We start from the raw sequence: 118,154 nt of genomic DNA, 5'->3' as shown, positions 1-118,154 counted from the left end.
TCAGTACAGGATTGGTACTGTCTGACACGGTAGTTACAGTGAGACATCAGTACAGGATTGGTACTGTATGACACGGTAGTTACAGTGAGACATCAGTACAGGATTGGTACTGTCTGACACGGTAGTTACAGTGAGGCGTCAGTACAGGATTGGTACTGTCTGACACGGTAGTTACAGTGAGACGTCATGTAGGCGTCAGTACAGGATTGGTACTGTCTGACACGGTAGTTACAGTGAGGCGTCAGTACAGGATTGGTACTGTCTGACACTGTAGTTACAGTGAGGCGTCAGTACAGGATTGGTACTGTCTGACACGGTAGTTACAGTGAGACGTCAGTACAGGATTGGTACTGTCTGACACGGTAGTTACAGTGAGGCGTCATGTAGACGTCAGTACAGGATTGGTACTGTCTGACACGGTAGTTACAGTGAGACATCAGTACAGGATTGGTACTGTCTGACACGGTAGTTACAGTGAGACATCAGTACAGGATTGGTACTGTCTGACACAGTAGTTACAGTGAGGCGTCAGTACAGGATTGGTACTGTCTGACACAGTAGTTACAGTGAGGCGTCAGTACAGGATTGGTACTGTCTGACACGGTAGTTACAGTGAGGCGTCATGTAGACGTCAGTACAGGATTGGTACTGTCTGACACGGTAGTTACAGTGAGACATCAGTACAGGATTGGTACTGTCTGACACGGTAGTTACAGTGAGACATCAGTACAGGATTGGTACTGTCTGACACAGTAGTTACAGTGAGGCGTCAGTACAGGATTGGTACTGTCTGACACAGTAGTTACAGTGAGGCGTCAGTACAGGATTGGTACTGTCTGACACAGTAGTTACAGTGAGGCGTCAGTACAGGATTGGTACTGTCTGACACAGTAGTTACAGTGAGGCATCAGTACAGGATTGGTACTGTCTGACACGGTAGTTACAGTGAGGCGTCAGTACAGGATTGGTACTGTATGACACGGTAGTTACAGTGAGACATCAGTACAGGATTGGTACTGTCTGACACGGTAGTTACAGTGAGACATCATGTAGACATCAGTACAGGATTGGTACTGTCTGACACGGTAGTTACAGTGAGGCGTCAGTACAGGATTGGTACTGTCTGACACGGTAGTTACAGTGAGGTGTCAGTACAGGATTGGTACTGTCTGACACGGTAGTTACAGTGAGGCGTCAGTACAGGATTGGTACTGTCTGACACGGTAGTTACAGTGAGGCGTCAGTACAGGATTGGTACTGTCTGACACGGTAGTTACAGTGAGGCGTCAGTACAGGATTGGTACTGTCTGACACGGTAGTTACAGTGAGGCGTCAGTACAGGATTGGTACTGTCTGACACGGTAGTTACAGTGAGACGTCAGTACAGGATTGGTACTGTCTGACACGGTAGTTACAGTGAGGCGTCAGTACAGGATTGGTACTGTCTGACACGGTAGTTACAGTGAGGCGTCAGTACAGGATTGGTACTGTCTGACACGGTAGTTACAGTGAGGCGTCAGTACAGGATTGGTACTGTCTGACACGGTAGTTACAGTGAGGTGTCAGTACAGGATTGGTACTGTCTGACACGGTAGTTACAGTGAGGCGTCAGTACAGGATTGGTACTGTCTGACACGGTAGTTACAGTGAGGCGTCAGTACAGGATTGGTACTGTCTGACACGGTAGTTACAGTGAGGTACGTCATGTAGACATCAGTACAGGATTGGTACTGTCTGACACGGTAGTTACAGTGAGACATCAGTACAGGATTGGTACTGTCTGACACGGTAGTTACAGTGAGACGTCATGTAGGCAGTACAGGATTGGTACTGTCTGACACGGTAGTTACAGTGAGACATCAGTACAGGATTGGTACTGTCTGACACGGTAGTTACAGTGAGGCGTCAGTACAGGATTGGTACTGTCTGACACGGTAGTTACAGTGAGACATCAGTACAGGATTGGTACTGTCTGACACGGTAGTTACAGTGAGGCGTCAGTACAGGATTGGTACTGTCTGACACGGTAGTTACAGTGAGACATGTAGGCAGTACAGGATTGGTACTGTCTGACACGGTAGTTACAGTGAGACGTCAGTACAGGATTGGTACTGTCTGACACGGTAGTTACAGTGAGGCGTCATGTAGACGTCAGTACAGGATTGGTACTGTATGACACGGTAGTTACAGTGAGGCGTCATGTAGACGTCAGTACAGGATTGGTACTGTCTGACACGGTAGTTACAGTGAGACGTCAGTACAGGATTGGTACTGTCTGACACGGTTGGTTACAGTGAGGCGTCAGTACAGGATTGGTACTGTCTGACACGGTAGTTACAGTGAGGCGTCAGTACAGGATTGGTACTGTCTGACACGGTAGTTACAGTGAGGCGTCAGTACAGGATTGGTACTGTCTGACACGGTAGTTACAGTGAGACGTCAGTACAGGATTGGTACTGTCTGACACGGTAGTTACAGTGAGGCAGGATCATGTAGACGTCAGTACAGGATTGGTACTTGGTACGGTAGTTACAGTGAGGCGTCGGTAGTTACAGTGAGGTCATGTAGACAGTACAGGATTGGTACTGTCTGACACGGTAGTTACAGTGAGGCGTCAGTACAGGATTGGTACTGTCTGACACGGTAGTTACAGTGAGGCGTCAGTACAGGATTGGTACTGTCTGACACGGTAGTTACAGTGAGGCGTCAGTACAGGATTGGTACTGTCTGACACGGTAGTTACAGTGAGGCGTCAGTACAGGATTGGTACTGTCTGACACGGTAGTTACAGTGAGGCGTCATGTAGACGTCAGTACAGGATTGGTACTGTCTGACACGGTAGTTACAGTGAGGCGTCATGTAGACGTCAGTACAGGATTGGTACTGTCTGACACGGTAGTTACAGTGAGGCATCAGTACAGGATTGGTACTGTCTGACACGGTAGTTACAGTGAGGCATCAGTACAGGATTGGTACTGTCTGACACGGTAGTTACAGTGAGGCGTCAGTACAGGATTGGTACTGTCTGACACGGTAGTTACAGTGAGGCGTCAGTACAGGATTGGTACTGTATGACACGGTAGTTACAGTGAGGCGTCATGTAGACATCAGTACAGGATTGGTACTGTCTGACACGGTAGTTACAGTGAGGCGTCAGTACAGGATTGGTACTGTCTGACACGGTAGTTACAGTGAGGCATCATGTAGGCGTCAGTACAGGATTGGTACTGTCTGACACGGTAGTTACAGTGAGACATCAGTACAGGATTGGTACTGTCTGACACGGTAGTTACAGTGAGGCGTCAGTACAGGATTGGTACTGTCTGACACGGTAGTTACAGTGAGGCGTCAGTACAGGATTGGTACTGTCTGACTGTATATTGAATATGTATGTATTGAATGATTGTCACTATCTCTGGTTTATTACTGAACACCAAATCAGTTTTAGAGCAACAAGTTACCCTGGCTGGCCCCTTAACTAGCTGTGTAAGGTCAAAGATATTAGTGATACGTTTGAGGGTTTTCCTACAAGACTTGTCTTCATAATTCATGTTAAAATCTCCCATTAAGATGACATCTTTCCCAAACTCACATTCCCTAAGCATGGTATTAAACTGATCAAAAAACACACTTTTGGTGGAAGGTGGCCTATACAGTCCAATGAGGGTAAAAGACATTTGGGGAGACAGTGTAACGTTCAGGCCGATACATTCTAGTTCATTATCACATGACCACTCAATTTGTTTACATGTGTTCTTTAATGTAAGTCGTCACACCCCCTCTTCCTTCAATCCCGTCTCTCCTGAAAACCTGGTAGACAGGCACAATCAAAGCAGCTGTGGTGTCTTTGGCTATGCCGGATTAAGTGATATGACATGCTATTCTATAAAATACATTTCTACGTAATTAATATTACCTGAATAAGCTAATCATGTAAAATTACATTTACTAGAGAGTCGGGGCACCACAAAATAATAGTTATAGAGCTGTTATCTTCCGAATAAACTCTTAAAGACTTAGTAATATTTTACATCAATAGCAGTCAATATCAATCATCACCTTAATTCAGTCTCATCTGAAAGTTGTACATTCTTGGTTATCTGCACAAACCCTGGCTAACAAGTTGTATCAGCAATACAAAATTGGGTTTAATTATTTATTTACTAAATACCTAACTAATCACACAGAATTACACATAAATCATAACTTGATTACATCATAAAGGAAAGCGTCCTTGGCGGAAGAGACATGACAGCTTGTTACACAAAAGAAAAGGGGCTGGGGTTGAGTGAAGGAGCGGGAAGACTGTGGAACAAAGGGAGAAGCTGTGCTATTGTAAATACAGTATCTTATGCATTCTAAATTACCGCCAATTTCGAAAAGGAAAATGCAATAAATATTTACTCTGAGCTGTGCTTCAGTAGGTTGGTGGTAGATGGAAGGCCGTGTTGCCAAACAGAGTCCTTTGAAGAATGTCTCTGGTGGTCAATTGGATACCTTGTAGTAACGTCGTTGTGTGATAGACGGGATACTCTGTCTGTTCCTTCCTAACCTCCGTTTGCAGCTGCTGTTGCTAACTCAACGGCCAGGAGGTATCACTTCTGTAGTGAATAAGAGTTCAAAGTTCATACCATTCGCAACCAAAGCTCAAGCTGATGTTGGCTTCATTCTGTAGTTATTATCTGAACCATTCTAACGTCGGACAGTCATCCTCACATCCTCGGAACAGGAGGTTATATTGTCGTCAAGGCTTTATATAGGAAGGGAGAGGAGGGTGTGTTTGAAAAGTTATAGCCCATGTCCCTTCACAGGGGCCGGCCACTGATTGAGCAGAGCCCTACATTATGAAAACCCAAATTTCACATTTTAGAAGCTACAATCACATTTCATCCCATCACGAATAATTTAATATTCAAACATTTAAATTGAACAATTCCATGTGAATCTGATAACTCTGATGTGTAGACTTTCCACTGTGTAGACTTTCCACTGTAGAGTTTGTCATCTTATCACTGATGAGAATGTCTCAGATGACAACCGAACTTCATTAAGTACCACCGCATATGTTCAATTGGTCAGATTACCAGAATATAGTTCATTTCCCCCCACCTTCTGACGTTCCCAGAATCTCTATGTTAACCAAGGGGTTTGCAAATGTCACATCAGCAGGGTAGAGAGAGGAAAAAGGGGGGAGGTATTGATGACTCAAACCTACCCCAAGGCCAACGTCATGAAACAGCATATGGAGAGGTTTCATGGAGCCGTGTCTCTGAGAGGCAGAGGAAGTCAAGGTTGGAGTCTGTGAGTAGATGTTGAATTTGATCACTTTTTGGAATGACACTACGAAATGTTGAAGTGCCCCCCTAGTAGTCCCTTGTGCTTAGCTCTTGGGTCCCAGATGACTCCAGAGTGATTGACACATTGAAAAAAGTTCCATTTGTGTTTTCTGACGGCTGGGTTTAGGCCGTTTTGTTTCGTTTTGATTAGGGGCAGTCCGGTAGCGCAATTAACAATCCCTCCCGCCTGCACTGGATGCGGGGAACTCATTAAAACAGCTTGCGTACCAGAAGCAGAGTCAGGGATCGCATATAGCGACTTGGGTATGTTTGAAGAGTCGAAATCTATCCAGGAGTCGGGTGAGTCGAGAGAAACCATGGGACCATAGCACTCACCCACTTCCACAGCGGGCGACGATCAGTGGACGAGGGCATCCACTGCTTTCCACTCCGGTGAGTATCGCTGGCTCAGTGATGTTAGGCCCAGGGTCGAGGCTGGCTCGGTGATGTTAGGCCCAGGGTCGAGGCTGGCTCGGTGATGTTAGGCCCAGGGTCGAGGCTGGCTCGGTGATGTTAGGCCCAGGGTCGAGGCTGGCTCGGTGATGTTAGGCCCAGGGTCGAGGCTGGCTCGGTGATGTTAGGCCCAGGGTCGAGGCTGGCTCGGTGATGTTAGGCCCAGGGTCGAGGCTGGCTCGGTGATGTTAGGCCCAGGGTCGAGGCTGGCTCGGTGATGTTAGGCCCAGGGTCGAGGCTGGCTCGGTGATGTTAGGCCCAGGGTTGAGGCTGGCTCGGTGATGTTAGGCCCAGGGTTGAGGCTGGCTCGGTGATGTTAGGCCCAGGGTTGAGGCTGGCTCGGTGATGTTAGGCCCAGGGTTGAGGCTGGCTCGGTGATGTTAGGCCCAGGGTTGAGGCTGGCTCGGTGATGTTAGGCCCAGGGTTGAGGCTGGCTCTGTGATGTTAGGCCCAGGGTTGAGGCTGGCTCTGTGATGTTAGGCCCAGGAGTGAGTTGCACATCCCCGGAGAGCAGGAGGGTAGTGAACAGGTAGTTAAATAGTTTCCGATACATGTTGGACTTGTGTTTGTTACGCCTAAGCGATTCAGTGGAATAGGGAGCGAGGTAGACTTGGCCATTATTCAGAACATTGTGGTATGCTGTGTATGGTCAGATACCGTGGAACGGATAAACAATGTCTTTGGTGTTGGTATTCTCCGGCAGTAGATTTGTGTCATCCCAGCAAGGACGCAATGAGATTATCAGTAGAGAAGCTACATAACTGACAATCATGGCAAAGTACTGGAGATAAAACAATTGTGCTCTCTAGGGTGCAGGGGGCAGTATTTTAATGTTTGGATGAAAAACGTAGCCAAATGAAACTGCCTATTTCTCAGGCCCAGAATCTAGAATATGCATATAATTCTCAGATTAGGATAGAAAACTCTAAAATGTCCAAAACTGTCAAAATAGTGTCTGAGTATAACAGAACTGATATTTCAGGCAAAAACCTGAGGAAAATCAAACCCGGAAGTGCTGTTTTTCCTGAAAGCCTTTCCTCCATTTAAAGTGATATCAACCAGATTCCTTTTCCTATGGCTTCCACATGGTGTGAACAGTCTAGACATAGTTTCAGGATTTTAATTTTGAAAAATGAGCTGAGAAAGATCACATCGCATCATTGGATGGCTGGGTGCCAACAGAGTGGAGCAGACATTTTCTCTCTCTCTCCTATTGAAGAAGCTACAGTCCGGTTGAAATATTATCGATTATATTTTTGTAAAGACAACCTGAGGATTGATTATAAAAATTAAAAAAATTGACATGTTTCTACGAACTCTACGAACTTTACGGCTCGAGCGTGACCGCTCGAGCCTGTGGATTTCTGATTTCGAGCCAACCAAATTTGGATAGAAAAATAATCTTTATGGAACAAAAGGAACATTTGTGTAACTGGGAGTCTCAGGAGTGCAAAAAATCTGAAAATCATTTAAGGTAAGTGATTCATTTTATTGCTTTTCTGACTTTCGTGATCAATCTACTTTGCTGCTAGCTGTTAGTAATGTTTTGTCTGCTGAGAGAGATGTCCTTACATAAACGCTTGGTATGCATTCGCCGAAAAGTTTTTGAAATCTGGCACGCCAGGTGGATTAACAACAAGCTAAACTGTGTTTTGCTTTGTTGCACTTGTGATTTCATTAAATATTTTTTGTAAATATTTAATTTTTAGTAAATATTTAATTTGAAATTGGCGCTCTGCAATTCAGCGGATGTTGACGAAAATGATGCCGCTAACGGACGGGTGCATCAAGAAGTTAACTCTTTGCTTACTTAGCTGGGGTCGGCGTATGTTTTATATAAAATAACAGCATTTGAATGAGAAGCGGCACTTGCCGCACCACCCTGTCTTCCGTCCGCCATACTCTTCTGTGGGGTGAACAGGCCGTGGCTGGTGGTTGATCTTTTGTCAGTCAGTCTATCCTTGATCTTTTGGTGGTGTAGGTGTCCTGGAGGGCAGGTAGTTTGCCCCCGGTGATGCATTGTGCAGACCTCACCAATCTTCTGATTGGTCAGACGAGCATTGAATAGAACTTAGCACGGGTACTTCCTGTGAGTTTCTGCCTATAGGAAGGGAGGAGCAAAATGAAGTCATGATCTGATTTCTCGAAGGGAGGGCGGGTGAGGGCCTTGTCAGCATCCTGGAAGAGAGAATAGCAGTGGTCGAGTGTTTTTCCAGCACGAATACCAAACACAGCAACAACAAAAAAAAGGACCTTTTATCTTTCAAAGATAATTCATAAAAATCCAAATAACTTCGCAGATCTTCATTGTAAAGGGTTTAAACACTGTTCCCCATGCTTGTTCAATGAATCATAAACAATTAATGAACATGTACCTGTGGAACGGTCGTTAAGACACTAACAGCTTACAGACAGTAGGCAATTAAGGTCACAGTTATGAAAACTTAGGACACTAAAGAGGCCTTTCTACTGACTCTGAAAAACACCAAAATAAAGATCCCCAGGATCCCTGCTCATCTGGGTGAACATGCCTAAGGCATGCTGCAAGGAGGCATAAGGACTGCAGATGTGGCCAGGGCAATAAATTGCAATGTCCGTACTGTGAGACGCCTGAGACAGCGCTACAGGGAGACAGGACGGACAGCTGATCGCCCTCGCAGTGGCAGACAACATGTAACACCTGCACAGGATCAGTACATCTGAACATGACACCGTCGGGACAGGTACTGGATGGCAACAACAACTGCCCGAGTTACACCAGGCTGAGAGAGGTTGGATTGAGGGCTTGTAGGCCTGTTGTAAGGCAGGTCCTCACCAGACATCACCGGCAACAACGTCGCCTATGGGCACAAACCCACCGTCGCTGGACCAGACAGGACTGGCAAAAAGTGCTCTTCACTGACGACTTGTGGTTTTGTCTCACCAGGGTTGATGGTCGGATTTACGTTTATCGTTGAAGGAATGAGCGTTACACCGAGGCCTGTACTCTGGAGAGGGATCGATTTGGAGGTGGAGGATCCGTGGTGGTGGTGTGTCACAGCATCATCGCACTGAAGTCGTCATTGCAGGCAATCTCAATGCTGTGCATTACAGGGAAGACATCCTCCTCCCTCATGTGGTACCCTTCCTGCAGGCTCACCCTGACAATGCCACCAGCCATACTGCTTGTTCTGTGCGTGATTTCCTGCAAGGTGGGAATGTCAGTCTTCTGGCATGGCCAGCGAAGAGCCCGGATCTCAATCCCATTGAGCACTTCTGAGACTTGTTGGATTGGAGGGTGAGGGCTAGGGCCATTTCCGCCAGAAATGTCTGTAACTTTCAGGTGCCTTGGTGGAAGAGTGGGGTAACATCTCACAGCAAGAACTGGCAAATCTAGTGCAGTCCATGAGGAGATGCACTGCAGTACTTAATGCAGCTGGTGGCCACACCAGATACTGTTACTTTTGATTTTGACCCCCACCCCTCCCCCTTTGTTCAGGGACACCTCATTCCATTTCTGTTAGTCATACGCCTGTGGAACTTGTTCAGTTCATGTCCGAGTTGTTGAATCTTGTTGTTCATACAAATATTTACACATGTTAAGTTTTCTGAAAAAATAAACAGTTGACAGAGTGAGAGGACGTTTCTTTCTTGTTTGCCGAGTTTACATTGTGTTGACATGACTTCGGTAAAACAAACACACGATTCCATTGAGCTCCATCGTATTTAATATTGAGGAAGGAAAGTGGTTTTATAGGTTTATATGGAATAATCTAAACATGTGTTGTTCTAACTCTTCAAGGAGGTACGATGATACGACCTGTATATTCCAAAGGTTTGGAAAAAAAACAGATTCCATTGATCTGCATTTTTTTTTCTCTTCTTCATACAGATGACACCATTTCTATAATCTCTTCATCCTATTTAATAAAACATCTAGTCTGAAGTGGCAGACAGACAGACTGAGGAAAAGGAAACAGGAAAATCAAGAGAACATTTTACATAATGTTGACACGTAATAATAATGTTGGTTCTGATCAAGAGGACACTCAGTCACTATATATATATCATTTAAAAATCAAGACATCAGTCAAGTTCTAATGCCTAAAATCACATTTAGTTGAAAATAGAAAACTACCAACTGGCTTAGACAGAGAAGACCAAAAGACTCAAGGAAGAAATATACATCTTTTCTGAACCTTGGTGTCCCCCGCCAGGACAGGGTCACGTCCCCCGCCAGGACAGGGTCACGTCCCCCGCCAGGACAGGGTCACGTCCCCCGCCAGGACAGGGTCACGTCCCCCGCCAGGACGGGTCACGTCCCCCGCCAGGACAGAGTCACGTTCACGGTCATGTTCACCGCCAGGACAGAGTCATGTTCACCGCCAGGACAGATCACCGCCAGGACAGATCACCGCCAGGACAGATCACCGCCAGGACAGATCACCGCCAGGACAGATCACCGCCAGGACAGATCACCGCCAGGACAGATCACCGCCAGGACAGATCACCGCCAGGACAGATCACCGCCAGGACAGATCACCGCCAGGACAGATCACCGCCAGGACAGATCACCGCCAGGACAGATCACCACCAGGACAGATCACCACCAGGACAGATCACCACCAGGACAGATCACCACCAGGACAGATCACCGGGGAGCTACCCCCAGACCGACCGGGGCGCTACCCCCAGACCGACCAGGGCGCTACATGGAGAATAGGTTGCCATTTTGAGACCCATTTTTTTCCTCTTTCATACAGAACTCAAATATCAAGCAGCAATTTGGTTGTGTGCTTTAAGGACGTGATTCAGGCTGAGAGGAAAAGGTCTTGTCCTGGTGATGAGGTAGGTCTGGGGTGGGGAGCGGTCCGAAGTCAGTCTGGGGTGGGGAGCGGTCCGAAGTCAGTCTGGGGCGGGGAGCGGTCCGAAGTCAGTCTGGGGCGGGGAGCGGTCCGAAGTCAGTCTGGGGCGGGGAGCGGTCCGAAGTCAGTCTGGGGTGGGGAGCGGTCCGAAGTCAGTCTGGGGTGGGGAGCGGTCCGAAGTCAGTCTAGGGTCGGGAGCGGTCCGAAGTCAGTCTAGGGTCGGGAGCGGTCCGAAGTCAGTCTAGGGTCGGGAGCGGTCCGAAGTCAGTCTGGGGTGGGAAGCGGTCCGCCGCCAGTCTGGGGTCAGGAACAGTCTGAAGTCAGGTTAACGCCTGGTGTCAGTCTCAGATGTAGTTTTGTCCGATCTCTCTGTGTAGAAAAGAATGTAAGCCTTGGCTTTAACCACCGTCTCCTCCTCAGTCAGAGTCACTGTGCTGTCGTTGAAGTGGTACCAGCGATCCTCCCGTTTTCCGTACGCTGTGTAATGGCCCGATCCAACCCTGCCAACACAATTAAAACAGATTAAAAGATACTGAATGGAAGAAAACAGAGTGAAACAGGGTCAGACCAACTAGTAATGGAGGGGGGTTTGCTGAAGTTACATATCAGCATACACATCTTCTCTGCATATACACTGCTCAAAAAAATAAAGGGAACACTAAAATAACACATCCTAGATCTGAATGAATGAAATATTCTTCTTAAATACTTCTCTTTACATAGTAGAATGTGCCCACAACAAAATAACACAAATTATCAATGGAAATCAAATTTATCAACCCGTGGAGGTCTGGATTTGGAGTCACACTCAAAATTAAAGTGGAAAACCACACTACAGGCTGATCCAACTTTGATGTAATGTCCTTAAAACAAGTCAAAATGAGGCTCAGTAGTGTGTGGCCTCCACGTGCCTGTATGAACTCCCTACAACGCCTGGGCATGCTCCTGATGAGGTGGCGGATGGTCTCCTGAGGGATCTCCTCCCAGACCTGGACTAAAGCATCCACCAACTCCTGGACAGTCTGTGGTGCAACGTGGCGTTGGTGGATGGAGAGAGACATGATGTCCCAGATGTGCTCAATTGGATTCAGTCGGGCCAGTCCATAGCATAAATGAGGATCTCAGTACCTAATGGCAGTCAGGCTACCTCTGGCGAGCACACGGAGGGCTGTGCGGCCCCCCCACAGCTCGCATTGATGTTCCATCCTGAATGAGCTGCACTACCTGAGCCACTTGTGTGGGTTTGTAGACTCCGTCTCATGCTACCACTAGAGTGAAAGCACTGCCAGCATTCAAAAGTGACCAAAACATCAGCCAGGAAGCATAGGAACTGAGAAGTGGTCTGTAGTCACCACCTGCAGAACCACTCCTTTATTGGGGGTGTCTTGCTAATTGCCTATAATTTCCACCTGTTGTCTATTCCATTTGCACAAAAGCATGTGAAATGTATTGTCAATCAGTGTTGCTTCCTAAGTGGACAGTTTGATTCCACAGAAGTGTGATTGACTTGGAGTTACATTGTGTTGTTTAAGTGTTCCCTTTATTATTTTTTTTGAGCAGTGTATATAGTATCGACAATATTGCAATATTATTTTTCCGCTAGTTGGCTGTACCTGCACCAAAACGCCAGTATTTTCTTTAAAGCTTGTTCTCCATCTTTAAAAAAAAAAAATAAAAATAGGGAGCAAATTTGTTTACAGCACTTCCATAACTAACCGAAACTCTCAGTGCTCTCTTGTCCCTCTGCAGTAGATGTTTACAGGACTTCCATAACTAACCGAAACTCTCAGTGCTCTCTTGTCCCTCTGCAGTAGATGTTTACAGGACTTCCATAACTAACAGAAACTCTCAGTGCTCTCTTGTCCCTCTGCAGTAGATGTTTACAGGACTTCCATAACTAACCGAAACTCTCAGTGCTCTCTTGTCCCTCTGCAGTAGATGTTTACAGGACTTCCATAACTAACAGAAACTCTCAGTGCTCTCTTGTCCCTCTGCAGTAGATGTTTACAGGACTTCCATAACTAACAGAAACTCTGTGCTCTCTTGTCCCTCTGCAGTAGATGTTTACAGGACTTCCATAACTAACCGAAACTCTCAGTGCTCTCTTGTCCCTCTGCAGTAGATGTTTACAGGACTTCCATAACTAACCGAAACTCTCAGTGCTCTCTTGTCCCTCTGCAGTAGATGTTTACAGGACTTCCATAACTAACCGAAACTCTCAGTGCTCTCTTGTCCCTCTGCAGTAGATGTTTACAGCACTTCCATAACTAACCGAAACTCTCAGTGCTCTCTTGTCCCTCTGCAGTAGATGTTTACAGGACTTCCATAACTAACCGAAACTCTCAGTGCTCTCTTGTCCCTCTGCAGTAGATGTTTACAGGACTTCCATAACTAACAGAAACTCTCAGTGCTCTCTTGTCCCTCTGCAGTAGATCTATGGTGAGCAAATAGTTTGGGACATCGAATCACAATACGTATCGGCATCTTAGTATCGTGGGGTCAATTCTCAACCCTACGCTGTAACTTAAGCAAAGCGAATGCTTATTTTCTGTTCTCGAAACGTTTTGCCCCAATGAACATGACCCTGCTGGCTGCCTTTATGCAATGATCAGCTATTAAATGGGGACACGTTCAGTTGGCTCATCAGGCAGGAACACCACCAACTGAGGGAACTACAGAGTGGTGTACTTGGAAAACATCTTGCAACATTGGCTGCGTTTACACAGGCAGGAAAAAGATCTGATGTGATTGGTCAAAATACCAATTAGTGGAAAAAAAAAATCTGAATTAGGCTGCCTGTGTAAACAGCCATTGTAACCCAGTTGAGAGAGCATCAGTACTCACCCTGACCCATGATGCACCACCACAGCTACCAGGTCATACAGCCACCGGTCAGGCAACGCCTCCTCCGGCTGCTCAAACACAACAAAACAGAACATTTCTCATCTGAAGCCTTCAGCCTTTGACATGAAGATTTTTGAGGCTAATTTCACAGACATTAAATCACATCCAATGGAGATTCCTAGTGTTTGGATTATCACCTCATGTCCACTCCTCAGAGATGATATGTAGGGTCAGGTCTCAGTAAGTACCAGTCCACAGGGTCAGGTCTCAGTAAGTACCAGTCCACAAAGAGGAGTTGAACTCTACATAGGGTCAGGTCTCAGTAAGTACCAGTCCATAGGGTCAGGTCTCAGTAAGTACCAATACATAGGGTCAGGTCTCAGTAAGTACCAGTCCATAGGGTCAGGTCTCAGTAAGTACCAGTCCATAGGGTCAGGTCTCAGTAAGTACCAGTCCATAGGGTCAGGTCTCAGTAAGTACCAGTCCATAGGGTCAGGTCTCAGTAAGTACCAGTCCATAGGGTCAGGTCTCAGTAAGTACCAGTCCATAGGGTCAGGTCTCAGTAAGTACCAGTCCATAGGGTCAGGTCTCAGTAAGTCCCAGTCCATAGGGTCAGGTCTCAGTAAGTACCAGTCCATAGGGTCAGGTCTCAGTAAGTACCAGTCCATAGGGTCAGGTCTCAGTAAGTACCAGTCCATAGGGTCAGGTCTCAGTAAGTACCAGTCCGTAGGGTCAGGTCTCAGTAAGTACCAGTCCGTAGGGTCAGGTCTCAGTAAGTACCAGTCCATAGGGTCAGGTCTCAGTAAGTACCAGTCCATAGGGTCAGGTCTCAGTAAGTACCCGTCCGTAGGGTCAGGTCTCAGTAAGTACCAGTCCGTAGGGTCAGGTCTCAGTAAGTACCAGTCCGTAGGGTCAGGTCTCAGTAAGTACCAGTCCGTAGGGTCAGGTCTCAGTAAGTACCAGTCCGTAGGGTCAGGTCTCAGTAAGTACCAGTCCTTAGGGTCAGGTCTCAGTAAGTACCAGTCCATAGGGTCAGGTCTCAGTAAGTACCAGTCCATAGGGTCAGGTCTCAGTAAGTACCAGTCCATAGGGTCAGGTCTCAGTAAGTACCAGTCCATAGGGTCAGGTCTCAGTAAGTACCAGTCCATAGGGTCAGGTCTCAGTAAGTACCAGTCCATAGGGTCAGGTCTCAGTAAGTCCCAGTCCATAGGGTCAGGTCTCAGTAAGTCCCAGTCCATAGGGTCAGGTCTCAGTAAGTACCAGTCCATAGGGTCAGGTCTCAGCTCTAGTAAGTACCAGTCCATAGGGTCAGGTCTCAGCTCTAGTAAGTACCAGTCCATAGGGTCAGGTCTCAGTAAAGTACCAGTCCATAGGGTCAGGTCTCAGTAAGTACCAGTCCATAGGGTCAGGTCTCAGTAAGTACCAGTCCATAGGGTCAGGTCTCAGTCCATAGGGTCAGGTCTCAGTAAGTACCAGTCCATAGGGTCAGGTCTCAGTAAGTACCCGTCCGTAGGGTCAGGTCTCAGTAAGTACCAGTCCGTAGGGTCAGGTCTCAGTAAGTACCAGTCCGTAGGGTCAGGTCTCAGTAAGTACCAGTCCGTAGGGTCAGGTCTCAGTAAGTACCAGTCCGTAGGGTCAGGTCTCAGTAAGTACCAGTCCATAGGGTCAGGTCTCAGTAAGTACCAGTCCATAGGGTCAGGTCTCAGTAAGTACCAGTCCATAGGGTCAGGTCTCAGTAAGTACCAGTCCATAGGGTCAGGTCTCAGTAAGTACCAGTCCATAGGGTCAGGTCTCAGCTCTAGTAAGTACCAGTCCATAGGGTCAGGTCTCAGCTCTAGTAAGTACCAGTCCATAGGGTCAGGTCTCAGTAAGTACCAGTCCATAGGGTCAGGTCTCAGTAAGTACCAGTCCATAGGGTCAGGTCTCAGTAAGTACCAGTCCATAGGGTCAGGTCTCAGTAAGTACCAGTCCATAGGGTCAGGTCTCAGTAAGTACCAGTCCATATGGTCAGGTCTCAGTCCATAGGGTCAGGTCTCAGTAAGTCCCAGTCCATAGGGTCAGGTCTCAGTAAGTCCCAGTCCATAGGGTCAGGTCTCAGTAAGTACCAGTCCATAGGGTCAGGTCTCAGCTCTAGTAAGTACCAGTCCATAGGGTCAGGTCTCAGCTCTAGTAAGTACCAGTCCATAGGGTCAGGTCTCAGCTCTAGTAAGTACCAGTCCATAGGGTCAGGTCTCAGCTCTAGTAAGTACCAGTCCATAGGGTCAGGTCTCAGCTCTAGTAAGTACCAGTCCATAGGGTCAGGTCTCAGTAAGTACCAGTCCATAGGGTCAGGTCTCAGTAAGTACCAGTCCATAGGGTCAGGTCTCAGTAAGTACCAGTCCATAGGGTCAGGTCTCAGTAAGTCCCAGTCCATAGGGTCAGGTCTCAGTAAGTACCAGTCCATAGGGTCAGGTCTCAGTAAGTACCAGTCCATAGGGTCAGGTCTGAGTAAGTACCAGTCCATAGGGTCAGGTCTCAGTAAGTACCAGTCCATAGGGTCAGGTCTCAGTAAGTACCAGTCCATAGGGTCAGGTCTCAGCTCTAGTAAGTACCAGTCCATAGGGTCAGGTCTCAGTAAGTACCAGTCCATAGGGTCAGGTCTCAGTAAGTACCAGTCCATAGGGTCAGGTCTCAGTAAGTACCAGTCCATAGGGTCAGGTCTCAGTAAGTACCAGTCCATAGGGTCAGGTCTCAGTAAGTACCAGTCCATAGGGTCAGGTCTCAGTAAGTACCAGTCCATAGGGTCAGGTCTCAGTAAGTACCAGTCCATAGGGTCAGGTCTCAGTAAGTACCAGTCCATAGGGTCAGGTCTCAGTAAGTACCAGTCCATAGGGTCAGGTCTCAGTAAGTACCAGTCCATAGGGTCAGGTCTCAGCTCTAGTAAGTACCAGTCCATAGGGTCAGGTCTCAGTAAGTACCAGTCCATAGGGTCAGGTCTCAGTAAGTACCAGTCCATAGGGTCAGGTCTCAGTAAGTACCAGTCCATAGGGTCAGGTCTCAGTAAGTACCAGTCCGTAGGGTCAGGTCTCAGTAAGTACCAGTCCGTAGGGTCAGGTCTCAGTAAGTACCAGTCCATAGGGTCAGGTCTCAGTAAGTACCAGTCCGTAGGGTCAGGTCTCAGTAAGTACCAGTCCGTAGGGTCAGGTCTCAGTAAGTACCAGTCCATAGGGTCAGGTCTCAGTAAGTACCAGTCCATAGGGTCAGGTCTCAGTTACCAGTCCAAGTACCAGTCCATAGGGTCAGGTCTCAGCTCTAGTAAGTACCAGTCCATAGGGTCAGGTCTCAGTAAGTACCAGTCCATAGGGTCAGGTCTCAGTAAGTACCAGTCCATAGGGTCAGGTCTCAGTAAGTACCAGTCCATAGGGTCAGGTCTCAGTAAGTACCAGTCCATAGGGTCAGGTCTCAGCTCTAGTAAGTACCAGTCCATAGGGTCAGGTCTCAGCTCTAGTAAGTACCAGTCCATAGGGTCAGGTCTCAGTAAGTACCAGTCCATAGGGTCAGGTCTCAGTAAGTACCAGTCCATAGGGTCAGGTCTCAGTAAGTACCAGTCCATAGGGTCAGGTCTCAGTAAGTACCAGTCCATAGGGTCAGGTCTCAGTAAGTACCAGTCCATAGGGTCAGGTCTCAGTAAGTACCAGTCCATAGGGTCAGGTCTCAGTAAGTACCAGTCCATAGGGTCAGGTCTCAGTAAGTACCAGTCCATAGGGTCAGGTCTCAGTAAGTACCAGTCCATAGGGTCAGGTCTCAGTAAGTACCAGTCCATAGGGTCAGGTCTCAGTCCAGTCCAGGGTCAGGTCTCAGTAAGTACCAGTCCATAGGGTCAGGTCTCAGTAAGTACCAGTCCATAGGGTCAGGTCTCAGTAAGTACCAGTCCATAGGGTCAGGTCTCAGTAAATACCAGTCCATAGGGTCAGGTCTCAGTTCTAGTAAGTACCAGTCCATAGGGTCAGGTCTCAGTTCTAGTAAGTACCAGTCCATAGGGTCAGGTCTCAGTAAGTACCAGTCCATAGGGTCAGGTCTCAGTAAGTACCAGTCCATAGGGTCAGGTCTCAGTAAGTACCAGTCCATAGGGTCAGGTCTCAGTAAGTACCAGTCCGTAGGGTCAGGTCTCAGTAAGTACCAGTCCGCAGGGTCAGGTCTCAGTAAGTACCAGTCCATAGGGTCAGGTCTCAGTAAGTACCAGTCCATAGGGTCAGGTCTCAGTCCATAGGGTCAGGTCTCAGTAAGTACCAGTCCATAGGGTCAGGTCTCAGTAAGTACCAGTCCATAGGGTCAGGTCTCAGTAAATACCAGTCCATAGGGTCAGGTCTCAGTAAATACCAGTCCATAGGGTCAGGTCTCAGTTCTAGTAAGTACCAGTCCATAGGGTCAGGTCTCAGTTCTAGTAAGTACCAGTCCATAGGGTCAGGTCTCAGTAAGTACCAGTCCATAGGGTCAGGTCTCAGTAAGTACCAGTCCATAGGGTCAGGTCTCAGTAAGTACCAGTCCATAGGGTCAGGTCTCAGTAAGTACCAGTCCATAGGGTCAGGTCTCAGTAAGTACCAGTCCATAGGGTCAGGTCTCAGTAAGTACCAGTCCGTAGGGTCAGGTCTCAGTAAGTACCAGTCCGTAGGGTCAGATCTCAGTAAGTACCAGTCCATAGGGTCAGGTCTCAGTAAGTACCAGTCCATAGGGTCAGGTCTCAGTAAGTACCAGTCCATAGGGTCAGGTCTCAGTAAGTACCAGTCCATAGGGTCAGGTCTCAGTTCTAGTAAGTACCAGTCCATAGGGTCAGGTCTCAGTTCTAGTAAGTACCAGTCCATAGGGTCAGGTAATATAATAAATAATAATATAATAATATATATGCCATTTAGCAGTCCACGCTTTTATCCAAAGCGACTTACAGTCATGGGTGTGCATACATTCTACGTATGGGTGGTCCCGGGATCCAGTCCAACCCACTACCCCATGGCGTTACAAGCGCCATGCTCTACCAACTGAGCTACAGAAGGACCACAGGTCTCAGTTCTAGTAAGTACCAGTCCATAGGGTCAGGTCTCAGTAAGTACCAGTCCATAGGGTCAGGTCTCAGTAAGTACCAGTCCATAGGGTCAGGTCTCAGTAAGTACCAGTCCATAGGGTCAGGTCTCAGTAAGTACCAGTCCATAGGGTCAGGTCTCAGTAAGTACCAGTCCATAGGGTCAGGTCTCAGTAAGTACCAGTCCATAGGGTCAGGTCTCAGTAAGTACTAGTCCGTAGGGTCAGATCTCAGTAAGTACCAGTCCATAGGGTCAGGTCTCAGTAAGTACCAGTCCATAGGGTCAGGTCTCAGTAAGTACCAGTCCATAGGGTCAGGTCTCAGTAAGTACCAGTCCATAGGGTCAGGTCTCAGTAAGTACCAGTCCATAGGGTCAGGTCTCAGTAAGTACCAGTCCATAGGGTCAGGTCTCAGTAAGTACCAGTCCATAGGGTCAGGTCTCAGTAAGTACCAGTCCATAGGGTCAGGTCTCAGTAAGTACCAGTCCATAGGGTCAGGTCTCAGTAAGTACCAGTCCATAGGGTCAGGTCTCAGTAAGTACCAGTCCATAGGGTCAGGTCTCAGTAAGTACCAGTCCATAGGGTCAGGTCTCAGTAAGTACCAGTCCATAGGGTCAGGTCTCAGTAAGTACCAGTCCATAGGGTCAGGTCTCAGTAAGTACCGCTACGTAGGGTCAGGTCTCAGTAAGTACCAGTCCGTAGGGTCAGGTCTCAGTAAGTACCAGTCCGTAGGGTCAGGTCTCAGTAAGTACCAGTCCATAGGGTCAGGTCTCAGTAAGTACCAGTCCATAGGGTCAGGTCTCAGTAAGTACCAGTCCATAGGGTCAGGTCTCAGTAAGTACCAGTCCATAGGGTCAGGTCTCAGTAAGTACCAGTCCATAGGGTCAGGTCTCAGTAAGTACCAGTCCATAGGGTCAGGTCTCAGTAAGTACCAGTCCATAGGGTCAGGTCTCAGTAAGTACCAGTCCGTAGGGTCAGATCTCAGTAAGTACCAGTCCATAGGGTCAGGTCTCAGTAAGTACCAGTCCATAGGGTCAGGTCTCAGTAAGTACCAGTCCATAGGGTCAGGTCTCAGTAAGTACCAGTCCATAGGGTCAGGTCTCAGTAAGTACCAGTCCATAGGGTCAGGTCTCAGTTCTCAGTAAGTACCAGTCCATAGGGTCAGGTCTCAGTTCTAGTAAGTACCAGTCCATAGGGTCAGGTCTCAGTAAGTACCAGTCCACCAGTCCATAGGGTCAGGTCTCAGTAAGTACCAGTCCATAGGGTCAGGTCTCAGTAAGTACCAGTCCATAGGGTCAGGTCTCAGTAAGTACCAGTCCATAGGGTCAGGTCTCCAGTAAGTACCAGTCCATAGGGTCAGGTCTCAGTAAGTACCAGTCCATAGGGTCAGGTCTCAGTAAGTACCAGTCCATAGGGTCAGGTCTCAGTAAGTACCAGTCCATAGGGTCAGGTCTCAGTAAGTACCAGTCCATAGGGTCAGGTCTCAGTAAGTACCAGTCCATAGGGTCAGGTCTCAGTAAGTACCAGTCCATAGGGTCAGGTCTCAGTAAGTACCAGTCCGTAGGGTCAGGTCTCAGTAAGTACCAGTCCGTAGGGTCAGGTCTCAGTAAGTACCAGTCCGTAGGGTCAGGTCTCAGTAAGTACCAGTCCGTAGGGTCATGTCTCTCAAGTAAGTACCAGTCCATAGGGTCAGGTCTCAGTAAGTACCAGTCCATAGGGTCAGGTCTCAGTAAGTACCAGTCCATAGGGTCAGGTCTCAGTAAGTACCAGTCCATAGGGTCAGGTCTCAGTAAGTACCAGTCCATAGGGTCAGGTCTCAGTAAGTACCAGTCCATAGGGTCAGGTCTCAGTAAGTACCAGTCCATAGGGTCAGGTCTCAGTAAGTACCAGTCCATAGGGTCAGGTCTCAGTAAGTACCAGTCCATAGGGTCAGGTCTCAGTAAGTACCAGTCCATAGGGTCAGGTCTCAGTAAGTACCAGTCCATAGGGTCAGGTCTCAGTAAGTACCAGTCCATAGGGTCAGGTCTCAGTAAGTACCGATATGTAGGGTCAGGTCTCAGTAAGTACCAGTCCATAGGGTCAGGTCTCAGTAAGTACCAGTCCGTAGGGTCAGGTCTCAGTAAGTACCAGTCCGTAGGGTCAGGTCTCAGTAAGTACCAGTCCATAGGGTCAGGTCTCAGTAAGTACCAGTCCATAGGGTCAGGTCTCAGTAAGTACCAGTCCATAGGGTCAGGTCTCAGTAAGTACCAGTCCATAGGGTCAGGTCTCAGTAAGTACCAGTCCATAGGGTCAGGTCTCAGTAAGTACCAGTCCATAGGGTCAGGTCTCAGTAAGTACCAGTCCATAGGGTCAGGTCTCAGTAAGTACCAGTCCATAGGGTCAGGTCTCAGTAAGTACCAGTCCATAGGGTCAGGTCTCAGTAAGTACCAGTCCATAGGGTCAGGTCTCAGTAAGTACCAGTCCATAGGGTCAGGTCTCCAGTTCTAGTAAGTACCAGTCCATAGGGTCAGGTCTCAGTAAGTACCAGTCCATAGGGTCAGGTCTCCAGTCCAGGGTACCAGTCCATCCAGGGTCAGGTCTCAGTAAGTACCAGTCCATAGGGTCAGGTCTCAGTAAATACCAGTCCATAGGGTCAGGTCTCAGTAAGTACCAGTCCATAGGGTCAGGTCTCAGTAAGTACCAGTCCATAGGGTCAGGTCTCAGTAAGTACCAGTCCATAGGGTCAGGTCTCAGTAAATACCAGTCCATAGGGTCAGGTCTCAGTAAATACCAGTCCATAGGGTCAGGTCTCAGTAAATACCAGTCCATAGGGTCAGGTCTCAGTAAATACCAGTCCATAGGGTCAGGTCTCAGTAAATACCAGTCCATAGGGTCAGGTCTCAGTAAGTACCAGTCCATAGGGTCAGGTCTCAGTAAGTACCAGTCCATAGGGTCAGGTCTCAGTAAGTACCAGTCCATAGGGTCAGGTCTCAGTAAGTACCAGTCCATATGGTCAGGTCTCAGTAAGTACCAGTCCATAGGGTCAGGTCTCAGTAAGTACCAGTCCATAGGGTCAGGTCTCAGTAAGTACCAGTCCATAGGGTCAGGTCTCAGTAAGTACCAGTCCATAGGGTCAGGTCTCAGTAAGTACCAGTCCATAGGGTCAGGTCTCAGTAAGTACCAGTCCATAGGGTCAGGTCTCAGCTCTAGTAAGTACCAGTCCATAGGGTCAGGTCTCAGTAAGTACCAGTCCATAGGGTCAGGTCTCAGTAAGTACCAGTCCATAGGGTCAGGTCTCAGTAAGTACCAGTCCATAGGGTCAGGTCTCACCTCTAGTAAGTACCAGTCCATAGGGTCAGGGGTTTAGGGTTTAAGGCTTTGCCAGCAGCAAACCTGCATCCTGCTGCGTCCCAAGAAGAGGGAAACAGGCCCGTCTCTCTGTGCTGCTTAAAGAACTGATTTGACCATGGAAAGATGACTCTCACGAACACGTTCTCTGTTTTGCTAAAAGACTCAGGGGACTCGTCTGAAGTCCATAACGCTGATAACTTCTGGTCTGTAGCGTCCGACTAACATGACCCTAATATGACCCTAATATGACCCCCTTGCGGAAAGATGACTCTTGAACACCGTGTACACCATTCTTTTCTACAACAAGTGTCACGGGTCTCGTCTGAGGGGAAAAAGGTCAACCGTTTTTTATTTTTTAAATGAATGGAAGTATGAAGGTAGTTTGTGCCCAAAAAAAAGTGGTGAAATGTACAGTCGAAAAGAATGACACAAATATACATTTTCACAAAGTCTGCTGCCTCAGTTTGTATGATGGCAATCAGCATATACTCCAGAATGTTATGAAGTGATCAGATGAAATGCAAATAATTGCGAAGTCCCTCTTTGCCATGCAAATGAACTGAATCCCCCAAAAAACATTTCCACTGCATTTCAGCCCTGCCACAAAAGGACCAGCTGACATGTCAGTGATTCTCTCGTTAACACAGGTGTGAGTTGACGAAGACAAGGACAAGGCTGGAGATCACTCCGTCATGCTGATTGAGTTCGAATAACAGACTGGAAGCGTCGAAAAGAGGGAGGTGCTTGGAATCATTGTTCTTCCTCTGTCAACCATGGTTACCTGCCCCACCACTACAGAGCTTGCACAGGAATGGCAGCAGGCAGGTGTGAGTGCATCTGCACGCACAGTGAGGCGAAGACTTTTGGAGGATGGCCTGGTGTCAAGAAGGGCAGCAAAGAAGCCAATTCTCTCCAGGAAAAACATCAGAGGAAAAACATCAGGGACAGACTGATATTCTGCAAAAGGTACAGGGATTGGACTGCTGAGGACTGGGGTAAAGTAATTATCTGTTGAATCCCCTTTCTGATTGTTTGGGTCATCTGGAAAAAAGCTTATCCGGAGAAGACAAGGTGAGCGCTACCATCAGTCCTGTGTCACGCCAACAGTAAAGCATCCTGAGACCATTCATGTGTGGGGTTGCTTCTCAGCCAAGGGAGTGGTCTCACTCACAATGTTGCCTAAAAACACACCCATGAATAAAGAGAGGTACCAACACATCCTCCGAGAGCAACTTCTCCCAACCATCCAGGAACAGTTTGGTGATGAACAATGCCTTTTCCAGCATGATGGAGCACCTTGCCATAAGGCAAAAGTGATAACTAAGTGGCTCGGGGAACAAAACATCGATATTTTGGGTCCATGGCCAGGAAACTCCCCAGACCTTAATCCCATTGAGAACTTGTGGTCAATCCTCAAGAGGCGGGTGGACAAACAAAAACCCACAAATTCTGACAAACTCCAAGCATTGATTCTGCAAGAATGGGCTGCCATCAGTCAGGATGTGGCCCAGAAGTTAATTGACAGCATGACAGGGCAAATTGCAGAGGTCTTGAAAAAGGGTCAACACTGAAAATAGACACTTTGCATCAACTTCATGTAATCGTCAATAAAAGCCCTTGACAGTTATGAAATGCTTGTAATTATACTTCAGTATTCAATAGTAACATCTGACAAAATTATCTAAAGACACTGAAGCAGCAAACTTTGTGGAAATTAATGTGTCATTCTCAAAACTTTTTTTTTTCTTCTCCAAGAAATAAAAAATAAACATTTCCTGAGCTTTCTACTTCCCTCCTAGATAGACACTTCAAAACTTAAAAAAAAACACTGAGCTTTCTATCCATCTCGTAGATAGACACTTCAAATCCGCAGGATTAATTATCGTTGATTATTGTACAGATACCTTAAGGGGTTCTAAAACTCTAAATAAAAATAGTCCTTAGACCATTTTAAAATATGCATATGTTGACTTATTAACCCCCCCCCCCCTCCCCTGAGGTTTAAGGGTTAGTGCTCACCTGTAGTAGATACCCCCTCATGTCCAGACCTCGTAGAGGGAACTCGACGTAGGTGGTTACTTTGTTCCTCAGGTAGGTTTAAGGGTTAGTGCTCACCTGTAGTAGATACCCTCTCATGTCCAGACCTCGTAGAGGGAACTCGACGTAGGTGGTTACTTTGTTCCTCAGGTAGGTTTAAGAGTTAGTGCTCACCTGTAGTAAATACCCCCTCATGTCCAGACCTCGTAGGGAACTCAACGTAGGTGGTTACTTTGTTCCTCAGGTAGGTTTAAGGGTTAGTGCTCACCTGTAGTAAATACCCCCTCATGTCCAGGCCTCGTAGAGGGAACTCGACGTAGGTGGTTACTTTGTTCCTCAGGTAGGATGTCCAGTGGAATCTCTTCAGGTGCAGACACAACACCTTGGGCAGCTTCTGGACCCAGAACTTCTTGGTCGATTTCTGTCTCTTCTTACACCTGTGGCACATATAGAGCTCTGCCTGGTCTAGTTCCTCCAGGTCAGTGAAGCTACACAGGCAGTCTGAAGAAGAGCAGGGACAGAGAGATGTCGTGGATTACACTAAACCAGAAAGGATTTAAACCTGAAATGGCTTGAGTCAATAAGTATTCAACCCCTTTGTTACGGAAAGCCATAAGTTCAATAAGTTAAATATAATAAGTAAGTAAAGTAAGTAAATGTAAAACATTTGCTTAACAAGTTAGGTAATAAGTTGCATGGACTCACTCTGTGGGCAAGTAGTGTTGCCCACAGAGTGTTTAACATGAATGACTACCTCATCTCTGTACCCCACACATACAGATAACGGTAAGGTCCCTCATCTCTGTACCCCACACATACAGATAATGGTAAGGTCCCTCATCTCTGTACCCCACACATACAGATAATGGTAAGGTCCCTCATCTCTGTACCCCACACATACAGATAATGGTAAGGTCCCTCATCTCTGTACCCCACACATACAGATAATGGTAAGGTCCCTCATCTCTGTACCCCACACATACAGATAACGGTAAGGTCCCTCATCTCTGTACCCCACACATACAGATAATGGTAAGGTCCCTCATCTCTGTACCCCACACATACAGATAATGGTAAGGTCCCTTAGTCGAGCAGTGAATTTCAAAACACAGATTGAACGACAGACACCTATTGGTAGATAGGTTAAAAAAAAAAACACTTTGAAAATATCTCCCCGGAGAGGAAGGAACCCAGTCAGGGATTTCACCATGAGGCCAATGGTGACTTTAAAACAGTAACAGAGTTTAATGGCTGTGATAGAAAAAAAACAGTATGGATTAACTACATTGTATTTACTCCACAATACAAACCTAAATTACAGAGTGAAAAGAAGGAAGCCTGTTCAGAATAAAAATAGTACAAAACATGCATCCTGTTTGCATTAAGGCACTAAAGGGTCAGGTCTCAGTAACAAAACATGCATCCTGTTTGCATTAAGGCACTAAAGTAAAACTGGGGCCAAAAATCTAACTTTATGTATTGAATACAAAGTGTTATGTTTGGGACAAAGCCAACAACATCACTGAGTACCACTTCATATTTTTAAAGCATGGTGGTGGCTGCATCATGTTATGGGTATGCTTGTCATCATTAAAGACTAGGGTGTTTTTTAGGATAAAAATAAAATACAGCTATAAGCACAGGCAAAATCCTAGAGTAAAACCTGGTTCAGTCTGCTCTCCACCAAACACCGGGAGACACATTCACCTTTCAGCAGGACAATAACCTAAAACACAAGGCCAAATATACACTGGAGTTGCTAAACAAGAAAACATTTAATGTTCCAAAGTGGCCTAGTTGCAGTTCTGAATTAAAACCAGCAATACTTGAAAATGGCTGTCTAGCAATGATCAACAACCAACTTGACAGAGCTTGAATTCTTTAAATAATAATGTGCAAATATTGTACAATCCAGGTGTGCAAAGCTCTTACGGACTTACCCAGAAAGACTGAGGGATATGAATACATTCTGAAAGAAATTTAGCCGCTACATACAAACACCATACTAGGAGCTATATGTAGTGAATATATATATAGTTGAAGTCAGAAGTTTACATACACTTCAGTTGGAGTCATTAAAACTCATTTTTCAACCACTCCACAAATTTCTTGTTAACAAACTATAGTTTCTGCAAGTCGGTTAGGACATTATTTTGTGCATGACAAGTAATTTTTCCAACAATTGTTTAGACAGATTATTTCACATAATTTACTGTATCACAATTCCAGTGGGTCAGAAGTTTACATACACTAAGTTGACTGTGCCTTTAAACAGCTTGGAAAATTCCAGAAAATTATGTCATGACTTTAGAAGCTTCTGATAGGCTAATTGACATCATTTGAGTCAATTGGAGGTGTACCTGTGGAGTATTTCAAGGCCTACCTTCAAACTCAGTGCCTCTTTGCTTGACATCATGGGAAAATCAAAAGAAATCAGCCAAGACCTAAACATTTTTTGTAGACCTCCACAAGTCTGGTTCATCCTTGGGAGCAATTTCCAAACACCTGAAGGTACCACGTTCATCTGTACAAACAATAGTACTCAAGTATAAACACCATGGGACCACGCAGCCGTCATACCGCTCAGGAAGGAGACGCGTTCTGTCTCCTAGAGATGAACGTACTTTGGTGCGAAAAGTACAAATCAATCCCAGAACAATAGCAAAGGACCTTGTGAAGATGCTGGAGGAAACAGGTACAAAATAATCTATATCCACAGTAAAACGAGTCCTATATCGACATAACCTGAAAGGCCGCTCAGCAAGGAAGAAGCCACTGCTCCAAAACCACCATAAAAAATCCAGACTAGGGTTTGCAACTGCACATGGGGACAAAGATCGTACTTTTGAGGAATGTCTGGTCTGATGAAACAAAAATACAACTGTTTGGCCATAATGACCATTATGTTTGCAGGAAAAGGGGGAGGCTTGCAAGCCGAAGAACACCATCCCAACCGTGAAGCACAGGTGTGGCGGCATCATGTTGTGGGGATGCTTTGCTGCAGGAGGGACTGGTGCACTTCACAAAATAGATGGCATCATAAGGAGGGAAAATGATGTGGATATATTAAAGCAACATCTCAAGACATCAGTCAGGAAGTTAAAGCTTGGTCGCAAATGGGTCTTCCAAATGGACAATGACCCCAAGCATACTTCCAAAGTTGTTGCAAAATGGCTTAAGAACAACAAAGTCAAGGTATTGGAGTGGCCATCACAAAGCCCTGACCTCAATCTTATACAAAATTTGTCGGCAGGAGGCCTACAAATCTGACTCAGTTCCACCAGCTTTGTCAGGAGGAATGGGCTAAAATTCAAGCTTGTGAAAGGCTACCCGAAATGTTTGACCCAAGTTAAACAATGCTACCAAATACTAATTGAGTGTATGTTAACTTCTGACCCACTGGGAATGTGATGAAAAAAATAAAAGCTTAAATAAAATCACTCTACTATTATTGACATTTCACATTCTTAAAATAAAGTGGTGATCCTAACAGACCTAAAACAGGGATTTTTTACTAGGATTAAATGTCAGGAATTGTGACAAAATTAGTTTGATATATATATATATCTGTCTGGTCTAGTTCCTCAAAGTCCAAAGCTACATATATAAGCAGTCTGATGACCGACAAAACACGCATTATGACCTAAGAGACAGAACACACATTATGACCTAAGAGACAGAGAACACGCATTATGACCTAAGAGACAGAACACGCATTATGACCTAAGAGACAGAACACACATTATGACCTAAGAGACAGAACACACATTATGACCTAAGAGACAGAACACACATTATGACCTAAGAGACAGAACACACATTATGACCTAAGAGACAGAACACACATTATGACCTAAGAGACAGAACACACATTATGACCTGAGAGACAGAACACGCATTATGACCTAAGAGACAGAACACACATTATGACCTAAGAGACAGAGAACACACATTATGACCTAAGAGACAGAACACACATTATGACCTAAGAGACAGAACACACATTATGACCTAAGAGACAGAACACACATTATGACCTAAGAGACAGAGAACACGCATTATGACCTAATAGACAGAACACGCATTATGACCTAATAGACAGAGAACACATTATGACCTGAGAGACAGAACACACATTATGACCTAAGAGACAGAACACACATTATGACCTAAGAGACAGAGAACACGCATTATGACCTAATAGACAGAACACGCATTATGACCTAATAGACAGAGAACACATTATGACCTAATAGACAGAACACACATTATGACCTGAGAGACAGAACACACATTATGACCTAATAGTCAGAACACGCATTATGACCTAACAGACAGAGAACACACATTATGACCTAAGAGACAGAGAACACACATTATGACCTAAGAGACAGAACACACATTATGACCTGAGAGACAGAACACACATTATGACCTGAGAGACAGAACACACATTATGACCTAAGAGACAGAACACACATTATGACCTAAGAGACAGAGAACACACATTATGACCTAAGAGACAGAGAACACACATTATGACCTAAGAGACAGAACACACATTATGACCTAAGAGACAGAACACACATTATGACCTAACAGACAGAGAACACACATTATGGCCTAAGAGACAGAGAACACACATTATGACCTAATAGACAGAGAACACACATTATGACCTAAGAGACAGAGAACACACATTATGACCTAAGAGACAGAGAACACACATTATGACCTAATAGACAGAGAACACACATTATGACCTAATAGACAGAGAACACACATTATGACCTAATAGACAGAGAACACACATTATGACCTAATAGACAGAGAACACACATTATGACCTAAGAGACAGAACACACATTATGACCTAAGAGACAGAACACACATTATGACCTAAGAGACAGAACACACATTATGACCTAAGAGACAGAACACACATTATGACCTAAGAGACAGAACACACATTATGACCTAAGAGACAGAACACACATTATGACCTGAGAGACAGAACACACATTATGACCTAAGAGACAGAGAACACGCATTATGACCTAAGAGACAGAACACACATTATGACCTAAGAGACAGAGAACACACATTATGACCTAAGAGACAGAACACACATTATGACCTAAGAGACAGAACACACATTATGACCTGAGAGACAGAGAACACACATTATGACCTAAGAGACAGAACACGCATTATGACCTAAGAGACAGAACACACATTATGACCTAAGAGACAGAGAACACGCATTATGACCTAAGAGACAGAACACACATTATGACCTAAGAGACAGAACACACATTATGACCTAAGAGACAGAGAACACACATTATGACCTAAGAGACAGAACACACATTATGACCTAAGAGACAGAACACACATTATGACCTAAGAGACAGAGAACACGCATTATGACCTAATAGACAGAACACGCATTATGACCTAATAGACAGAGAACACACATTATGACCTAATAGACAGAGAACACATTATGACCTGAGAGACAGAACACACATTATGACCTAAGAGACAGAACACACATTATGACCTAAGAGACAGAGAACACGCATTATGACCTAATAGACAGAACACGCATTATGACCTAATAGACAGAGAACACATTATGACCTAATAGACAGAACACACATTATGACCTGAGAGACAGAACACACATTATGACCTAATAGTCAGAACACGCATTATGACCTAACAGACAGAGAACACACATTATGACCTAAGAGACAGAGAACACACATTATGACCTAAGAGACAGAACACACATTATGACCTGAGAGACAGAACACACATTATGACCTGAGAGACAGAACACACATTATGACCTAAGAGACAGAGAACACACATTATGACCTAAGAGACAGAGAACACACATTATGACCTAAGAGACAGAGAACACACATTATGACCTAAGAGACAGAGAACACACATTATGACCTAAGAGACAGAACACACATTATGACCTAAGAGACAGAACACACATTATGACCTAAGAGACAGAGAACACACATTATGACCTAAGAGACAGAGAACACACATTATGACCTAAGAGACAGAACACGCATTATGACCTAAGAGACAGAGAACACACATTATGACCTAAGAGACAGAGAACACGCATTATGACCTAAGAGACAGAGAACACACATTATGACCTAAGAGACAGAGAACACACATTATGACCTAAGAGACAGAGAACACACATTATGACCTAATAGACAGAGAACACACATTATGACCTAATAGACAGAGAACACACATTATGACCTAATAGACAGAGAACACACATTATGACCTAAGAGACAGAGAACACACATTATGACCTAAGAGACAGAACACACATTATGACCTAAGAGACAGAACTCGCATTATGACCTAAGAGACAGAACACACATTATGACCTAAGAGACAGAACACACATTATGACCTAAGAGACAGAACACACATTATGACCTAAGAGACAGAACACACATTATGACCTAATAGTCAGAGAACACACATTATGACCTAAGAGACAGAACACACATTATGACCTAAGAGACAGAACTCGCATTATGACCTAAGAGACAGAACACACATTATGACCTAAGAGACAGAACACACATTATGACCTAAGAGACAGAACACACATTATGACCTAAGAGACAGAGAACACACATTATGACCTAAGAGACAGAACACACATTATGACCTGAGAGACAGAACACACATTATGACCTAAGAGACAGAACACACATTATGACCTGAGAGACAGAGAACACACATTATGACCTAAGAGACAGAACACACATTATGACCTAAGAGACAGAACACACATTATGACCTAAGAGACAGAACACACATTATGACCTAAGAGACAGAACACACATTATGACCTAAGAGACAGAACACACATTATGACCTAAGAGACAGAGAACACACATTATGACCTAAGAGACAGAACACACATTATGACCTGAGAGACAGAACACACATTATGACCTAAGAGACAGAACACACATTATGACCTAAGAGACAGAACACACATTATGACCTAAGAGACAGAGAACACACATTATGACCTAAGAGACAGAACACACATTATGACCTAAGAGACAGAACACACATTATGACCTAAGAGACAGAACACATTATGACCTGAGAGACAGAACACACATTATGACCTAAGAGACAGAACACACATTATGACCTAAGAGACAGAACACACATTATGACCTAAGAGACAGAGAACACACATTATGACCTAAGAGACAGAACACACATTATGACCTAAGAGACAGAACACACATTATGACCTAATAGTCAGAGAACACACATTATGACCTAATAGACAGAGAACACACATTATGACCTAATAGACAGAGAACACACATTATGACCTAAGAGACAGAACACACATTATGACCTAAGAGACAGAACTCGCATTATGCCCTAAGAGACAGAACACACATTATGACCTAAGAGACAGAACACACATTATGACCTAATAGACAGAGAACACACATTATGACCTAAGAGACAGAACACACATTATGACCTAAGAGACAGAACACACATTATGACCTAAGAGACAGAACACACATTATGACCTAAGAGACAGAACACACATTATGACCTAAGAGACAGAACACACATTATGACCTAAGAGACCGAGCATATTAAACTACACCTATACATTTGTTTACGTCCACCACTGTTCAATAGAACATAACTCATCTTGTATGGGTAGTACAAAGAGTGTGATACGCCCAGTCTACTCCTCAGTCATATGCATCTACAACAGAACAGGTGCAGGCAGTCTGACAACCAACAGCAGAATAGAGCTACAGTTGAGTACATTAGAGCATCAACGGTACAATAGAACTCACCTCGTAACGTGCAGGTAGGACCAGGCTCTTGGTCCTTGGCTCTCTTGTGTCTGAACTGACTGGGAATATCCAGGGACAGATCTGGAGGCCAGGGGACATTTGGAATTTCTGTTAAGTTCCTGATTTGACGGAATTGAAATGGAATTGACCCCGGGCCATGGGTGGACTGACAGTGGACGGGACTTACCAAGGAAAGGGTCAAACTTTCTAGACTCAGTCCCACAGATCAGGCAGTTGACTTCATTCTGCAGAACGCCGCCAAATATAGACGTGACCACAGTAGAACTGCCGTTTCTGAAAAGACAAGCGACAGAGCAGACTTCAGAGTAGCCACTTCAGAAAGCGTCTCCAACGTGGTGGTGGAAACACATGTTCCTTTCAACGGTATTGATGTAGAAAACAGAGGCTCTATCCCCGCTCTCACGTGACCGCAGCATTCAGCTGGACAGCATTCTCACTCAACAGACACCTTTTATTTGAGGCCATTTTCATCTCTGTTTTAGCGTTTAGAAATCAAAGTAATTTCATTCCCCCTCAAGTATTTGGACAAATTCAAATTCAGTTTTTTATTTTGGTCCCATATTACGGCACGCAATGACTCCCATCAGGGTTCCAAAACTGGTGGTCCGCGGGCCAACTTTAGCCCACAGGTGATTTTATTTGGTCCCCCAAGTTATGAGCAAGAAATTATAATGGACATAAGACTAAAAACACCAGTAAATCAGCGACAAGTGTTTTTAAAAATTTGGAAATGTGTTCAAAGTAATCCCACACATAAGAGACATATCGTATGCGTTTTATTTTCATTTATTTAACCAGTCGGTCAACAACAAATTGTTATATACAAAGACGGCCTAACAAAAGACCTCCTGCGGGGACAGGATTAAATAAAATTATATAGTGACCGTATACAAATGTATACAAATGTAAGCAAGGTTTGAAATAATGTTTTAGTCAAATATTTTATCTGTCTGGGATTCTTACAATTTGCAGTCCAAAAATGTATTGTAATTATGTTCAGGCCCCTTGACCATCCCCTCAGTTAAATATATATGTAAATACCTCTCGGCCCGTGGCCGAATTAGGCTAATGATCCCCTGGACGACACCCCTTAGACATGCTAACCTCTCACCATTACAATAACAGGGGAGGTTAGCATTTTATATCATACCCCCAAGACATGCTAACCTCTCACCATTACAATAACAGGGGAGGTTAGCATTTTATATCATACCTCCAAGACATGCTAACCTCTCACCATTACAATAACAGGGGAGGTTAGCATTTTATATCATACCCCCAAGACATGCTAACCTCTCACCATTACAATAACAGGGGAGGTTAGCATTTTATGTTATACCCCTTAGACATGCTAACATCTCACCATTACAATAACAGTGGAGGTTAGCATTTTATATCATATCTCCAAGACATGCTAACCTCTCACCATTACAATAACAGTGGAGGTTAGCATTTTATATCATATCTCCAAGACATGCTAACCTCTCACCATTACAATAACAGTGGAGGTTAGCATTTTATATCATATCTCCAAGACATGCTAACCTCTCACCATTACAATAGCAGTGGAGGTTAGCATTTTTTGGTGGTTATTATATTTATGCCTCAGTAACTTTCTCACTCATCGTTATTCACAATTAATTCAGGATTATCCATAAGCATGGTAGCACCCACATTAATGTAGAAGTGTTTAGAAACATTCTATTATTATATATAATAAAAGTGACTCCAAAATGACAATCCATTTAACCATTAATTTCTATTGGACAGACAGTAATCTGAAACTACCCAAACAAACCACGTCCAACCAGTCTGTAGTCACCAGCTTGATGTAGTCATTGATATGAATATGGGACCAAATACTAAACTTTTGACGACTTTAATACACTAAGTGAAATTGTCAAAATACTTATGACGCCTTTAAAAATGATATGAAAATACCCTCAAATTAAACCCTCAAATTAAAGGTGACATTCTATCCTGTCGCTTCAAAATGTTCGAGTCCCAGACTTGCTGTTTTGGTCTCTAGACAGCAGGAGGGGTAGAGATACTCCTAATGATCAGCTATGGACCCTGACCTGCTGTTTTCAACTCTCTAGACAGCAGGAGGGGTAGAGATACTCCTAATGATCAGCTATGAAACCCTGACCTGCTGTTTTCAACTCTAGACAGCAGGAGGGGTAGAGATACTCCTAATGATCAGCTATGAAACCCTGACCTGCTGTTTTCAACTCTCTAGACAGCAGGAGGGGTAGAGATACTCCTAATGATCAGCTATGAAACCCTGACCTGCTGTTTTCAACTCTCTAGACAGCAGGAGGGGTAGAGACACTCCTAATGATCAGCTATGAAACCCTGACCTGCTGTTTTCAACTCTCTAGACAGCAGGAGGGGTAGAGATACTCCTAATGATCAGCTATGGACCCTGACCTGCTGTTTTCAACTCTCTAGACAGCAGGAGGGGTAGAGATACTCCTAATGATCGGCTATGGACCCTGACCTGCTGTTTTCAACTCTCTAGACAGCAGGAGGGGTAGAGACACTCCTAATGATCAGCTATGAAAACCCAACTGACATTTACTCCCTGACTTGCTGTACCCTCAACAACCACTGTGATTATTATTATTTGACCATGCTGGTCAGCTATGAACATTTGAACATCTTGGCCATGTTCTGTTATAATCTCCACCCGGCACAGCCAGAAGAGGACTGACCACCCCACATAGCCTGGTTCCTCTCTAGGTTTCTTCCTAGATTTTGGCCTTTCTAGTGAGTTTTTCCTAGCCACCGTGCTTCTACACCTGCATTGCTTGCTGTTTGGGGTTTTAGGCTGGGTTTCTGTACAGCACTTTGAGATATCAGCTGATGTAAGAAGGGCTTTATAAATAGATTTGATTGAGTATACAGTCCAATGAATTTGTTTTACTGTTTAAATAAATAGGTAGGGGAGTGTACATGACTCAGTATGGTCTTGTCTGTCCTAGGCCATCTGCTGTGGTAAACATGCATCAGGGCTCAGCTTCTCTATCTGAAATCCAGATGCCATAGCCGGCCAATGGCTCCTGTACATGGAAACACCAGACAGACACTACTTCAGACGAGAAAGGAAGTTCTTACATGCAGCATTTCCCCCCCGCGGCGGGCAGTTTCCCCTCTTCGGGCAGTTTCCCCTCATCCTGGGGCACCGGGAGCCCGTCTTGTGACAGAGTAGGGTTGTCTCCTGACACTGTAACAGAATCTGGGGGAACGGGGAGAGCGGGGTGCTTGGCTCCGTTCAGACCGCCCTGTAGTTCTCTATGGAGATGGTCCAGCAGGTAACGCATGAACTCATGAGCATCCTGCTGCTGGTACCCCCTGGAGACAACACAGGGTCAAGGGTCAAGGACATCAACGTTACCCCCTGGACACAACACAGGGTCAAGGACATCAACATTACCCCCTGGGAACAACACAGGGTCAAGGACATCAACATTACCCCCTGGGAACAACACAGGGTCAAGGACATCAACATTACCCCCTGGGAACAACACAGGGTCAAGGACATCAACATTACCCCCTGGAGACAATACAGGGTCAAGGACATCAACATTACCCCCTGGGAACAACACAGGGTCAAGGACATCAACATTACCCCCTGGAGACAATACAGGGTCAAGGACATAAACATTACCCCCTGGGAACAACACAGGGTCAAGAACATCAACATTACCCCCTGGACACAACACAGGGTCAAGGACATCAACATTACCCCCTGGAGACAATACAGGGTCAAGGACATAAACATTACCCCCTGGGAACAACACAGGGTCAAGGACATCAACGTTACCCCCTGGACACAACACAGGGTCAAGGACATCAACATTACCCCCTGGGAACAACACAGGGTCAAGGACATCAACGTTACCCCCTGGAGACAACACAGGGTCAAGGACATCAACATTACCCCCTGGAGACAACACAGGGTCAAGGACATCAACATTACCCCCTGGAGACAACACAGGGTCAAGGACATCAACATTACCCCCTGGAGACAACACAGGGTCAAGGACATCAACATTACCCCCTGGAGACAACACAGGGTCAAGGACATCAACATTACCCCCTGGAGACAACACAGGGTCAAGGACATCAACATTACCCCTGGACACAACACAGGGTCAAGGACATCAACATTACCCCCTGGAGACAACACAGGGTCAAGGACATCAACATTACCCCTGGAGACAACACAGGGTCAAGGACATCAACATTACCCCCTGGAGACAACACAGGGTCAAGGACATCAACATTACCCCCTGGACACAACACAGGGTCAAGGACATCAACATTACCCCTGGAGACAATACAGGGTCAAGGACATCAACATTACCCCCTGGGAACAACACAGGGTCAAGGACATCAACATTACCCCCTGGGAACAACACAGGGTCAAGGACATCAACATTACCCCAAGGACATGGACACAACACATGGTCAAGGACATCAACATTACCCCCTGGAGACAACACAGGGTCAAGGACATCAACATTACCCCCTGGACACAACACAGGGTCAAGGACATCAACATTACCCCCTGGAGACAACACAGGGTCAAGGACATCAACATTACCCCCTGGAGACAACACAGGGTCAAGGACATCAACATTACCCCCTGGACACAACACAGGGTCAAGGACATCAACATTACCCCCTGGACACAACACAGGGTCAAGGACATCAACATTACCCCCTGGAGACAACACAGGGTCAAGGACATCAACATTACCCCCTGGACACAACACAGGGTCAAGGACATCAACATTACCCCCTGGAGACAACACAGGGTCAAGGACATCAACATTACCCCCTGGAGACAACACAGGGTCAAGGACATCAACATTACCCCCTGGAGACAACACAGGGTCAAGGACATCAACATTACCCCCTGGAGACAACACAGGGTCAAGGGCATCAACATTACCCCCTGGAGACAACACAGGGTCAAGGACATCAACATTACCCCCTGGACACAACACAGGGTCAAGGACATCAACATTACCCCCTGGAGACAACACAGGGTCAAGGACATCAACATTACCCCCTGGAGACAACACAGGGTCAAGGACATCAACATTACCCCCTGGAGACAACACAGGGTCAAGGACATCAACATTACCCCCTGGAGACAACACAGGGTCAAGGGCATCAACATTACCCCCTGGAGACAACACAGGGTCAAGGACATCAACATTACCCCCTGGAGACAACACAGGGTCAAGGGCATCAACATTACCCCCTGGAGACAACACAGGGTCAAGGACATCAACATTACCCCCTGGAGACAACACAGGGTCAAGGACATCAACATTACCCCCTGGAGACAACACAGGGTCAAGGACATCAACATTACCCCCTGGAGACAACACAGGGTCAAGGACATCAACATTACCCCCTGGAGACAACACAGGGTCAAGGCCACAACATTATCCCCTGGAGACAACACAGGGTCAAGGACATCAACATTACCCCCTGGAGACAACACAGGGTCAAGGACATCAACATTACCCCCTGGACTCAACACAGGGTCAAGGACATCAACATTACCCCCTGGAGACAACACAGGGTCAAGGGCATCAACATTACCCCCTGGAGACAACACAGGGTCAAGGACATCAACATTACCCCCTGGAGACAACACAGGGTCAAGGACATCAACATTACCCCCTGGAGACAACACAGGGTCAAGGCCACAACATTACCCCCTGGAGACAACACAGGGTCAAGGACATCAACATTACCCCCTGGAGACAACACAGGGTCAAGGACATCAACATTACCCCCTGGAGACAACACAGGGTCAAGGGCATCAACATTACCCCCTGGAGACAACACAGGGTCAAGGGCATCAACATTACCCCCTGGAGACAACACAGGGTCAAGGACATCAACATTACCCCCTGGAGACAACACAGGGTCAAGGACATCAACATTACCCCCTGGAGACAACACAGGGTCAAGGACATCAACATTACCCCCTGGAGACAACACAGGGTCAAGGACATCAACATTACCCCCTAGAGACAACACAGGGTCAAGGACATCAACATTACCCCCTGGAGACAACACAGGGTCAAGGACATCAACGCTACCCCCTGGAGACAACACAGGGTCAAGGACATCAACATTACCGCTCAACACAGGGTCAAGGACATCAACATTACCGCTCAACACAGGGTCAAGGACATCAACATTACCGCTCAACAGTGTTTTGAACATGTCTGCGACCCAAACGTTAAGGTTGCTTTAGACATGCTGAGGGCAGATGGAGATCCAATATAAAATGACACTAACAGATCTATAATAGATGGACTGAAGGTGCCCCTCCCCCCCCCCACTCCCACTCCTCCCTACCAGCCAATTAAAGTTCTGACGAGCGAGACAAAGTCTGAGGATATAAGGACAGTAATGTTACAAATAGGAAGCTCAGGTTTCAAATAGGTGATAAGACGTCATGAAAGGATATTTGGCAAAGCAGGCGCTGACTGAACGGGAGCTCATTGGAGGTTTTTACTCCACTGGTCTCGGGAAGAAATTACCTCAATGTCTGAGAATAAAATTTTAATCTGACACGAGACACTCAATTGTTGGTCTTAAATATTACAACACTGCCACAAAGAGAGAGAGAAGGCGTGTTGATTTAGGATCAGGACTCCCACCTGTCTATTTAATCTTAACAGATGTTCTGAAAGGCCAAAACTGATCCTAGATCAGTCGTCTTACGCTATGATCCCAACATTAAATCGGAGGGGAAAAGCCCATTGAGCAGACTGAAATGAAGTGTGTCATAGCACCTGAAGCTGGGCATGATTTTCCAGACAACGTAGAACAAAGAGTCAGGGCTGAAGGCTGTTGGGCCACCCTGCCACAGATAACACAGGGTCTTCCTCAACTCCTCCACCAAGGACCTGGGAAACAGAGACAAACACTACTATTAATACAGATAACATAGGGTCTTCCTCAACTCCTCCACCAAGGACCTGGGAAACAGAGACAAACACTACTATTAATACAGAACACAGGGTCTTCCTCAACTCCTCCACCAAGGACCTGGGAAACAGAGACAAACACTACTATTAATACAGAACACAGGGTCTTCCTCAACTCCTCCACCAAGGACCTGGGAAACAGAGACAAACACTACTATTAATACAGATAACACAGGGTCTTCCTCAACTCCTCCACCAATGACCTGGGAAACAGAGACAAACACTACTATTAATACAGATAACACAGGGTCTACCTCAACTCCTCCACCAAGGACCTGGGAAACAGAGACAAACATAGGACTACTGTCAATACCAGGAACCTCCAAGAGCACAACTCCTTAAGTTAAACATCCTCTGTGCTGCTCACCAACTCAAAACCAATCAGCGTATGTTTTTGTGCAACAGTATGTTCTAAATCATGATGAATGCACAAAGCAAGAATATGTTAGCTACATTAAAAAGCTAAGATAAAACCTGTAGCCAAAGATTATAGGGTCCCCTAAGAAACACTTATCAACACTTTGGTTCCAACCCTGTCACAATAAATCCTCTCTGGCATTTAAATTCTTTGTCATGTCAAATCGCAATTCCAACATTTGGTTAAAAACAGGCCTATAAATTGTTTGCCCATTTCATGCAGCTCTATATGCAGTGTAGAAATTCTCAAATGAGTGCAGGAAATGCAGAAACTGATGAATATAATTTTGGGTTGAACAGTATAAAACAATGAGAAAGACCCATTGAAATCACTTACAATGTACAGTACCAGTCAAAAGTCTGGACACCTACACATAAACCCCCCACTATTTTCTACATTGTAGAATAATGAAGCCACCAAAACTAGCTTTGCACACTTGGCATTCTCTCAACCAGCTTCATGAGGTAGTCACCTGGAATGCATTTCAATTAACAGGTGTGCCTTGTTAAAAGTTCATTTGTAGAATTTATTTCCTTCTTAATGCGTTTGAGCCAATCAGTTGTGTTGTGACACGGTAGGAGTGGTATACAGAAGATAAGCAAATAAGGCTAAAGACCAAGCCCAAGAAACACGAGAAATGGACATTAGATATGTAGGAACTCCTTCAAGATTCTTGGAAAAGCATTGTAGGTGAAGCTGGTTGAGAGAATGCCAATAGTGCAAAGCTGTCATCAAGGCACAGGGTGGCTACTTTGAAGAATCTAAAATATATTTTAGATTTGTTTAAAACTTCTTCGCTTACTACATGATTCCATATGTGTTGTTTCATAGTTTTGCTGTCTGAAATAAAAGCCCTGGAATGAGTAGGTTTGTCCAAACGTTTGACTGGTACTGTATGTGTTGCCACCCTAGTGCCATGCGCTACTCATAAAGCACATTAACTTATATTGTTCATAAAGCACATTAACTTATATTATTCATAAACATAAAATACAGTTAAATGTGTATTATTATACCGTGATATGATATTTGGTCCATATCGCCCAGCCCTATGGTGTATTATTATACCGTGATATGATATTTGGTCCATATCACCCTATGGTGTATTATTAGACCGTGATATGATATTTGGTCCATATCACCCAGCCCTATGGTGTATTATTATACCGTGATATGATATTTGGTCCATATTGCCCTATGGTGTATTATTATACCGTGATATGATATTTGGTCCATATCGCCCAGCCCTATGGTGTATTATTATACCGTGATATGATATTTGGTCCATATCACCCTATGGTGTATTATTATACCGTGATATGATATTTGGTCCATATCGCCCAGCCCTATGGTGTATTATTATACCGTGATATGATATTTGGTCCATATCACCCTATGGTGTATTATTATACCGTGATATGATATTTGGTCCATATCGCCCAGCCCTATGGTGTATTATTATACCGTGATATGATATTTGGTCCATATCGCCCTATGGTGTATTATTATACCGTGATATGATATTTGGTCCATATCACCCTATGGTGTATTATTATACCGTGATATGATATTTGGTCCATATCGCCCTATGGTGTATTATTATACCGTGATATGATATTTGGTCCATATCGCCCAGCCCTATGGTGTATTATTATACCGTGATATGATATTTGGTCCATATCGCCCTATGGTGTATTATTATACCGTGATATGATATTTGGTCCATATCGCCCTATGGTGTATTATTATACCGTGATATGATATTTGGTCCATATCACCCAGCCCTATGGTGTATTATTATACCGTGATATGATATTTGGTCCATATCGCCCTATGGTGTATTATTATACCGTGATATGATATTTGGTCCATATCGCCCTATGGTGTATTATTATACCGTGATATGATATTTGGTCCATATCACCCTATGGTGTATTATTATACCGTGATATGATATTTGGTCCATATCGCCCTGTGGTGTATTATTATACCGTGATATGATATTTGGTCCATATCGCCCAGCCCTATGGTGTATTATTATACCGTGATATGATATTTGGTCCATATCACCCTATGGTGTATTATTATACCGTGATATGATATTTGGTCCATATCACCCTATGGTGTATTATTATACCGTGATATGATATTTGGTCCATATCACCCTATGGTGTATTATTATACCGTGATATGATATTTGGTCCATATCGCCCAGCCCTATGGTGTATTATTATACCGTGATATGATATTTGGTCCATATCACCCTATGGTGTATTATTATACCGTGATATGATATTTGGTCCATATCACCCAGCCCTATGGTGTATTATTATACCGTGATATGATATTTGGTCCATATCACCCAGCCCTATGGTGTATTATTATACCGTGATATGATATTTGGTCCATATCGCCCAGCCCTATGGTGTATTATTATACCGTGATATGATATTTGGTCCATATCACCCTATGGTGTATTATTATACCGTGATATGATATTTGGTCCATATCACCCTATGGTGTATTATTATACCGTGATATGATATTTGGTCCATATCGCCCTATGGTGTATTATTATACCGTGATATGATATTTGGTCCATATCACCCTATGGTGTATTATTATACCGTGATATGATATTTGGTCCATATCACCCTATGGTGTATTATTATACCGTGATATGATATTTGGTCCATATCGCCCTATGGTGTATTATTATACCGTGATATGATATTTGGTCCATATCGCCCAGCCCTATGGTGTATTATTATACCGTGATATGATATTTGGTCCATATCGCCCTATGGTGTATTATTATACCGTGATATGATATTTGGTCCATATCACCCAGCCCTATGGTGTATTATACCGTGATATGATATTTGGTCCATATCGCCCTATGGTGTATTATTATACCGTGATATGATATTTGGTCCATATCACCCCATGGTGTATTATTATACCGTGATATGATATTTGGTCCATATCGCCCAGCCCTATGGTGTATTATTATACCGTGATATGATATTTGGTCCATATCGCCCTATGGTGTATTATTATACTGTGATATGATATTTGGTCCATATCACCCTATGGTGTATTATTATACCGTGATATGATATTTGGTCCATATCGCCCTATGGTGTATTATTATACCGTGATATGATATTTGGTCCATATCACCCTATGGTGTATTATTATACCGTGATATGATATTTGGTCCATATCACCCAGCCCTATGGTGTATTATTATACCGTGATATGATATTTGGTCCATATCACCCAGCCCTATGGTGTATTATTATACCGTGATATGATATTTGGTCCATATCACCCAGCCCTATGTTGTATTATTATACCGTGATATGATATTTGGTCCATATCACCCTATGGTGTATTATTATACCGTGATATGATATTTGGTCCATATCACCCAGCCCTATGGTGTATTATTATACCGTGATATGATATTTGGTCCATATCGCCCAGCCCTATGGTGTATTATTATACCGTGATATGATATTTGGTCCATATCGCCCTATGGTGTATTATTATACCGTGATATGATATTTGGTCCATATCACCCTATGGTGTATTATTATACCGTGATATGATATTTGGTCCATATCGCCCTATGGTGTATTATTATACCGTGATATGATATTTGGTCCATATCACCCTATGGTGTATTATTATACCGTGATATGATATTTGGTCCATATCGCCCAGCCCTATGGTGTATTATTATACCGTGATATGATATTTGGTCCATATCGCCCTATGGTGTATTATTATACCGTGATATGATATTTGGTCCATATCACCCTATGGTGTATTATTATACCGTGATATGATATTTGGTCCATATCGCCCTATGGTGTATTATTATACCGTGATATGATATTTGGTCCATATCACCCAGCCCTATGGTGTATTATTATACCGTGATATGATATTTGGTCCATATCACCCAGCCCTATGGTGTATTATTATACCGTGATATGATATTTGGTCCATATCACCCTATGGTGTATTATTATACCGTGATATGATATTTGGTCCATATCACCCTATGGTGTATTATTATACCGTGATATGATATTTGGTCCATATCGCCCTATGGTGTATTATTATACCGTGATATGATATTTGGTCCATATCACCCAGCCCTATGGTGTATTATTATACCGTGATATGATATTTGGTCCATATCACCCAGCCCTATGGTGTATTATTATACCGTGATATGATATTTGGTCCATATCACCCAGCCCTATGGTGTATTATTATACCGTGATATGATATTTGGTCCATATCGCCCTGTGGTGTATTATTATACCGTGATATGATATTTGGTCCATATCACCCTATGGTGTATTATTATACCGTGATATGATATTTGGTCCATATCACCCAGCCCTATGGTGTATTATTATACCGTGATATGATATTTGGTCCATATCACCCAGCCCTATGGTGTATTATTATACCGTGATATGATATTTGGTCCATATCACCCAGCCCTATGGTGTATTATTATACCGTGATATGATATTTGGTCCATATCACCCTATGGTGTATTATTATACCGTGATATGATATTTGGTCCATATCGCCCAGCCCTATGGTGTATTATTATACCGTGATATGATATTTGGTCCATATCGCCCTATGGTGTATTATTATACCGTGATATGATATTTGGTCCATGTTGCCCTATGGTGTATTATTATACCGTGATATGATATTTGGTCCATATCACCCAGCCCTATGGTGTATTATTATACCGTGATATGATATTTGGTCCATATCGCCCTATGGTGTATTATTATACCGTGATATGATATTTGGTCCATATCACCCAGCCCTATGGTGTATTATTATACCGTGATATGATATTTGGTCCATATCACCCTATAGTGTATTATTATACCGTGATATGATATTTGGTCCATATCACCCTGTGGTGTATTATTATACCGTGATATGATATTTGGTCCATATCACCCTATGGTGTATTATTATACCGTGATATGATATTTGGTCCATATCGCCCAGCCCTATGGTGTATTATTATACCGTGATATGATATTTGGTCCATATCACCCTATGGTGTATTATTATACCGTGATATGATATTTGGTCCATATCACCCAGCCCTATGGTGTATTATTATACCGTGATATGATATTTGGTCCATATCACCCAGCCCTATGGTGTATTATTATAACGTGATATGATATTTGGTCCATATCACCCTATGGTGTATTATTAGACCGTGATATGATATTTGGTCCATATCACCCTATGGTGTATTATTATACCGTGATATGATATTTGGTCCATATCGCCCAGCCCTATGGTGTATTATTATACCGTGATATGATATTTGGTCCATATCACCCTATGGTGTATTATTATACCGTGATATGATATTTGGTCCATATCGCCCTATGGTGTATTATTATACCGTGATATGATATTTGGTCCATATCACCCTATGGTGTATTATTATACCGTGATATGATATTTGGTCCATATCACCCTATGGTGTATTATTATACTGTGATATGATATTTGGTCCATATCGCCCAGCCCTATGGTGTATTATTATACCGTGATATGATATTTGGTCCATATCGCCCTATGGTGTATTATTATACTGTGATATGATATTTGGTCCATATCGCCCAGCCCTATGGTGTATTATTATACCGTGATATGATATTTGGTCCATATCGCCCAGCCCTATGGTGTATTATTATACCGTGATATGATATTTGGTCCATATCGCCCAGCCCTATGGTGTATTATTATACCGTGATATGATATTTGGTCCATATCGCCCTATGGTGTATTATTATACCGTGATATGATATTTGGTCCATATCGCCCTATGGTGTATTATTATACCGTGATATGATATTTGGTCCATATCGCCCTATGGTGTATTATTATACCGTGATATGATATTTGGTCCATATCACCCAGCCCTATGGTGTATTATTATACCGTGATATGATATTTGGTCCATATCACCCAGCCCTATGGTGTATTATTATACCGTGATATGATATTTGGTCCATATCACCCTATGGTGTATTATTATACCGTGATATGATATTTGGTCCATATCGCCCAGCCCTATGGTGTATTATTATACCGTGATATGATATTTGGTCCATATCACCCTATGGTGTATTATTATATGGTCAGGGGACAACAGTGGGAGCATTTCACCAGCCACGATGGCAGATGGTCAGGGGACAACAGTGGGAGCATTTCACTCGTATTTGTGAATAAAATAGTCAAGTATGATCACATGTATAGCTAAATAAATGCTGCAGTAGCAGTTAAAGTATTTCTACCATTTTGTTAAATAGCGGGTCAATGAATGGCACAAAAAACTGTATCCCACCTCGCGCTGCAACACAGCCTGGCTGGGTGCCGAGTGAGACATTCATTTTTAGAAGGCATAAAAGTTGAGTCTAATTTACTCAAAACTAAAGTCTACTGAAGTGAGACTGTCCTCATGTTTCTTGGCTATTTTGTTCACATGCTCAAGTGTTACGGTTTTTGGTGTAAATGTTTTATATTGGCTAGTAAAAATCTGCGTGGCTGGTAGATCTGCCACAGTGGCTGGTAGATCTGCCACAGTGGCTGGTAGATCTGCCACAGTGGCTGGTAGATCTGCCACAGTGGCTGGTAGATCTGCCACAGTGGCTGGTAGATCTGCCACAGTGGCTGGTGGACCAAAAATGTACCTTCAGGCCCTGCAAACAAACACAAACACAAACACACACGTAAGACCTTACACACTGGTGTCCCCCTGACTGCGGGTGTGGTACATCAGCTGAACTGCTGGATGTTACTGGAATAGAAAAAGCGCCCTGCAGTCTTCCCCCCAGCCCAGCCTCTCCCCCCGAGCCCAGCGCCACCGCTGGCAGCTCCATGAAATAACAGCTGAACTGCTGGATGTTACTGGAATAGAAAAAGCCTCTTTACCCTCCCAGCCCAGCCTCTTTAACACCCTTTACCCTCCCAGCCTCTTCCCCCCCAGCCCAGCCTCCCCCCTCCCAGCCCAGCCTCTCCCCCCAGCCCAGCCTCCCAGCCCCCCAGAGGCCATATAGAGCCCAGCCTCCTGGGGGACCATAATGGGCCTTGGCTCACCTGAGGGACTTACCAGAGACACTTACCTAAGCCTAACCACAACTCAACTGAGGGACTTACCGGAGAGACTTACCTAAGCCTAACCACAACTCACCTGAGGGACTTACCTAAGCCTAACCACAACTCACCTGAGAGACTTACCTAAGCCTAACCACAACTCACCTGAGAGACTTACCTAAGCCTAACCACAACTCACCTGAGAGACTTACCTAAGCCTAACCACAACTCACCTGAGAGACTTACCTAAGCCTAACCACAACTCACCTGAGAGACTTACCTAAGCCTAACCACAACTCACCTGAGGGACTTACCTAAGCCTAACCACAACTCACCTGAGGGACTTACCTGAGAGACTGCAGGATGGCGTTCATAAAGCATGTGTTGCCTAGGTTACGTAATCCCATGGCAGAGAGAGCGGAGGCCCCACCCTGAGAGGAAGGAGAGAGACCATAGCTGAGCCATTATGAAGCAACAGTGCACACAGACAGGGAAACTGCCATTCCTCTATTAGAAGGGTTACAGAAGTTGGGGCAGCCATCATAATTATTCGCCTACCTCCTCATGCCTTTTGCACACATTGTATATAGACTCCCCCTTTTTTTTCTACTGTGTTATTGACTTGTTAATTGTTTACTCCATGTGTAACTCTGTTGTCTGTTCACACTGCTATGCTTTATCTTGGCCAGGTCGCAGTTGCAAATGAGAACTTGTTCTCAACTAGCCTACCTGGTTAAATAAAGGTGAAAAAAAAAAGTAGTCTGCTTTGACACTCTCAGACATGACAGCTAGACTGTTTAGAGAACAGTCAGTCTGGCGTCTACATCAGCTAGACTGTGTTTAGAGAACAGTCAGTCTGGGGTCTACATCAGCTAGACTGTGTTTAGAGAACAGTCAGTCTGGGGTCTACAGCAGCTAGACTGTGTTTAGAGAACAGTCAGTCTGGGGTCTACATCAGCTAGAGTGTGTTTAGAGAACAGTCAGTCTGGGGTCTACAGCAGCTAGACTGTTTAGAGAACAGTCAGTCTGGGGTCTACATCAGCTAGAGTGTGTTTAGAGAACAGTCAGTCTGGGGTCTACATCAGCTAGACTGTGTTTAGAGAACAGTCAGTCTGGGGTCTACATCAGCTAGACTGTGTTTAGAGAACAGTCAGTCTGGGGTCTACATCAGCTAGAGTGTGTTTAGAGAACAGTCAGTCTGGGGTCTACATCAGCTAGACTGTGTTTAGAGAACAGTCAGTCTGGGGTCTACAGCAGCTAGACTGTGTTTAGAGAACAGTCAGTCTGGGGTCTACAGCAGCTAGACTGTGTTTAGAGAACAGTCAGTCTGGGGTCTACAGCAGCTAGACTGTGTTTAGAGAACAGTCAGTCTGGGGTCTACAGCAGCTAGACTGTGTTTAGAGAACAGTCAGTCTGGGGTCTACAGCAGCTAGACTGTGTTTAGAGAACAGTCAGTCTGGGGTCTACACCAGCTAGACTGTGTTTAGAGAACAGTCAGTCTGGGGTCTACAGCAGCTAGACTGTGTTTAGAGAACAGTCCGTCTGGGGTCTACATCAGCAAGACTGTCATTGTCGTCTAGCCCAGAGCTCCGCTGACATTACAGAGACTGAGCTTGTACTGCACATTTCAACAAAGACATTCCATCTATACCCTGCAGTATGTTGTCAAACTCAGCAGTTTAAATGGAATTGAAGAAGTTAATAACAAGCTTGTCACGGTCTATAAACTGGTAGCCATTTGGGTTGTCACAGTCTATAAACTGGTAGCCATTTGGGTTGTCACAGTCTATAAACTGGTAGCCATTTGGGTTGTCACAGTCTATAAACTGGTAGCCATTTGGGTTGTCACAGTCTATAAACTGGTAGCCATTTGGGTTGTCACAGTCTATAAACTGGTAGCCATTTGGGTTGTCACAGTCTATAAACTGGTAGCCATTTGGGTTGTCACAGTCTATAAACTGGTAGCCATTTGGGTTGTCACAGTCTATAAACTGGTAGCCATTTGGGTTGTCACAGTCTATAAACTGGTAGCCATTTGGGTTGTCACAGTCTATAAACTGGTAGCCATTTGGGTTGTCACAGTCTATAAACTGGTAGCCATCTGAGTTGTTGCGATATTACGGTAATATCATTGATGACCGACAGCCAAAAGTATAACGTTTGACGACATGAGTCCCATTATGCCTGGTGAAAAACCAAACGCCGCAGGAAGATTCTTATAGCAACGGTAACACGTGGTGGTAGTGTGATGGTTTGAGGAGGCTTTGCTGCCTCAGGACCTGGACGACTTAATAGAAGGAACCAGTGGCTGTTCCACTGGATGTCATAAGGTGAATGCACCAATTTGTAAGTCGCTCTGGATAAGAGCGTCTGCTAAATGACTTAAATGTAAATGTAAATGAACCATGAATTCTGCTCTGCATCAGAGAATGTCAATCCATCGGTCTGGGAGGTGATGCTGAAGCCAGCTGGGTCATGCAGCAAAAGACAATGATCCAAAACAATTAAGTCCAAATGAAAATGGTTAAGAAGCAACAAATTTTAAGTTTAGGAACGGCTTAGTCAGACCTAACCCCAATAGAGATGTTGTGGCAGGACATGAAACGACCAGTTCATGATTGAAAACCAACACATTTTGCTGAGTTAAAGCAGTTCTGCATGGAAGAGTTGGCCACAATTCCTTCAGAGACATGAGACTGATCAACAACTACAGGAAGTGTTTGGTTGGTCCACAACTACAGGAAGTGTTTGGTTGGTCCACAACTACAGGAAGTGTTTGGTTGGTCCACAACTACAGGAAGTGTTTGGTTGGTCCACAACTACAGGAAGTGTTTGGTTGGTCCACAACTACAGGAAGTGTTTGGTTGGTCCACAACTACAGGAAGTGTTTGGTTGGTCCACAACTACAGGAAGTGTTTGGTTGGTCCACAACTACAGGAAGTGTTTGGTTGGTCCACAACTACAGGAAGTGTTTGGTTGGTCCACAACTACAGGAAGTGTTTGGTTGGTCCACAACTACAGGAAGTGTTTGGTTGGTCCACAACTACAGGAAGTGTTTGGTTGGTCCACAACTACAGGAAGTGTTTGGTTGGAGTCATTGCAGCTAAAGGTGGAACAACCAGTTATTGACTGTAAGTGGGCAATTACTTTTTCCACACAGGGGCATTGGGTGCTGCAATTACTTTTTTATAGCTTTGTTATTTAAATAAATATGTCATTGTTGTTTTATTTGTTCACTCAGGTTCCCTTTATCTAATATTAGGTGTTGGTTGAAGGTCGGATAACATTCAGTATCAAAAATAAGCAAAAGTAGAGAAAATGATAAAGGGGGCAATACTTTACTAACATACGGAATTATTTTAAGGACAAACAGAGGATAATTTAGCCATTTGATTTAGAATTTTAAACTTGAAGGATCAAAAAGTATAAAATATGTATTATTATCTATTAGCCCATAGAAACACATTGCAAAACAGAGTCACTACATCCTACAAAACAATCTAAAGGAAGTTTGTTCTGAAGTGTCTGTATCTGAGAGATATAAGATCAGGAAACGTTTTTTTACATCTGGCAAATAAAACCAATCAATCGTGGAACACTCACATTGTCCTTCAACAGTTTACTGGTAGGAGAGTTGCTTTCCAGAAGTTTCCTCTTTGTCCGTCTGTCAACAGCCAGCGGAGAGCTGTAGGAGATAAATAACATTCAGTCTCAACTGACAAAAACAGTTATAATTAAGCAATAATACCCGAGGGGGTGTGGTATATGGTCAATATACCACGGCCAAGGGCTGATGTTACGCACGACTCAACGCGGAGTGCCTGAATACAGCCCTTAGCCGTGGTTTATACATGTTATGTCATACCCGTAGTATACGGTCTGATATACCATGGCTGTCAGCCAATCAGCATTCAGGGTCGAACCACCCAGTTCATAATGTAAATTATATCAGTTAGACGAGAGCTTCTGTCTGTCAACAGCCAATGGAGAACTGGAAGACATTACATTATAGATATATCATTAATGGTAAGTAGGCTGTGTAGAATAGGGCTGTGTCCCAAATCACACCCTCTATCAGGGATTATCAACTAGATATATCATTAATGGTAAGTAGGCTGTGTAGAATAGGGCTGTGTCCCAAATGACACCCTATCAGGGATTATCAACTAGATATATCATTAATGGTAAGTAGGCTGTGTAGAATAGGGCTTTGTCCCAAATCACACCCTCTATCAGGGATTATCAACTAGATATATCATTAATGGTAAGTAGGCTGTGTAGAATAGGGCTGTGTCCCAAATGACACCCTCCATCAGGGATTATCAACTAGATTCAGCCATGAGACTAGTTTCTTCAGCGGATTGTTCTGGAACATAATTACAAATCATTTTTAAAAATCAGCAAATTGACCTCAAGAAGCAGAAACAGATGTTTGACTAAAACATCTCAAACCTTGATAAGATACACAGGGCATGCAGAAAGGATTGTTTTTCACCCCTCAATCTACACTATGACAAAGCAAAAACAGATTTATTTGTAAATTTATTACAAAATATTACATTTACATAAGTTCAGACCCTTTGCTCAGTACTTTGTTGAAGCACCTTTGGCAGCAATTACAGACTCAAGTCTTCTTGGTTATGACGCTACAAGCTTGGCACACCTGTAGTTGGGGAATTTCTCCCATTCTTCTCTGCAGATCCTCTCGAGCTCTGTCAGGTTGGATGGGGAGCGTCACTGCACAGCTATTTTCAGGTCTCTCCAGAGGTGCTCGATCGGGTTTAAGTCTGGGCTCTGGCTGGGCCACTAAAGGACATTAAGACTTGTCCCGAAGCCACTTCTGCGTTGTCTTGGCTGTGTGCTTAGGGTCGTTGTCCTGTCGGAAGGTGAACCTTCACCCCAGTCTGAGGTCCCGAGGGCTCTGGAGCAGGTTTTCATCAAAGATCACTGAACTTTGCTCCGTTCATCTTTCCCTCGATCCTGACTAGTCTCCCAGTCCCTGCTGCTGCAGTCCCCACTGCATGAACTGCCACCACCATGCTTCACCGTAGGGATGCTGCCACCACCATGCTTCACCGTAGGGATGGTGCCAGGTTTCCTCCAGATGTGACACTTGGCATTCAGGCCAATGAGATCAATCTTGGTTTCATCCGACAAGAAAGTTGTTTCTCATGGTCTGAGTCACTTTCAGGGCCTTTTGGCAAACTCCAAGCGGGCTGTCATGTGCTTTTTACTGAGGAGTGGTTTCCATCTGGCCACTCTACCATAAAGGCCTGATTGGTGGAGTACTGCAGAGATGGGAGAACCTTCCAGAAGGACACCCATCTCCACAGAGGAACTCTGGAGCTCTGTCAATTACCATTGGGTTGTTGGTCTACTTCCTGACCAAGGCCCTTCTCCCCCAATTGCTCAGTTTGGAAGATTCTTGGTGGTTCCAAACTTCTTCCATTTATGACTATTGGAGGCCACTGTGTTCTTGGGGACCTTCAGTGCTGCATAAATGTTTTGCTACTCTTCCCCAGATCTGTGCCTCGACACAATCCTGTCTCGGAGCTCTACTGTCAATTCCTTCGACCTCATGGCTTGGTTTTTGCTCTGACATACACTGTCAACTGTGATACCTTTTATATAGACAGGTGTGTGCCTTTCCAAATCATGTCCAATCAATTGAATTTACCACAGGTGGACTCCAAGTTGTAGAACCATCGAGGATGGTGAATAAAACAGGATGCACCTGAACTCAATTTCAAGTCTCTTAGCAAAGTGTCTGAATACTTTAATAAAAAGCTTTTTTTCTTTCAATATTGACTATACCTGCAAACAGACAGATGTCCACTCTAGCTGGAACACATTCCTCGTCTACTTTCCTTTGTAGAATTTAAAAAGCATTTCTAGCTAGATACCATTTGTAACTGACGTGTGAGTCAGCCTGTCAGTCACAGTCTGTCCTCGTGCAGTTGTTATTTATACGTGCCTTCAGAATAAATGTCCCACAAGCGGTGAGAGTTGAATCATTACACAAAGGCCAGTATTCATTGGGCTTTTAATTTGAATAACAAATACTTAACAAATAAGTTTACTATCGCAAACTCGTCGCCTCTCCCGAGCCCGTTGGGGAGTTGCAGCGATGAGCCAAGATTGAAAAAGGGGGTATGTAAAGAAAAAAGTATTTCATAAGAATATTTAATTCATTCAGATCGAGGATGTGTTATTTTAGTGTTCCCTTTATTTTAGCAGTGTATAACCATATACAATTTCAGAAGCACATGTGTAAGAATGATGGACTGTACCATCCCCACAGCCTCCACAATGGATCAGTCCACTCAGAGAGGAGCCAATCAGCCAGCTGTCTTGAACACCATGGTATTTTTACGCTTATTTTTGGGGCGACTGCTCAACTAAAAGAAATCTCTGTCGACCAGCAAACAGCCTATGGACCAAACAAACGTCCAGTCGACTAAATGCGATAAGCCCTAAAATTCATGAGTTGCACACTAGAGCAAAATGTTTGGCAACAGAAACCATTTTCCAATACAAATTAGGGGTTTTGCTTGGACAAACTCAGTTAGGTCCCTCCACGTGCTGTTCAATTTGCTCCTATTTGATTCTTAGTGAAAACACCCCAGTTGGCAAACAGTGGCAAATGACAAGACATTGTAGGGTCATCCTGCTAATGAATACTCACTTGTCCAGACTCCGTAGATGCTCTCTCACCTTCTGCACATGTCCTAGCTTGGTGTCGTTCACTACGAAGTCATCACACCTGTAACTACAGAGAGAGAGAGAGAGAGAGAGAGAGAGAGAGAGAGAGAGAGAGAGAGAGAGAGAGGTCAACGCCACACCTGTGAATACAGAGAGACAGGTCTGGCTGTATACAGTAGAGTCACTATGCCGTAATAAGTACGCAAGGGCCAAGACGTTTCTGAATCCTGTGCCACAGTTCTGTGGACAGACCAGGTGGTCTACTCACCAGAAGAGACTGTAGCTGCTACAGACCAGGTGGTCTACTCACCAGAAGAGACTGTAGCTGCTACAGACCAGGCAGCCCACTCACCAGAAGAGACTGTAGCTGCTACAGACCAGGTGGTCTACTCACCAGAAGAGACTGTAGCTGCTACAGACCAGGTGGTCCACTCACCAGAGAGAGACTGTAGCTGCTACAGACCAGGTGGTCCACTCACCAGAAGAGACTGTAGCTGCTACAGACCAGGTGGTCTACTCACCAGAAGAGACTGTAGCTGCTACAGACCAGGTGGTCCACTCACCAGAAGAGACTGTAGCTGCTGCAGACCAGGTGGTCCACTCACCAGAAGAGACTGTAGCTGCTACAGACCAGGTGGTCTACTCACCAGAAGAGACTGTAGCTGCTACAGACCAGGCAGCCCACTCACCAGAAGAGACTGTAGCTGCTACAGACCAGGTGGTCTACTCACCAGAAGAGACTAGCTGCTACAGACCAGGCAGCCCACTCACCAGAAGAGACTGTAGCTGCTACAGACCAGGTGGCCCACTCACCAGAAGATACTGTAGCTGCTACAGACCAGGTGGTCCACTCACCAGAAGAGACTGTAGCTGCTGCAGTCCATGCAGACCAGGTGCTGAGCGTTCTTCTCCTGCTCCTCACATCTCTTCTGACCAGCACCTCCCGTCACCTGACTCTGGCTGTCCTCATAGTGCTGCTTAGCATGTGCATTCACATACCTGGAGAGAGAAAGGTTGACTGCATTAAACACAACACATGCACTCGACTACAGTTTTACATCGGTTAAGGCAATGTCACTTTCGCAATAGTCACATGGACCTTCATACGCATCTAAAAGCTGGAATGGGTCCTGTTGAAATAGATGACAAACTCTCTACCGCAAGTAGCTACAATGATTGCATGTCAATACTAACCTCCCACAATGCACATTGAGACAGGTGAGACATACCCAGGGACTTTTGTTTGACCTGCAAACTAGAGAGAAGAAGAGACGTTAAAGGCTATGTAACTTAAGGACATTCATAGCTCTCAAACCGTTCTTCGCCATATGTAGGGTTTTTAGATTGCTACATTTGGCTCCGTATGAACCAGTGTTATCCCCACGATGCGTATTAAAGTACTGGCGAGATATATATATATTTTTTATTTTATGCATTTTAATTGATCGACTTCCTTGTATGAACGATCTATGAAATTTCTACTTGTTGCGTTTATATTTTCTTCAGTGTAAATGTTAACTAGCTACAAAGTAGCCTATGCCTACCTGGCAGAACGATATCCTGATTATTTTACAAGCTGTGTCTCCAGTTCATGAAATACGCTTCCTCCCCACCAGTTAGGCTCACACAGGTTTTCGGAGCATGATAGATCGCTAAATTAGAGCAGGTGGTCACTTTTCCCGACTGTCTCAGTAAATAAGCGATGTAACGTGGAGATGTGTGTTTGGGGACAAGATGGTCGGAGTGAGTGGTCACATTAAACGGAGCTCCAAGTGAATTCAAGCCATAATTTGAGTTTCACGACGAACTCAGTTAAAATCCCGTTTTTTTTTTGTTGTCTTAAAAAATAATAGTTTGATGGTTTGGGTTGTAATGCTTATCTAGAATCATTTACCCAAGTCAGGCACTTTTTATTCTTAATAACCTAAATAAAATAAAAAGTCAATTCTGTTATATTTAGATTTGTTTGGAGGAATTAAACATATTATATTCGGAAATCACAATTAGTGAAAGACTATGATCATGGAGGTTAACAGGCTATTGATTTTGAGTCGTTAGTGGCAGCTTTTAGAATGCATGGTTGAAATGTCTAATCCTCTGTGGTATCTTTCTGTAGCTCAGTTGGTAGAGCATGGCGCTTGTAACGCCAGGGTAGTGGGTTCGATTCCCGGGACCACCCATACGTAGAATGTATGCACACATGACTGTAAGTCGCTTTGGATAAAAGCATCTGCTAAATGGCATATATTATTATTATTATATTATATCCCTAACTGTTTAATCAACTTGGACTTAAATTCCTAATGAAATTTGATTTTGACCCTAGCAAATTAAATGTCAAATTGTTTAAGTTACACCAGCAAATGTTATTTTTCTGGAAAATTATAATCAAGGACAATCCCCCCACAAAACATTGATTTGGAATAATATAGTTTAAAAATTAATAGGAAATCCATCTTGAAAGGCCTTTGGTTTGACAAGAGTATTCATTTTGCATGTGATTTGGTAGACAACACTGGGGAGTTCTTACCATTTGACGAGTTCATTGGTACATTTCAGGTTAATATTACTCAGAGAGAATATATGAAAGGTTTGCAAAGCAATTCCACTTTCTTTACTTGGACTTATTAAGAACACTTTGTTAGGAGGTTGTTCTCTCTTTTACAAGTTTACAAATTAATGACTAAACTTTTTGGATTCAAAAAATGCAACAATAAGTGGAAATGATTGGCAGTCAAGTAATTTTTGGTGATTATAATGATATAATGCTATGGAAGGAACCAACCCATATTATGGTCAAATGAGACTACCCTTTGCCTTACTTGCCCAGTTATCCCCAAAAGTTGAACTAATTTTACAATATTTTCATACATCTATCGTGGAAATGATTTCTTGCACAAAAGATTCCATTTTGACCAAATGCCTGGTTTCTTCTGTTCCTCTGATTCAGAATCTATCGAGCATTTATTTTTTTCATGACACCATTCTAGTAAACTATGGATTGAAAAAAAAAAATTCACCTTTATTTAACCAGGTAGGCTAGTTAAGAACAAGTTCTCATTTGCAAGATAAAGCATAGCAGTGTGAACAGACAACACAGAGTTACACATGGAGTAAACAATTAACAAGTCAATAACACAGTAGAGAAAAAGGGGGAGTCTATATACAATGTGAAATTCATGAATGCTTGTGTATAAAATCTCCAGAATTACCTACGTTACCCTTTGATGATGTTAAATGGCATTACGCTTATCCTTGTAATTCCCATCATAACTATTTTTTTAAACATTATTATTCACAAATTTAAATGGGGTGGAAAATGTCCTTATTTTGTAGGGTTTTCTTTCTTCTTCATTGAACTGATAGAATTTTATAAATCCCTCAAACTTGTGAAACTTAAAAAGTTGGAAAAATGATTAGAAGTCATGTCTCAATGTCTGTTAATGTCTCATTGCCTTGTCATTAATTATTAATGATGTCCTGGTGTTCTATTATTTAATTTGTGTCATTGTATTCACAGGAATGTCCCTGTATCGATGTGTAATATTGTTGCAATAAATAAATAAATAAAAACATGGCGATATGTCCGTGTGGGAACACCATGGGGCAGCACATTCACAAGCCATGAAAATAGATGAGTCACCATCAAGTTGGTTTCATTATAGAAATATCTGAATATTATTAAATTTAATGAAGGGCGCATCGCATAAGCGTTGGTGCAAAAATGTGTAAAAAAAAATAATAAAAAAAGTGTGCGGGGCAAATAACTTCACAAATCAAGAGACAGCCAGGGGAAACTAGAAAAACCAAGTCCTAGTCAAGACAAGTAGCTATCAGGTGGACTAGTTAGCTAACTAAGTGTGGTTGTTTAACGCTATAGCTACCAGAATGAAATGTATTATTATACTAACTCACCGCTGCAACACCAGGAGGATGGGGAACCGTGGGGGAAGCTTGAGGAACCCATGGTAATGCGAACATTGGAGTTCAAATGAGGGCACTCCATCAAACTAGATTAGGCTAGCTAGCTTAGCTATTAGCTACCGAGTTTCAGCAGTGTTGTTGCGCTAGCTTACGTAGCAGCTTTGGCAGGCAAAAAAATATAAGCTAATTAAGCTGTTGTGTCGTGATTAAATTGTTGCTTAATTAGCGAGCTAACGTAGCAACAGACCATATTATTAATTTATCTTCATTTGACACCATTTCGATGGGAGCCACGATCAAAACAAAAACCTATCACGTCCACAAAAAAAGAAAAAAAAAAGAAAGTGTAAACGAGTCAAACGCTCCAAAAAACATTTTAAGGGAATTTAGAGGAAGTGACGTATTAGCGAAAACAACTCGAGTTGTTAGTGATTGGTTAACCGTGTCATCCGTCAACATCCCGCTTTCTCTCAGAGGTTAAAAACTAAATCCGTGTTTTAATTGGCTCCAGCGTGACCTCCCTATTATTGGAAGGGTTTATTGTCACGTTTTGTTTTTGCATGCTCCATCCTTATTTGTAGCTGATCAAACCAGCAAGGATATCAACAAAACCTTTCTAGACTTTATATGGGAAAATAAACAACACAAACTTAAGAAGCCTGTAATATCAAACCAAAGAGCTGATGGTGGGCTTGAAGTACTAGAGTTCATTGATATCAACAATACCTTTAAAGTAAACTGGATAAAATATGTTTAACTCTGAATCTTTATGGTACTTCATTCTAAAACTGGGTGGTCTTACATGTGTGTGGAAGTGCAACTATTGTCTAGCAAAATTACTGTCAAAATTTCATGAACAAGCCCTTTTAGCCTGGAAACTATGTTATGGCCACAACTTCTCCCCACACAAGGCACTTCTGTGGAACAACAAAGATATTGAGGTTAAAAACAGTTCTTTGTTCTTCCCTAAGTGGTTTGAAAGAAATATTATATTTGTGCTTGATCAATTTGATAAAGAAGGAAATATACTTTAGCAATAAGGCCTGAGGAGGTGTGGTATATGGCCAATATATTATAGCCTAATAGATTACTTAATTGTTTTCTACCAACAGGAAATAACGGTTAGTATAGCGTGACAAACTGACCCCTTGGTGCCAGAGTGTTCCTGTGCTGCGGTAGAGCTCAAGGCCCAGCTGGATAGCGCTCACGGAGATCAGTGAAGACCAGAACTACACCACAGATCGAGCTGATGGAGATCAATGAAGACCAGAACTACACCACAGATGGAGCCGATGGAGATCAGTGAAGACCAGAACTCTCTGTATGAATCTGAGAGCTCAGAAGCCAAGACGTACTTTTGAAGATGCAAGATCCACAATACATAGTCTGATAGAAAGCTTAAGGAGTTCAATGTCAATGTCTGCAATGGGCCAGGATGTTGAGCAGGTGTCATCAGTTCATCCCTGAAAATACATGGTTTGGCCATCACCATGGAGACCGTGTATTGTGGGCCACAGGAGGAAGTGGGATCCCCAGACCAGAGTGGGAAAGTTGTTTGCAGGGAATCTGTTGGTGCCATCAGCAGCCTTCTTTACTGGCGGCTCCCATTCCATATTTGTGGAAACATGTCACCTCCTCAGTCTGGTGTCCATGTCTCTGTGACGGTTCACAAGCCAACAGCACCATGTGCCAGAGGTTAACTACATGTTGACCCAGCACACAGAGGCCATTCTGGATACAGTTGGTGACAGTCCACTAATCGTATCTGGAGACGCACGGTGTGATTCACCCGGCCGTTGTGCCTATGTTGGCTCTTACACCATCCTGGACTCTGCTTCCCCCAGGAGACTGTTCTTCCTTTGGCTCTTACACCATCCTGGACTCTGCTTCCCCCAGGAGACTGTTCTTCCTTTGGCTCTCACACCATCCTGGACTCTGCTTCCCCCAGGAGACTGTTCTTCCTTTGGCTCTCACACCATCCTGGACTCTGTTTCCCCCAGGAGACTGTTCTTCCTTTGGCTCTCACACCATCCTGGACTCTGCTTCCCCCAGGAGACTGTTCTTCCTTTGGCTCTCATACCATCCTGGACTCTGCTTCCCCCAGGAGACTGTTCTTCCTTTGGCTATTACACCATCCTGGACTCTGCTTCCCAGGGAGACTGTTCTTCCTTTGGCTCACACACCATCCTGGACTCTGCTTCCCCCAGGAGACTGTTCTTCCTTTGGCTCTTACACCATCCTGGACTCTGCTTCCCCCAGGAGACTGTTCTTCCTTTGGCTCTCACACCATCCTGGACTCTGCTTCCCCCAGGAGACTGTTCTTCCTTTGGCTCTCACACCATCCTGGACTCTGCTTCCCCCAGGAGACTGTTCTTCCTTTGGCTCTCATACCATCCTGGACTCTGCTTCCCCCAGGAGACTGTTCTTCCTTTGGCTATTACACCATCCTGGACTCTGCTTCCCAGGGAGACTGTTCTTCCTTTGGCTATTACACCATCCTGGACTCTGCTTCCCAGGGAGACTGTTCTTCCTTTGGCTCACACACCATCCTGGACTCTGCTTCCCCCAGGAGACTGTTCTTCCTTTGGCTCACACACCATCCTGGACTCTGCTTCCCCCAGGAGACTGTTCTTCCTTTGGCTCTCACACCATCCTGGACTCTGCTTCCCCCAGGAGACTGTTCTTCCTTTGGCTCTTACACCATCCTGGACTCTGCTTCCCCCAGGAGACTGTTCTTCCTTTGGCTCTTACACCATCCTGAACTCTGCTTCCCCCAGGAGACTGTTCTTCCTTTGGCTCTTACACCATCCTGAACTCTGCTTCCCCCAGGAGACTGTTCTTCCTTTGGCTCTTACACCATACTGGACTCTGCTTCCCACCTGATCCTCCCCCAGGAGACTGTGCAGGCGATGTGAGGAATAGTTACTGTTTGGAGACGGAGGGATTAGAGAGATGTCTGCAACACATTGAGGTAAGCTATAGCCTAACCTATATTTTGTTACCTAGCCTAAGGGTTGTAAGTGTGTATTTGGTATGTTTTTACGTTTGTATGAAAAGTTTCACAAATTAGTTGCATTTTTAGACCTATACAAAATGGATAAGGAGCCATTCAACAGCGAATTCAAAGATGCACACATCTATAAATACATACATGTACAGTGCCTGGCAAAAGTATTCATCCCACTTGGCATTTTTCCTATTTTGTTGCGTTACAACCTGTAATTTAAATGGATTTTTATTTGGATTTCATGTAACACAAAATAGTCCATATTGGTGAATTTCAATCAAAACAATTCCTAAAAATAAAAAACTGAAAAGTGGTGTGTGCATATGTATTCACCCCCTTTGCTATGAAGCCCCTAAATAAGATCTGGTGCAACCAATTACCTTCAGAAGTCACATCATTAGTTAAATAAAGTCTGCTTGGTGTGCAATCTAAGTGTCACATGATCTGTCAGATGATCTCAGTAGATATACACCTGTTCTGAAAGGCCACCGAGTCTGCAACACAACTAAGTAAGGGACACCACCAAGCAAGTGGCATCATGAAGACCAAGGAGCTCTCCAAACAGGTCAGGGACAAAGTTGTGGAGAAGTACAGATCAGGGTTATAAAAAAATATCTGAAACTTTCACCATCCCACGGAGCACCATTAAATACATTATATTATTATAAAATGGAAAGAGTATGGCACCACAACAAACCTGCCAAGAGAGGGCCGCCCACCAAAACTCATGGACCAGGCAAGAAGGGCATTAATCAGAGAGGCAACAAAGAGACCAAGAATAACCCTGAGTGTGTATTTAATCTGAAATGTAACTTCTTAGTGTCAATCAGCAGTAGAAACAATAACAAAGTGTCCTCCCTGCTCCTCTTTCTGTAAAAAGCTGAGTGATGAAGAGAAATGTAACCGCTCTCCAATGTATAGAGCTATGGAAGCAAGGACTGACCATCCACAATATCAACATTGTAGTTTTTATTTAAGTTTTATTCAGTTTTCTTGTTTTTCAATCAACCAACAAAACACATTCCACATTCACAGATGTGACAGACTTTTTTTTTTTAAAGAAGAGAAAAAAAAGTTTAAAAATATAATAATACATTTGAAAAAAAAAATACAATTAAAATAAAAGATTAAGAAAAATAATACAAGTTTTTATTTTATTTTAATTATTTTTTCCTTGGTGCATATATATATATATATATATATATATATACACGTACCATTTTTTTTTAAACACAAAAAAACATTTTTATTAGCTATTTCTAGCCTTCGCTGAGACGACGGGCCAATAATTTGTTTTTAGATTATACAGCACCTTACACAACATGTATCTGCACATTTCCCTAGTCACCCCGTTCACTCTGTCCAGTTTGAAATATAGTGGAGACCAGAGTCTATCAAACTTGGGCTGTCTCTTGTGGAGGTCAGAAGTGAGCTTTTCAAGAGGAAGAAAGTCAACAATCTGGTCAATCCACATTTTAAATGTAGGAGGGGTATTAGAGGCCCACAATAGAAGAATACATTTCTTAGCAAAGTATGTAATAGTCATAAGCAAATTTTCTTTGTCAGGATCAAGAACAAAGTCCTGCTGGGCATTAAGAAGATAGATACACGGGGTCATATCAAACTGTACCTCTAGTATTTTCTGTGCAGCAGTATGTACAGATTTGCCAGAATCTCTACAGCTCCAAAATACATGCATATAGGTTCCACTTTCTTTTACAGTTAGGAGACATATCTGTTTTCATTCTATGGAGTCTCAAAGGAGTATAATAAAATTTGTACCAAAATTTGTAATTAGATTATTTCATTTTTACATTAGTAGAGGAGCAGTATACCCTGTCGCAAACCTCCGCCCATAACTCATCACTGATAGTCAGACCAAGGTCCTTTTCTCAGATTATTTTCAAAGGAGTAAAGGAGGAGCTTCCTTTCTCAGAAAGGAGTCTATATATGTAAGATATTTTGCCTTTAATGGATTGTGCTGTGACAAGAAGGGTTTCAACTGAATTCATCTGAGTTCTAAACCTCCTCTTGGAGGTAAATGAGGAAATTACATGTCTAATTTGAAGATATAAAAAAATGGGATCTTGGCACATCGAATTCACTGCAGAGCTTTTGAAAGGATTTCAGTGTAGTGGTTTTCTGATGAAATATGTCTGAAAAGGTCCTGATTCCTAGAGTTGGAAAAGATTAAAGTTGGCATCCCTCAGGGCTTATGGCAAGTCTGGGTTGCCTACTATAGGCAAGTGAGAACATATTTGGGAGGAAATGCCCAGGTATTTCTTACAGTCCCTCCACGCTAGTAGGGTGCTGTAAATCACACTTGTTTTGGCTATGTTGCCCACTTCACTAAAGTTATTAATGAATATAATTGCGCTTAAGGGCAATGAACCACATGATTGGGCTTCTATCTGAATCCACGTTGACTCTTGTCTGTTTTTAATCCATGTTAGCATGTTGCGGATTTGGGCAGACCAGTAGTACAATTGAAGGGAGGGAAGAGCAAGACCACCCTTCGATTCAGGTTTCGATAGAGTGGAAAACATGATCCTAGGTTTTTTATTGACCCATATAAATTTGGTGATACTTTGGTTAGTTGTTTTGAAAAAGGAAAGTGGGAGATAGCATGGGAGCATCTGAAATAAGTAGTTCAGTCTAGGGAGGACGTTCATACGGATGACATTAATTCTTCCTACTAAGCTAATTGGGAGGGAGATCCAGGTTTGGAGATCGTTCTTGATTCGATCCAGGAGTGGAAGATAATTTTCCTTGAAAAGGAAATTCAGATCTGGTGTTATGAAGATCCCGACCAAGAAGATCTCAAGATCTGTTTTCAGTCTTAGAAAAGTTCAATATGGGCCCAAATTGTATTAAATGGATCAAATCACTATACTCTCATCCAAATGCCATGGTGACTACTAACGGACTGAACTCTGACAGATTCCCTCTGGAACGGGGCACAAGACAAGGGTGCTCGCTGTCCCCGCTGCTCTACTTGTTGGGGGCGGAGCCACTGGCAGAGCTGATAAGGAGCAATCCAAGTATTATGGGTGTTTCTGCAGGCGGCCTGCAGCACAAGATTTCGCTTTACGCGGATGATGTCTTGCTCTACATATCCAACCCTGAGAAATCCATCCCTCTCATTTTAGACACAATTGCTCAGTCTGGCAAGTTTTCAGGTTATAAGATCAATTTGAACAAATCCACTGTCTGCCCTCTCAATATTACACTCACCAGCTCTATGAAGACACTTTGTCCTTTCCAATGGAAAACACAGGGGTTTCAATACCTCGGGATCTTCATAACATTGTAGTTTTAATCAAGTTATGAGACTATACAGGACTGACCATCCATGATATCAACATTATAGTTTTAATCATGTTATGAGACTATACAGGACTGACCATCCATGATATCAACATTATAGTTATAACCATGTTATGAGGCTATACAGGACCATCCATGATATCAACATTATAGTTTTAATCATGTTATGAGACTATACAGGACTGACCATCCATGATATCAACATTATAGTTATAACCATGTTATGAGGCTATACAGGACCATCCATGATATCAACATTATAGTTTTAATCATGTTATGAGACTATACAGGACTGACCATCCATGATATCAACATTATAGTTTTAATCATGTTATGAGACTATACAGGACTGACCATCCATGATATCAACATTATAGTTATAACCATGTTATGAGGCTATACAGGACTGACCATCCATGATATCAACATTATAGTTATAACCATGTTATGAGACTATACAGGACTGACCATCCATGATATCAACATTATTTACATTTACATTTAAGTAATTTAGCAGACGCTCTTATCCAGAGCGACTTACAAATTGGTGCATTCACCTTATGACATCCAGTGGAACAGTTACTTTACAATAGTGCATCTAAATCTTAAAAGGGGGGTGAGAGGGATTACTTATCCTATCCTAGGTATTCCTTAAAGAGGTGGGGTTTCAGGTGTCTCCGGAAGGTGGTGATTGACTCCGCTGTCCTGGCGTCGTGAGGGAGTTTGTTCCACCATTGGGGGCCAGAGCAGCGAACAGTTTTGACTGGGCTGAGCGGGAACTGTACTTCCTCAGTGGTAGGGAGGCGAGCAGGCCAGAGGTGGATGAACGCAGTGCCCTTGTTTGGGTGTAGGGCCTGATCAGAGCCTGGAGGTACTGAGGTGCCGTTCCCCTCACAGCTCCGTAGGCAAGCACCATGGTCTTGTAGCGGATGCGAGCTTCAACTGGAAGCCAGTGGAGAGAGCGGAGGAGCGGGGTGACGTGAGAGAACTTGGGAAGGTTGAACACCAGACGGGCTGCGGCGTTCTGGATGAGTTGTAGGGGTTTAATGGCACAGGCAGGGAGCCCAGCCGAGTTGCAGTAGTCCAGACGGGAGATGACAAGTGCCTGGATTAGGACCTGCGCCGCTTCCTGTGTGAGGCAGGGTCGTACTCTGCGGATGTTGTAGAGCATGAACCTACAGGAACGGGCCACCGCCTTGATGTTAGTTGAGAACGACAGGGTGTTGTCCAGGATCACGCCAAGGTTCTTAGCGCTCTGGGAGGAGGACACAGTGGAGTTGTCAACCGTGATGGCGAGATCATGGAACGGGCAGTCCTTCCCCGGGAGGAAGAGCAGCTCCGTGTTGCCGAGGTTCAGCTTGAGGTGGTGATCCGTCATCCACACTGATATGTCTGCCAGACATGCAGAGATGCGATTCGCCACCTGGTCATCAGAAGGGGGAAAGGAGAAGATTAATTGTGTGTCGTCTGCATAGCAATGATAGGAGAGACCATGTGAGGTTATGACAGAGCCAAGTGACTTGGTGTATAGCGAGAATAGGAGAGGGCCTAGAACAGAGCCCTGGGGGACACCAGTGGTGAGAACGCGTGGTGAGGAGACAGATTCTCGCCACGCCACCTGGTAGGAGCGACCTGTCAAGTAGGACGCAATTATAGTTATAACCATGTTATGAGACTATACAGGACTGACCATCCATGATATCAACATTATAGTTATAACCATGTTATGAGGCTATACAGGACTGACCATCCATGATATCAACATTATAGTTATAACCATGTTATGAGACTATACAGGACTGGTCATCCATGATATCAACATTATAGTTTTAATCATGTTATGAGACTACACAGGACCATCCATGATATCACCATTATAGTTATAACCATGTTATGAGGCTACACAGGACCATCCATGATATCACCATTATAGTTATAACCATGTTATGAGACTATACAGGACTGACCATCCATGATATCAACATTATAGTTATAACCATGTTATGAGGCTATACAGGACTGACCATCCATGATATCAACATTATAGTTATAACCATGTTATGAGACTATATAGGACTGACCATCCATGATATCAACATTATAGTTATAACCAAGTTATGAGACTATACAGGACTGACCATCCATGATATCAACATTATAGTTATAACCATGTTATGAGACTATACAGGACTGACCATCCATGATATCAACATTATAGTTATAACCAAGTTATGAGACTATACAGGACTGACCATCCATGATATCAACATTATAGTTTAACTTTGTTTTGAGGATATACAGCATTTGTTTACATGTTCTTTGTTGACAAACATTGGAGTAAAACAAGCTTATATTTTGGGTTCTCGTGGAGTGTGATCGTTGAACGAAGCTCATGAGGCATTTATCAGATTCTTCAAGAATCAACGGTTACATATTATTAATTTATAAGAGCAAAAACGGATGAAGCAACTGCTGATTGCCCCTTTAAGGTATGCTACTGTTGTTTGTCTATTGATCTTGTGCAAGAGGCAAAGACTGGCAACCACAAGCCTTTCATGTGGATCCTCTTCTTGTTTGTTATTGGAACTTGTAAATACACCTTAATAACCCTGTAATTGACTGTATTTTTGTAATCCTGTTTCAAGTGATCTGTTTCCACTACCATGTAGCCAGGTGGCTTTGGGTAAAGGCGTCTGCTAAATGGCATATATTATTAAAGTCGTCTTTGACTAGTTAGTTAGTTATAGTAGTTATCATTCCTTTCCACTAGATGGCAGCCAAAGCTATAGTAGAAGTCACTACTGTAGCAACAGGGACACGGAATTACTGCGCGTCGAATGGTCGTTTTATCTTCAAAGCAAGTTAATCTGGTTACACTTGAACATGTTATAGTGGACAAGCTAACGAATACTATTGTTACATAAAGGCGCAGGCCTTAGAGAAAAATGACAGCAGGCTAGATTTACTAAATGAACTGGTTTTATTCAAAGCCTATGTAAATGCTTGTTGCTTCTGGGTTTGCGCGCTTTATGGAAGGGACGCTATACACCTCGTCCAATTCTCCCTTGTGCCCATAGGGTGAACTGGCGATAAACTGCCAGCCTGTGTGTTCCGCAAACAAAACCATACGAAAAGTTAGTCTCATAATGAGCACACCCCAAATGACTTGCCAGACATTTTACAATTGCGGGTGTGTTCATGAATTCATAGCGTTGTCAGATGGTCTGTTCGTAAATTCAACTGTTGCTCTGGTCGAGGAGGACCTCAGTCAAAGCACCGAAACTAACTGGCTGAATGTGGTTTTACTAGCTACTTCCAGACACAAATAATACAACAGCCCGACCATTTTACTCCCCCCAGCAGAACTGGTGTTATGTTATCCACAGAGTTGGTGACTAACTGCTGCTGGCAACAATTTAATTCCACTTTTTTTTGGTCGAACTTTACGGACACCGACCATTGTCAACAGCTTTCCTAAATGCAAGTTATTCTGTGCTCTGAAATGGGATGAGAGCAAATTTATAAACCCGCCTAAATTAATGTCCATTGAGAATGCACAACTACACCATTTAGCCGAGCTAAGGAGGACGTGAATAATCAATAAACGTTGGGTAGTTAGATATCAGATAGTTAATATACTGGAAAGGTTGATGTATTAGTAGCCAACTAGCGTTACGTGGTCCTTCTGTAGCTCAGTTGGTAGAGCATGGTGCTTGTAACGGGTAGTGGGTTCGATTCCCGGGACCACCCATACGTAGAATGTATGCACACATGACTGTAAGTCGCTTTGGATAAAAGCGTCTGCTAAATGGCATATAGTATACTGCTGTAATGATATGCTATGATACGCTTCGTAAGAATTGCGTAACTAACAAATTGTCAGCCAACATAACGTGCGACTTATAGAGAAACCGAATTACTTTATTACATCGCTCAACATTTTCTTAACATTTGTCATAATTAGTTAAAACATTGAATTTGTATCCGCTCTCGTCGGACGTCAGCTGCACTTTCTCCGCCATTTTATTCAAATATGAAAACGTTAGTGAAGCCACGCCCATTTCCGGAGGAATTGCATTATGGGCTTTAAAAGCACAGAAATGGTGTCCATCCACTGTATGCATACTTCGTATTTTGGTGAATGTCGTACTACATCTGGGAACTTTTGGCATAGTAACTGTATCCATACTTTAAAAAAAGGTTATTATAATATATATTTTTAAATTAACAATAAATCAATACAGAAAGTACATAAGGGAACACAAGTTTATATTGATTATAAATAATGGACAATCGAGCTAGGGGGTACAATATCACATTACAAATTACACAAGGACCTTAAGGGACATACATACACTTATAATTCTAACAGCTTTTTTTGTGAGTAGAGTATTTAACTGTTTTAAAATACAGTTCAATTTATATTTGTAGGGTAAGAAAATGTGTTTTTTTATTGTAAATTTACATTTGTGTATATGAAATTTGGCCAAAAGAATAATGAAATTAATTACATAAAAATGTTTCAGCTTATTTCTATTGTATGTAAAGAATCAAATTAGTACATCTCTCCACAATAGTGTAAAATCTTCATAAATGTGTTCAATTATAAATCTACTGATGTCTTGCCACTGTTTTCTTACATGAATACAATGCCCCAAAAAATGCAACACTGTTTCTGGGTGGTCATTACAAAAGGAGACATTTGAGTTGATGTTTTCCTTAAACTTCTTCATATAGTGGTTGGCAGGATAATATTTACAAACCATTTTAAAGGAAACTTCCTTAATTTTGTTAACAAGTAGGTAGGTATGTGTGTGACAACATCCACACGTTTTCCCAACAGATATTATCAATAAATCCATTCCAAGAAGGCATGACAACATCCTGCAGAAAAAAAGGTTTGTATTGCTCTGTTGTTGAATGGACCAAAAGAGAAACAAATCTTTCCTACTGATGAGTCAACAGGGTCAATAGAAAGTAGGCTCTGAAGGTCAGGTCTTGACCCGTTCCTGAATAACATAGCAACACCTGAGGGAATGGCATCTAAAACAATTGCAAAATCTTTAGGTGTTACAGGGACCTGAGTAAAAGACCCTCTGCATTTACCAGTTGGCTCACCAATAGGCTATTATTTCAGAACCAATATTCTAAAAACAAAGTATTTTTGTTACAATATATCCCGATTATTCCATATATAATATCTGTGTGGAGAAAAATTATGTTTATAAATTAAGGACCATGACGAGAAAACCTGCCGATGAAAAGCAGAACGTTTCACTGGAATTTTGTCAAGGTCATAATTGCAAAACAACATGAAGTTAAGGCCACCAGAAGTAGAGAAGCCATGATGAGGAATACAATTCCAGATAGAAGTGGGTCTTCTTAGGAATTGTTTTATCCAATTGATCTTAAAAGTATAATTTAAAGTAGTAAAGTCCAGAAAATTCAGTCCACCATACTCACAAGTTATTACAACAGTTGTTCTAATGTAATGGGTACGGTTTCTCCAAAGAAAGTTGAAAAGCATCTGGTCTATCTCCTTGCTAATTTTAGATATAAGAGATACCTTCAGCCTTGGTTTTTAGGACTCTACCTTTTAAAGATAAGTCCCTCTGTAGCCATTGATTTAGCTTCTTCTGGGTTTTTCTAATAAGAGGGTTAAAATGTAGTAAGCCATCTAGACTTCTGATCCTTTGTAATGGTTATGCCTGAAATTCACTGGAATACCATCATATGAAGGTTTCACACAATCTTTGACAGCTATGAGTATCCATACTATGAACAATAAGCATACTACATTTACATCACAAATAGTATGGTTATTGCAGTTAGTATGATTATTCGGTATTTGAACACAGCTCCATTCCCCTTTAAGTTATGCACATCTTTCATTTTTGTGTTTATCTGTGTTAATTTATTTTTGTAACACATTTGAATATGTATCCTTCAAAATGTATATGGAATTTCACAACAACAACATCACAGCACAGATTGACTCGCTGTTTTTATTTACTTCCTGCTTTTTTTTACTTCCTGCTTTTACTTCCTGCTTTGCTCCTTATGGGTACACTCAAAATGGCTGCCAGTCCAGGAGGATGACATCATCTCAGTCCCATAATGGCACAATTTACTTGAATGGGGATGACAGTTCTATTCATTCTATTTCTGTGGGTAAAACCTGTCCCATAATATATATATATATATATTTTTAAACAGTGTTTTGGTTCATTCTCACATCATGCCTTACAATAATGTTACATACAGTAGTTGGAACAAAACCAATGTGAATGTTGATACAGACCAAACATAAACAGAATGAAGCACGTAAAATAAAACACACATTCCACATGAAGAACTATGGGAATATCAGAAGAACCCTGTTTGCCCACTGAGGAGTTCAGTAAAAGCGCACCATGCCGTAATCTAATTAATAAACAATAGTGCCCCGTGGAGCAGCTACCAAATATACCTGAAATAAAAACAGAAGTCATATTGTAAAAGACGAGAGTGCAGAAAGCCTTATACATGTTGTAAGATAATTGAGAGTCATTTTAAACATAACCATGAGGAAAATAGCCTGGCCTGCATTAGTGAGGGAGAAGGCAGATACCATATGACTCTCTCATTGTCCACTCCTCCAACCCAGGAACAAGGATTTGTGAATAATCTGATAACAACACATGATGGGAAACATGATCTACATTCCTCTATTAAATCAACCTGAGAGGGGCCATTCAGGCGAGGGCCCTGCCTGGTGTTTCCCCTAGAAATACAATGACTGGCATGGGTACACTTCAAATGGAAAGTGGACTAGAATGGGATCATGCGCTCTAGTCATTCTCATTTCTATGGTGTTTCCAGTCATTCCTGTGTTCTCTTCTCTATGCCATCTCAATTGGCTCCTCTTGCAGTGGTGTCTCCATCTTGGCTTCTGTCACTTTCTTTGGTGCACGTTTGTGATTCTTACTGATATTTGATATAAAAGAGCAGTTAGTTATTTGTAGTATAATTAAGACAAATTACAACAAAAAATCATTCTGTAAAAATTATTTTAATTATTATTATATTTTTAATTAAAGAGAATAATGAACAGTGTACTGTACTATATCAGAGAATAATGAACAGTGTACTGTACTATATCAGAGAATAATGAACAGTGTACTGTACTATATCAGAGAATAATGAACAGTGTACTGTACTATATCAGAGAATAATGAACAGTGTACTGTACTATACCAGAGAATAATGAACAGTGTACTGTACTATATCAGAGAATAATGAACAGTGTACTGTACTATATCAGAGAATAATGAACAGTGTACTGTACTATATCAGAGAATAATGAACAGTGTACTGTACTATATCAGAGAATAATGAACAGTGTACTGTACTATACCAGAGAATAATGAACAGTGTACTGTACTATATCAGAGAATAATGAACAGTGTACTGTACTATATCAGACAATAATGAACAGTGTACTGTACTATATCAGAGAATAATGAACAGTGTACTGTACTATATCAGAGAATAATGAACAGTGTACTTACTTGCTCTGTATCACCAGGAAAATAACGACTCCAATAATGATTCCTCCCGTGATCCCCAACACCACTCCCAGAATCAGGGCTGCAGGAAGCAGAATAACGTGAGTTTTTTTTGTTAACAACAACATAACAACAACTAATTAATAAAATATCAAAACTGTTGAATAGACCTACACTATATAGACAAAAGTATGTGGACACCCCTTCAAATTAGTGGATTTGGCTATTTCAGCCTCTTTCAGTCCACATACTTTTGGTCATGTAGTGAATCTCTCAACTCACCAATAGGAGTATATAGACCTGTATCTCTACTCACCAATAGGAGTATCGGGCTCATACTCCTCATCCTCACTACCTTCATCTGATGACAAAACATCAGATTATTAAATCAGATTATTATGAATACAGTATCATTTAATTATTCAACATTACATTCATGTGTTTTTTCAGTGTCATGTGGCATTGAAAACTACAAAAATATTTGTAGAACCTCTAAAGTAGGATATTTCATGATTCACGATTAATTCGTTTATGCTGTGTCATTTTGCGTGTTATGTTATGCCATCTCATGTCATCTCACCATGAATCCCAGCACAGGTGGCGTTGCAGGCATGATGGTCGATGAACCTGTTCCCGTTCCCCACACAGCCAGTCCAGTGAAACTTCTTACACTTCTCATGGATGGGGTCGTAGAAATAACGCAGGTAGGTGCCGAAGCATTCACCCAGAGCCTTCTTGAAGTGGCAGGCTTTAGTCTCTGTACAGGGGGAAGGGTTAGGGTTAGGGTTGGGGTAGGGAGAGAGAGACAAAGCATTAATCACACACAAAAAACACTTCAGTGTTGTGATTCCTGTGTAGGTTCTTGAAGTGGCAGGCTTTAGACTCTGTACAGGGGGAAGGACAAGGGTTGGGGTTGGGGTAGGGAGAGAGAGACAAAGCATTAATCACACACAAAAAACACTTCAGTGTTGTGATTCCTGTGTAGGTTCTTGAAGTGGCAGGCTTTAGACTCTGTACAGGGGGAAGGGTTAGGGTTAGGGTTGGGGTTGGGGTTAGGGTTGGGGTTGGGGTAGGGAGAGAGAGACAAAGCATTAATCACACACAAAAAACACTTCAGTGTTGTGATTCCAGTGTAGGTTCAACCCATGAACAAAGTTGTCCTCGCAATGGCATTGTTCTGGGTGTTGTTACTATGTTTTGCCACATGGTGGCACATTGCAACGCACGTAAATCATCTGCTGCACACGAGTACAGAGTTGCGTTAGTGCTTAGATACTGTAAGCCAGGGATCGTCAACTAAATTCAGCCGTAGGACGAATTTACCTTGAGCAGATGGCCGGGGGCCGGAACACAGTTATAAATCATTTGTGCGAATTTACCTCAAGAATCCCAAACAGACATAGTATTGGACAACAACAGAATCATTTCAAACATTGATCACATACGACTCTCTTTTTATGTTTGGGAATATCTTGGTGATTTGATAGTCCCAAACATTACATTTGCTCAGAAAACTGAGGGGGCCAAATACATTTAGACGGTGGGGAGCATATTGGGGAGTCCTGGTGTAAACCCTGACATCAGCAGTAGGTGTTGAATCAGTTACTCTTCTCGTTTCAGACACTATGGATGACCTCTGCCTCACATTTAGATGGTAAACCTCAAGAAACCCAACACTAGACGACAGTAAAAACAAATCTCTCTCTCTCTCTCTCTCTCTCTCTCTCTCTCTCTCTCTCTCTCTCTCTCTCTCTCTCTCTCTCTCTCTCTCTCTCTCTCTCTCTCTCTCTCTCTCTCTCTCTCTCTCTCTCTCTCTCTCTCTCTCTCTCTCTTCTCTTTCTCTCTCTCTCTTACACAAACACTCACCCACTACCCAATATAGTCATAGCAGGGGCAATAAAAACCTCTTCCTCTGTAAAACTGTTACTCCAAAGTCCTTGTTTATGGCCATGCCAAAATAAGTCATTGTTTATGGCCATGCCACAAGACATCGAATTCTATGTCCACTTTATCTGCAGACTGTCTTGACAGACATTACACACTACAAGTGTGGGGTCTTAAATGGGTTATACTATATTGGGTATTATGAGTATCCACCAATAGGATTTCATGAACAGAACACTGTGTCCACCTACTACGTCTGTATCTACCAATAGGATTTAATGAACAGAACACTGTGTCCACCTACTACGTCTGTATCTACCAATAGGATTTAATGAACAGAACACTGTGTCCACCTACTACGTCTGTATCAACCAATAGGATTTAATGAACAGAACACTGTGTCCACCTACTACGTCTGTATCTACCAATAGGATTGACTGTGCTGAATGTGTACATTTACATTTACATTTAAGTCATTTAGCAGACGCTCTTATCCAGAGCGACTTACAGAACACCAAGGTCTGGACTGGTTCTGATATATGGACTGGTTCTGGTATACTACCTATATTAGAGGACAGGGACTGGTTCTGGTATACTACCTATATCAGAGGACAGGGACTGGTTCTGGTATACTACCTATATTAGAGGACAGGGACTGGTTCTGGTATACTACCTATATTAGAGGACAGGGACTGGTTCTGGTATACTACCTATATTAGAGGACAGGGACTGGTTCTGGTATACTACCTATATTAGAGGACAGGGACTGGTTCTGGTATACTACCTATATTAGAGGACAGGGACTGGACTGGTTCTGGTATACTACCTATATTAGAGGACAGGGACTGGACTGGTTCTGGTATACTACCTATATTAGAGGACAGGGACTGGACTGGTTCTGGTATACTACCTATATTAGAGGACAGGGACTGGACTGGTTCTGGTATACTACCTATATTAGAGGACAGGGACTGGTTCTGGTATACTACCTATATTAGAGGACAGGGACTGGACTGGTTCTGGTATACTACCTGTATTAGAGGACAGGGACTGGACTGGTTCTGGTATACTACCTATATTAGAGGACAGGGACTGGTTCTGGTATACTACCTATATTAGAGGACAGGGACTGGTTCTGGTATACTACCTATATTAGAGGACCAGGGTCTGGACTGGTTCTGGTATACTACCTATATTAGAGGACAGGGACTGGACTGGTTCTGGTATACTACCTATATTAGAGGACAGGGACTGGTTCTGGTATACTACCTATATTAGAGGACAGGGACTGGACTGGTTCTGGTATACTACCTATATTAGAGGACAGGGACTGGACTGGTTCTGGTATACTACCTATATTAGAGGACAGGGACTGGTTCTGGTATACTACCTATATTAGAGGACATGGACTGGTTCTGGTATACTACCTATATTAGAGGACCAGGGTCTGGACTGGTTCTGGTATACTACCTATATTAGAGGACAGGGACTGGACTGGTTCTGGTATACTACCTATATTAGAGGACAGGGACTGGTTCTGGTATACTACCTATATTAGAGGACAGGGACTGGACTGGTTCTGGTATACTACATATATTAGAGGACAGGGACTGGTTCTGGTATACTACCTATATTAGAGGACAGGGACTACCGATATTAGAGGACAGGGACTGGTTCTGGTATACTACCTATATTAGAGGACAGGGACTGGTTCTGGTATACTACCTATATTAGAGGACCAGGGTCTGGACTGGTTCTGGTATACTACCTATATTAGAGGACAGGGACTGGACTGGTTCTGGTATACTACCTATATTAGAGGACAGGGACTGGTTCTGGTATACTACCTATATTAGAGGACAGGGACTGGACTGGTTCTGGTATACTACCTATATTAGAGGACAGGGACTGGACTGGTTCTGGTATACTACCTATATTAGAGGACAGGGACTGGTTCTGGTATACTACCTATATTAGAGGACATGGACTGGTTCTGGTATACTACCTATATTAGAGGACCAGGGTCTGGACTGGTTCTGGTATACTACCTATATTAGAGTACAGGGACTGGTTCTGGTATACTACCTATATTAGAGGACAGGGACTGGTTCTGGTATACTACATATATTAGAGGACAGGGACTGGTTCTGGTATACTACCTATATTAGAGGACAGGGACTGGTTCTGGTATACTACATATATTAGAGGACAGGGACTGGTTCTTGTATACTACATATATTAGAGGACAGGGACTGGTTCTGGTACACTACCTATATTAGAGGACAGAGACTGGTTCTGGTATACTACCTATATTAGAGGACAGGGACTGGTTCTGGTATACTACCTATATTAGAGGACAGGGACTGGACTGGTTCTGGTATACTACCTATATTAGAGGACAGGGACTGGACTGGTTCTGGTATACTACCTATATTAGAGGACAGGGACTGGTTCTGGTATACTACCTATATTAGAGGACAGGGACTGGTTCTGGTATACTACCTATATTAGAGGACAGGGACTGGACTGGTTCTGGTATACTACCTATATTAGAGGACAGGGTCTGGTTCTGGTATACTACCTATATTAATGATTAAATGTGTGCTATCTCACCATCCACGGGATAGATCTCCTCTGCCTTGGCAGAACAGTTCCTCATACAGAGCCTCTCCAGGGTGAAGCGGTTAGCGTTGCCGCCCTCCCCCAGGTACTTGAAGGGGTAGCACAGGTCTTTAGCTGCGTCATAATACAGCATGATCTGGAAGTCCTCTGCTGTTGAGGCTGGAGCTGTACCCTCATCCTGTGGTAGTAAACAGTGTTCTGTGGAGAGGAGAGGAGGGAGGGAGGGAGGGAGGGAGGGAGGGAGGGAGAGGAGATGAGATGAGAGGAGAGGAGAGGAGAGGAGAGGAGGGAGAGGAGAGGAGAGGAGAGGAGAGGAGAGGAGGGAGGGAGGGGGAGGGAGGGAGGGAGGGAGGGAGGGAGGGAGAGGAGATGAGAGGAGAGGAGGGAGGGAGGGAGGGAGGGAGGGAGGGAGGGAGGGAGGGAGGGAGGGAGGGAGGGAGGGAGGGAGGGAGGGAGGGGAGAGGAGAGGAGAGGAGAGGAGAGGAGAGGAGAGGAGAGGAGAGGTGAGATGAGATGAGATGAGATGAGATGAGATGAGAGGAGAGGAGAGGAGAGGAGAGGAGAGGAGAGGAGAGGAGAGGAGAGGAGAGGAGAGGAGGGAGAGCGGGAGGGAGAGGAGAGGAGAGGAGAGGAGGGAAAGAGGGAGAGGAGAGGAGAGGAGAGGAGAGGAGAGGAGAGGGAGGGAGGGAGGGAGGGAGGGAGGGAGGGAGGGAGGGAGGGGATGGGGGTTAGAAGACATCATTAGGCCCAGAACTAGTGGCATCATTAGGCCCAGAACCATTTGCATCATTAGGCCTGGAACCAGTGGCATCATTAGGCCTGGAACCATTTGCATCGTTAGGCCTGGAACCAGTGGCATCATTAGGCCTGGAACCATTTGCATCGTTAGGCCTGGAACCAGTGGCATCATTAGGCCTGGAACCATTTGCATCGTTAGGCCTGGAACCAGTGGCATCATTAGGCCTGGAACCATTTGCATCGTTAGGCCTGGAACCAGTGGCATCATTAGGCCTGGAACCATTTGCATCGTTAGGCCTGGAACCAGTGGCATCATTAGGCCTGGAACCATTTGCATCGTTAGGCCTGGAACCAGTGGCGTCATTAGGCCTGGAACCAGTGGCATCGTTAGGCCTGGAACCAGTGGCATCATTAGGCCTGGAACCAGTGGCATCATTAGGCCAGGGACCAGTGGCATCATTAGGCCTGGAACCAGTGGCATCATTAGGCCAGGGACCAGTGGCATCATTAGGCCTGGAACCAGTGGCATCATTAGGCCTGGAACCAGTGGCATCATTAGGCCAGGGACCAGTGGCATCATTAGGCCTGGAACCAGTGGCATCATTAGGCCTGGAACCAGTGGCATCATTAGGCCTGGAACCAGTGGCATCATTAGGCCTGGGACCAGTGGCGTCATTAGGCCTGGAACCAGTGGCATCATTAGGCCTGGAACCAGTGGCATCATTAGGCCTGGAACCAGTGGCATCATTAGGCCTGGGACCAGTGGCGTCATTAGGCCTGGAACCAGTGGCATCATTAGGCCAGGGACCAGTGGCGTCATTAGGCCTGGAACCAGTGGCATCATTAGGCCTGGAACCAGTGGCATCATTAGGCCTGGAACCAGTGGCGTCATTAGGCCTGGAACCAGTGGCGTCATTAGGCCTGGGACCAGTGGCGTCATTAGGCCTGGAACCAGTGGCGTCATTAGGCCCGGAACCAGTGGCGTCATTAGGCCCGGGACCAGTGGCGTCATTAGGCCCGGGACCAGTGGCGTCATTAGGCCCGGAACCAGTGGCGTCATTAGGCCTGGAACCAGTGGCATCATTAGGCCCGGAACCAGTGGCGTCATTAGGCCCGGGACCAGTGGCGTCATTAGGCCCGGGACCAGTGGCATCATTAGGCCTGGAACCAGTGGCGTCATTAGGCCTGGAACCAGTGGCGTCATTAGGCCCGGGACCAGTGGCGTCATTAGGCCCGGGACCAGTGGCGTCATTAGGCCTGGAACCAGTGGCGTCATTAGGCCTGGAACCAGTGGCGTCATTAGGCCCGGGACCAGTGGCATCATTAGGCCTGGAACCAGTGGTGTCATTAGGCCCGGGACCAGTGGTGTCATTCGGCCTGGAACCAGTGGTGTCATTAGGCTAGGGGCGAGGGACGAGGGGCGAGGGACGAGGGACGACTGAATTAATTTTAAATGGACCGTTCTTGGTCGGAAATGTGTCACACGTTCATCCCAGGGTTGTTTTGTGAGTCGTCATGGAACTGTTGTGGTTGCCTTTAAATGCTCTACAGTCAATTAGGATGCATTTCATATCTTGGCTAGAAGACAGCGCATCCGCAGACGTGTTAGCCATCCTCCTACATCAGGTAAGTCCAAAATTACAATGTATAAGTGTGATGTCAGGGAAAGTTAACGTTTTCAAAAGATAACCAAACAAAAACAAAATTACTTTTATGATACGTGTTTGAGCCGTCATTAGTAGTTGGTTTTAAGTTTTGGCTGACTTTTCTTAGCGGATGTACAATCATTGCAAATTGAATTATGGGGCGCCTCAGGCCCCGGAGAGAACACAATTGTACACTCGCAAACTCGATCAAAAAAGGAGGGCTGAGGGGTTTACGTTACCAACTTCCCTTGCTTGGCTAACCATTTGGACCGACGACAAAGATGGCCGTGGGGATTCCCCAAGGGGCATAAGGCGAGGGTAAGTGGATGAGGGTGTGTCTTTCATGAGTTTGAAACGCAGCCAATGTCATCACTCAGCAATACTTCTGCCATCTATCCAATTCTACTCCAACCTTTTTGATAAGTAGAGTATAGTTGATATGTTTCAATAATTTCAGAAGGAATTTGCAATCAAAGATGTGTCATTTTCTGAGGCATAATTCTACTCTTCAATAGGTGTATTTTATATCCTGAAAAGGTCCCATATTCTTTCAGGATGTGAACTAATGCCCGGAGTGACATTTCTGGTTTAGTGAGCTAAAGCAAAATGTCATCGGCATATAGCGAGACAAGATGTTCACGCCCACCTATACGAACACTATGATTGGATGAGATGAGATCTAAAAGCTGCCAGTGGCTCTATAGCCAAAGAAGAAAGGAGAGGACTAGCGGGACAACCCTGCCTTGTGCCACGTGATAGGAAAACTGTGAGGAAATGTTTCCATTAGTCAAGATCTGAGATACTGGACATTTGTACAGCAATCTAATCAGACCAACATACTTAGGTCCAATATTCATCCTCTGGAAAACTTCAAACATTCCATGCGGTCAAAAGCTTTTTCCGCATCTAATGAAGCCTCCACTGCAGGTTCTTGGTCATTCTCCACATAGTGCATAATATTAAATAATCTTCTGATATTATCAGGAGATGAGCGGTTTCTTACAAAAGCCTGTTTGGTCCATATCAGCCAAGTCCGGAAGAACCTTATCTAGTCTAAGAGCAATGAGTTTTCCAAGAATCTTCTATGAAGTGTTCAATAGAGATAGTAGTCTATTCGACCCACAAAGCAGAGGATCTTTCCCAGGTTTGACCAAAACTATGATCAGTGTCTGTTCAAGTATGTCTGGGAGCTTTTCTGCCTCTAATTAAACATAATTAAACATAATTAAACATACTGCAAAGAGGCTGAGTTAGTTTTGGATCGTTAGAATTCAATAGGGAATCCGTCTAACCCTGGTGATTTTCCCCAGCAGTGTTGAAAACGGAATCCCTAATTTCCTCGGAATGTCATCTCTTTTTCCAAGTGCTCTCTATCCTCATCAGTTAACATTTGTAGATTGAGTTTGTTCAAAAACTCATGCATTGTGGCAGGGGCCCCTTCAGACTTGTACAATGTCTCATTAAAGTCCCTAAAGACTAGATACATTTCCTCAGGACTGTGAACAACTGTGTCGTTGGGCAGCTAGTAGAGCCAATAACTCTACTCGCTTCCTCTCACCTTATCTGCCAAGCTAGCAACTTCCTTGCTTGATCTCCATGTTCGTAGTAGTTTTGTTTTTGTTTTCCTAAGAGCGTTTTCCGCTTTATGGGTCTTCAGGGTGTTATATTCCAATCACTTTGAGTCTAATTTTTATAGAGTTGAGTTGTCAAACGTTATACTATGTTCATTTTCCAGATCTATAATTTCTTTCTCCAATGAATCTATTTGAGCCTTATACATTTGACCAGCACCTGAACTAAAGGATATGATTTCCCCCCTCAGATATGCAAGGAGAGCTTCCCATTACATTAGGGGCGAGGCAGAGTTGTTATTGGTGAAAAAAAAAATGTCGATATGAGTGTTCAGAAATGTTACAAATGTGGGATTATTTAGTATAATCCCAAATGTGGGATTATTTAGTATAATCCAAAATGTGGGATTACTTAGTAAGTATGTGCCAAACCTCCACCTTCTTGAGGGTGGCTGTGTTTAACTGGCTGGTCCTGAAGCCAGCAGGACAGAATGATGCCAAGTTTTCAGACTGAAGCACATACTGAAAATTCTGACAGTGACACAGTGCCCCCCTGTGGACTGCAGCTTTACTACAACATCATATTTAACCCTGTTTAAAAAAAAAAGCCACAGTCCAACCTTCCCCTCCTCATCCACTAGCCACAGTCCAACCTTCCCCTCCTCATCCACTAATCACAGTCCAACCCTCCCCTCCTCATCCACTAGCCACAGTTCAGCTGTCACCTCCTCATCCACTAGCCACAGTTCAACCCTCCCATTCTCATCCACTAGCCACAACCCTCCCCTCCCCTCCTCATCCACTAGCCACAACCCTCCCCTCCCCTCCTCATCCACTAGCCACAGTTCAACCCTCCCATTCTCATCCACTAGCCACAACCCTCCCCTCCCCTCCTCATCCACAAGCCACAACCCTCCCCTCTCCTCCTCATCCACTAGCCACAACCCTCCCCTCCCCTCCTCATCCACTAGCCACAACCCTCCCGTCCTCATCCACCAGCCACAGTCAACCCTCCCCTCTTCATCGACTAGCCACAGTCCAACTCTCCCCTCCTCATCCACAAGCCACAACCCTCCCCTCCTCATCCACTAGCCACAGTCCAACCATCCCCTCCTCATCCACTAGCCACAGTCCAACCCTTCCCTCCTCATCCACTAGCCACAGTCCAACTCTCCCCTCCTCATCCACTAGCCACAACCCTCCCCTCCTCATCCACTAGCCACAGTCCAACCCTTCCCTCCTCATCCACTAGCCACAGTCCAACTCTCCCCTCCTCATCCACTAGCCACAGGCCAACCCTCCCCTCCTCATCCACTAGCCACAATCCAAACTCCTCTCCTCATCCACTAGCCACAGTCCAACCCTCCCCTCCTCATCCACTAGCCACAGTCCAACCTTCCCCTCCTCATCCACTAATCACAGTCCAACCCTCCCCTCCCCTCCTCATCCACTAGGCACAACCCTTCACTCCTCATTTACTAGTCACTGTCCAACCCTCCCCTCCTCATCCACTAGCCACAACCCTCCTCTCCTCATCCACTAGCCACAACCCTCCCCTCCTCATCCACGAGCTACAGTCCCACCCTCCCCTCCCCTCCTCATCCACGAGCCACAGTCCAACCCTCCCCTCCTCATCCACTAGTCACAGTCCAACCCTCCCCTCCCCTCCTCATCCACGAGCCACAGTCCAACCCTCCCCTCCTCATCCACTAGTCACAGTCCAACCCTCCCCTCCTCATCCACTAGCCACAGTCCAACCCTCCCCTCCTCATCCACTAGCCACAGTCCAACCCTCCCCTCCTCATCCACTAGTCACAATCCAACCCTCCACTCCTCATCCACTAGCCACAACCCTCCCTCCTCATCCACTAGCCACAGTCCAACCCTCCGCTCCTCATCCACTAGCCACAACCCTCCCCTCCTCATCCACTAGCCACAGTCTAACCCTCCCCTCCTCATCCACTAGCCACAGTCCAACCCTCCTCTCCTCATCCACTAGCCACAACCCTCCCCTCCTCATCCACTAGTCACAGTCCAACCCCCCCTCCTCATCCACTAGCCACAACCCTCCTCTCCTCATCCACTAGCCACAACCCTCCCCTCCTCATCCAGTAGCCACAGTCTAACCCTCCCCTCCTCATCCACTAGCCACAACCATCCTCTCCTCATCCACTAGCCACAACCCTCCCCTCCTCATCCACTAATCAAAGTCCAACCCTCCCCTCCTCATCCACTAGTCACAGTCCAATCCTCCCCTCCTCATCCACTAGCCACAGTCTAACCCTCCCCTCCTCATCCACTAGTCACAGTCCAACCCTCCCCTCCTCATCCATCAGCCACAGTCCAGCCCTCCCCTCCTCATCCAATAGCCACAGTCTAACCCTCCCCTCCTCATCCACTAGCCACAGTCCAGCCCTCCCCTCCTCATCCACTAGCCACAGTCCAACCCTCCCTCCTCATCCACCAGCCACAGTCCAACCCTCCCCTCCTCATCCACTAGTCACAGTCCAATCCTCCCTCCTCATCCACTAGCCACAACCCTCCCCTCCTCATCCACTAGCCACAGTCCAACCATCCCCTCGTCATCCACTAGCTATTAGTCATCTCTGGATCCTACTTGCATTAGTCATCTCTGGAATCCTACTTGCATTAGTCATCTCTGGGATCCTACTTGCATTAGTCATCTCCGGGATCCTACTTTAATTAGTCATCTATGGGAGCCTACTTTAATTAGTCATCTCTGGGAGCCTACTTTAATTAGTCATCTCTGGGAGCCTACTTGCATTAGTCATCTCTGGATCCTACTTGCATTAGTCATCTCTGGATCCTACTTGCATTAGTCATCTCTGGAATCCTACTTGCATTAGTCATCTCTGGGATCCTACTTGCATTAGTAATTTCTGGGATCCTACTTTAATTAGTCATTTCTGGGATCCTACTTGCATTAGTTATCTCCTGGATCCTACTTTAATTAGTCATCTCTGGGAGCCTACTTTAATTAGTCATCTCTGGGAGCCTACTTGCATTAGTCATCTCTGGGAGCCTACTTTAATTAGTCATCTCTGGGAGCCTACTTTAATTAGTCATCTCTGGGAGCCTACTTTAATTAGTCATCTCTGGGATCCTACTTGCATTAGTCATCTCTGGGATCCTACTTTAATTAGTCATCTCTGGGAGCCTACTTGCATTAGTCATCTCTGGGAGCCTACTTGCATTAGTCATCTCTGGGAGCCTACATGCATTAGTCATCTCTGGGAGCCTACTTGCATTAGTCATCTCTGGGATCCTACTTTAATTAGTCACAGAGAAGCGTTTTCCAACAGGTCAACAGAACTGTAAATAGAACAACGTGACATCACTAAATACGTCATAATAACAACCCAAATGTTCAAAATGGAGGAGTAGTCCTTTGAGGTCTGTAACAATTCGCTGGGTTCCCAGGCTGGGCTAGAATGAGGTTTTTGAGGCCATTCTTGGAATATACTCCTATTGCTCAATATATCGCTATTATTACAATGATTGTTCTTATAGTACCTGTTTGACAGTGATTTCCTGTACTGATGTACTTGTTGCATGTCTTCCATACAAAGTGTGCAGTGTTTGGATCTGCCAGGCACCACAACAGAAGCCTTATAGGGTCAGAAAACATCTCAAATACAGGAAGGAGCATTTTCTGTAAACACTCACTCCTTAACTGCAGGACGACTTCCAAAACAAACCACCTCCTTTCATCAGAGCCACCACCTTTCATCGCAGACTCTCAGATGTACACCGTGGCACTAGGTTACAGACACCATAACAGTAGGTTTAGGACCAGAGCAGCACTGCGGTGGTGTTGCAGTTCCTGCTCCCCATGCTACTGCTATGGCTGGAAAAGCTTCTCCTAAAAACAGATCCGGACTAATGTTGTATAGCTTGTCTTATACACAACAAAACATTGTGGTATACTGTATGTCTAAGACAAGCTAGTCTGTCTGTATTATTCAGGGATGCAAACTGGTGAGGGCCCAGCTGGTGAGAGACCAACTGGTGAGAGACCAACTGGTGAGGGCCCAACTGGTGAGAGACCAACTGGTGAGAGACAAACTGGTGAGAGACCAACTGGTGAGAGACCAACTGGTGAGGGCCTAACTGGTGAGGGCCCAACTGGTGAGAGTCCAACTGGTGAGAGTCCAACTGGTGAGAGTCCAACTGGTGAGAGACCAACTGATGAGAGACCAACTGGTGAGAGACCAACTGGTGAGGGACCAACTGGTGAGGGCCCAGCTGGGGAGAGACCAACTGGTGAGGGCCCAACTGGTGAGGGCCCAACTGGTGAGAGACCAACTGGTGAGAGACCAACTGGTGAGGGCCCAACTGGTGAGAGACCAACTGGTGAGAGACAAACTGGTGAGAGACCAACTGGTGAGAGACCAACTGGTGAGGGCCCAACTGGTGAGGGCCCAACTGGTGAGAGTCCAACTGGTGAAAGTCCAACTGGTGAGAGTCCAACTGGTGAGAGTCCAACTGGTGAGAGTCCAACTGGTGAGAGACCAACTGGTGAGGGACCAACTGGTGAGGGCCCAGCTGGGGAGAGACCAACTGGTGAGGGCCCAACTGGTGAGGGCCCAGCTGGTGAGAGACCAACTAGTGAGAGACCAACTGGTGAGGGCCCAGCTGGTGAGAGACCAACTGGTGAGAGACAAACTGGTGAGAGTCCAACTGGTGAGAGTCCAACTGGTGAGGGCCCAACTGGTAAGAGTCCAACTGGTGAGAGACAAACTGGTGAGAGTCCAACTGGTTAGGGCCCAACTGGTGAGGGCCCAACTGGTAAGAGTCCAACTGGTGAGAGTCCAACTGGTGAGAGTCCAACTGGTGAGGGCCCAAAAGGTCTGTCTTATTAGGTCTTGATCTAAAGTGAAACCTTCGCCTGTCAGTGAAACCTTCGCCTGTCAGTGAAACCGCCATGTTGTCAGAGTGATACTCTCAGGGATCATAAACGATTTGAATGACAACCTTTGTACTCTCAGTTCCATACAGTGTTCCCCTAACTGCAGAATATTACAATGGGTAAAATATTGAAAATAGCACATTAGTAACTTAATTCATTGATTAAATTCATAAATAATGTGTAAATTATTCCATGTTTTTTAAAAATACTGAATCAAATTGCTCTCCCGCCCAAACTCAACTGGACGTGAAGGGAAGCAAAGACAAGCCTCCCTTATTTCAAATGGAAGAGGAGTAAAACTCAAAACTAACGTCTGATGCTACAATGAAGCGGTAAGAGAACAGTTTTAAGACCCCTTTAGCAGACTACTGATTTATTAAAGTCTTCAAATCAAACTCTATTTCAGATGTACAAACAGAACAGCACCTACCTGAGAGTGACAAGACGGTGACTGAGGTATATGCACACAGACATACTAAATGATTGAACTTACCTGGTACTTCGCTGTGAACCATGTAGAATGTAGCAAAAACTAAAGCCCCACATATGACCAGTTGTTTCATGGTGCTGTCTGTGTCTCTCCAGTCTCCAGCAGAATGAGTGACGGTTGTAAACTGCGATGGGAGGGGGATGTTTACACATCATCTCTGCTGACCTTCGTACTCATCACTGATACCAGGGCTGCACCCCAACAGGAAGTGCAGTAAGGATATGTAAGCCTGGTCCCAGATCTGTTGGTGCTGTTTAGGTAGCAGTAATATGTTATCAGACAAGTCTTATCCAGAGAGACTTACAGTCAGTTCATTCATCTTCAGACAGCTAGGTGGACCAGTCATAGTCAGTAAATTCAGTACATTCATCTTCAGATAGCTAGGTGGACCAGTCATAGTCAGTACATTCATCTTTAGACAGCTAGGTGGACCAGTCATAGTCAGTACATTCATCTTCAGATAGCTAGGTGGACCAGTCATAGTCAGTACATTCATCTTTAGACAGCTAGGTGGACCAGTCATAGTCAGTACATTCATCTTCAGATAGCTAGGTGGACCAGTCATAGTCAGTACATTCATCTCCAGATAGCTAGGTGGACCAGTCATAGTCAGTACATTCATCTTCAGATAGCTAGGTGGACCAGTCATAGTCAGTACATTCATCTTTAGACAGCTAGGTGGACCAGTCATAGTCAGTACATTCAGTACATTCACCTTCAGATAGCTAGGTGGACCAGTCATAGTCAGTACATTCATCTCCAGATAGCTAGGTGGACCAGTCATAGTCAGTACATTCATCTCCAGATAGCTAGGTGGACCAGTCATAGTCAGTACATTCATCTTCAGATAGCTAGGTGGACCAGTCATAGTCAGTACATTCATCTCCAGATAGCTAGGTGGACCAGTCATAGTCAGTACATTCATCTTCAGATAGCTAGGTGGACCAGTCATAGTCAGTACATTCATCTCCAGATAGCTAGGTGGACCAGTCATAGTCAGTACATTCATCTCCAGATAGCTAGGTGGACCAGTCATAGTCAGTACATTCATCTCCAGATAGCTAGGTGGACCAGTCATAGTCAGTACATTCATCTCCAGATAGCTGGGTGGACCAGTCATAGTCAGTACATTCAGTACATTCACCTTCAGATAGCTAGGTGGACCAGTCATAGTCAGTACATTCATCTCCAGATAGCTAGGTGGGACAACCACATATCACAGTCATAGTCAGTACATTCATCTTTAGATAGCTAGGTGGAGCAGTCATAGTCAGTACATTCATCTTCAGATAGCTAGGTGGACCAGTCATAGTCAGTACATTCATCTTCAGATAGCTAGGTGGACCAGTCATAGTCAGTACATTCAGTACATTCACCTTCAGATAGCTAGGTGGACCAGTCATAGTCAGTACATTCATCTTCAGATAGCTAGGTGGACCAGTCATAGTCAGTACATTCATCTCCAGATAGCTAGGTGGGACAACCACATATCACAGTCATAGTCAGTACATTCATCTTTAGATAGCTAGGTGAACCAGTCATAGTCAGTACATTCATCTTCAGATAGCTAGGTGGACCAGTCATAGTCAGTACATTCAGTACATTCACCTTCAGATAGCTAGGTGGACCAGTCATAGTCAGTACATTCATCTCCAGATAGCTAGGTGGACCAGTCATAGTCAGTACATTCATCTTTAGATATCTAGGTGGACCAGTCATAGTCAGTACATTCATCTTCAGATAGCTAGGTGGACCAGTCATAGTCAGTACATTCATCTCCAGATAGCTAGGTGGACCAGTCATAGTCAGTACATTCATCTTCAGATAGCTAGGTGGACCAGTCATAGTCAGTACATTCATCTCCAGATAGCTAGGTGGACCAGTCATAGTCAGTACGTTCATCTTTAGATAGCTAGGTGGACCAGTCATAGTCAGTACATTCATCTCCAGATAGCTAGGTGGACCAGTCATAGTCAGTACATTCATCTCCAGATAGCTAGGTGGACCAGTCATAGTCAGTACATTCATCTTCAGATAGCTAGGTGGACCAGTCATAGTCAGTACATTCAGTACATTCACCTTCAGATAGCTAGGTGGACCAGTCATAGTCAGTACATTCATCTCCAGATAGCTAGGTGGACCAGTCATAGTCAGTACATTCATCTCCAGATAGCTAGGTGGACCAGTCATAGTCAGTACATTCATCTCCAGATAGCTAGGTGGACCAGTCATAGTCAGTACATTCACCTTCAGATAGCTAGGTGGACCAGTCATAGTCAGTACATTCATCTCCAGATAGCTAGGTGGGACAACCACATAACACAGTCATAGTCAGTACATTCATCTTCAGATAGCTAGGTGGACCAGTCATAGTCAGTACATTCATCTCCAGATAGCTAGGTGGACAAGTCATAGTCAGTACATTCATCTTCAGATAGCTAGGTGGACCAGTCATAGTCAGTACATTCATCTCCAGATAGCTAGGTGGACCAGTCATAGTCAGTACATTAATCTCCAGATAGCTAGGTGCACCAGTCATAGTTAGTACATTCATCTCCAGATAGCTAGGTGGACCAGTCATAGTCAGTACATTCATCTTTAAGATGGACTCTGCTGTCCTAGTTTCAGGGGGAAGATGGACAGGGACTCTGCTGTCCTAGCATCAGGGGGAAGATGGACAGGGACTCTGCTGTCCTAGCATCAGGGGGAAGATGGACAGGGACTCTGCTGTCCTAGCTTCAGGGGGAAGATTGACTCTGCTGTCCTAGCTTCAGGGGGAAGATGGACAGGGACTCTGCTGTCCTAGCATCAGGGGGAAGATGGACAGGGACTCTGCTGTCCTAGTTTCAGGGGGAAGATTGACAGGGACTCTGCTGTCCTAGCATCAGGGGGAAGATGGACAGGGACTTTGCTGTCCTAGCATCAGGGGGAAGATGGACTCTGCTGTCCTAGCATCAGGGGGAAGCTGGACAGGGACTCTGCTGTCCTAGTTTCAGGGGGAAGATGGACAGGGACTCTACTGTCCTCACATCAGGGGGAAGATGGACAGGGTCTCTGCTGTCCTAGCATCAGGGGGAAGATGGACTCTGCTGTCCTAGCATCAGGGGGAAGATGGACAGGGTCTCTGCTGTCCTAGCATCAGGGGGAAGATGGACAGGGACTCTGCTGTCCTAGTTTCAGGGGGAAGATGGACAGGGACTCTGCTGTCCTAGTTTCAGGGGGAAGATGGACTCTGCTGTCCTAGTTTCAGGGGGAAGATGGACTCTGCTGTCCTAGCATCAGGGGAAAGCTGGACAGGGTCTCTACTGTCCTAGCGTTAGGGGGAAGCTGGACAAGGACTCTGCTGTCCTAACGTCAGGGGGAAGCTGGACAAGGACTCTGCTGTCCTAGTGTCAGGGGTAGCTGGACAGGGTCTCTGCTGTCCTAGCTTCAGGGGGAAGCTGGTTCCACCGTTGAGGTGCCAGGACAGAGAAGAGCTTGGACTGGGCTGAGTGGGAGCTGCCTCCCGTAGGGGTGGGAGGGCCAAGAGACCAGAGGTGCCAGGACAGAGAAGAGCTTGGACTGGGCTGAGTGGGAGCTGCCTCCCGTAGGGGTGGGAGGGCCAAGAGACCAGAGGTGCCAGGACAGAGAAGAGCTTGGACTGGGCTGAGTGGGAGCTGCCTCCCGTAGGGGGGGAGGGCCAAGAGACCAGAGGTGCCAGGACAGAGAAGAGCTTGGACTGGGCTGAGTTGGAGCTGCCTCCCGTAGGGGTGGGAGGGCCAAGAGACCAGAGGTGCCAGGACAGAGAAGAGCTTGGACTGGGCTGAGTGGGAGCTGCCTCCCGTAGGGGTGGGAGGGCCAAGAGACCAGAGGTGCCAGGACAAAGTGCTCAGGTTGGGGTGTAGGGTTGGAGCAGAGCCTGAAGGTAGGGAGGGGCAGTTCCTCTTGCTGTTCTGTAGGTAAGTACCATGGTCTTGTAGAAGCCAGTGGAGTGTGTTGAAGAGCGGGGTGATATGGGAGAACTTGGGAAGTTGTAAAGTACTTAAGTAAAAATACTTTAAAGTACTACTTAAGTAGTGTTTTGGGGTATCTGTAATTTACTTTACTATTTATATTTTTGACAACATTCCTAAAGAAAATAATGTAAAGAAAATAATAAAGAAAATAATGTACTTTTTACTGATAACATTTTCTCTGGCACATAAAAGTACTCGTTAAATTTGTAATTCTTAGCAGGACCGGAAAACGGTCCAATTCACACACATCAACAGAACTGGTCATCCATACTGCCTCGGATCTGGCAGACTCACAAAACACACAGGCTTCGTTTGTAAATTATGTGGAACCATTTATACTTTAACTTTTGATACTTTGGTATATCTCCTCTTATCCAGGACACTGGACATACGCTATGCAATGAACCTGCAACTCTCTCATAAATGACCTAGAGTTGATGAATCAACACTCTGATAAACGACCTAGAGTTGATGAATCAACAGTCTCAAACTACCTAGAGTTGATGAATCAACACTCTCAAACTACCTAGAGTTGATGAATCAACACTCTGATAAACGACCTAGAGTTGATGAATCAACACTCTCAAACGACCTAGAGTTGATGAATCAACACTCTCAAACTATCTAGAGTTGATGAATCAACACTCTCAAACTACCTAGAGTTGATGAATCAACACTCTCAAACTACCTAGAGTTGATGAATCAACACTCTGATAAACGACCTAGAGTTGATGAATCAACACTCTGATAAATGACCTAGAGTTGATGAATCAACACTCTCATAAACAACCTAGAGTTGATGAATCAACACTCTCAAACTACCTAGACTTGATGAATCAACACTCTTATAAACGACCTAGAGTTGATGAATCAACACTCTCAAACTACCTAGAGTTGATGAATCAACACTCTCAAACTATATAGAGTTGATGAATCAACAGTCTCAAACTACCTAGACTTGATGAATCAACACTCTCAAACTACCTAGAGTTGATGAATACACAGTCTCAAACTACCTAGAGTTGATGAATCAACACTCTCAAACTATCTAGAGTTGATGAATCAACACTCTCAAACTATCTAGAGTTGATGAATCAACACTCTCAAACTACCTAGAGTTGATGAATCAACACTCTCAAACTACCTAGAGTTGATGAATCAACACTCTCAAACTACCTAGACTTGATGAATCAACACTCTCAAACTACCTAGAGTTGATGAATCAACACTCTCAAACTACCTAGAGTTGATGAATCAACACTCTCAAACTACCTAGACTTGATGAATCAACACTCTCAAACTACCTAGAGTTGATGAATCAACACTCTCAAACTACCTAGACTTGATGAATCAACAGTCTCAAACTACCTAGAGTTGATGAATCAACACTCTCATAAACGACCTAGAGTTGATGAATCAACACTCTCAAACTACCTAGACTTGATGAATCAACACTCTTATAAACGACCTAGAGTTGATGAATCAACACTCTCATAAACGACCTAGAGTTGATGAATCAACACTCTTATAAACGACCTAGAGTTGATGAATCAACACTCTCAAACTACCTAGAGTTGATGAATCAACACTCTCTAACTACCTAGAGTTGATGAATCAACACTCTCAAACGACCTAGAGTTGATGAATCAACACTCTCAAACTACCTAGAGTTGATAAATCAACACTCTCATAAACGACCTAGAGTTGATGAATCAACACTCTCAAACTACCTAGAGTTGATGAATCAACACTCTCAAACTACCTAGACTTGATGAATCAACACTCTCAAACGACCTAGAGTTGATGAATCAACACTCTCAAACTACCTAGAGTTGATAAATCAACACTCTCATAAACGACCTAGAGTTGATGAATCAACACTCTTATAAACTACATAGAGTTGATGAATCAACACTCTTATAAACTACATAGAGTTGATGAATCAACACTCTTATAAACTACATAGAGTTGTAGTTGTTGACATAAGAATGATTAAATGCTCATGTGCTAGTAGGCGTTATTAATGTGTTAAATTAAGAATTCATTGTGTGTTCCACAAACACTTCCATTAAAGTGTTACCCGAATTTCATACAAATGACATCATATCCTTAATTTAACCCTATTGGGGTCAGAGATGGTTGGGGTCAGAGATGGTTGGGGTCAGAGATTATTGGGGGCAGATATGGTTGGGGTCAGAGATGGTTGGGGTCAGAGATTATTGGGGGCAGATATGGTTGGGGTCAGATACATTTGGGGTAGCAACACCCACCTGTAGCACGCGCTCCAGCAGGTATATCTCACTGGTCATCCCCAAAGCCAACTCCTCTTTGGTCGCCTTTCCTTCCAGTTCTCTGCTGCCAATGACTGGAACGAACTGCAAAGTCATTGAAGTTGGAGACTCATATCTCCCTCACTAGCTTTAAGCACCAGCTGTCAGAGCAGCTTTCCGAGCAGCTCATCTGTAAACAGCCCATCCAACTACCTCATCCCCATATCGTTATTTATTTGATTTATTTTGCTCCTTTTTGCACCCCAGTATCTCTACTTGCACATTCATCTTCTGCACATCTATCACTCCAGTGGTTAATTGCTGTACTGTAATTATTTCGCCACTATGGCCTATTTATTGCCTTACCTCCCATATCTCACCTCATTTGCTCACATTGTATCTAGACTTTTTCTATTGTGTTATTGACTGTACGTTTGTTTATTCCATGTGTAATTCTGTGTTCTGTGCTACATGATTCTAGTCATCAGGCCATAGTGACGGAGAATCCCTTCAGTCATGTCAGTAGAGCCCAGCTGTTAGTGTGTTAGGCTACATGATTCTAGTCATCAGACGGGGTACCAAGACTTAGTCAAACAGGGACGTACTGTGAGTGGAGACTATCGTCCCAGACCATGGACGTACTGTGAGTGGAGACTATCGTCCAAGACCATGGACGTACTGTGAGTGGAGACTATCGTCCCAGATCATGGACGTACTGTGAGTGGAGACTATCGTCCCAGATCATGGACGTACTGTGAGTGGAGACTATCGTCCCAGACCATGGACGTACTGTGAGTGGAGACTATCGTCCCTGACCAGGGACGTACTGTGAGTGGAGACTATCGTCCCAGACCATGGACGTACTGTGAGTGGAGACTATCGTCCCAGACCATGGACGTACTGTAAGTGGAGACTATCGTCCCAGACCAGGGACGTACTGTAAGTGGAGACTATCGTCCCAGACCAGGGACGTACTGTGAGTGGAGACTATCGTCCCAGACCATGGACGTACTGTGAGTGGAGACTATCGTCCCAGACCATGGACGTACTGTGAGTGGAGACTATCATCCCAGACCATGGACGTACTGTGAGTGGAGACTATCGTCCAAGACCATGGACGTACTGTGAGTGGAGACTATCGTCCAAGACCAGGGACGTACTGTGAGTGGAGACTATCGTCCCAGACCAGGGACGTACTGTAAGTGGAGACTATCGTCCAAGACCAGGGACGTACTGTGAGTGGAGACTATCGTCCCAGACCATGGACGTACTGTGAGTGGAGACTATCGTCCCAGACCAGGGACGTACTGTAAGTGGAGACTATCGTCCCAGACCATGGACGTACTGTGAGTGGAGACTATCGTCCCAGACCAGGGACGTACTGTGAGTGGAGACTATCGTCCAAGACCATGGACGTACTGTGAGTGGAGACTATCGTCCAAGACCAGGGACGTACTGTGAGTGGAGACTATCGTCCAAGACCATGGACGTACTGTAAGTGGAGACTATCGTCCCAGACCAGGGACGTACTGTAAGTGGAGACTATCGTCCCAGACCAGGGACGTACTGTAAGTGGAGACTATCGTCCAAGACCATGGACGTACTGTAAGTGGAGACTATCGTCCCAGACCAGGGACGTACTGTAAGTGGAGACTATCGTCCCAGACCAGGGACGTACTGTAAGTGGAGACTATCGTCCAAGACCAGGGACGTACTGTGAGTGGAGACTATCGTCCAAGACCAGGGACGTACTGTAAGTGGAGACTATCGTCCCAGACCATGGACGTACTGTGAGTGGAGACTATCGTCCCAGACCAGGGACGTACTGTGAGTGGAGACTATCGTCCAAGACCAGGGACGTACTGTGAGTGGAGACTATCGTCCAAGACCAGGGACGTACTGTAAGTGGAGACTATCGTCCAAGACCAGGGACGTACTGTGAGTGGAGACTATCGTCCCAGACCATGGACGTACTGTGAGTGGAGACTATCGTCCAAGACCAGGGACGTACTGTAAGTGGAGACTATCGTCCCAGACCAGGGACGTACTGTAAGTGGAGACTATCGTCCCAGACCAGGGACGTACTGTAAGTGGAGACTATCGTCCCAGACCAGGGACGTACTGTGAGTGGAGACTATCGTCCAAGACCAGGGACGTACTGTGAGTGGAGACTATCGTCCAAGACCATGGACGTACTGTGAGTGGAGACTATCGTCCCAGACCAGGGACGTACTGTAAGTGGAGACTATCGTCCCAGACCAGGGACGTACTGTGAGTGGAGACTATCGTCCCAGACCAGGGACGTACTGTAAGTGGAGACTATCGTCCAAGACCATGATGCTCTGATCCCAGGTTCAATAACTCTGTTGTGCCCTTGAGGACCAAGGACCATATATACCATTGCAGCATATGTGTGTATCTGTTGGCATTGGGGAAAAGGCACACAAATCTCTTCTAACAAAGTGGCCAATGAAGTATAGATTTCTTATATTATATTATTAAAAATATATATATATTTGTACAATAATTAATTGAATATATTTAAACAGAATTATCCGTAATGAAATCTTAATTTGAATTCATATGGTAGGCTATTCAACGACTAGTATTACAATACAATACTGAAGTGCATCATAGTTTGAGAGAGGTGCATAGCCTGTATGTAATGCCACTGTTCTGTATGCTGTGGGAGTTTCTGGAATTCTGAAGCGCTGGATTTCTCGTGACAACTTGGAGAGCCCCACATCTCCATAATTCCACCCGTCGACGTGTCCGCTGCACGTTGGAGAAATCTCAATGCATCTGCGCTATGATTCTGACGTCCTTGTAATGGCTAGTGTGTCTTCAGATTTTGCTGACGTCGTCCACATTGCGCAAAGTGTTGAGTGTGCATGATTACCAGTTGCGGTCGTTGCTGATTCTGACCTGTCACAGGGGACGAGGGACGGGGGCACGACGACGATGTTGCTGTGGCTCTGACGTCATGGCGGGGCGCTATAACGAAGCCGACGGACTTCCATAAAAGTCGGTGCTTCTCAAGCGTCTGCTCCACGATTGTTCCTGTGGTGTTCTTCTGAAGTGCACCTGTGTAGAGACACAACGATGCAGACCCATACACATAACCTCTCGTCTCTTCTGATTGCTGTGGGGACTCTGTTGTCCGGACTGCATGGTAAGAATAACCTCTCGTCTCTTCTGATTGCTTGTGGGGACTCTGTTGTCCGGACTGCATGGTAAAAATAAAAAGATGATAAAAACTGAACTTGGCTTAACGTTTTTTAGGATGTTGTAGACTTGATTAAATTGGTCCAACTCTGATGAGGAACTTGTATGCAGCTCATGTGCAGTGTAACACGGCTACGGCTGTAGTGTTGTTGTTGATATCATATGCATTCATGTTTAAAATAAATAGGAAAGATGTACCTGATTGACTCTGTTAACCTATAGGATCACAAGAAATATATCAATGTTTCATGACGTCAGATTGTACCTTCATCTAAAAAACACTATGAACTTCGGTTTGAGTGGTTATAATCAGAAAGTATTTATCTTAAATTGAGATATTGATAAACTATGAATAATCAATAGCAGTTATGTGGCATTGTCTTTCACTCCCTTATTGGCATGGCACAGTACTGATGGAAACAGATGGAGAGAGATGTAGGTGAGCTGAGGTGCCTGAAGGCAGGTGTAATTCCTATCATTTAATCTTTGAGCATGTTGAATCCTGTTCAGCTGATGATACAGTAGTTACTCTGTTTGGGTCCGTCATTTCAGATGATAATAGGCTAGTGTTTGAGTCAGTTGGTCTGCTTGGTACTGAAACTGACCGGTACGGCCCAGAGCAGCAGGTCTTAGCCAATGGGAAGACCAGAGCAGCAGGTTTTAGCCAATGGGAAGACCAGAGCAGCAGGTTTTAGCCAATGGGAAGACCAGAGCAGCAGGTTTTAGCCAATGGGAAGACCAGAGCAGCAGGTTTTAGCCAATGGGAAGACCAGAGCAGCAGGTTTTAGCCAATGGGAAGACCAGAGCAGCAGGTTTTAGCCAATGGGAAGACCAGAGCAGCAGGTTTTAGCCAATGGGAAGACCAGAGCAGCAGGTTTTAGCCAATGGGAAGACCAGAGCAGCAGGTTTTAGCCAATGGGAAGACCAGAGCAGCAGGTTTTAGCCAATGGGAAGACCAGAGCAGCAGGTTTTAGCCAATGGGAAGACCAGAGCAGCAGGTTTTAGCCAATGGGAAGACCAGAGCAGTAGGTCTTAGCCAATGGGAAGACCAGAGCAGTAGGTCTTAGCCAATGGGAAGACCAGAGCAGCAGGTCTTAGCCAATGGGAAGACCAGAGCAGCAGGTTTTAGCCAATGGGAAGACCAGAGCAGCAGTTCTTTGCCAATGGGAAGACCAGAGCAGTAGGTTTTAGCCAATGGGAAGACCAGAGCAGCAGGTCTTAGCCAATGGGAAGACCAGAGCAGTAGGTCTTAGCCAATGGGAAGACCAGAGCAGCAGGTTTTAGCCAATGGGAAGACCAGAGCAGCAGGTCTTAGGCAATGGGAAGACCAGAGCAGCAGGTCTTAGCCAATGGGAAGACCAGAGCAGCAGGTCTTAGCCAATGGGAAGACCAGAGAAGTAGGTCTTAGCCAATGGGAAGACCAGAGCAGCAGGTCTTAGCCAATGGGAAGACCAGAGCAGTAGGTTTTAGCCAATGGGAAGATAGGGGCAGTACGTTTTAGCCAATGGGAAGACCCAGGTTTTATCCAATGGAAAGAACTTTGTCTTGGAATAATTCAGCAGGCAGACACTTTTATCCAAACAACAGTAGCCTTCAGCATCATTTAGCATCATTTAGCATCCTCCAGTAGCATTCAGTAATCTTCAGCATCCTCCGGTAGCCTTCAGCATTCTTCAGTAGCCGTCAGCCTGCTTCAGCAGCCTTCAGTAGCCTTCAGCATCATTCAGTAGCCTTCAGCAGCCTTCAGCAGCCTTCAGTAGCCTTCAGCATCCTTAAACATCCTTCACTAGCCTTCAGCATCCTTCAGCAGCCTTCAGTAGCCTTCAGCCTCCTTCAGTAGCCTTCAGCAGCCTTCAGTAGCCTTCAGCCTCCTTCAGCAGCCTTCAGCATCCTTCAGTATCCTTCAGCATCCTTCAGTAGCCTTCAGCATCCTTCAGTAGCCTCCAGTAGCATTCAGTAGCCTTCAGCATCCTTCAGTAGCCTTCAGCCTCCTTCAGTAGCCGTCAGCATCCTTCAGAATCCTTCAGTAGCCTTCAGCATCATTCAGTAGCCTTCAGTATCCTCCAGCATCCTTCAGTAGCCTTCAGCAGCCTTCAGTAGCCTTCAGCAACCTTCAGCCTCCTTTAGTAGCCTTCAGCATCCTTCAGTAGCCTTCAGCATCATTCAGTAGCCTTCAGCATCCTTCCGTAGCCCCCAGTAGCCATCAGCATCCTTCAGTAGCCTCCAGTAGCATTCAGTAGCCTCCAGTAGCATTCAGTAGCCTCCAGTAGCCTTCAGTAGCCTTCAGTAGCCTTCAGCATCGTTCAGCATCCTTCAGCATCCTTCAGTATCCTTCACTAGCCTTCAGTAGCCTGCAGCAGCCGTCAGTAGCCTTCAGCAGCCTTCAGTAGCCTTCAGCATCCTTCAGTATCCTTCAGCCTGCTTCAGCAGCCGTCAGCAGCCTTCAGAAGCCGTCAGTAGCCTTCAGCATCCTTCAGCATCCTTCAGCATCCTTCAGCAGCCTTCAGTAGCCTTCAGCAGCCTTCAGTAGCCTTCAGAATTTTTCAGTAGCTTTCAACATCCTTTAATAGCCTTCAGTATTCTTACGTATCCTTCAGTCTTCAGTATTGTTTAGTGGGATTCATACATTTTTTGTAGGAATCTGTGATCCCTGTGGGAATTGAACCCACAACCTTGATGCTGACTCTATTGAAGGATTGAGACTCCATTCTTCCACAAGAAAATCCATAATTTGGTGTTTTCTTGATGTTGGTGGAAAATGCTTTCCCAGGCGCCGCTCCAGAATCTCCCATAAGCGGTCAATTGGGTTGGTTTACATAGTTCTCATGCTCATCAAATCATTCAGTGACCAGTCACGTGCTGTGGATGGGGGCCTTGTCATCCTGGAAGATGCCTCTCCCATCAGGATATAAATGATTCACCATAGGAGTTGATCCCTCAGAATGGCTGTTTACCTTGCCCTCTAAGGGGTTGAGTAGACCTGAACCATGTCAGGAAAATGCACCCTACACCATAACAGAGCCGCCAGAACCGTCATTTACTCAAGTGTTTCCATTATTTTGGCAGTTACATCAGATCAGACGAATATCTCATCATATAACGATGAAGGAATAAATATTATAATTATGTTAATTTTTCTGTTTCTGTTTCAGGTGCTAAATGGGCATACACTGGTAAGTGGATTATTTATTTATGGCTAATAACTGTGCGATGTAGAGAGGTCTGAAGATAACATGGGAATGTAGAGATAACATGGTGATGTAGAGATAACATGGGGATGTAGAGATAACATGGGAATGTAGAGATAACATGGTGATGGTAGAGATAACATGGGAATGTAGAGATAACATGGGAATGTAGAGATAACATGGTGATGTAGAGATAACATGGTGGTGGTAGAGATACCATGGTGGTGGTAGAGAGAACATGGTGATGTAGAGATAACATGGTGGTGGTAGAGAGAACATGGTGGTGGTAGAGATAACATGGTGATGTAGAGATAACATGGTGGTGGTAGAGATAACATGGTGGTGGTAGAGATAACATGGTGGTGGTAGAGATAACATGGTGGTGGTAGAGATAACATGGTGATGTAGAGATAACATGGTGATGTAGAGATAACATGGTGATGTAGAGATAACATGGTGATGTAGAGATAACATGGTGGTGGTAGAGATAACATGGTGGTGGTAGAGATAACATGGTGATGTAGAGATAACATGGTGGTGGTAGAGATAACATGGTGATGTAGAGATAACATGGTGGTGGTAGAGATAACATGGTGATGTAGAGATAACATGGTGGTGGTAGAGATAACATGGTGATGTAGAGAGAACATGGTGATGTAGAGATAACATGGTGATGTAGAGATAACATGGGGATGTGGAGATAACATGGTGATGTAGAGATAACATGGTGATGTAGAGAGAACATGGTGATGTAGAGATAACATGGTGATGTAGAGATAACATGGTGATGTAGAGATAACATGGTGGTGGTAGAGATAACATGGTGATGTAGAGATAACATGGTGGTGGTAGAGATAACATGGTGATGTAGAGATAACATGGTGATGTAGAGATAACATGGTGATGTAGAGATAACATGGTGGTGGTAGAGAGAACATGGTGATGTAGAGATAACATGGTGATGTAGAGATAACATGGTGATGTAGAGATAACATGGTGATGTAGAGATAACATGGGGATGTGGAGATAACATGGGGATGTAGAGATAACATGGTGGTGGTAGAGATAACATGGTGATGTAGAGAGAACATGGTGATGTAGAGATAACATGGTGATGTAGAGATAACATGGTGATGTAGAGATAACATGGTGATGTAGAGATAACATGGGGATGTGGAGATAACATGGTGGTGGTAGAGATAACATGGTGGTGGTAGAGAGAACATGGTGATGTAGAGATAACATGGTGGTGGTAGAGAGAACATGGTGGTGGTAGAGATAACATGGGGATGTAGAGAGGCCTGAAGATAACATGGTGGTGGTAGAGATAACATGGTGGTGGTAGAGATAACATGGTGATGTAGAGATAACATGGTGGTGGTAGAGAGAACATGGTGATGTAGAGATAACATGGGGATGTGGAGATAACATGGGGATGTAGAGATAGCATGGGGATGTAGAGATAACATGGTGGTGGTAGAGATAACATGGTGATGTAGAGATAACATGGTGATGTAGAGATAACATGGTGATGTAGAGACAACATGGGGATGTAGAGATAGCATGGGGATGTAGAGATAACATGGTGATGTGGAGATAACATGGTGATGTAGAGATAACATGGTGATGTAGAGATAACATGGGGATGTAGAGATAACATGGGGATGTAGAGACAACATGGGGATGTAGAGATAACATGGTGATGTAGAGATAGCATGGGGATGTAGAGATAACATGGTGATGTGGAGATAACATGGTGATGTAGAGAGAACATGGTGATGTAGAGATAACATGGTGATGTAGAGATAACATGGGGATGTAGAGATAACATGGGGATGTAGAGATAACATGGTGATGTAGAGATAACATGGTGGTGGTAGAGATAACATGGTGATGTAGAGATAACATGGTGGTGGTAGAGATAACATGGTGATGTAGAGATAACATGGTGGTGGTAGAGATAACATGGGGATGTAGAGATAACATGGTGATGTGGAGATAACATGGTGATGTAGAGATAACATGGTGATGTGGAGATAACATGGTGATGTGGAGATAACATGGTGATGTGGAGATAACATGGTGATGTGGAGATAACATGGTGGTGGTAGAGATAACATGGTGATGTAGAGATAACATGGTGGATGTGGAGATAACATGGTGATGTAGAGATAACATGGTGGTGGTAGAGATAACATGGTGATGTAGAGATAACATGGTGATGTGGAGATAACATGGGGATGTGGAGATAACATGGGGATGTAGAGATAACATGGTGATGTAGAGATAACATGGTGAAGTAGAGATAACGTGGTGGTGGTAGAGATAACATGGTGATGTAGAGATAACATGGTGATGTAGAGATAACATGGTGATGTGGAGATAACATGGTGATGTGGAGATAACATGGTGGTGGTAGAGATAACATGGTGATGTAGAGATAACATGGTGATGTAGAGATAACATGGTGATGTAGAGATAACATGGTGGTGGTAGAGATAACATGGTGGTGGTAGAGATAACATGGTGGTGGTAGAGATAACATGGTGATGTAGAGATAACATGGTGGTGGTAGAGATAACATGGTGATGTAGAGATAACATGGTGATGTAGAGATAACATAGGGATGTAGAGATAACATGGTGATGTGGAGATAACATGGTGATGTAGAGATAACATGGTGGTGGTAGAGATAACATGGTGATGTAGAGAGAACATGGTGATGTAGAGATAACATGGTGATGTAGAGAGAACATGGTGATGTAGAGATACCATGGGGATGTAGAGAGGCCTGAAGATAACATTGTGATGTAGAGATAACATGGTGGTGGTAGAGATAACATGGTGATGTAGAGAACATGGTGATGTAGAGATAACATGGTGATGTAGAGATAACATGGTGATGTAGAGATAACATGGTGATGTGGAGATAACATGGTGGTGGTAGAGAGAACATGGTGGTGGTAGAGATAACATGGTGATGTAGAGAGAACATGGTGATGTAGAGATAACATGGTGATGTAGAGATAACATGGTGATGTAGAGATAACATGGTGGTGGTAGAGATAACATGGTGGTGGTAGAGAGAACATGGTGGTGGTAGAGAGAACATGGTGATGTGGAGATAACATGGTGATGTAGAGATAACATGGTGATGTAGAGATAACATGGTGATGTAGAGAGAACATGGTGATGTAGAGATAACATGGTGGTGGTAGAGATAACATGGTGATGTAGAGATAACATGGTGATGTAGAGATAACATGGTGGTGGTAGAGAGAACATGGTGGTGGTAGAGATAACATGGTGATGTAGAGATAACATGGGGATGTGGAGATAACATGGGGATGTAGAGATAACATGGTGATGTAGAGATAACATGGTGGATGTGGAGATAACATGGTGATGTAGAGATAACATGGTGATGTAGAGATAACATGGTGATGTAGAGATAACATGGTGGTGGTAGAGATAACATGGTGATGTAGAGATAACATGGTGGTGGTAGAGAGAACATGGTGATGTAGAGATAACATGGTGATGTGGAGATAGCATGGTGATGTAGAGATAACATGGTGATGTAGAGATAACATGGTGGTGGTAGAGAGAACATGGTGGTGGTAGAGATAACATGGTGATGTAGAGAGAACATGGTGATGTAGAGAGAACATGGTGATGTAGAGATAACATGGTGATGTAGAGAGAACATGGTGGTGGTAGAGATAACATGGTGATGTAGAGATAACATGGTGATGTAGAGAGAACATGGTGATGTAGAGATAACATGGTGATGTAGAGAGAACATGGTGATGTAGAGAGAACATGGTGGTGGTAGAGATAACATGGTGATGTAGAGATAACATGGTGATGTGGAGATAACATGGTGATGTAGAGATAACATGGTGGTGGTAGAGATAACATGGTGATGTAGAGATAACATGGTGATGTAGAGATAACATGGTGATGTGGAGATAACATGGTGATGTGGAGATAACATGGTGATGTAGAGATAACATGGTGGTGGTAGAGATAACATGGTGATGTAGAGATAACATGGTGGATGTGGAGATAACATGGTGATGTAGAGATAACATGGTGATGTGGAGATAACATGGTGATGTAGAGATAACATGGTGATGTAGAGATAACATGGTGATGTAGAGATAACATGGGGATGTAGAGAGAACATGGTGATGTAGAGATAACATGGTGATGTAGAGATAACATGGTGGATGTGGAGATAACATGGTGATGTAGAGATAACATGGGGATGTAGAGATAACATGGTGATGTAGAGATAACATGGTGGTGGTAGAGATAACATGGGGATGTAGAGATAACTGTGCTGATTTTCCATCAAACGGACTTAATGCAGATAAAAATCAGTGCGTGAAGATGTAATGCATCCACATCTTACTTTACCACGTTTTCATGCACCAAATAAAAATGTAAAGGTTAAAGTCTTTTAATTGCATTTTCAACTCAATCAATAGTTTTGTCACAAAAACGGTTGTGTTAAGTAGGAAATGTACCTACTCTGGTGTTGATATGTGGTCTCTAGCCAAATGTACCTACTCTGTTCTTGACATGTGGTCTCTAGCCAAATGTACCTACTCTGGTGTTGATATGTGGTCTCTAGCCAGCAGCTCCCAGATGAAGTACAGGTAGGTCAGTCTAAATGAAGATGTAATATGGATAAGAGCAACATTATAATGTATAGATTATGAGATATAATCCACATTATAATGTATAGTTTATGAGATATAATCCACATTATAATGTATAGTTTATGAGATATAATCCACATTATAATGTATAGTTTATGAGATATAATCCACATTATAATGTATAGTTTATGAGATATAATCCACATTATAATGTATAGTTTATGAGATATAATCCACATTATAATGTATAGTTTATGAGATATAATCCACATTATAGTTTATGAAATATAATCCACATTATAATGTATAGTTTATGAGATATAATCCACATTATAATGTATAGTTTATGAGATATAATCCACATTATAATGTATAGTTTATGAGATATAATCCACATTATAATGTCTAATTTATGAGATATAATCCACATTATAATGTATAGTTTATGAGATATAATCCACATTATAATGTATAGTTTATGAGATATAATCCACATTATAATGTATAGTTTATGAGATATAATCCACATTATAATGTATAGTTTATGATATATTAAGTATGGTTTAGTATAATGTATCTTTGTGTGGAATTGTTTTGTATTGTGTTTAGTGTTACACCAGACTGGTTGTTTCTCTGGGTATTGTGTTTAGTGTTACACCAGACTGGTTGTTTCCCTGGGTATTGTGTTTAGTGTTACACCAGACTGGTTGTTTCTCTGGGTATTGTGTTTAGTGTTACACCAGACTGGTTGTTTCCCTGGGTATTGTGTTTAGTGTTACACCAGACTGGTTGTTTCCCTGGGTATTGTGTTTAGTGTTACACCAGACTGGTTGGTTCCCTGGGTATTGTGTTTAGTGTTACACCAGACTGGTTGTTTCCCTGGGTATTGTGTTTAGTGTTACACCAGACTGGTTGGTTCCCTGGGTATTGTGTTTAGTGTTACACCAGACTGGTTGTTTCTCTGGGTATTGTGTTTAGTGTTACACCAGACTGGTTGTTTCTCTGGGTATTGTGTTTAGTGTTACACCAGACTGGTTGTTTCCCTGGGTATTGTGTTTAGTGTTACACCAGACTGGTTGGTTCCCTGGGTATTGTGTTTAGTGTTACACCAGACTGGTTGTTTCCCTGGGTATTGTGTTTAGTGTTACACCAGACTGGTTTTCTCTGTTTCCAGACTGGTGGGTATTGTGTTTAGTGTTACACCAGACTGGTTGTTTCTCTGGGTATTGTGTTTAGTGTTACACCAGACTGGTTTTTTCTCTGGGTATTGTGTTTAGTGTTACACCAGACTGGTTGTTTCTCTGGGTATTGTGTTTAGTGTTACACCAGACTGGTTGTTTCTCTGGGTATTGTGTTTAGTGTTACACCAGACTGGTTGTTTCTCTGGGTATTGTGTTTAGTGTTACACCAGACTGGTTGTTTCCCTGGGTATTGTGTTTAGTGTTACGCTGGTTGTTTCCCTGGGTATTGTGTTTAGTGTTACACCAGACTGGTTGTTTCCCTGGGTATTGTGTTTAGTGTTACACCAGACTGGTTGTTTCTCTGGGTATTGTGTTTAGTGTTACACCAGACTGGTTGTTTCTCTGGGTATTGTGTTTAGTGTTACGCTGGTTGTTTCCCTGGGTATTGTGTTTAGTGTTACACCAGACTGGTTGTTTCCCTGGGTATTGTGTTTAGTGTTACACCAGACTGGTTGTTTCCCTGGGTATTGTGTTTAGTGTTACACCAGACTGGTTGTTTCCTGGGTATTGTGTTTAGTGTTACACCAGACTGGTTGTTTCCCTGGGTATTGTGTTTAGTGTTACACCAGACTGGTTGTTTCTCTGGGTATTGTGTTACACCAGACTGGTTGTTTCCCTGGGTATTGTGTTTAGTGTTACACCAGACTGGTTGTTTCTCTGGGTATTGTGTTTAGTGTTACACCAGACTGGTTGTTTCCCTGGGTATTGTGTTTAGTGTTACACCAGACTGGTTTTTCTCTGGGTATTGTGTTTAGTGTTACACCAGACTGGTTGTTTCCTGGGTATTGTGTTTAGTGTTACACCAGACTGGTTGTTTCTCTGGGTATTGTGTTTAGTGTTACACCAGACTGGTTGTTTCCCTGGGTATTGTGTTTAGTGTTACACCAGACTGGTTGTTTCCCTGGGTATTGTGTTTAGTGTTACACCAGACTGGTTGTTTCCCTGGGTATTGTGTTTAGTGTTACACCAGACTGGTTGTTTCCTGGGTATTGTGTTTAGTGTTACACCAGACTGGTTTTTCTCTGGGTATTGTGTTTAGTGTTACACCAGACTGGTTGTTTCCCTGGGTATTGTGTTTAGTGTTACACCAGACTGGTTGTTTCTCTGGGTGTTTATTGTGTTTAGTGTTTTAGTGTTACACCAGACTGGTTGTTTCCCTGGGTATTGTGTTTAGTGTTACACCAGACTGGTTGTTTCCTGGGTATTGTGTTTAGTGTTACACCAGACTGGTTGTTTCCCTGGGTATTGTGTTTAGTGTTACACCAGACTGGTTGTTTCCCTGGGTATTGTGTTTAGTGTTACACCAGACTGGTTGTTTCCCTGGGTATTGTGTTTAGTGTTACACCAGACTGGTTGTTTCCTGGGTATTGTGTTTAGTGTTACACCAGACTGGTTGTTTCCTGGGTATTGTGTTTAGTGTTACACCAGACTGGTTGTTTCCCTGGGTATTGTGTTTAGTGTTACACCAGACTGGTTGTTTCCCTGGGTATTGTGTTTAGTGTTACACAGACTGGTTGTTTCCCTGGGTATTGTGTTTAGTGTTACACCAGACTGGTTGTTTCTCTGGGTATTGTGTTTAGTGTTACACCAGACTGGTTGTTTCCTGGTTGTTTCTCCTGGGTATTGTGTTTAGTGTTACACCAGACTGGTTGTTTCCCTGGGTATTGTGTTTAGTGTTACACCAGACTGGTTGTTTCTCTGGGTATTGTGTTTAGTGTTACATTGTGTTTAGTGTTACACAGACTGGTTGTTTCCCTGGGTATTGTGTTTAGTGTTACACCAGACTGGTTGTTTCCCTGGGTATTGTGTTTAGTGTTACACCAGACTGGTTGTTTCCTGGGTATTGTGTTTAGTGTTACACCAGACTGGTTGTTTCCCTGGGTATTGTGTTTAGTGTTACACCAGACTGGTTGTTTCCCTGGGTATTGTGTTTAGTGTTACACCAGACTGGTTGTTTCCCTGGGTATTGTGTTTAGTGTTACAGACTGGTTGTTTCCCTGGGTATTGTGTTTACGTGGACTGGTGTTTCCCTGGGTATTGTGTTTAGTGTTACACCAGACTGGTTGTTTCCCTGGGTATTGTGTTTAGTGTTACACCAGACTGGTTGTTTCCCTGGGTATTGTGTTTAGTGTTACACCAGACTGGTTGTTTCCTGGGTATTGTGTTTAGTGTTACACCAGACTGGTTGTTTCCCTGGGTATTGTGTTTAGTGTTACACCAGACTGGTTGTTTCTCTGGGTATTGTGTTTAGTGTTACACCAGACTGGTTGTTTCCTGGGTATTGTGTTTAGTGTTACACCAGACTGGTTGTTTCCCTGGGTATTGTGTTTAGTGTTACACCAGACTGGTTGTTTCCCTGGGTATTGTGTTTAGTGTTACACCAGACTGGTTGTTTCTCTGGGTATTGTGTTTAGTGTTACACCAGACTGGTTGTTTCCCTGGGTATTGTGTTTAGTGTTACACCAGACTGGTTGTTTCTCTGGGTATTGTGTTTAGTGTTACACCAGACTGGTTGTTTCCCTGGGTATTGTGTTTAGTGTTACACCAGACTGGTTGTTTCCCTGGGTATTGTGTTTAGTGTTACACCAGACTGGTTGTTTCTCTGGGTATTGTGTTTAGTGTTACACCAGACTGGTTGTTTCTCTGGGTATTGTGTTTAGTGTTACACCAGACTGGTTGTTTCCTGGGTATTGTGTTTAGTGTTACCTGGTTGTTTCCTGGGTATTGTGTTTAGTGTTACACCAGACTGGGTTGTGTTTAGTTTACCCAGACTGGTTGTATTGTGTTTAGTGTTACACCAGACTGGTTGTTTCCCTGGGTATTGTGTTTAGTGTTACACCAGACTGGTTGTTTCCCTGGGTATTGTGTTTAGTGTTACACCAGACTGGTTGTTTCAGTGTTTACTGGTTGTTTCTCTGGGTATTGTGTTTAGTGTTACACCAGACTGGTTGTTTCCCTGGGTATTGTGTTTAGTGTTACACCAGACTGGTTGTTTCCCTGGGTATTGTGTTTAGTGTTACACCAGACTGGTTGTTTCTCTGGGTATTGTGTTTAGTGTTACACCAGACTGGTTGTTTCCCTGGGTATTGTGTTTAGTGTTACACCAGACTGGTTGTTTCCCTGGGTATTGTGTTTAGTGTTACACCAGACTGGTTGTTTCCCTGGGTATTGTGTTTAGTGTTACACCAGACTGGTTGTTTCCCTGGGTATTGTGTTTAGTGTTACACCAGACTGGTTGTTTCCCTGGGTATTGTGTTTAGTGTTACACCAGACTGGTTGTTTCTCTGGGTATTGTGTTTAGTGTTACACCAGACTGGTTGTTTCCCTGGGTATTGTGTTTAGTGTTACACCAGACTGGTTGTTTCCCTGGGTATTGTGTTTAGTGTTACACCAGACTGGTTGTTTCCCTGGGTATTGTGTTTAGTGTTACACCAGACTGGTTGTTTCTCTGGGTATTGTGTTTAGTGTTACACCAGACTGGTTGTTTCCCTGGGTATTGTGTTTAGTGTTACACCAGACTGGTTGTTTCCCTGGGTATTGTGTTTAGTGTTACACCAGACTGGTTGTTTCCTGGGTATTGTGTTTAGTGTTACACCAGACTGGTTGTTTCTCTGGGTATTGTGTTTAGTGTTACACCAGACTGGTTGTTTCCCTGGGTATTGTGTTTAGTGTTACACCAGACTGGTTGTTTCCCTGGGTATTGTGTTTAGTGTTACACCAGACTGGTTGTTTCCCTGGTGTTTATTGTGTTTTCTCTGGGTAGTGTTTACACCAGACTGGTTGTTTCCCTGGGTATTGTGTTTAGTGTTACACCAGACTGGTTGTTTCCCTGGGTATTGTGTTTAGTGTTACACCAGACTGGTTGTTTCCTGGGTATTGTGTTTAGTGTTACACCAGACTGGTTGTTTCAGACTGGTTACACCAGACTGGTTGTTTCCTGGGTATTGTGTTTAGTGTTACACCAGACTGGTTGTTTCCCTGGGTATTGTGTTTAGTGTTACACCATTGACTGGTTGTTTCCTGGGTATTGTGTTTAGTGTTACACCAGACTGGTTGTTTCCCTGGGTATTGTGTTTAGTGTTACACCAGACTGGTTGTTTCCCTGGGTATTGTGTTTTTAGTGTTACACCAGACTGGTTGTTTCCCTGGGTATTGTGTTTAGTGTTACACCAGACTGGTTGTTTCTGGGTATTGTGTTTAGTGTTACACCAGACTGGTTGTTTCCCTGGGTATTGTGTTTAGTGTTACACCAGACTGGTTGTTTCCCTGGGTATTGTGTTTAGTGTTACACCAGACTGGTTGTTTCTCTGGGTATTGTGTTTAGTGTTACACCAGACTGGTTGTTTCCCTGGGTATTGTGTTTAGTGTTACACCAGACTGGTTGTTTCCCTGGGTATTGTGTTTAGTGTTACACCAGACTGGTTGTTTCTCTGGGTATTGTGTTTAGTGTTACACCAGACTGGTTGTTTCCTGGGTATTGTGTTTAGTGTTACACCAGACTGGTTGTTTCCTGGGTATTGTGTTTAGTGTTACACCAGACTGGTTGTTTCCTGGGTATTGTGTTTAGTGTTACACCAGACTGGTTGTTTCCCTGGGTATTGTGTTTAGTGTTACACCAGACTGGTTGTTTCCCTGGGTATTGTGTTTAGTGTTACACCAGACTGGTTGTTTCCCTGGGTATTGTGTTTAGTGTTACACCAGACTGGTTGTTTCCCTGGGTCTTGTGTTTAGTGTTACACCAGACTGGTTGTTTCCCTGGGTATTGTGTTTAGTGTTACACCAGACTGGTTGTTTCCTGGGTATTGTGTTTAGTGTTACACCAGACTGGTTGTTTCCTGGTTGTATTGTGTTTAGTGTTACACCAGACTGGTTGTTTCCTGGGTATTGTGTTTAGTGTTACACCAGACTGGTTGTTTCTCTGGGTATTGTGTTTAGTGTTACACCAGACTGGTTGTTTCTCTGGGTATTGTGTTTTTCTCTGGGTATTGTGTTTAGTGTTACAGTGTTTACACCAGACTGGTTGTTTCCTGGGTATTGTGTTTAGTGTTACACCAGACTGGTTGTTTCCCTGGGTATTGTGTTTAGTGTTACACCAGACTGGTTGTTTCCTGGGTATTGTGTTTAGTGTTACACCAGACTGGTTGTTTCCTGGGTATTGTGTTTAGTGTTACACCAGACTGGTTGTTTCCCTGGGTATTGTGTTTAGTGTTACACCAGACTGGTTGTTTCCCTGGGTATTGTGTTTAGTGTTACACCAGACTGGTTGTTTCCCTGGGTATTGTGTTTAGTGTTACACCAGACTGGTTGTTTCTCTGGGTATTGTGTTTAGTGTTACACTGGTTGTTTCCTGACTGGTTGTTTCCCTGGGTATTGTGTTTAGTGTTACACCAGACTGGTTGTTTCCTGGGTATTGTGTTTAGTGTTACACCAGACTGGTTGTTTCCCTGGGTATTGTGTTTAGTGTTACACCAGACTGGTTGTTTCCTGGGTATTGTGTTTAGTGTTACACCAGACTGGTTGTTTCCCTGGGTATTGTGTTTAGTGTTACACCAGACTGGTTGTTTCCTGGGTATTGTGTTTAGTGTTACACCAGACTGGTTGTTTCCTGGGTATTGTGTTTAGTGTTACACCAGACTGGTTGTTTCCCTGGGTATTGTGTTTAGTGTTACACCAGACTGGTTGTTTCTCTGGGTATTGTGTTTAGTGTTACACCAGACTGGTTGTTTCCCTGGGTATTGTGTTTAGTGTTACACCAGACTGGTTGTTTCCCTGGGTATTGTGTTTAGTGTGTTGTTTCCCTGGGTATTGTGTTACACCAGACTGGTTGTTTCTCTGGGTATTGTGTTTAGTGTTACACCAGACTGGTTGTTTCCCTGGGTATTGTGTTTAGTGTTACACCAGACTGGTTGTTTCCCTGGGTATTGTGTTTAGTGTTACACCAGACTGGTTGTTTCCCTGGGTATTGTGTTTAGTGTTACACCAGACTGGTTGTTTCCCTGGGTATTGTGTTTAGTGTTACACCAGACTGGTTGTTTCCCTGGGTATTGTGTTTAGTGTTACACCAGACTGGTTGTTTCCCTGGGTATTGTGTTTAGTGTTACACCAGACTGGTTGTTTCTCTGGGTATTTACGTGTTTCCCTGGGTGTTACACCAGACTGGTTGTTTCCCTGGGTATTGTGTTTAGTGTTACACCAGACTGGTTGTTTCCCTGGGTATTGTGTTTAGTGTTACACCAGACTGGTTGTTTCCCTGGGTATTGTGTTTAGTGTTACACCAGACTGGTTGTTTCCTGGGTATTGTGTTTAGTGTTGGGTATTGTGTTTAGTGTTACACCAGACTGGTTGTTTCTCCTGGGTATTGTGTTTAGTGTTACACCAGACTGGTTGTTTCCCTGGGTATTGTGTTTAGTGTTACACCAGACTGGTTGTTTCCCTGGGTATTGTGTTTAGTGTTACACCAGACTGGTTGTTTCCCTGGGTATTGTGTTTAGTGTTACACCAGACTGGTTGTTTCCCTGGGTATTGTGTTTAGTGTTACACCAGACTGGTTGTTTCCCTGGGTATTGTGTTTAGACTGTTACACCAGTGTTTACTGGTTGTTTCCTGGGTATTGTGTTTAGTGTTACACCAGACTGGTTGTTTCCCTGGGTATTGTGTTTAGTGTTACCAGACTGGTTGTTTCCCTTGTGTTTAGTGTTACACCAGACTGGTTGTTTCTCTGGGTATTGTGTTTAGTGTTACATTGTGTTTAGTGTTACTGGTTGTTTCCCTGGGTATTGTGTTTAGTGTTACACCAGACTGGTTGTTTCCCTGGGTATTGTGTTTAGTGTTACACCAGACTGGTTGTTTCCTGGGTATTGTGTTTAGTGTTACACCAGACTGGTTGTTTCCCTGGGTATTGTGTTTAGTGTTACACCAGACTGGTTGTTTCCCTGGGTATTGTGTTTAGTGTTACCAGACTGGTTGTTTCCCTGGGTATTGTGTTTACTGGTTGTTTCCCTGGGTATTGTGTTTAGTGTTACACCAGACTGGTTGTTTCCCTGGGTATTGTGTTTAGTGTTACACCAGACTGGTTGTTTCCTGGGTATTGTGTTTAGTGTTACACAGACTGGTTGTTTCCCTGGGTATTGTGTTTAGTGTTACACCAGACTGGTTGTTTCCCTGGGTATTGTGTTTAGTGTTACACCAGACTGGTTGTTTCCCTGGGTATTGTGTTTAGTGTTACACCAGACTGGTTGTTTCCCTGGGTATTGTGTTTAGTGTTACACCAGACTGGTTGTTTCTCTGGGTATTGTGTTTAGTGTTACACCAGACTGGTTGTTTCCCTGGGTATTGTGTTTAGTGTTACACCAGACTGGTTGTTTCCCTGGGTATTGTGTTTAGTGTTACACCAGACTGGTTGTTTCTCTGGGTATTGTGTTTAGTGTTACACCAGACTGGTTGTTTCCCTGGGTATTGTGTTTAGTGTTACACCAGACTGGTTGTTTCTCTGGGTATTGTGTTTAGTGTTACACCAGACTGGTTGTTTCCCTGGGTATTGTGTTTAGTGTTACACCAGACTGGTTGTTTCTCTGGGTATTGTGTTTAGTGTTACACCAGACTGGTTTTTTCTCTGGGTATTGTGTTTAGTGTTACACCAGACTGGTTGTTTCCCTGGGTATTGTGTTTAGTGTTACACCAGACTGGTTGTTTCCCTGGGTATTGTGTTTAGTGTTACACCAGACTGGTTGGTTCCCTGGGTATTGTGTTTTGACCGTATGTTTATTGCCATACATTTGCATTATTGTGAGTGTTTTCGGGCTTATTCACTTTTGCCATTGGCTGGGGATTTTTTTTGACGGCAGTTGCGTCTGTCTTTTGTGCTTCTGCCAAATAAAGTGCGCCTGATCACAACTCTCTGCTCTCCTGCGCCCGACTCCTTACCAGTAGCGCACAATCTTGACAACCATTATGAAGAAAAATTCATTATCTGTCGGCGTTTATAAAATTGTACCGAAAGTTTCCATCACAAACTTTGGATGTACATGTGGTTAGTGAGCTGAATGCATAAAAACACGAGTCAAAATACAAATTCATATTTGCCTTCACTGTAAAAAAGCCAACTTAACCATTGATTAATAAACGTTATCCTGTGAGTTGGGTAGACTTCAGAAGGACAAGAAATTGAGCTAATGAGTAAATGTTTGTTCTCTCAACAAAGTTAGCTCGAAGTGAGCTGAATTTGAAAAAGCTTGTCGAGTAAAATTACAAATTCCTGTTGCCTTTCATGTTGCCTATTTTTATCCATAACGGGTGAACTGTTTATAAATTACAGTACTTTTTGTATGTTGTCCCTCTATTAGAGGAGCAAAAGTAATTACGCAATTGAAAGGCAACAGCTGCAAGATGATTGTGATGCTGTTTTTTTACAGTGTACTAGACTAGATTATTGTTTTGACTGTCTGCTTCCCCTGTCTCAGACTGTGGTCCTGGTGACATAGCGTGATGGACCTGTCTCAGACTGTGGTCCTGGTGACATAGCCTGATGGACCTGTCTCAGACTGTGGTCCTGGTGACATAGCCTAATGGACCTGTCTCAGACTGTGGTCCTGGTGACATAGCCTAATGGACCTGTCTCAGACTGTGGTCCTGGTGACATAGCCTAATGGACCTGTCTCAGACTGTGGTCCTGGTGACATAGCCTGATGGACCTGTCTCAGACTCTGGTCTTGGTGACATAGTCTATTGGACCTGTCTCAGACTGTGGTCCTGGTGACATAGCCTAATGGACCTGTCTCAGACTGTGGTCCTGGTGACATAGCCTGATGGACCTGTCTCAGACTGTGGTCCTGGTGACATAGCCTGATGGACCTGTCTCAGACTCTGGTCTTGGTGACATAGTCTATTGGACCTGTCTCAGACTGTGGTCCTGGTGACATAGCCTAATCGACCTGTCTCAGACTGTGGTCCTGGTGACATAGCCTGATGGACCTGTCTCAGACTGGTCCTGGTGACATAGCCTAATGGACCTGTCTCAGACTGTGGTCCTGGTGACATAGCCTAATGGACCTGTCTCAGACTGTGGTCCTGGTGACATAGCCTAATGGACCTGCCTCAGACTGTGGTCGTGGTGACATAGCCTAATGGACCTGTCTCAGACTGTGGTCCTGGTGACATAGCCTAATGGACCTGTCTCAGACTGTGGTCCTGGTGACATAGCCTAATGGACCTGTCTCTCAGATTCAGAAGGGTTGGGTTAGTCAGCTGTGCAACTGACTAGGTAGCCCCCCCGCACCTCTCAGCGTCCGCATCACTCTCCCCCACATGGTCTCAAACTCCCCCATTTAATTTCTCTCCGTCCTCCACGCGCTTTCAAAATTTAGAAAATTAAACATTTGACCTTTCTATTGTGTTAACGACGGAGGACTGGTAGATTTCCACTTCTTAACTATAGTTTATCTTCTGGATTATTGAGATCACTCTGATATACCTACTGATCTACATTATTAATATATCTACTGATCTACATTATTAATATATCTACTGATCTACATTATTAATATATCTACTGATCTACATTATCATTATTAATATATCTACTGATCTACATTATTAATATATCTACTGATCTACATTATTAATATATCTACTGATCTACATGATTAATATATCTGCTGATCTACATTATTAATATATCTACTGATCTACATTATTAATATATCTACTGATCTACATGATTAATATATCTACTGATCTACATATCATTATTAATATATCTACTGATCTACATTATTAATATATCTACTGATCTACATTATTAATATACCTACTGATCTACATGATTAATATATCTGCTGATCTACATTATTAATATATCTACTGATCTACATTATTAATATATCTACTGATCTACATGATTAATATATCGACTGATCTACATATCATTATTAATATATCTACTGATCTACATTATTAATATATCTACTGATCTACATTATGAATATACCTACTGATCTACATGATTAATATATCTACTGATCTACATATCATTATTAATATATCTACTGATCTACATTATTAATATATCTACTGATCTACATGATTAATATATCTACTGATCTACATTATTCATATATCTACTGATCTACATTATTCATATATCTACTGATCTACATGATTAATATATCTACTGATCTACATTATTAATATATCTACTGATCTACATTATTCATATATCTACTGATCTACATTATTCATATATCTACTGATCTACATGATTAATATATCTACTGATCTACATATCATTATTAATATATCTACTGATCTACATTATTAATATATCTACTGATCTACATGATTAATATATCTACTGATCTACATTATTAATATATCTACTGATCTACATTATTCATATATCTACTGATCTACATTATTCATATATCTACTGATCTACATTATTAATATATCTACTGATCTACATTATTAATATATCTACTGATCTACATATCATTGTTAATATATCTACTGATCGACATTATTAATATATCTACTGATCTACATTATTAATATATCTACTGATCTACATATCATTATTAATATATCTACTGATCTACATTATTAATATATCTACTGATCTACATATCATTATTAATATATCTACTGATCTACATTATTAATATATCTACTGATCTACATATCATTATTAATATATCTACTGATCTACATTAGTAATATATCTACTGATCTACATATCATTATTAATATATCTACTGATCTACATTATTAATATATCTACTGATCTACATGATTAATATATCTACTGATCTACATTATTAATATATCTATTCATATATCTACTGATCTACATTATTAATATATCTACTGATCTACATTATTAATATATCTACTGATCTACATTATTAATATATCTACTGATCTACATTATTAATATATCTACTGATCTACATATCATTATTAATATATCTACTGATCTACATTATTAATATATCTACTGATCTACATTATTAATATATCTACTGATCTACATTATTAATATATCTACTGATCTACATTATTAATATATCTACTGATCTACATATCATTATTAATATATCTACTGATCTACATTATTAATATATCTACTGATCTACATTATTAATATATCTACTGATCTACATTATTAATATATCTACTGATCTACATTATTAATATATCTACTGATCTACATTATTAATATATCTACTGATCTACATATCATTATTAATATATCTACTGATCTACATTATTAATATATCTACTGATCTACATTATTAATATATCTACTGATCTACATTATTATTCATATATCTACTGATCTACATTATTAATATATCTACTGATCTACATATCATTATTAATATATCTACTGATCTACATTATATATCTATGATCTACATTATTAATATATCTACTGATCTACATTATTAATATATCTACTGATCTACATATCATTATTAATATATCTACTGATCTACATTATTAATATATCTACTGATCTACATTATTAATATATCTACTGATCTACATATCATTATTAATATATCTACTGATCTACATTATTAATATATCTACTGATCTACATATATTAAATATATCTACTGATCTACATATCATTATTAATATATCTACTGATCTACATATCATTATTAATATATCTACTGATCTACATTATTAATATATCTACTGATCTACATTAATATATCTACTGATCTATATCTTACTATATCTACATATCATTATTAATATATCTACTGATCTACATATCATTATTAATATATCTACTGATCTACATTATTAATATATCTACTGATCTACATATCATTATTAATATATCTACTGATCTACATATCTATCTACATTATTAATATATCTACTGATCTACATATCATTATTAATATATCTACTGATCTACATTATTAATATATCTACTGATCTACATTATTAATATATCTACTGATCTACATATCATTATTAATATATCTACTGATCTACATTATTAATATATCTACTGATCTACATTATATCTACTGATCTACATTATTAATATATCTACTGATCTACATCATTATTAATATATCTATGATCTACATTAATATATCTACTGATCTACATTATTAATATATCTACTGATCTACATATCATTATTAATATATCTACTGATCTACATTATTAATATATCTACTGATCTACATTATTAATATATCTACTGATCTACATTATTAATATATCTACTGATCTACATATCATTATTAATATATCTACTGATCTACATTATTAATATATCTACTGATCTACATATCATTATTAATATATCTACTGATCTACATATCATTATTAATATATCTACTGATCTACATTATTAATATATCTACTGATCTACATTATTAATATATCTACTGATCTACATATCATTATTAATATATCTACTGATCTACATATCATTATTAATATATCTACTGATCTACATTATTAATATATCTACTGATCTACATTATTAATATATCTACTGATCTACATATCATTATTAATATATCTACTGATCTACATATCATTATTAATATATCTACTGATCTACATTATTAATATATCTACTGATCTACATATCATTATTAATATATCTACTGATCTACATATCATTATTAATATATCTACTATCTACTGATTAATATATCATTATTAAATATATCTACTGATCTACATATCATTATTAATATATCTACTGATCTACATTATTAATATATCTACTGATCTACATATCATTATTAATATATCTACTGATCTACATTATTAATATATCTACTGATCTACATTATTAATATATCTACTGATCTACATATCATTATTAATATATCTACTGATCTACATTATTAATATATCTACTGATCTACATTATTAATATATCTACTGATCTACATATTATTAATATATCTACTGATCTACATTATCATATATCTAATGATCTACATGATTAATATATCTACTGATCTACATATCATTATTAATATATCTACTGATCTACATTATTAATATATCTACTGATCTACATTATTAATATATCTACTGATCTACATATCATTATTAATATATCTACTGATCTACATTATTAATATATCTACTGATCTACATTATTAATATATCTACTGATCTACATATCATTATTAATATATCTACTGATCTACATTATTAATATATCTACTGATCTACATTATTAATATATCTACTGATCTACATTATTATATATCTACTGATCTACATTATTAATATATCTACTGATCTACATTATTAATATATCTACTGATCTACATATCATTATTAATATATCTACTGATCTACATTATTAATATATCTACTGATCTACATATCATTATTAATATATCTACTGATCTACATTATTAATATATCTACTGATCTACATTATTAATATATCTACTGATCTACATTATTAATATATCTACTGATCTACATTATTAATATATCTACTGATCTACATTATTAATATATCTACTGATCTACATATCATTATTAATATATCTACTGATCTACATTATTAATATATCTACTGATCTACATTATTAATATATCTACTGATCTACATATCATTAAATATATCTACTGATCTACATTATTAATATATCTACTGATCTACATATCATTATTAATATATCTACTGATCTACATATTAATATATCTACTGATCTACATTATTAATATATCTACTGATCTACATTATTAATATATCTACTGATCTACATTATTAATATATCTACTGATCTACATTATTAATATATCTACTGATCTACATTATTAATATATCTACTGATCTACATTATTAATATATCTACTGATCTACATTATTATTAATATATCATGATATTATTAATATATCTACTGATCTACATTATTAATATATCTACTGATCTACATCTACATTATTAATATATCTACTGATCTACATATCATTATTAATATATCTACTGATCTACATTATTAATATATCTACTGATCTACATTATTAATATATCTACTGATCTACATATCATTATTAATATATCTACTGATCTACATATCATTATTAATATATCTACTGATCTACATTATTAATATATCTATTGTTATTAATATATCTACTGATCTACATTATTAATATATCTACTGATCTACATTATTAATATATCTACTGATCTACATTATTAATATATCTACTGATCTACATATCATTATTAATATATCTACTGATCTACATATCATTATTAATATATCTACTGATCTACATTATTAATATATCTACTGATCTACATTATTAATATATCTGCTGATCTACATATCATTATTAATATATCTACTGATCTACATTATTAATATATCTACTGATCTACATTATTAATATATCTACTGATCTACATTATTAATATATCTACTGATCTACATTATTAATATATCTACTGATCTACATATCATTATTAATATATCTACTGATCTACATTATTAATATATCTACTGATCTACATTATTAATATATCTACTGATCTACATTATTCATATATCTACTGATCTACATTATTCATATATCTACTGATCTACATTATTAATATATCTACTGATCTACATTATTAATATATCTACTGATCTACATTATTAATATATCTACTGATCTACATTATTAATATATCTACATGATCTACATATCATTATTAATATATCTACTGATCTACATTATTAATATATCTACTGATCT

At 43.0% G+C, this 118,154-nt stretch overlaps 3 protein-coding genes and 2 long non-coding RNA genes across 17 annotated transcripts in view; 2 read left to right on the top strand and 3 right to left on the bottom strand.

Annotated features, from left to right (window-relative positions):
- Nucleotides 1–9,478: 9,478 nt before the first annotated feature.
- Nucleotides 9,479–57,402, bottom strand: usp3 (ubiquitin specific peptidase 3). Its single transcript, XM_052512436.1, has 15 exons — nucleotides 57,046–57,402; nucleotides 54,325–54,385; nucleotides 53,986–54,129; nucleotides 53,114–53,197; nucleotides 50,032–50,113; nucleotides 46,777–46,859; nucleotides 46,171–46,242; nucleotides 46,077–46,118; nucleotides 38,649–38,762; nucleotides 34,936–35,172; nucleotides 31,985–32,091; nucleotides 31,798–31,878; nucleotides 24,168–24,400; nucleotides 13,478–13,545; nucleotides 9,479–11,133 (listed from the first exon to the last, which is right to left on the bottom strand). Exons 1-15 carry the CDS (start codon nucleotides 57,134–57,136, stop codon nucleotides 10,959–10,961), a joined length of 1,674 nt encoding a protein of 557 aa, XP_052368396.1. The 5' UTR covers nucleotides 57,137–57,402; the 3' UTR covers nucleotides 9,479–10,958.
- On the top strand, nucleotides 23,862–25,126 carry LOC127926800 (uncharacterized). Its single transcript, XR_008125127.1, has 3 exons — nucleotides 23,862–23,957; nucleotides 24,244–24,895; nucleotides 24,978–25,126. It is a non-coding gene; the product is annotated as an uncharacterized LOC127926800 (long non-coding RNA).
- On the bottom strand, nucleotides 27,826–31,204 carry LOC127926801 (uncharacterized). 13 transcript variants are annotated; one of them, XR_008125140.1, is made up of 4 exons: nucleotides 30,937–31,050; nucleotides 29,755–29,838; nucleotides 29,223–29,276; nucleotides 27,826–27,884 (listed from the first exon to the last, which is right to left on the bottom strand). It is a non-coding gene; the product is annotated as an uncharacterized LOC127926801 (long non-coding RNA). The 13 variants fall into 13 exon arrangements; XR_008125135.1 differs by lacking the exons at nucleotides 27,826–27,884; nucleotides 29,223–29,276; nucleotides 30,937–31,050 and adding exons at nucleotides 28,256–28,308; nucleotides 28,983–29,036; nucleotides 31,119–31,204; XR_008125133.1 differs by lacking the exon at nucleotides 27,826–27,884 and adding an exon at nucleotides 28,256–28,308.
- Nucleotides 57,403–69,374: 11,972 nt separating the features above from the next.
- si:dkeyp-73b11.8 (BPTI/Kunitz domain-containing protein) lies at nucleotides 69,375–84,967 on the bottom strand. Its single transcript, XM_052512433.1, has 6 exons — nucleotides 84,820–84,967; nucleotides 75,433–75,639; nucleotides 71,516–71,692; nucleotides 71,252–71,296; nucleotides 70,939–71,017; nucleotides 69,375–70,354 (listed from the first exon to the last, which is right to left on the bottom strand). Exons 1-6 carry the CDS (start codon nucleotides 84,887–84,889, stop codon nucleotides 70,270–70,272), a joined length of 663 nt encoding a protein of 220 aa, XP_052368393.1. The 5' UTR covers nucleotides 84,890–84,967; the 3' UTR covers nucleotides 69,375–70,269.
- An 8,966-nt stretch (nucleotides 84,968–93,933) lies between these two features.
- The window catches only part of ca12 (carbonic anhydrase XII), a 108,296-nt gene continuing 84,075 nt past the window's right edge, over nucleotides 93,934–118,154 (top strand). Inside the window, exons 1-2 of the mRNA XM_052512435.1 lie at nucleotides 93,934–94,253; nucleotides 97,459–97,479. Of these exons, the coding sequence (XP_052368395.1) occupies nucleotides 94,184–94,253; nucleotides 97,459–97,479 (91 nt within the window). The 5' untranslated portion in view covers nucleotides 93,934–94,183. The remainder of the gene's footprint in view (nucleotides 94,254–97,458; nucleotides 97,480–118,154) is intronic.

The sequence above is a fragment of the Oncorhynchus keta genome, unplaced genomic scaffold (assembly GCF_023373465.1).
Source record: "Oncorhynchus keta strain PuntledgeMale-10-30-2019 unplaced genomic scaffold, Oket_V2 Un_contig_833_pilon_pilon, whole genome shotgun sequence".
Classification (NCBI taxonomy): Eukaryota; Metazoa; Chordata; class Actinopteri; order Salmoniformes; family Salmonidae; genus Oncorhynchus; species Oncorhynchus keta.
Note: the sequence above shows the minus strand (reverse complement) of the source record. Positions and strands in the feature narration are given on the sequence as shown.

What these genes read in the sequence shown, in the direction of transcription:
- usp3 (XM_052512436.1), bottom strand. Translation starts at nt 57,136, where the DNA reads ATGGAGTGCCCTCATTTGAACTCCAATGTTCGCATTACCATGGGTTCC. An exon ending in GCGGGGGGGAAATGCTGCAT is followed by an intron (nt 32,092 to 34,935) that starts GTAAGAACTTCC and finishes TTGTCTTTTCAG; the next exon opens with AAACGGCAGTTCTACTGTGG. An exon ending in TCCTACCTGCACGTTACGAG is followed by an intron (nt 24,401 to 31,797) that starts GTGAGTTCTATT and finishes GCTCTTCTTCAG; the next exon opens with ACTGCCTGTGTAGCTTCACT.
- si:dkeyp-73b11.8 (XM_052512433.1), bottom strand. Translation starts at nt 84,889, where the DNA reads ATGAAACAACTGGTCATATGTGGGGCTTTAGTTTTTGCTACATTCTAC. An exon ending in GGAGATCTATCCCGTGGATG is followed by an intron (nt 71,693 to 75,432) that starts GTGAGATAGCAC and finishes CCCCCTGTACAG; the next exon opens with AGACTAAAGCCTGCCACTTC. An exon ending in TGAGCCCGATACTCCTATTG is followed by an intron (nt 71,018 to 71,251) that starts GTGAGTAGAGAT and finishes TGCTTCCTGCAG; the next exon opens with CCCTGATTCTGGGAGTGGTG.